Source organism: Salmo salar, chromosome 04 (genome assembly GCF_965601325.2).
Source record: "Salmo salar chromosome 04, fSalSal1, whole genome shotgun sequence".
NCBI classification, from domain to species: Eukaryota; Metazoa; Chordata; class Actinopteri; order Salmoniformes; family Salmonidae; genus Salmo; species Salmo salar.
In genome coordinates, this window is record NC_138294.1 from 26,172,052 (window position 1) to 26,316,230 (window position 144,179).

At 42.9% G+C, this 144,179-nt stretch overlaps 4 protein-coding genes and 1 pseudogene across 8 annotated transcripts; all 5 read right to left on the minus strand.

The window, feature by feature from the left end:
- Positions 1-25,340: 25,340 nt before the first annotated feature.
- Positions 25,341-28,971, minus strand: LOC106602611 (uncharacterized; annotated as a pseudogene). The gene is made up of 3 exons (XR_014392110.1): positions 28,464-28,971; positions 27,963-28,093; positions 25,341-27,750 (listed from the first exon to the last, which is right to left on the minus strand). The product of XR_014392110.1 is annotated as an uncharacterized LOC106602611 (transcript).
- Positions 28,972-48,021: 19,050 nt separating this feature from the next.
- LOC106602616 (uncharacterized) lies at positions 48,022-110,894 on the minus strand. 3 transcript variants are annotated; one of them, XM_082974205.1, is made up of 7 exons: positions 110,360-110,877; positions 109,435-109,565; positions 106,289-106,465; positions 65,641-65,805; positions 64,758-64,869; positions 64,474-64,571; positions 48,022-49,186 (listed from the first exon to the last, which is right to left on the minus strand). In XM_082974205.1, the coding sequence occupies exons 1-7, from the start codon at positions 110,625-110,627 to the stop codon at positions 48,281-48,283; spliced, it is 1,857 nt and encodes a 618-aa protein (XP_082830331.1). In that variant the 5' UTR covers positions 110,628-110,877; the 3' UTR covers positions 48,022-48,280. The 3 variants fall into 3 exon arrangements, with proteins under 3 accessions (XP_082830331.1, XP_082830333.1, XP_082830332.1); XM_082974207.1 differs by lacking the exons at positions 106,289-106,465; positions 109,435-109,565; positions 110,360-110,877 and adding exons at positions 74,144-74,274; positions 74,720-75,226; XM_082974206.1 differs by lacking the exon at positions 48,022-49,186 and having other exon boundaries at positions 57,495-64,571; positions 110,360-110,894.
- Positions 84,934-87,792, minus strand: LOC145878617 (uncharacterized). 2 transcript variants are annotated; one of them, XM_082974210.1, is made up of 4 exons: positions 87,271-87,792; positions 86,765-86,895; positions 86,399-86,563; positions 84,934-86,257 (listed from the first exon to the last, which is right to left on the minus strand). In XM_082974210.1, the coding sequence occupies exons 1-4, from the start codon at positions 87,560-87,562 to the stop codon at positions 85,415-85,417; spliced, it is 1,431 nt and encodes a 476-aa protein (XP_082830336.1). In that variant the 5' UTR covers positions 87,563-87,792; the 3' UTR covers positions 84,934-85,414. The 2 variants fall into 2 exon arrangements, with proteins under 2 accessions (XP_082830336.1, XP_082830335.1); XM_082974209.1 differs by having other exon boundaries at positions 84,934-86,563.
- On the minus strand, positions 96,511-99,559 carry LOC106602607 (uncharacterized). Its single transcript, XM_014195347.3, has 4 exons — positions 99,457-99,559; positions 99,093-99,204; positions 98,720-98,847; positions 96,511-98,043 (listed from the first exon to the last, which is right to left on the minus strand). Exons 1-4 carry the CDS (start codon positions 99,544-99,546, stop codon positions 97,105-97,107), a joined length of 1,269 nt encoding a protein of 422 aa, XP_014050822.2. The 5' UTR covers positions 99,547-99,559; the 3' UTR covers positions 96,511-97,104.
- Positions 110,895-127,512: 16,618 nt separating the features above from the next.
- Positions 127,513-143,125, minus strand: LOC123723847 (uncharacterized). Its single transcript, XM_045717551.2, has 6 exons — positions 142,455-143,125; positions 134,748-134,878; positions 134,399-134,575; positions 131,169-131,333; positions 130,732-130,843; positions 127,513-130,568 (listed from the first exon to the last, which is right to left on the minus strand). Exons 1-6 carry the CDS (start codon positions 142,699-142,701, stop codon positions 129,646-129,648), a joined length of 1,755 nt encoding a protein of 584 aa, XP_045573507.2. The 5' UTR covers positions 142,702-143,125; the 3' UTR covers positions 127,513-129,645.
- Between the last annotated feature and the right edge of the window lie 1,054 nt (positions 143,126-144,179).

Sequence of the window (144,179 nt, forward strand, 5' to 3'; positions counted from 1 at the left end):
GTGGTTTTTCCAGACTGAAAGGATTTAATAACCTCAAAAAGTTATTTCTCCGTAATTTGGCCTTCGCACTGATCTTTCTGTACATTTGTTAATTTTCCTTTTTTTTATATAATTTGGAAAGAATTCCTTACCATAATCTTCATTCAGTGGGATAGGATGGGACGGAAAAGAGAACATCTGCCTAAAATAATTAGCTTCCTCTTTTAAAATATCATTTGGAGAATCATAATAACTCCGTCTTCAGTAACGAGTTTCTGCAAATTATTTTTGTTAGCGTCCCGGTATTGGAGATTCAAGAAGAATTTTGTGCATTTTTCTTCATATTCCATCCAGTTTGCTTTATTTTTGTAATAGATTACATTAGATCGTTCTTGAATAAGTTCCTCAAGTTCTTTTTGTTTTTCCTCTAACTTATTTTGTATCTCTGTAGTATTGTTTTTATTGCTATCTACCTGTACTATTAGTTCATGGATTTCCCTTGTTAGTCTTGTTTCTTTAGCCAGAAACTTCTTTTTCATTATTTAGGAATATTGAATTGAATGACCTCTGAAGGTACATTTAAAGGTATCCCAAACAATAAGGGGATTTGCTGAACCTATATTATACTGGAAAAAATTCAGTTATAAATATTTTTTTCTTAGTTAAAAATAAGTTGTCCTCCAGTAAACTTTGATTAAATTTCCAATATCCATGTCCAATTGGAAAATCTATAAGAGTTATGTGAATGCCAATTAAATGATGATCCGATCGCATTCTGTATCCTATTATAACTTTTTTAACCTTTGATGCAAGAGAGAAAGAGACAAGAAAGTAGTCAAGACGACTAGCTTGATTAAATCTCCTCCATGTATATCCCACTAGGTCGGGTTTATTTAGTCTCCAAATATCCACTGTTTCTAATGTGTCCATAGTATGTGTGATTTCTTTAAGGGCACGGTGATGATAGTTTTGTAGAGTGATCACCTTTACGGTCCATTGAAGTCCTTAACACTGTGTTATAGTCTCCTACCAAATGCTTGTTTTATTGTTCTCTAATCAGAGACTGATTTAGACCTGGCACACCAATTGGGTCCAATTAATTATCCGGTAGAACAAAACCAGCAGACTCCAGACCTCGTAGGGCAAGAGTTGAATACCCCTGTTCTACAGCCTCCACAATCATCATCGTCGCCACATTTCTATAGAGGGAGAATTGACTGGTACATTGTGGTAGGAACTGAACTGAGATAATTGAGTGCGCTCAAATGTTATTTTTTATTGGGTACCCAGTTTATTATATATTTTTATTTATGTATTGGATAAAACTAATGTTGTGAATAAACGGTCATTGCGGGTGATCTTAGAACATAAAATAGAATTCAAACTATTTCAACAAGAAATAAACTTCAACATATATCACTGAGTCCAGTATTCATTATTTGTTTTTCCTAGCTTTATTAGATGACATTACTTTAGATATAGATATATGTAGACTTTTTAGGTTACAGTGCCTTCTGAAAGTATTCACACCTCTTGACTTTTTCTATATTTTGTTGTGTTACAGCCTGAATTTAAAATGAACTAAATTTAGATTTGTTTGTCACTGGCCTAGACAATTACACATTCATTAGAATCTGAAAAGCTGAAATGTCCTGAGTCAATAAGTAGTCAACCCCTTTGTTATGGAAAGCCTAAATGAGTTCAGGAGTAAAAATGTGCTTAACAAGTCACATAAGTTGCATGGACTCACTCTGTGTGCATTAAGTGTTTAACATGGTTTTTGAATGACTTCCTCATCTCTGTACCCTCCACATACAATTATCTGTAATGTCTCTCAGTCGAGCAGTGAATTTCAAACACATATTCAACGACAAAGACCAGGGAGGTTTTCCAATGCCACGCAAAGAACTGCACCTATTGGTAGATGTAAAAAAATATATAATTTAAAAAAGCAGACATTGAATAAATAGCCCTTTGGGCATTGTCATTACACGTTGGATGGTGCATCAATACATCCAGTCACTACAAAGGTACAGACATCTTTCCCAACTCAGTTGCCAGAGAGGAAGGAAACCGCTCAGGGATTTCATGAGGCCAATGGTGACTTAAAACAGTTACAGAGTTTAATGGCTGTGTCACGAATTATCTTGTGGTGTTGCAGGGAAGACCAAAATGCAGCGGGTATATGGATACTCATTCTTTTAATTCACAAAAAAGAGTAAGGCATCCACAGAAAAAAACTAAACAATAAATGATACTCACAACTAACAACAGTGTGGCAGGCTCAACAAGCAGTGCTCACAAACAATCTCCCACAAAAGACAAACTGAAACACACCCTACTATATGGGACTCTCAATCAAAGGCAAATAGACAACACCTGCCTTCAATTGAGAGTCCCAACCCCAATTAACCAAACATAGACATACAACCAGCTAGATCAACATAGAAATACATAAACAAGGAACAGTGCCCAAAAACCCCGGAATACATAAATCAAATCCCCTACAACAAACACACCACCCCGAACCACATAAACCAAATACCCTCTGCCACGTCCTGACCAAACTACAATGACAATTAACCCTTATACTGGCCAGGACGTGACAGTACCCCCCCTAAAGGTGCTAACCCCGGAAGCACCTCAAGAAAAACAAAAACCCCAAACAACAAAAAATCCCCCTAAACTAAAGGGAGGGTGGCTGCCGTCAACGACGGCACTGTGCTACACCCCCCCTCCCCAACCCACCTATATCTGGAGGTGGCTCTGGTTCTGGCAGTTCCGGGCAGACGGGCCACCCCGGCAGCTCCGGGCAGACGGGCCACCCCGGCAGTCCCGGAGGACAGTCGGGCCGCCCCGGCAGACAGTCGGGCCGCCCCGGCAGACCCGGAGGACAGTCGGGCCGCCCCGGCAGACCCGGAGGACAGTCGGGCCACCCCGGCAGACCCGGAGGACAGTCGGGCCGCTCCGGCAGTTCCGGGCAGACGGGCCGCTCCGGCATCTCCGGGCAGACGGGCCGCTCCGGCATCTCCGGGCAGACGGGCCGCTCCGGCATCTCCGGGCAGACGGGCCGCTCCGGCATCTCCGGGCAGACGGGCCGCTCCGGCATCTCCGGGCAGACGGGCGGCTCCGGCGACTCCTGACTGGCGGGCGGCTCCGGCGACTCCTGACTGGCGGGCGGCTCCGGCGACTCCTGACTGGCGGGCGGCTCCGGCGACTTACGACTGGCGGGCGGCTCCGGCGACTTACGACTGGCGGGCGGCCCCGGCGACTTACGACTGGCGGGCGGCCCCGGCGACTTACGACTGGCGGGCGGCCCCGGCGACTTACGACTGGCGGGCGGCCCCGGCGACTTACGACTGGCGGGCGGCTCCGGCGACTTACGACTGGCGGGCGGCTCCGGCGACTTACGACTGGCGGGCGGCTCCGGCGACTTACGACTGGCGGGCGGCTCTGGCGACTCTTGACTGGCGGGCGGCTCCGGCGACTCTTGACTGGCGGGCGGCTCTGGCGACTCTTGACTGGCGGGCGGCTCTGGTGACTCTTGACTGGCGGGCGGCTCTGGTGACTCCTGACTGGCGGGGCTGGGCTGACGCACTAGACTCCTGATGCGTGGGGCTGGTACTGGACGTGCCAGCCTGGAGACACGCACCTTCGGGCTAGTGCGGGGAGCTGGCCTGGGGCTCCATTCTTTCCCCGCAAAACTGCCCTTGTGCCACCCCCAAAAAAATTATTGGGGCTGCCTCTCGAGTTTCCTAAACTCCTCCATAGCCCTGGAAACGCTCAACCTTATTTCTGTCCATGTCCATCCTTCCTCCTCGTCCATATACTGAGCGTGCCGCTCCTCTCTCCGCTGCTTGGTCTTGGTTTGGTGGGAGATTCTGTCACGAATTATGTTGTGGTGTTGCAGGGAAGACCAAAATGCAGCGGGTATATGGATACTCATTCTTTTAATTCACAAAAAAAGAGTAAGGCATCCACAGAAAAAACAAAACAATAAATGATACTCACAACTAACAACAGTGTGGCAGGCTCAACAAGCAGTGCTCACAAACAATCTCCCACAAAAGACAAACACAAACACACCCTACTATATGGGACTCTCAATCAAAGGCAAATAGACAACACCTGCCTTCAATTGAGAGTCCCAACCCCAATTAACCAAACATAGACATACAACCAGCTAGATCAACATAGAAATACATAAACAAGGAACAGTGCCCAAAACCCCGGAATACATAAATCAAATCCCCTACAACAAACACACCACCCCGAACCACATAAACCAAATACCCTCTGCCACGTCCTGACCAAACTACAATGACAATTAACCCTTATACTGGCCAGGACGTGACAGGCTGTAATAGGATGGATCAACAACATTGTAATTACGCCACAATACTAACCTAATTGGCACAGTGAAAAGAAGGATGCCTGTACAGAATAAAAAACATGTATCCTGTTTGCAACAAAGCACTAAAGTAACGCTGCAAAAAATATGGCAAAGCAATTAACTTTTTTCCTTAAAACAGAGTTATGTTTGGGGAAAATCCAATACAACACATTACTGAGTACCACTGTGCATATTTTCAAGCATATTGGTGGCTGCATCATGTTATGGGTATGCTTGTAATCGTTAAGGACTGTGGGGGTTTTCAGGATAAAAGAGAAATGGAAGTTATGAGTTACAGTGAGGGGAAAAAAGTACACTGCTCAAAAAAATAAAGGGAAAACTTAAACAACACAATGTAACTCCAAGTCAATCACACTTCTGTGAAATCAAACTGTCCACTTAGGAAGGAACACTGATTGACAATACATTTCATATGCTGTTGTGCAAATGGAATAGACAACAGGTGGAAATTATAGGCAATTAACAAGACACCCCCAATAAAGGAGTGGTTCTGCAGGTGGTGACCACAGACCACTTCTCAGTTCCTATGCTTCCTGGCTGATGTTTTGGTCACTTTTGAATGCTGGCGGTGCTTTCACTCTAGTGGTAGCATGAGACGGAGTCTACAACCCACACAAGTGGCTCAGGTAGTGCAGCTCATCCAGGATGGCACATCAATGCGAGCTGTGGCAAGAAGGTTTGCTGTGTCTGTCAGCGTAGTGTCCAGAGCATGGAGGTGCTACCAGGAGACAGGCCAGTACATCAGGAGACGTGGAGGAGGCCGTAGGAGGGCAACAACCCAGCAGCAGGACCGCTACCTCCGCCTTTGTGCAAGGAGGAGCACGAGAAGCACTGCAAAAAGACCTCCAGCAGGCCACAAATGTGCATGTGTCTGCTCAAACGGTCAGAAACAGACTCCATGAGGGTGGTATGAGGGCCTGACGTCCACAGGTAGGGGTTGTGCTTACAGCCCAACACCGTGCAGGACGTTTGGCATTTGCCAGAGAACACCAAGATTGGCAAATTCGCCACTGGCGCCCTGTGCTCTTCACAGATGAAAGCAGGTTCACACTGAGCAGGTGACAGACGTGACAGAGTCTGGAGACGCCGTGGAGAACGTTCTGCTGCCTGCAACATCCTCCAACATGACCGGTTTGGCGGTGGGTCAGTCATGGTGGGGGTGGCATTTCTTTGGGGGGGCCGCACAGCCCTCCATGTGCTCGCCAGAGGTAGCCTGACTGCCATTAGGTACCGAGATGAGATCCTCAGACCACTTTTGAGACCATATGCTGGTGCGGTTGGCCCTGGGTTCCTCCTAATGCAAGACAATGCTAGACCTCATGTGGCTGGAGTGTGTCAGCAGTTCCTGCAAGAGGAAGGCATTGATGCTATGGACTGGCCCGCCCGTTCCCCAGACCTGAATCCAATTGAGCACATCTGGGACATCATGTCTCGCTCCATCCACCAACGCCACGTTGCACCACAGACTGTCCAGGAGTTGGCGGATCCTTTAGTCCAGGTCTGGGAGGAGATCCCTCAGGAGACCATCCGCCACCTCATCAGGAGCATGCCCAGGCGTTGTAGGAAGGTCATACAGGCACATGGAGGCCACACACACTACTGAGCCTCATTTTGACTTGTTTTAAGGACATTACATCAAAGTTGGATCAGCCTGTAGTGTGGTTTTCCACTTTAATTTTGAGTGTGACTCCAAATCCAGACCTCCATGGGTTGATAAATTGGATTTCCATTGATTATTTTTGTGTGATTTTGTTGACAGCACATTCAACTATGTAAAGAAAAAAGTATTTAATAAGATTATTTCTTTCATTCAGATCTAGGATGTGTTGTTTAAGTGTTCCCTTTATTTTTTGGAGCAGTATATTTGATCCCCTGCTGATTTTGTACGTTTGCCCACTGACAAAGAAATGATCAGTCTATAATTTTAATGGTAGGTTTATTTGAACAGTGAGAGACAGAATAACAACAACAAAAAATCCAGAAAAACATGTCAAAAATGTTATAAAATGATTTGCATTTTAATGAGGGAAATAAGTATTTGACCCCTCTGCAAAACATGACTTAGTACTTGGTGGCAAAACTCTTCTTGGCAATCACAGAGGTCAGACATTTCTTGTAGTTGGCCACCAGGTTTGCACACATCTCAGGAGGTATTTTGTCCCACTCCTCTTTGCAGATCTTCTCCAAGTCATTAAGGTTTCGAGGCTGACGTTTGGCAACTCGAACCTTCAGCTCCCTCCACAGATTTTCTGTGGGATTAAGGTCTGGAGACTGGCTAGGCCACTCCAGGACCTTAATGTCCTTCTTCTTGAGCCACTCCTTTGTTGCCTTGGCCGTGTGTTTTGGGTCATTGTCATGCTGGAATACCTATCCACGACCCATTTTCAATGCCCTGGTTGAGGGAAGGAGGTTCTCACCCAAGATTTGACGGTACATGGCCCCGTCCATCGTCCCTTTGATGCGGTGAAGTTGTCCTGTCCCCTTAGCAGAAAAACACCCCCAAAGCATAATGTTTCCACCTCCATGTTTGAAGGTGGGGATGGTGTTCTTGGGGTCATAGGCAGCATTCCTCCTCCTCCAAACACGGCGAGTTGAGTTGATGCCAAAGAGCTCCATTTTGGTCTCATCTGACCACAATACTTTCACCCAGTTGTCCTCTGAATCATTCAGATGTTCATTGGCAAACTTCAGACGGGCATGTACAGTGGGGAGAACAAGTATTTGATACACTGCCGATTTTGCAGGTTTTCCTACTTACAAAGCATGTAGAGGTCTGTAATTTTGATCATAGGTACACTTCAACTGTGAGAGACGGAATCTAAAACAAAAATCCAGAAAATCACATTGTATGATTTTTAAGTAATTAATTAGCATTTTATTGCATGACATAAGTATTTGATACATCAGAAAAGCAGAACTTAATATTTGGTACAGAAACCTTTGTTTGCAATTACAGAGATCATACGTTTCCTGTAGTTCTTGACCAGGTTTGCACACACTGCAGCAGGGATTTTGGCCCACTCCTCCATACAGACCTTCTCCAGATCCTTCAGGTTTCGGGGCTGTCGCTGGGCAATACGGACTTTCAGCTCCCTCCAAACATTTTCTATTGGGTTCAGGTCTGGAGACTGGCTAGTCCACTCCAGGACCTTGAGATGCTTCTTACGGAGCCACCCTGGCTGTGTGTTTCGGGTCGTTGTCATGCTGGAAGACCCAGCCACGACCCATCTTCAATGCTCTTACTGTTGGAAGGTTGTTGGCCAAGATCTCGCGATACATGGCCCCATCCATCCTCCCCTCAATACGGTGCAGTCATCCTGTCCCCTTTGCAGAAAAGCATCCCCAAAGAATGATGTTTCCACCTCCATGCTTCACGGTTAGGATGGTGTTCTTGGGGTTGTACTCATCCTTATTCTTCCTCCAAACACGTCGAGTGGAGTTTAGACCAAAAAGCTCTATTTTTGTCTCATCAGACCACATGACCTTCTCCCATTCCTCCTCTGGATCATCCAGATGGTCATTGGAAAACTTCAGACGGGCCTGGACATGCGCTGGCTTGAGCAGGGGGACCTTGCGTGCGCTGCAGGATTTTAATCCATGACGGCATAGTGTGTTACTAATGGTTTTCTTTGAGACTGTGGTCCCAGCTCTCTTCAGGTCATTGACCAGGTCCTGCCGTGTAGTTCTGGGCTGATCCCTCACCTTCCTCATGATCATTGATGAGTAACAAACTGAGATTAGGAGCACTCCCTTTAAGAGTGTGCTCCTAATCTCAGCTCGTTACCTGTATAAAAGACACCTGGGAGCCAGAAATCTTTCTGATTGAGAGGGGGTGAAATACTTATTCCCCTCATTAAAATGCAAATCAATTTATAACATTTTTGACATGCGTTTTTCTGGATTTCTTTGTTGTTATTCTGTCTCTCACTGTTCAAATAAACCTACCATTAAAATTATAGACTGATCATTTCTTTGTCAGTGGGCAAACGTACAAAATCAGCAGGGGATCAAATACTTTTTTCCCTCACTGTAAGTACAGGCTGTATCATGTTCTAGATAGATTTATTTGATCATTTTAAAACACAATACAACCCCACGTGGATAACGCATTTAAAATCATTGAGGATGACACACATTTTTTTTAAAACTTATTTCCATTGTCGTCCTCTTAAATAAACGGCTCAAACTATTTTACTAACATAACATGTAGGCCTACACAGTAGACCTAGCCTACTAGGAATACTTGGGTTACAGATATAATAATGAATACATTTTTTTGAACTTGTGTAGGGCTTTTCAAAGACTCTCAAAAAGCTTATAAAAAGTCAAACAAACAAAAAATGTAAATGATGGAGATTTAAAGCCTCAGGGATAAAGTTGAGGCAGTTTTAGGGTCAGTGGAAGGCAGTGGAGGTTCAGTGGAGGGGGCATCGATGGGACAGACAAGGTGAAACAAAGAGTTTGAAAAAACAGGCCCAGAGCTCTTCAACAGCCCACCGCACCTCAATGGTCAGTCACTCCATTGGAGCCGCTTCTCTGGTACTCCATTGCCAGGAATGTAGCACCCACCTGGGTGATGCCACAGCTGCTGAAAAGCACACAAAAAGCCACCACATCTTGGCAGTGGTTAGGAGCATTCCCTGAACTTCCTCTGTTACCTCTGGACACAGCATGTCGTCCTTGTTGTAATACTTCCTAACAGATTAAACAAAAAAAATACATTATTTGAATCCAAACAGACAGGTAGCTAGCTATCAAGCCAAAAAACTTTTCATCATGATCCTGCAACTCTGAGAGTCAAGACCACATCACATAGTGATAAAACCCTGGAGGAGCCAAAACAAAAATAAATATAAAAATGCAAAAAAAAAACATGTACAATATTCACAGTACTCTCTTCCTAGGCTTATGGGTATGCTTGTAATCGTTAAGGACTGGGGAGTTTATCAGGAGAAAAAATAACAGAATGTTGTCTAGCAATGATCAACAACCAACTTGACAGAGCTTGAAGAATTTTGAGAAGAATAAATGGGCAAATGTTGCACAATCCAGGTGTGGAAAGTGTTTAGAGACTTACCCATAAGTTTAATTGCTGCCAAAGGTGATTCTAACATGTATTGACTCAGGAGGTTGAATACTAATCTAATAAAGATAGTGTTATTTTTTTTTTTTTTTAACCAATGTTAGCGGAAAAAGATTCCACTTTAACATGTTTTTTGTGTACATCATTGACAAAAAAATCACAGTTAAATGAATTTTAATCCCACTTGTAACAACAAAATGTGTAAAAATTCAAGGGGTGTGTATACTGTATATATATGGCACTGTATATATGCCTTATACTGTATATTACACAATGTCTGGATGCAATATTCTACCCAGGAATATTAAACGCTGAAATCTGTTACTCTCGTGATTCTTAATGCATCTGTGGGTCTTTTTTGTTGACAGTAATGAAAATTCAAGTTTGTCTTTAAATCAGGATTTGATCTAAACGTCAGAAGCTATCGAGTGGAATGGTTACTTTCTATGTTATACAGTGTAATGTTTTTTCTGCTGGTGTATCGTGAGGCAGCTCCTCTCTGAGAACCTCTTCCCGCACTGCATACAGGCAAAGGGCCTCTCTCCTGTGTGGACCTTCAGGTGCATCTTAAGCTGGTGCTGGCGTGAGAACCTCTTCGCACAGCTAAATATTTCTCCCCTGTGTGGACCTTCTGGTGCCTCTTCAGGCTGCCAGCCTGGGCGAAGTGCATGTGACACTGGATACAGCTAAAGGCTTTCACCCCTGTGTGGACCCTCTGGTGCCTCTTCAGGTTGCCAGCCTCAGCGAAGTGCATGTGACGCTGGGTACAGCTGAAGGATTTCTCCCCTGTGTGAACCCTTTGGTGGATCTCCACCTTCTGCGAGCAACTGAAGCCTTTGTTACAGAAAATGCAGAGGAACCGTTTCTCTTTAATATTGCCTGATGTTGCTCCCCCTCCCTGAGCCTGCGCTCTAGCCCTGTCGATTGAGTTCAATACCTGATCGAAAAGGACGTGGCCATGTGAATCGGAAGGCCCCATCAACGTGGACACTGGGTCGCGATCCCTGAACGCGTGTAAAAGGGAGTGGGTCGCAATATTTAGATTTGTCTATGTGCATTTCATGTGGGAGGAACGTCACCCTCCACTTTCACATCATCTACGATCAGACCCTCACCTTTCTTATCTAGGCACCCTTCAGAGTATACACTACTACTGAACGGGTTCAAGTCACCTCGAGATGGACCAGCTTGTGTCTCTAAACCCAAGGGCATGTTGCCAGGGTCCGTCTCTGTAGTGTAAGAACAAGACGGATCATTGCCAGTCTCGTCACCGGAGTCTCGATGGGAATGAACTGTCCTCAGGCTCGGGCTATTGTAAAGTAAATACTCTGAGCTGGGAGCAGGAGGACAGCCCAAGTCTCTCTGTGAGTAAATGCCTTTGTGTTACAGTTAAAGTCTTTGTGTCTGTCTCTACAGGGGGTGGTCCATCCTCTCCAGTCTGGATGTCTCTGCTGTGCCGTGGGTCCTCCTCTCCTTCAGACCTCTCCTGCTTGACCCCAGGACCTGCAGCCTCTATATCTGCAGCCTGACACAAGAAGAGAGGAGGTTATTACCAGTACATGAGTTGAATTGGATGTCGTAGGGAAGTCTCACAAGCGCCCCTATGGCAGATAAATGACGATGTACATGGAAGACAGTAAATAGCTGAGGGGAGCCTTTCTGGAATAAACAGGCCACATTTGATTTACAAAGTAACACATTTTAATGTAACTCTATTCCACTAACCTCTATCACGATAACATGCTGGGTTGAGGTAACACTCCCTCATCAACAGTGATTGGTTGGTCATCTCTCCATGTATTGTGTCCTGGTGGCTTCACAAAGCTCCTGTGGCCTCCAGTGAGATGTCCTTCACCTGAGAAAATGATGGTGGTTAAGTTAGCTATTGTCAATGCTCAATGGTACATTTTACACCGTTGACAGTTTTGACACTGTCTAGAAATTGCAAGCATGTAAAGTAACCCTTCTTATAACTTCTTGATATACTATTTATTGATATATGTATTATGTTCCATGCATCACTTTGTTTTCATTCAGTAAATAATAGGAAATTCCGTAAATCAAGAATCTGATTCAAATATGCTAGTGTCTTTGTGCAAGATATTAAGCAGGCGAATTATTGCATATTTTCCAAAAACTGACCAAGACTCAATTCTGGTTAACACATCTGATCACATGCTAAGTTGAACGGGGCGACAGGCCGTGCAGCCTCGGCCTTCTGCAAAATGTACCTCTTGTCATTCCTCTGTATCGGTTGAGGATCTTGACACTACTGGGACGACTGGCGAGGACGCGCTCTCGTATTGTCCTCTATGCGCGCTCCCGTGCCACCTTCAGTTCCAGTAGCTGTAGTTTCCTCCTCAATGTCCTGTTTTCTTTCTGGCTTTGAGTTATTTCCAAACGAAACACTGCATATTCGTCGTCTACGAGTTTACAAATCTCTGCCACCGCAGCATTTGCTTGCACTTCCATGATGGAGGCTAGTTGAGTGTGAAAAACCAATCCCAATGCTGTGATGCTCCTACACCCCCCCCCCCCCCCTAATGGGACCACCACTTCTACCTCCTCCCTCTTCAGAGCTGCCTTCGCTACCTTATCTGCTGCCTCATTTCCCCTAACCCCAACATGAGCTGGGACCACTGTTCCCTTAATTTCTGGGGGGCACTCAGCAAATTTCAGTTCGTGGGGATGGAAACTTGAATGTTGTCAAAATTGAGTGCATTTACAGTGAACATCGATGCTGTACCCGCTTTAAGTTGCAGTTTTAGACTATTCAATCGGCTGTTGTGGCTATTTGAACATAATGTGCTCCTTTCAGAGTGGCCTACCAACAAAACTAATGTTGCAATAACATTTTCACATGGAAATAGCTTTTGATTTTTATGATATTTGAATTTATTATGGATCCCAATTAGCTGCTGCCTCTTCCTAGGGTCCAGCAAAATTAAGGCAGTTATAAAATTCTTTTTTTTTTTTTTTACAATACATTCATAGCAGATTTCACAACACACTAAGTGTGTGCCCTCAGGCCCCTACTCCACTAGCACATATCTACAGCACAAAATCCATGTGTACGTGTGTGTATAGTGCGAATGTTATCGTGTGTATGGCGGCAGGTAGCCTGGTGGTTAGAGCGTTGGACTAGTAACCGAAAGGTTGCAAGATCAAATCCCAGAGCTGACAAGGTAAAAATCTGTCGTTCTGCTTTGAACAAGGCAGTTAACCCACTGTTCTTAGGCCAAAAAATCAAAAATGTGTGCCTGTGTCTCTTCGCTGTTCCATAAGGTGTATTTTTATCTGTTTTTTAAAATCAAATTTAACTTCTCGCGTCAGTTCCTTGATGTAGATAGAGTTCCATGTAGTCATGGGTCTATGTAGTACAGTGTGCCTCCCATAATCTGTTCTGGACTTGGGGATTGTGAAGAGAGGGGTAACTTTCTTCACCAGTTCTCTTACCATTTTGTACTATTATGTGATTAGCCTATACCAGTTGGTTTAGCTAATGTTAATTCTCCTGTGAGGAATTAAAGTGTGTTATTTTTCTCTTATTGTAAATTGTGTCTAGATTGCTGACACTACTATTTAGGCAACATGAACAAATTCACATAGAAATGTGAGTGTTAGATCATTCTCATTGAACGCAAGTCTAAGAAGCTGTAGATCTGTTCTATGTGCGCTATATCTATGCTTTTATATCTATGGCCTCCACATGTATTTAAACATTTTTTTCACCTTTATTTAACCAGGTAGGCAAGTTGAGAACAAGTTCTCATTTGCAACGGCGACCTAGCCAAGATAAAGCATAGCAATTCGACACATACAACAACACAGAGTTACACATGGAATAAACAAAACATACAGTCAATAATACAGTAGAACAAAAGAAAACAAAAAGTATATATACAGTGAGTGCAAATGAGGTAAGTTAAGGCAATAAATAGGCCATGGTGGCGAAGTAATTACCATATAGCAATTAAACACTGGAATGGTAGATGTGCAGAAGATGAATGTGCAAGTAGAGATACTGGGGTGCAAAGGAGCAAGATAAATAAATACAGTATGGGGATGAGGTAGGTAGATAGATGGGTTGTTTACAGTTGGGCTATGTACAGGTGCAGTGATCTGTGAGCTGCTCTGACAGCTGGTGCTTAAAGCTAGTGAGGGAGATATGAGTCTCCAGCTTCAGAGATTTTTGCAGTTTGTTCCAGTCATTGGCAGCAGAGAACTGGAAGGAAAGATGACCAAAGGAGGAATTGGCTTTGGGGGTGACCAGTGAGACATACCTGCTGGAGCACGTGCTACGAGTGAGTGCTGCTATGGTGACCAGTGAGCTGAGATAGGGCGGAAAAGATAGGTTGCTAGTGTTTGTTTAAGATATGAACTTAACGTTTTAATGGCTTGTTTGGTTCAAATTGAAAGACGAATTCATTCAACATAAATAGTTTTGATATATTTTTGATAATTCGTTGTCTGTTGCTGGAAATAACATAGAGAATCGGAGTTGAATTTAAATAACTGAATCAAGGAAGAGACAGTTACCTAAATCTAATGAATTATGATGAGCGGAGAGGTAATTGCGAAACAGTTAGGCCCACCAAAATGTGTTTTTTTGGTTTAAAAGAATTGAATGAAGTATTTTATAAGTTTGGCGATTTACATGGTACTTTTAAAGTCTTGGACATTTCATAAATGTGAAGCCGAAAGAGAAGAGGAAGTTGTAAAGATTGGTTTTAATCTGATGATAGAGGTAAGGCAGAACGTTGTTTGAGTAGGGGTTATATTTTTGCTTACGGGTAAAACAAATAAAAAATAGGAGAGTTGGTTGTGAGCGCTGTGCTATATTTGGCGGTAAGCTATTCAGGTCTGGATAGTTGAATCGTAAAAGGTTTGTGATAGTTTCTTGTTATTGATTCTTGGTTTGAATGTTTAGGTAACACCAGTGAATTTGAACAGGAAGTTAAGGAAGAAAAGATATCTGCTGGTAATGGTGGATCGATTCACCAGATGGGTAGAAGCAATCCCAACTGCCAGGGAGGATGCAAAGACAGTGGTTAAGTGGCTACGGAGGGAGCTGATACCCAGGTTCGGGGTCCCTAGGATGGTCTGATCCGACAATGGCACCCATTTCCGGAATGAGCACCTGAAGGAAGTGGAATTGGCTCTGGGAATTACGCACAAGTTTGGTTCTGTGTATCACCCGCAATCGCAAGGCCTTGTGGAGCGCGCGAATCAAACTTTGAAACGAAAGATGGCGAAAATAATGGCAGGAACAAAACTAAAATGGGTAGACGCCCTGCCTCTGGCCTTGATGTCCATGAGAAACTCCCCAGGGTCCGATACGCACCTCACTCCGCACGAACTATTAACCTCTCTAGGGTAGGTGGCACCAAATCGTCCCACCTACGTAACAGCCAGTGGAATCCTGTGGCGCGTTATTCAAATACCTTAGAAATGCTATTACTTCAATTTCTCAAACATATGACTATTTTACAGCATTTTAAAGACAAGACTCTCGTTAATCTAACCACACTGTCCGATTTAAAAAAGGCTTTACAACGAAAGCAAAACATTAGATTATGTCAGCAGAGTACCCAGCCAGAAACAATCAGACACCCATTTTTCAAGCTAGCATATAATGTCACAAAACCCAGAAGACAGCTAAATGCAGCACTAACCTTTGATGATCTTCATCAGATGACACACCTAGGACATTATGTTATACAATACATGCATGTTTTGTTCAATCAAGTTCATATTTATATCAAAAACCAGCTTTTTACATTAGCATGTGACGTTCAGAACTAGCATACCCCCCGCAAACTTCCGGTGAATTTACTAAATTACTCACGATAAACGTTCACAAAAAGCATAACAATTATTTTAAGAATTATAGATACAGAACTCCTCTATGCACTCTATGTCCGATTTTAAAATAGCTTTTTGGTGAAAGCACATTTTGCAATATTCTCAGTAGATAGCCCAGCATCACAGGGCTAGCTATTTAGACACCCAGCAAGTTTAGCACTCACCAAAGTCAGATTTACTATAAGAAAAATGTTATTACCTTTGGTGTTCTTCGTCAGAATGCACTCCCAGGACTTCTACTTCAATAACAAATGTTGGTTTGGTTCAAAATAATCCATAGTTATATCCAAACAGCGGCGTTTTGTTCGTGCGTTCAAGACACTATCCGAAAGGGTAAATAAGGGTTACGAGCATGGCGCATTTCGTGACAAAAAAATTCTAAATATTCCATTACCGTACTTCGAAGCATGTCAACCGCTGTTTAAAATCCATTTTTATGCCATTTTTCTCGTAAAAAAGCGATAATATTCCGACCGGGAATCTGCATTTAGGTAAACAGACGAAAGAAAATAAAGCATTCGGGTCGACTCGTGCACGCGCCTAAGCCCATAGTACTCTGATCGGCCACTTGCCAAAAGCGATAATGTGTTTCAGCCAGAGGCTGCCTCGATATCGTTCAGCTTTTTCCCGGGCTCTGAGAGCCTATGGGAGCCGTAGGAAGTGTCACGTTAGAGCAAAGATCCTCAGTCTTCAATAAAAAGAGCCCAGATGAACAACAACTTGTCAGACAGGCCACTTCCCATATAGAATCCTCTCAGGTTTTTGCCTGCCATATGAGTTCTGTTATACTCACAGACACCATTCAAACAGTTTTAGAAACTTTAGGGTGTTTTCTATCCAAAGCCAATAATTATATGCATATTCTAGTTACTGGGCAGGAGTAGTAACCAGATTAAATCGGGTACGTTTTTTATCCGGCCGTGTCAATACTGCCCCCTAGCCCTAACAGGTTAACAGGGAGAAAAATGCCAGGGCCACCAAATGACAATATGAGTTTGCCTAGGCTAGACATTGCAAAAATCAGACATACTGACTATATGCAGGCTCTAACTTCCCTTGTCAAAAGACTGTCTGAACAGGTGGTGGATGTGCGGACGCCTGAGGTAGAAACAACAGACGAAAACAGAGACATCCTGGTTGGCGATTGGGTAAGGGTGAAGGTACACTCCAGGAAGTGGACGGAACCACGGTGGAAAGGCCCATACCAGGTGAAGGAAGTAGCAAGCCACTCTCTAAGGGTAAGCGGCACTCCGGGAGACACCTGGCATCATCGAACACACTGTGCTAAAAACTCTGATCCTGAACGATCCTTAGATCAAACGATAAAAGACATACAGGATAGTAAATTGGACTAAACACTGAAGGCAGAAGTGTATCACCTAGTAGAATGAGGGGTTTACTGGGGTACTGGATAGTATGGGTAGTGATTGGAGTTACAATTCAGGCTAGGGAGTATGTAACCATTGAATTAAGAGAAGGAGAATCTCAGGTCGTTACTCTGGAACCGTGCCAAATATGGTCCTGGAGGAACGGGGCCAGTAGAATTGGGGATATATGTCCTAGACATCGAACGAGGGCATGTAATGTACTAGTGCCCTATGCAAAATGAAGAGAGACGTACTTGTGTGAGGGGAAGTGGTGTCCATATTGGGACTATATGATCACCAATATGGGGACCTTCTGGGAGTGGCGTAGAGGCTATCCTTATACGTTAAAGGATATATCCAAGGTCGACAGATTTTCTATGATATGGGGTATGTCTGGAATAGAAAGTAAAAATAACTTGTGTAAAGGTGATGAAATCCTACTAACCATACAGAATGTGAAGTTTTCAGATGCGGGAACCTATACCTTGGGTGCCACGCGATCTGGGGCAGACGTTATGGGACTTTTTGAACTAAGAGTGACCCCTTGGCCGTCTTCAAGCCAGTCTCAGAAAAATAGCACTCTAAATCAAACGACGATGACCAGTATCACTCCTCCAACAGAGGAAGGACCAGACCCGGTAAGAGTAGTTAATGTAAAGGATATTTCGGCTGGGGAACAACTGGGTATTGAAACAGGATATGAAGGGAGAGATAACATGTGGTTGGCATATATGATGTACACGGCTAAGACCCTATCTAAAAAGAACTGTGTAATTTGCGGTCATGCCCGTCCCAGGTTGGCAACCCACCCTTTTGCGCTAGCAGAAGGCGAAGGTTGGTTGTGCATTATGGAAGAATTTTACCCAAATAATGCTACCTCTAGCCTGTGTAAAACTTTGGAACAAGTTTTCCCAGAGGTACTGCCAAGAAAGGCTCCTGTGGGGGTGAGGGCATATGGGGGTAATTACACCTGTCTTAGTAAGATGGGAGACGGATTCCACTATGGCCACTTGCCCTCGCAGGACTGTAGTGTAAATATTACGGTCAACTCGACCTGGCCGGGGCAAGGTAAGAATCAGACTAGAGGGGTTGCTGACATATGGTGGATGTGTGGTCCTCACCGCGCCCTGTATCCTATACTTAAGGGTGATTGGAGTGGAACTTGTGCTTTAACTAGCCTTATTGTCCCTTTGACCATCATTGATGTAACTGCCGACCAACTTATGGGTTCTCCTGTACCAAACCCTCCCATTGCCTACTCCCATCGAGTTAAGCGGGAATCTCCCTGGGCTGGTGCAGATGAGGTACAAATTCATACTAATTTCCTTGGTGTACCAATTGGCGTTCCGAAATCCTTCCAAGCACTTAGCAGGAAAGTCGGCCTATGGCACCTGTTGCCATTTATTGGATCAGCAGTAATCGATGCCAAGCAAACTGCCTATATTAATTACATATACTATAACCAACAGCGTTTTGTCAATTTTACAAGGATTGCTCTTACAGGTATGGAAGAACAACTGGATGCTACCTCTCAGACAGCTAGACAGAACCAATTGGCACTTGATATGATCCTGGCTAGTCAAGGGGGGGTTTGTAAATGTTTGGAGAACAATGTTGCACCTTTATCCCGAATGACACCAGCCCAGACGGTAGTATTTCTAAGGCTTTGATCGGTTTGAATAAGTTGTCTCTGGAGATGGGGAGTTTCGCCGGGGTGGAGGAGAACGGTATGTTCACCTGGTTGTCTAATTGGTTGGGTAAATACACAAGTCTGGTGGTTACTGGATTTCTGACCCTGATTGTTATGTTGATGCTATTAATGTGCTGTGCTGCCTGTGTAATACCATGTTTTAAGAAATCTATTACAGATGTAGCAACTGCTTCAGGTATGATGCCTCTCTTAGAGGTTCCTGGGACTGATACGGAGGCTCAATTCCGTGCCACCATGGGGCTTGCTAAGGATGACCCCTGGTTTGCAGTCAAGGATATTGATGAATAAATTGTGCTCTCCCTATAGGTGGATTTAAGTTCCAGATTGGCAACGAGCCCAATTTGTACAAACAGGTTAAAGGGATGGAGCCAATGTTTTGGTTGTGACACCTTGCAGGTGTCAAAAGGGGGAACCTCAAAATTGAATTACATTTTTACGTTTTTTCTAATTATTTTTATGTTTTCTACTAATTCTGTTTTTATTTTTCAATTATTTTGTTAAATGACACCTAGTTGGTGTCAAAAGGGGGATTGTGAGATTTGGCCCTGCATAATGGGGTGTTAAAGTTTAACCTATACCTTTAAGCTAATAAGTATAATGAAACTTTGTAGCGCAATATTAAAACAAAGAACTGGTATAATGCAAAGATGTGTGTGTGTAGGGAAGTAGGGTGCACAGGCGTGATCGAAACTGTGTTAAATGCAACAGCTTAAAGGGTTGTGAAAGGACAATGGAAAAACACTGAGAAAAAACATAACAGGAAACTTCAGTGCACAACAACGAGGGCGCAAACCCGAGACCCAGCTTCTGCAAAGATGACCACAGAACCACAGCGCTAATGGGCTGGACTAGCTTAATTCAGCGTCTCATCCCGTCAGCGGGATCAAAATCCAGCGAAAAATCATATCGCCAATTAGCATTAAAAAAAATAATAATAAAAAAAAAATAATAATAATATATATATTTTTTTTTGTATAGATACACCTCTTCTGAATCGACCCACGTCGTCCGATTTCAAAAAGGTTTTACAGGAAAAGCAAATCATTAGATTATGTTAGATGAGTCCATCGTAAAAAGCAGCAACATAGCCATTTTCCGACCAACCACTTGCATCACAAATAATCAAAAAACAGCTAAATGCAGCACTAACCTTTTACAAACTTCATCAGATGACACACCTAGGACATCATGTTATACAATGCATGCATTCTTTTGTTCAATAAAGGTCATATTTATATATAAAAACAGCATTTTACATCGGCGTCTGACGTTGACTAAATAATTTCCCCTCAAATGCGTCCCGGTAAACAATGCTACAATTCCCTAAATTACTATCCGATAACGATTTTTTACATTTATATTGTCAATCTAACATTTATAGATGAATATCTCTTGAGAACACCTGTCATACCAGATTTTAAATTAACTTTACTGGGTAATCACTTTGCGATAAAAGGAGATGCGATACTCAGAAAATGAGCTAATATACAGAGCTCGGCGCCATCTTGGAACAATCGCATGTCACATCTCATCTTGTATAATATTGTCAATAATCGCCTACCTTTAGTTGTCTTCATCAGAAAGCATCCCAGGTCCACAACAGATGTATTTTCGGTCGAAAAAGTCCATACTTCACGTTCCATTAGCCTGCTGTTGGTAGCGCGTCCTAATATTAACTTATGCAGAGTATCTCAGCAGCATGGGATGTTAGGTGAGAAGGACATCTCCAATAAGAATTCCTATTGTAAACTATCTATGGTTATGACAATAGAGTATTAACTTCAGATTAAATGATTATAGGTTTCTGTTATTGAATCAGGATAAACCATCCCATGCATTAAATTGAATTGAAACAATCAATGACTCCACCAAGGCAATATACATAACGTTCCATATGTGTATTAAAACATTTTCAAACACAAATACATTTTCAGACACAACATCAAAAGAAATAAAAAAATAATCCCCAATGAGTCGTGCACAACCCGTGTCCAAATTATTTCAAGTTTGCTTAAATAAACCGTTGGCGCCTGTTGGAGCTAAAAAAAATGACGACACCCAAAAATATCCTGAAGCACCTCACGTTGTGGTTACTCACTACTTGGTAGATATTCCCTCAGCAAAGTATGGCAGTTCCATGCAGGTTTACTCACAAAGTCCAAGGCAAGCACAGCTACCCATGCAGACAGTACTCCTTAGCCGCAACCGATATCCCCATGGGAACACGAACTCGTTAAGCTTCCCAAGCAATTATCTCCCGGTGTCACACGATGCTAGGCTAACCTCAATGCTGGCAAATACCTCCACGACGAGACGGTAGCTCCAGTCTTTACTAAGTTTTAACAAAATTATAACAACTCTTTTATAAAATAAAACATGTATTTCCCTTCATATCTTAGTAGGTATAGGTTTTGTTCTAGTTCTGTCGTCTTCTTTTATAATTTCTTTACCAACCGTTCTAAGGTAAAAACGTCCATCCTTTCATCAACGTCTTTTTCCCTCTCTTTTTTTTCCCAGGCCTCCCGTTAACCAGGTCAACTCCCATTGGCCACAACTTAACAAGCGACCTTATTGGTCAAAACTTAAACTTCAACGTAAAACAACTATTCACTTATACATTAAATAAATATTTCTTCAAAAAGCATAATGCATTAACAACATTACAGTTTAGGAGCAATTCAATCATCTTTTAAATATATAACCAATTAATTATAACAAATAAACTCAATACCTGGTTCAAACAAGGGTATTACACTAGCATAATATGCTTATGTGAGATACTTGTCATTAGGATGGCGTGCCCTTTGGACTCTGGTGTTGACAGTTGTACTTTTCCCTTAGCTAGGGCTCAGTCACTTGGGGCCCAGAGAGGGGAGATGTCAGAATGAAACATTGTCTTCATATGTGAATGTGTCTTTACCTACTCTTAAACCATGTGAAGGGATGGCGTGATTAATGGGGAACCAATTACTTGTCTCCACAATGTCTGTGAGCAAGTCACTCCCTCCTTTTCTATGTTGTGGGGAGGTTTATGGCAGTGTCTGGGACCATTTTATGTCCTCTCTTAGATCTTCACTTATCCTGGGATAGTGTATGACCAAGAGGCTCAATCCCCCCAGTGAGCTTGTCCAGGAGTGGGGTCAAGAGGGGGTTTGCTTGAGATGGGAGTATTTAGAGTTGACAATTGATATATGCCATTGGATGAGTTGGTGTTTTTGTACTATGAAGTACCAGGGACGAGATTAGAAACCTCGTCAAGGGGACCAAACTGAACGATAATTTATAGCGAATACTATCTGGCTGTGGATACTCCTCTCTCAAGTAACAGTCTTTCTTTGTGAACCGTTCCTAACTATCTGTGGTTTGTCATGTCAAAAGGGGGTGGATCTTGCTATAAAGATCTCGGTAGCCATTGTGTTGACACTCTCAACGGTTCATTAGAAATGGGGAATCGTTGAAAGTCAAGTGCTAATGCAAAGATCTTAATTATTAAAGATGTAGTTTTAAGTATAACTGACTTGTGTGTGTGAAGTTTGTAACTCTCCTCATTTGGTAATGCAGAAATTAGCCACCACATGGGTCACATAGCTTGGCCTACCTCTAGTCACTCCAGTTCCCTCACCTCCCCATGCCTCACCCAATAGACACCTTGCAGGGTGAGTTGAGTCATGCCCCTGTACTTTCATATACACTCCTATACTCCAAAAACACAGAAGCCCTATCCCAATACTTTAGCCCTACTAGATCCTACACCAGGCCAACCGCCTGGGAGGATGGAGCCCCTTCTATTAAAACCCCCTGTAGCTCTCCTGGAATAAAATCTCTTACACCCCAAAAATGTCTCTGCTGCTGTCACTACCACATCTATTTTGTAGGATCTATGCTCCATCAGTCCAGTACAATTAATAACCATAGAAATAAACACAAGAAATCGTATCTTACTAAAACTCATCCTCTCTGGATCTCTCTCTTCTGGCCTATTCACTGGGGGGATCCATGTTGACTAACTCACCCCTTGGGTTTAACCTATTAACAGACGCTAACTATCTTTAGCGCCTATTGGCGATAGTATTGTAATGACCTGCCTAGATCATTAATGAACAATTGTCCAGATAGATGATTGAGTTTAAGAATTCCCGGTTTATTAACCAAACTCAACACAGGCTACTGTTTGGCCGTAGCCCACGCCAAACCCCGCCCCCCTCCCGCCGCTCCACGAACCACCAGGATGCCCGGCACCAGAACATTCCAGGCATTCCCGTGGTTGGCAGATAGCAGGTTGACTGGCATGTCGGACCCCGCGAACACTGGGTACTGGTAAGTACAGCTGTCTGTGCGGGTCTCTACAGTATATTCTGGTATGGGGCATTTTCATTTTCTTCAAAAGCTAAGGGCCTGTGTTTTTCACAATTTTCTTTAATAAAATGGTAGGCCTATGTTATACCCTCTCAATTCGAGCCTTGGCTTTAACTTAACAGCCCTTCACTGACACAGAGATAGGCTATTTAAAGAGTGCATGGTGGATGGAGGAATTGACCGACAAAATCTATAGATATATCAGCCTATAGCCTAATTTCGCCTGTCAAACAGGTAAGACTACCTCTATTTATTCAATAGGAAGAAATAGGCTTCAACACAAAGCCCTCGTTGTTAGTAAATTCTAATTAAAATGAAGACCGGTGAAATGAATTATGCCTACTCGAATTTGCCTACTTTCAAACGCCATGAGCTGTCCATTTCCAAATGTGCTGCGGCTGCTGCTTGAAGTTTGGGCACGACAACGTAAATTACTTGAATCGTGCTTATTGTGAGGTCAATAACTCTGATAAATACATCCTGGACAAGAAACATCGTTTTTTTATAAAAGCGATCAAAGTGACCTCGGGTCCTCATCTTCACGTTCTCCTCAAACGGACAGAACATAGGCTATTTTCTAGACTGCATGCAACAGTGCATTTTCTTGGACTAGGGCTAATACAACAACAACAAAAATTATGCAAAGAAGCCTTTGACTCTCGACCTGAACTGCCGTCGTAGGCCTACACACCACAGCCATTGGTTAGGCAGCACACAAAATAAGAATTTAATCTGCAAGAACAGGCTGGGGCTCGGGGTTGGAATACCCATTGCAGTATGTAATGCAGAGTAGTTTTACAGTGCCTTCAAAGTATTCACTGCCCTTTACTTTCTCTACATTTTGTTGTTACAGCCTGAATTTAAATTATAGTAAATTGAGATGTCTCTGATCTATGCGATTTAAAAATTGTTTTATACAAAATTAAAAGCTCAAATGTCTTGAGTATGTATTCCACCCCTTTGTTATGGCAAGTCTAAATAAGTTCAGGAGTAAAAATGTGCTTAACAAATCACATAACTTGCATGGACACATTCGGTGTTCATTAATAGTTAACATGATTTTTGAATGACTACCCCAAACATACAATTATTTCAAGGTTTTACTGCTAACCTACAAAGCATTACATGGGCTTGCTCCTACCTATCTTTCTGATTTGGTCCTGCCGTACATACCTACACGTACGCTACGGTCACAAGACACAGGCCTCCTTATTGTCCCTATAATTTCTAAGCAAACGACTGGAGGCAGGGCTTTCTCCTATAGAGCTCAATTTTTATGGAATAATGGTCTGCCTATCCATGTGAGAGACGTAGACTTGGTCTCGACCTTTAAGTCTTTATTGAAGACTCATCTCTTCAGTAGGTCCTATGATAGAGTGTAGTCTGGCCCAGGGGTGTGAAGGTGAACGGAAAGCCACTGGCGCAACGAACCACCCTTGCTGTCTCTGCCTGGCAGGTTCACCTCTCTCCACTGGGATTCTCTGCCTCTAACCCTATTACAGGGGCTGAGTCACTGGCTTACTGGTGCTCTTTCATGTCGTCCCTAGGAGGGGTGTTTCACTTGAGTGGGTTGAGTCACTGACATGATCTTCCTGTCTGGGATGGCGCCCCCCTCGGGTTTGTGCCGTGGGGGAGATCTTCGTGGGCTATACTCGGCCTTGTCTCAGGGTAGTAAGTTGGTGGTTTGAAGTTGTCACTCTAGTGGTGTGGGGGTTTTTCTTTGGCAAAGTGGGTGGGGTTGTATCCTGCCTGTTTGGCCCTGTCCGGGGGTATCGTCGTACGGGGCCATTGTCTCCCGACCCCTCCTGTCTCAGCCTCCAGTATTTATGCTGCAGTAGTTTGTGTCGGGGGTCTAGGGTCAGTCTGTTATATCTGGAGTATTTCTCCTGTCTTATCTGGTGTCCTGTGTGAATTTAAGTATGCTCCCTCTAATTCTCTTTTCTCTCTGAGGACCTGAGCCCCAGCACCATGCCTTAGGACTACCTGGCCTGATGACTTCTTGCTGTCCCCAGTCCACCTGGTCGTGCTGCTGCTCCTGTTTCAACTGTTCTGCCTGCGGCTATGGAACCTTGACCCGTTCACTGGACCTGCTACCCTGCTGTTTTTCGACTCTCTCTCTCTACCGCACCGGCTGTCTCTAGCTCTGACTAATCAGCTATGAAAAGCCAACTAACATTTACTCCTGAGGTGCTGACCTGTTGCACCCTCTACAACGACTGTGATTATTATTATTATTTGACCCTGCTGGTCATCTATGAACGTTTGAACAACTTGGCCATGTACTGTTAAAATCTCCACCCGGCCCAGCCAGAAGAGGACCCCTCAAAGCCTGGTTTCTTCCTAGGTTCCTGCCTTTCTAGAGTTTTTCCTAGCCACCGTGCTTCTACATCTGCATTGCTTGCTTTTTGGGGTTTTAGGCTGGGTTTCAGTATAGCACTTTGTGACAACAGCTGATGTAAAAAGGGCTTTATAAATACATTTGATTGATTGATTGATCTGTAAGGTCCCTCAATCGAGTAGTGAGAGAAAGGAAACTGCTCTGGGATTTCACCATGAGGCCAAAGGTGATTTTAAAACAGTTAGAGTTTAATGGTTGTGATAGGAGAAAACAGAGGATGGATCAACAACATTGTAGTTACTCAATAATATTAACCTAAATGACAGAGTGAAAAGAAAGCATGTACAGAAAAAAAAATATTCCAAAACATGCATCCTGTTTGCAACATGGCCCTTCAGTAATACTTTGTCCTGAATACAAAACGTTTTGTTTGGGGCAAATCGAACACAACATATCACCGAGTACCACTATTTCAAGCATAGTGGTGGCTGCATCATGTTATGGGTATGCTTGTCATTGGCAAGGACTAGGGAGTTTTTTGGGGGGAAAATAAAGTAGTTGAATGGAAGTAATGAAATAGGCATTTGTGAACATTATATATCCTACACAGTACACACAATATGTAAGAGACTCATTAGGCTTATATATGCCTTATACACTGAGTGTAAAAAACATTATGAAAATGAATCTCTGATAGACTGACCAGGTGAATCCAGCTGAAGGCTATGATCCCTTATTGATGTAACTGGCTAAATCCACTTCAATCAGTGTAGATGAAGGGGAGGAGACCGGTTAAAGAAGGAATTTTAAGCCTTGAGGTAATTGAGACAGGGATTGTGTATGTGTGCCATTCAGAGGGTGAATGGGCAAGACAAAAGATTTAAGTGCCTTGAAATGGGGTATGTAGGTGCACTGATTTGTGTCAAGAACGGTAATGCTGATGGGTTTTTCACGCTCAACAGTTTCCTATGTGTATCAAGAATGGTCCACCACAAAGGAACTTGACACAAATGTGGGAAGCATTGGAGTCAACATGGGCCAGCATCCCTGTGAAATGCTTTCGACATCTTGTAAAGTCCATGTCCTGACGAATTGAGTCTGTGCTGAGGGCAAAAGGGGGTGGTACAACCCAGTATTAGGAAGGTGTTCTTAAAGTTTCATACACTCAGTGTATATCACACAATGCCTGGATGCAATACTCAACACTGAAATCTGTTACACTCGTCATTCCAAAATAATCTGTGGATCTTTTCCGCTGACAACAATACAAATTTCTCTTTGCGCAGGGTTTCATCTAAAGAGGATAGTCAGAGGGTATCGAGTGGAATGGTTACTTTCTGTTATAGAGTGGAATGGTTTTTCTGCTGGTGTATACTGAGGTAGCTCCTCTCTGAGAAGCTCTTCCCGCAGTGTGTACAGGCATACGGCTTTTCTCCCATGTGGACCTTCAGGTGCATCTTCAGGTTGCCAGCCAGGGCGAAGCGCATGTCACACTGGGTACAGCTGAAGGGTTTCTCCCCTGTGTGGACCCTCTGGTGCCTCTTCAGGTCACCAGCCTGGGAGAACCTCTTCTCACACTGGGGGCAGCTGAAGGGTTTCTCCCCTGTGTGGACCCTCTGATGTCTCTTCAGGTTGCCAGCCAGGGCGAAGCGCATGTGACACTGGGTACAGCTGAAGGGTTTCTCCCCAGTGTGGACCCTCTGGTGAATCTCCACCTTCTGAGGGCAGCTGAAGCCTTTGTTACAGAACATGCAACGGAACCGTTTCTCTTTACTACTGCCTGATGTTGTTCCCCCTCCCTGAGTCTCGGCTCTAGCCCTGTCGTTTGAGTTCAGAACCTGATCGAAAAAGACGCGGCCGTGTGAATCAGAAGGCCCCATCGAAGTGGACACTGGGTCGCGATCCCTGAACGTGTGTAAAGGGGAGTGGGTGGTGACATTTAGATTTGTCTTTAAGCTTCCCCTGTAATCTAAGAAATCTCTACCTTGTGAGTGTCCTTCTCCTAAGTGAGTCTCGTCTACATTCCATGCCAGAGGAGCGTCCCCCTCCACTTTCACAGTCACCTCATCTACGACCAGACCCTCCCCTTTCTTCATCTAGGCACCCTTCAGAGTATACACTACTACTGTAGGGGTTCCAGTCCCCTCTAGACAGATCAGTCTGTGTCTCTAAACCCAAGGGCATGTTGCCAGGGTCCATCTCTGTAGAGTAAGAACAAGACGGATCATTACCAGTCTCTAACACGTCACCTGAGTCCCGATGGGAATGAACCGTCCTCGGTCTCGGGTTACCGTATAGTAAATACTCTGATCCGGGAGCAGGAGGACAGCCCAGTCTCCTCAGCCCCAGTGTCTCTGGGTCTGACCTGTGGTCAGATCCTGTGTGTGGAGTTAAAGTCTTGGTGTCTGTCTCTGACTTGAGGGCGGCGTTCGGCGTTCCACTGACCTCCGTGATGCTGCATCGCGTCCTGGGCTGGGGCACGGCGGTGGATAAGTGATCCGTGGCTACAGGGGGCACCAGTACAGCCGCTGCTCCAGTCTGGATGTCTCTGCTGTGTTGTGGGTCCTCCTCTCCTTCAATCCGCTCCTGCTTGACCAGAGATGATCCTCCAGGACCTGCAGCCTCTACATCTGCAGACTGACTCAAGAAGAGATGAGGTTATTACCGGCACATGAGTTGAATTGGATAACAATGTCGAAGAGAAGTCTCACAAGCTCCCCTGTGGCAGATAAATCAGGATGTACATGTAAGACAATGAATAGCTGAGGGGAGCCTTTCTGAAATAAACTGGCCACATTTGATTTACAAAGTAACTGTAATTATTTGTAATGCAGCACTATTACATTAACCTCTATCAAGATAACGTGTTGGGTTGAGGTTCCACTCTCCTCATCAACAGTGATTGGTTGGTCATCTCTCCATGTATTGCGTCCCGCTGGCTTCACAAAGCTCCTGTAGCCTCCAGTGAGATGTCCTTCACCTGAGAGTGTGGTTGGGGGGAAAGAGGTGGTTAGGTTAACTACTGTCAATGCTCAACACTATATTGTACACTATTAATACTGTCTACCATTGGCAAGGATGTAATGTAACACTCATAACTTCTTGATATACTATTTATTGATCGCTGTATTATGTTCGATGCATCACATTGTTTTCATTGAGTAAATAATAGTAAATGCAGTAAATCAAGAATCTTGTTAGAACATGATAGTATGCAACAATTCCTCTGATTATCCAAAAACTGACCAAGACCCAATTCTGGGTAATACATCTACACATGTGCATAGCGGAACGGGTGAAAGGCAATGCGCTATAAATGAAGGGCAGCCTCTGCCTTCAGCAAAATGTACCTCTTGCCAATCCTCTGTATCTGTCGAGGATCTTGACACTCCTAGGACGACTGGTGAGGACGCGCTCTCGTAATGTCTTCTCTGCGCGCTCCCGTGCCACCTTAACTTCCAGTAGTTTCCTCCGTAGCGCCCTGTTTTCTTTCTGGCTTTGAGTTATTTCTAAACGAAACACTGCATAGTCGTCGTCTACGAGTTTACAGATCTCTGCCACGGCTGCATTCGCTAGTACCTCCATGATGGAGGCTATTTGAGTATGAAAAACCATACAGCTTGAGTTAGCCATTGTTAGCAGCTAGCTAGCGTTACCTAGATAACATTTATCAACCAAGTCCTGTAACCATCGCGAATTTAACACAACATGCGGTAAGTATGTGATACTTTGCAGTTAAATTAGTCCCGATTTTGAGTTCCTTCCAGGGTGTTAATAAACGTTTAAATAACAACAATAAAAAGGCTAACGTGTTAATTATTCTTGGTCACTGTGCGTGTCCATTAACTTCTTCGTGTGAGTTTCCCACAGACTAGACACTGTTGGGGTTTGCTGCATTCCACAGGTCGGAGTGTGAATTGCACATTTTTTTACAAAAACAAATAAAAAATGGGAAATGGAAAAATACATTTCACCACCATCTAACCGTACACATTAGAGGTCTTCTCATATCCCGAAATTGAGATCTGAACCGAATTGGATCTGTGAAATTCCCATCCGACACCTACAGGACCCAGTAATTTTTGGAAAATCAATTCCGATTTGAATCCGAGGTGGGTCGACCCAAAATATGTCAGAGATGAGGGTGAATCAGATTGGGTCTGGTCTGTATTGGACCCAAATGGTATCGCACCCAAATGGATCCAAAATATATTTTAAAAAATCAGCTTTATTGCTATGCAAGCCAGCAGAATCGTTTTGACTTCTCTGGCAGGCAGTTAGCCATTTATCATGACTCTCAGTTCCATGACATTACACAAGTCATTGGACTAAGGCATGTTCTGTATGGGGAAGGTTTGTTAATTAAGAGCCCCGACGCCCAATCTGAACATAAACACGCGTCACTTGCGGTACGGTTTTGGAAGCATAAGGACCTTATCTTTCATATCAGCGAGAATAATTGTATTAAAACTAAAAGTTCAATTGATACACACATTGATAGTGTTAGTGTTCCCACACGGCCATATCTCCCAAGTTACAGCGCTTGTTTTACGGAAAACAGCCGGAAGACAAGCGGAGACCACCTGTGCTAATTAGCTATCTAGCATGCTCTGAACACCTGTGTGTAATCTAACTCGGGAAGTGTAGTTTGGTCTGATGGAGGCCCCCATAGCTGTATGGATCTGTGCAAAACTGCTAGAGTAAGTGAACCTTTCTTGCTTGTGAAAGGTAAGGACCATGTTTTTCGAAAGCCATATCACAAGCGATGATGTTGAAACACAGCGTCAGCAGGATTGTAGTTCACATGAGGCAGTCCATGGCTGAAAACTGTAAGGAGAAGATTGAATGAGAGGTGAATTGGGGAGGGGTGACAAGGAGACCAGCAGAGGGCGAGCGGCGGGAGGGGGCATAGGCTAGGAGAAGGTCAGAGAGGTAGGTGGGTGCCAGGTTGTGGGTGGGGAGGCTGTTAATATGGAATTACACAGGGAGCCAGTGTGGATTGGTGTGATGTGTTCGGTTGATCTGGTGCAGCAGAGTTCTGGACCAGTGGAAGTCTTGTTGGTGAGTTTGGGTGGGAGATTTTTAACCAGGGCTGTTTCAGTGCTGTGTTTGGAGCGGAAACCGTAATGGAATGGTTTTTGAAGGTTATTGAAGTTGAGTGTCCACATCCTGCTCCAGTATTTTGGAGAGGAAGGTAAGGTGTGAGATGGGAACAAAGTTGTTCAAGACATCGGGGTCAGCGTTCAGCTTTTTGAGGATGGAGGGTACGATGTAAGTGGTGAAGGAGGAGTTTATTATGCCAGTGAGGACGGGAGAGAAGTACTGAACTTGTGGTGCTGTTCAGGGGAGGGGTCTGCAGGGAAGTTTTCAGGAGGCTGAAGTAGGCGGTTCACTGTGGAAAATATGATTTTTTTTGTTTGTTTTTACCAGAGTTGCTGATGTCGGAGTAGTAAAATGTTCTTGCAGCTGAGAGGGCGTTCTTTTATATTTTAACAGGTGATCTGTGTATGCTTGAGAATGACGTACTAGACCAGTCCTCTTGCAGCCGTCCACTGGCTTTTAACTGGCGTAGCTCTGGGGTGTACCAGGGAGCAGTGGGTGAAGGCGACTGAGTGGGTTTTGAGGGGAGCGAGGGTATCCAGAGGAGGAAAGGCAGTCATTGCAGTTAGTGATGAGGTCAGGATGGGACTGGGAATAAGGACTGGGGTATGTATTAATAGCAGCGCTATGTTGATTGACTTAGTGGTGTCAAACCAGTTAGCTTATTAACATTATGGACAAATATAGGCAAATTGCAATTATTGACAATGAAAGAGGTGGGAATGTTGTTCCTTTGTCACATAATTGCTACATCTACTATCAGTATAGCATTCAAAATCATTTTCCAGATTGTATTTTGGCAATTATTTTTCACAATGTGAATATTTGGTCGCGACTGAGATAACCTGGTTCAATTTGGATTTGGCAAAACCAGTTTAGAACCACTGGCCTACACAGTACAAACAGAATATATAACAGTCTTTTTAGGCTTATACAATGCCTTGCAAAAGTATTCATACCACAAGGATTTCTTCACATTTTATTGTGTTACAAAGTGTGATTAAAATTGATTTAATTGTAATTTTTTGGTCAACAATAAGCTAAAAAAATCCTTCCCCAGTCTCTGGTGTAAAGGCTGAAGCAGTATTTTGCCAGTGCTTAACTCTATCTGTTTCTTTTTATCCTGAAAAACTATTTGCCGATGTCAAGCATACCCATACCATGAGGCAGCCACCACCTTCTTGAAAAAAAGGAGGCAGTCACTTAGTCATGGGTTGTGTTGGATTTGCCCCAAACATAAGGCTTTGCGTTCATGCCAAAAAGTGTGTTCCTTTTTTGCAGCCTTCTTGCATACAAGATGCATGTTTTGTAATATTCATATTCTGTATATTTGTATTCTTCTTTTCACACTATCATTTAATTTATTGTGGAGTCATTACAATGTTGTTGATCCATCCTCAGTTTTCTCCCATCACATTCATTGAACTCTAACTGTTTTAAAATTACCAATGGCCTAATGGTGAAATCCCTGAGCAGTTTCATGTCCTGCAGCTCAGTTCAGAAGGACGACTGTATCTTTAATGTGTCTGGGTGGTTTAATACATAATCCACAGCATCGTGACTAATTTAACCATGATATTCAATGTCTGATTTGTTATTATCTACCAATCACTGCCCTTCCTTATGAGCCTTCCGAAAAGCTCTGTGGTCTTTGTAGTCGAATCTGTGCTTGAAATTCTATATTCCAGCCAGAGCCCAGACTTGAACCAAATCGAACATCTCTGGAGAGACCTGAAAATAGCTGCGCAGCAACGCTCCCCAGCCAACCTGACAGAGCTTGAGAGGATCTGCAGAGAAGAATGGGAGAAACTCTGCAAATACAGGTGTGCCAAGCTTGTAGCGTCGTACCCAAGAAGACTCGATGCTGTAATCGCTGCCAAAGGTGCTTCAACAAAGTGCTGAGTAAAGGGTCTGAATACTTGTGTAAATGTGATATTTCCGGGGGGTTTTTTACATTTAAATTAGAAAAAATGTCTAAACCTGGTTTTGCTTTGTCATTATGAGGTATTGTGTGTAGATTAATGAGGAAAGAAACTATTTAATCCATTTTAGGATAAGGCTGTAATGTAACAAAATGTGGAAAAGTTCAAGGGGTCTGAATATATTCCCAAAACGGCCTCTCTCTGTTCTTCCGAAAATAAATACCAGTTGCGATCTCACTCCGATTTACTTTGAATGATTCCTAAAATCAGAACAGATCATGGCAAAAAATGTTTTAGCTTCTCGGCTCCGTGGTCTTGGAATTCTCTCCAGACCAGCTTGAAACTACACAATCTTGTTTCCTTGGAGTTTAAATGTTTGGTTGACTCATGTTACTGAGGAATGTGATTGTCATTAGGATTTGATACGGTGGTACATATGATTGATTTAAAAAAAAATATGATGCTTGTATGTTTCTGTAATTGAAATGTATGTTTGTGTTTTTAAAACATATTTTTTTTTTATGATGTCTAAGTTCTTATCTGATATTTGTCTCAAACATTGTTCCTCCCTGCTGCTGTCTTGGTTGGACCAGGTCTCTCTTACCTCATTGAGACTAACCTGGATAAATAAAGGTAAAAAAATATATATACAGTACCAGTCAAAAGTTTGGACACACCTACTCAATCAAGGGTTTTTCTTTTTTACTATTTTCTACATTGTAGAATAATAGTGAAGACAAACTATGAAATAACACATTAAATCATGTAATAACCAAAAAAGTGTTAAACAAATCCAAATATATTTAAGATTCTTCAAAGTAGCCACCCTTTGCCTAGATGACCTCTTGGCATTCTCTCAACCAGCCTCACCTGGAATGCTGTTCCAACAGTCTTGAAGGAGTTCCCACATACACTGAGCACTTGTTGGCTGCTTTTCCTTCACTCTGCGGTCCAACTCATCCCAAACCATCTCAATTGGGTTGAGGTCGGGTGATTGTGGAGGCTAGGTCATCTGATGCAACACTCATCACTCTCCTTGGTCAAATAGCCCTTACACAGCCTGGAGGTGTGTTGGGTCATTGTCCTGTTGAAATGATAGTCCCACTAAGTGCAAACCAGATGGGATGGCATATCGCTGTAGAATGCTGTGGTAGCCATGCTGGTTAAGTGTGCATTGAATTCTAAATAAATCACAGTGTCACCAGCAAAGCACCATTACACCACCTCCTCCATGCTTTACGATGGGAGCCACACGTGCAGAGATAATCTGTTCACCAACTCTGCGTCTCACAAAGACAGGACGGTTGGAACCAAAAATCTCACATTTGGACTCATCAGATCAAAGGACAAATTTCCACCGTGGTTTCTTTGCAGCAATTCCACCATGAACCCCTGATTCACACATTCTCCTCTGAACAGTTGTTGAGATGTCTGTTACTTGAACTCTGTGAAGCATTTATTTGGGCTGCAATCTGAGGTGCAGTTAAATCTAATGAATTTATCCTCTGCAGCAGAGGTAACTCTGGATCTTCCTTTCCTCATGACAGCCAGTTTCATCATAGCGCTTGATGGTTTTTGCAACTACACTTGAAGAAACTTTAAAAGTTCTTGAAATGTTCCAGATTGACTGACCTTCATGTCTTAATGTCTGTTGTTTCTCATTTCATATTTGAGCTGTTCTTGCCATAATATGGACTTGGTCTTTTACCAAATAGGTCTATCTTCTGTATACCACCCCAACCATGTCACAACACAACTGATTGGCTCAAACGTATTAAGAAGGAAATAAATTCCACAAATTAACTTTTAACAAGGCACACCTGTTAATTGAAATGCATTACAGGTGTCTACCTCATGAAGCTGGTTGAGAGAATGCCAAGAGTGTGCAAAGCTGTCAAAGGCAAAGGGTGGCTACTTTGAAGAATCTTAAATATATTTTGATTTGTTTAACACTTTTTTGGTTACTACATGATTTCATATGTGTTATTTAATAGTTTGTCTTCACTATTATTCTACAATGTAGAAAATAGTACATATAAAGAAAAACCCTGGAATGAGTAGGTGTGTCCAAACCTTTGACTGGTACTGTATATATCGTTTTTATTTTCTAGAATCGTAACATTATTTGCTACAGTGATGATGGTGGGATATTTTCTCCCAGCAGTTTCAATTCAGCTAACGTTAGCTAGCTAAATGTTGACAGCTAGCTAATGGCATTTATATTAACAATTACATTTACGTCATTTAGCAGACGCTCTTATCCAGAGCGACTTACAAATTGGTGCATTCACCTATGATATCCAGCGGAACAACCACTTTACAATAGTACATCTATATCTTTTTTTGGGGGGGAGGGTGGATTACTTAATCCTATCCCAGGTATTCCTTAAAGAGGTGGGGTTTCAGGTGTCTCCGGAAGGTGGTGATTGACTCCGCTGTCCTGGCGTCGTGAGGGAGCTTGTTCCACCATTGGGGTGCCAGAGCAGCGAACAGTTTTGACTGGGCTGAGCGGGAACTGTGCTTCCGCAGAGGTAGGGGGGCCAGCAGGCCAGAGGTGGATGAACGCAGTGCCCTTCTTTGGGTGTAGGGACTGATCAGAGCCTGACGGTACGGAGGTGCCGTTCCCCTCACAGCTCCGTAGGCAAGCACCATGGTCTTGTAGCAGATGCGAGCTTCAACTGAAAGCCAGTGTAGTGTGTGGAGGAGCGGAGTGACGTGAGAGAACTTGGGAAGGTTGAACACCAGACGGGCTGCGGCGTTCTGGATGAGTTGTAGGGGATTAATGGCGCAGGCAGGGAGCCCCGCCAACAGCGAGTTGCAGTAATCCATACGGGAGATGACAAGTGCCTGGATTAGGACCTGCGCCGCTTCCTGTGTGAGGCAGGGTTGTACACTGCGAATGTTGTAGAGCATGAACCTACAGGATCGGGTCACCGCCTTGATGTTAGCGGAGAACGACAGGGTGTTGTCCAGGGTCACGCCAAGGCTTTTAGCACTCTGGGAGGAGGACACAATGGAGTTGTCAACCGTGATGGCGAGATCATGGAACGGGCAGTCCTTCCCCGGGAGGAAGAGCAGCTCCGTCCTGCCGAGGTTCAGCTTAAGATGGTGATCCGTCATCCACACTGATATGTCTGCCAGACATGCAGAGATGCGATTTGCCACCTGGTTATCAGAAGGGGGAAAGGAGAAGATTAGTTGTGCGTCGTCTGCGTAGCAATGATAGGAGAGACCATGTGAGGATATGACAGAGCCAAGTGACTTGGTGTATAGCGAGAATAGGAGAGGGCCTAGAACTGAGCCCTGGGGGACACCAGTGGTGAGAGCATGTGGTGCGGAGACGGATTCTCGCCACGCCACCTGGTAGGAGCGACCTGTCAGGTAGGACGCAATCCAAGAGTGAGCCGCGCCGGAGATGTCCAACTCGGAGAGGGTGGAGAGGAGGATCTGATGGTTCACAGTATCAAAGGCAGCAGATAGGTCTAGAAGGATGAGAGCAGAGGAGAGAGAGTTAGCTTTAGCAGTGCGGAGAGCCTCCGTGACACAGAGAAGAGCAGTCTCAGTTGAATGACCAGTCTTGAAACCTGACTGATTTGGATCAAGAAGGTCATTCTGAGAGAGATAGCAAGAGAGCTGGCCAAGGACGGCACGCTCAAGAGTTTTGGAGAGGAAAGAAAGAAGGGATACTGGTCTGTAGTTGTTGACATCGGAGGGATCGAGTGTTGGTTTTTTGAGAAGGGGTGGAACTCTCGCTCTCTTGAAGACGGAAGGGACGTAGCCAGCGGTCAAGGATGAGTTGATGAGCGAGGTGAGGTAAGGGAGAAGGTCCCCGGAAATGGTCTGGAGAAGAGAGGAGGGGATAGGGTCAAGCGGGCAGGTTGTTGGGCGGCCGGCCGTCACAAGTCGCAAGATTTCATCTGGAGAGAGGGGAGAAAGAGGTCAAAGCATAGGGTAGGGCAATGTGAGCAGGACCAGCGGTGTCGTTTGACTTAACAAACGAGGATCAGATGTCGTCAACCTTCTTTTCAAAATGGTTGACAAAGTCATCCGCAGAGAGGGAGGGGGGGGGGGGAGGAGGATTCAGGAGGGAGGAGAAGGTGGCAAAGAGCTTCCTAGGGTTAGAGGCAGATGCTTGGAATTTAGAGTGGTAGAAAGTGTCTTTAGCAGCAGAAACAGAGGAAGAAAATGTGGAGAGGAGGGAGTGAAAAGATGCCAGGTCCACAGGGAGGCTAGTTTTCCTCCATTTCCACTCGGCTGCCTGGAGCCCTGTTCTGTGAGCTCGCAATGAGTCGTCGAGCCACGGAGCAGGAGGGGAGGACCGAGCCGGCCGGGAGGATAGGGGACATAGAGAGTCAAAGGATGCAGAAAGGGAGGAGAGGAGGGTTGAGGAGGCAGAATCAGGAGATTGGTTGGAGAAGGTTTGAGCAGAGGGAAGAGATGATAGGATGGAAGAGGAGAGAGTAGCAGGAGAGAGAGAGCGAAGGTTGCGACGGTGCAATACCATCTGAGTAGGGGCAGAGTGAGTAGTGTTGGAGGAGAGCGAGAGGGAAAAGGATACAAGGTAGTGGTCAGAGACTTGGAGGGGAGTTGCAGTGAGATTAGTAGAAGAACAGCATCTAGTAAAGATGAGGTCAAGCGTATTGCCTGCCTTGTGAGTAGGGGGGGACGGTGAGAGGGTGAGGCCAAAAGAGGAGAGGAGTGGAAAGAAGGAGGCAGAGAGAAATGAGTCAAAGTTAGACGTAGGGAGGTTAAAGTCACCCAGAACTGTGAGGGGTGAGACATCCTCAGGAAAGGAACTTATCAAGGCGTCCAGCTCATTGATGAACTCTCCAAGGGAACCTGGAGAGCGATAAACTTCATCAGATGGTTAACTATCGAATATATTTGTTTTCCCCTCGCATCTAAAGCTGTCTTATGAAGCTAGCCCGTTGATAAAAGTTAGTATGAATGACAGAAGCCAGCTAGCTGCTGTAAATTTCGTCTGAAATGTACCATTGTTAAATTGTCATGCCTTTTCACAAAGAAATCTATGTACACAAATAAAATACAAGACTACCTTCAAGTAGTTTTATTGTAGTACTTCAGGCAGAGTAACGTTACTTTGCAGAAATTAATGATCTTTTAACTACTTCCTGAGATTTGATTGATAGAACAATTCAGCCAATGGTTGCAGCAATAGGCGGCTGTGGTTTTGGTTCATTGGTCAGGAGCCCCCAAAGCTGCTCAAACCAGTTTTATTTTTTATTATGAATCTCTCTACAAATGTACTAAACTTTCTCCAAGCTTAAGACTCTTGGTAATGTGACAACAGTGACAGAACTCTGCATGCGTGCAGATAAACAATCTGCAAGTGTATTTTTGATTCACAGCAGAATATTCATAGTCGTAGTAAATGGACTTGTAATAATTCTGAAAATAAATTATGCTTGCAAATCTTATTGAATGTATTTACATTTCAAGTTACATTGACATTTCATGCATTATGATACAAGCTTTAGAAATTAAATTACATATTTGTGAATGTACTTGCAATTACGAATTTCCTGCGACAACAACATTTAAAATAGAAAATCACAGGGTTCTGTAAGTATTATCTCATAGGAATGTGCGACAGGGATTGCGTAATATAATAAAGGCGTCAGGCCGTGCAGCCTCGGCTTTCTGCAAAATGTACTTCTTGCCCTTCCTCTGTATCAGTCGAGGATCTGGGCCTGGGACGACTGGCTAGGACACGCTCTCGCATTGTCCTCTCTGCGCGCTCCCTTGCGACCTTTAGTTCTAGTAGCTATAGTTTCCTTCGCGATGCCCTGTTTTCTTTCTGGCTTCGATTATTTCCAAACGAAACACTCCATAGTCATCGTCTACGAGTTTACAGATCTGTCATGGCTGCATTTGCTAGCATCTCTATGATGGAGGCTATTTGAGTGTGAAAAACCATACAGTTAACCATTGTTAGTTAACCGTTAGCAGCTAGTGTTAACTAGATAGATTATATCTTCAAAGTCCTGTTTCCAATATCAAATAAACACTACATGGGGTAAGTATGTGACGCTGACCCGTTTAATGAGTCATATTTTGAGATCCAGGGCTTTAATAAACGTCTAAATAACAAGAATTAAAAACGCTAACGAGGAAATTGTTCTTGGTCATTTCTGTTTACTTCTTTGTGGGAGCCACTTTTTCCAAAATCCTCACTTCTACCGGTCCAAAATCATCTCTGAAAGGATTCTCAGGGAAAACGTTGGAAGTCTACCACACCTGTCACCACAGGTCCTTTATCCTGGTCAGGCTGACTTCCAAACTCCATGTCACTTCTTCCATGGTTACTTGTTGTAAGAGGAGACTACACTCAATAGTTGATTTGTACTCTTTAATACCATTACTATGTATATATACAGAAGACGGAGGTTTGAGCTTTGCGCATTTCTTCCATGTCTGCGTTATGACCCCGAAGCCTTTTCTCTATTAGATTTGCTCAACTCCTGCATCCTCTCTCCTCAGTCCTCTCTGGCCTCCTTTTGAAGAAGGTCAAAGGTAATCAAGGAGAGGCGGTGAGGAGAGGACAAGGAAAGTGGACTTCACACTTTAATTGAAAAACAACATTGGATGTTCTAAGTCCATAACAATGCTTAAACCAGATGAGACCACTTTTGAGGTCTGGGAAAATCTATGAAATGTTGTTTTTTGAGTGTAGTTACCCTTTAATTGAAGCGCACCTAGCACTGTTTGATTAGTGGCATTTCTGTAGCACATGAGAGGAGTTTGCAAAACAAATGGCCACTGGATTGAAGCAAATAATCATTCTGCCAGGTAGTGCCACGAACCGGCTCGAAGTCCGTAACAAAAAGGGAGACTGTGGAGATTAGGAATAACAAAAATATATTTATTAACTGAAGTAATGTAAATACAATTAACAACGGTATATGTAGTCAGTAATCAGTAGTGTATGTGAGTGGTTGCGTGCATTAATGTGATAATGAGGGGTGTTGAAAGGTGCCAAAGCAAACAAACAAAACGGCCACAAAAATGCCACAACCAAAATCTAACAGTGTGTCTGCATGGAGAGCGTCTCCTCAATAAATGTGGAAGAGGTGTATTTATCCCAGGACACAACTGAGCCCAAGTGTCCCATTTCGCTGACGACTCTCCCGGCTCCGCCCACCGACATCCTATTAAGGAAAACGAGAGCAAAGAGAAAGAATTCGGCAGACAGAGTGGGAGGGTCGTCACAGTAGGCATAGGCTACTTTGTAGCTAGTTAACATTTGGTTGTACTCTTGGATTGAGCAGACCTTCCCGTACAATTCTGATAACTCCATGAAGGATATAACTCTACCATTCCAATTTACAATATAATTTAAGAACAAAACACCCTTTTCAAACATATTTCCCATAAATACAGGTATTTTATCAACCAGCACATTTGAGTTCAGCCATAATATTTGTTCTATCTTTTCAGGGGGATGAAATTGACATTGTAGCCAGCTCTGCAATGCTTGTTTGAAAAAGAGAGATACTTTGAAAAAAGTATCATTTTCAATTAATAGAAAATGAGACATGGCAATCTGCACAAAGGCAAAAAGGCAATTTTTAAACAATGGATGAGCTTTTCTTAGTAATCTACTTGAGAACAATTTAGGGTTCAAGTAAAACTTTTGAATAAGTGAAGCTTTTAGAGAGAGGTTTAGTGCTTTTCTATTTAATAATCTCAACCCACCCAATTCATATTCATTATATAGATAGGCACGTTTTATTTTGTCAGCTTTAGCGTCCCAGATAAGGCTAAATATGTTTTGCTCATATGATTTGAAAAACGAATCATCAGGAGTAGGCAGCGCCATAAGTGAGTAAACTGAGATATGACTAAAGGAGTTATTCAAGGCAATTTTTCCATAAATAGACAGGTATTTAACTCTCCATGGTTGCAGGATCTTGTCTATTTCTACAAGTTTTCTAATGAAATTCATTGTGGAGAGCTTATTTATATATTTTGTGATATGAATACCCAGTATGTCTACTTCATCATCAGCTCATTATATAGGTAAACTGCAGGGTAATGTAAATGTTGTATTTTTTAAAGATCCAATACGTAATATTTTACACTCACCATAATTAGGTTTTAGTCCAGAGAGTATAGAAAAGTTATCTAGCTCTTCAATGAGACATTGCAGGGATCTAGCTTGCGGACTTAATATAAAACTTGAGTCATCGGCATACATGGACACCTTTGTTTTTAAGCCTTGGATTTCTATTCCTCTAATGTTGTTATTGGATCTGATTTCAATAGCTAGCATTTCGATGGCCATAACGAATAGATATGGTGACAGCAGACACCCTTGTATAACTCCTCTTGACAATTCAAAACTCTCTGAGAAGTAGCCGTTATTTACTATTTTACACTTGCGGTTGCTATACATTATTTTTACCCATTTTATAAGAGAATTATCGAAATTGAAAAAATCCAGGCATTGGATTTTATTTTTAAGTCTTACTTTATAAAATTCCTTTTCAAAATCCGCTATAAATACTATTCCTGGCTTATGTTTCATGATGTTCTAATATTTCTAGTAGTTGTCGTATATTATCTCCAATGTATCGTCCATGTAAAAAACCTGTCTGATCAGGATGAACAATACCTAGTAAAACCCTTTTAATTCTGAGTGTTATGCATTTCGCTAGTATTTTTGCGTCACAACATTGAAGTGTCAGGGTCCTCCAGTTTTTTAGATAGACTGGGTCTTGTTTTAATAATAGAGAAATCAGACCTTCCTGCTGAGTACCTGACAGACTACCATTTCAATAGGAGTAGTTAAACCAATCTAACAATGGAGCTTTTAGTATATAAAAAAATACATGATATACTTCTACCGGTATGCCATCAAGCCCTGGGGTTTTTCCAGACTGAAAGGATTTAATAGCCTCAAAGTTCTTCCTTTAATTTGGCCACCGCACTGATCTTTCTGTACCTTTGTTTTCCAAAATGTTCCATTTTTTTATATTATTTGGAAAGAATTCCTTACCACCTCTTTTAAGATATAATTCGGAGAATCATAGATGACTCCGCCTTCAGTAACGAGTTTCTGAAAATTATTTTTGTTAGCATTCCTGTATTGGAGATTCAGGAAGAATTTTGTGCATTTTTCTCCAATAATAGATTACATTAGATCATTCTTGAATAAGTTCCTCAAGTTCTTTTTGTTTTTCCTCTGACATTTTGTATCTCTGTAGTATTGTTTTTATTGCTATCTACCTGTACTATTAGTTCATGGGTTTCCCTTGTTAGTCGTGTCTCTTTAGCCAGAAACCTCTTTTTTTAATATTGATGAATATTGAATTGAATGACCTCTGAAGGCACATTTAATGGTATCCCAAACAATAAGGGGATTTGCTGAACCTATATTATACTGGAAAAAAAAATTCAGTTATAAATTATTTTGTCTTAGTTAAAAATAAGTTGTCCTCCAGTAAACTTTGATTAAATTTCCAATATCCCCGTCCACGTGGAAAATGATGTCAATGCCAATAAGATGATGATCCGATCGCATTCTGCCAGTAAACTTTGATTAAATTTCCAATATCCCTGTGGAAAATTATGTCAATGCCAATTAGATGATGATCCGATCGCATTCAGTCTCCGATTAAAACTTTTTAAACATTTGATACAAGAGAGAAAGAGACAAAGTAGTCAAGACGACTAGCTTGATTAAGTCTCCTCCATGTATATCTCACTAGGTCAGGGTATTTTAGACTCCAAATATCCACTATTTCTAATGTGTCCATAATATTTGTGACTTCCTTAAGGGCACGGTGATGATAGTTTGTAGAGTGATTACCTTTACGGTCCATTGAGGTACTTAACACTGCGTTATAGTCTCCTACCATAATGATTAGATCATTTATTGCCTGTAAGTTCAATAAATTGGTATAAATGTTTTCGAAGAAGTATGGATCATCCTGATCTTGGACCATATAGATTAATGAGCAAAATATTTTTTTGGTCCACTTTCATATTCAAAAGGATCCACCTTCCTTGCGAATGATTCCTGACTATTTGCACATTCAGATTGAAATTTTTGTTAATTAATATCATCACACCCTTTGAGTTCCTTTGTCCATGACAGAAAATTATTTCACCACCCCATTCCTTTTTCCACGCAACTTCATCTAAGGATGTAGAGTGAGTTTCTTGTAAACAGTATGTTATAGTCCTTTTCTTTTTGCCATGTAAAGACTGATCTTTTTTTAATAATCTGCTAAACTATTACAATTATAACTGTCTATACTTATTTCACCCCTTCCCATAACTAGATACTATTCTCAGTCTAAATTGACCATAATTAGTGTTTGTAAAGTTACTGCCATCAGAGGCATTATGACGGTCAAAACTAGAGCTTTCAAATGTCTGATATTTAGAATTCAAGAAATAGGTTCTAGCAATATTTGTTTTATTCCCTTGCCTGTTTGCCTGTGAGCCAATACCACAGATGTTAGAAAATTGAGACATGATATTATGTGTGTAGTAAATCTGAGTAGGTTGATGTGTATGATATTGGATGTGATTTACGATGCCTGTATAAGAGTAAGACTATAATGTGTGAAGTCCAAATAAATAATAACTCTGCCAATTTGCATGGTTGAGTGTCTGTGTGTAACATGTAGTGTGTATAGCCTTAATATTCATGATGATAATTGTAATCCATATCATATCACCATCATAGCTGCATCATAATTACCTTTAACATAATTGAAAAACACATCCCAGCATTTCCATAGCAATTGACATCTCTTTCATGATCATGTGAAACCTTGCATTACTCTAGAGACGGCTTCACTACAGTACAAATGTATTCTTCCCCTTGCTTGTTGTAAACATATATAAACTTGTAGACAAATACATAAAAAAGATAGACAAACAATAAACACATTAAATTATAAAACAGTTCGACAATAGAGGGAGAGAAGAGAGGGTGAGAAGAGAGCGAGATTAGGTGTGTGTGTGTGTGTATGTATAAATCCGTATGTGTAAGCAAGCATGTAATTGAGTACGTGTGTCATATCCACTTCATAATGTTCAGATATTTTTACAGTTTCCATACCTTCTTTTTTTTCGTAACCTGAAGTCCCTGTAGAATTTAGTACAGCTATGGTGTTATGGAGCTGTCTCAGAATAGCAGTCCATCTATAAAAAGTTTTTGTCCATAATGATAGACACTCTTACCCTTCTCCCTTTGTTGTCTTTGTACTGGATACAGTCTCTTACGACGTTCGTTTATCCCCTTTGGAAATTGGTAATTGAGACAGAATTTGGTCCCTTTAACTTCTCTAGGGTAGGGGGCAGTATTTTGACGTCCGGATGAAAGGCGTGCCCAAATTAAACTGCCTGCTACTCAGGCTCAGAAGGTACGATATGCATATTATTAGTAGATTTGGATAGAAAACACTCTGAAGTTTCTAAAACTGTTTGAATGATGTCTGTGAGTATAACAGAACTCATATGGCAGGCAAAACCCTGAGAAAAACCCAACCAGGAAGTAGAAAATCTGAGGCTTGCAGTTTTTTCAATTGATTGCCTATTCAAACTACAGTGACTTAGGGTTCATTTTGCACTTCCTAAGGCGTCCACTAGATGTCAACAGTCTTTAGAACGTTGTTTCATGCTTCTACTGTGAATTTGAAGCGAACAAGAGGGCCTGAAGTCAGATGAGTGAGGAAATGACGTGAGTGTGAGCTGTGTTCCTTTTCTTTTCTGAAGACATTGGAATTGTCCGGTTGGAATATTACTGAAGATTTATGTTAAAAACATCCTAAAGATTGATGCTATACATCGTTTGACATATTTCTACGAACGTAAATATAACTTTTTTTGACTTTTCGTCGTGACATTTCGGCGCGCTTCCTGCATTTGGAGTAGTGGACTGAACGCGGGAACAAAAAGGAGGTATTTGGTCATAAATTATGGACTTTATCGAACAAAACAAACATTTATTGTGGACCTGGGAATCCTGGGAGTGCATTTTGATGAAGATCATCAAAGGTAAGTGAATATTTATAATATTATTTCTGAGTTTTATTGACTCCACAAAATGGCGGGTTTGGTTTCGTGTCTGAACGCTGTACTCAGATTATTGCAAAGTGTGCTTTCGCTGTAAAGTTTTTTTGAAATCTGACACATGCATTAAGGAGAAGTGTATCTATAATTCTTTGAATTACAGTTTAATATTTTATCAACGTTTATGATGAGTATTTCTGTAAATTGATGTGCTCATTCACCGGAAGTTTTGTGAGGCAAAACATTTCTGAACATTACACGCCAATGTAAAATGGGTTTTTTGGATATAAATATGAACTTTATCGAGCAAAACATACATGTATTGTGTAACATGAAGTCCTATGAGTGCCATCTGATGATCATCAAAGGTTAGTGATTAATTGTAGCTGTATTTCTGGTTTTTGTTACGCCTCTCCTTGCTTGGAAAATGGCTGTGTGGTTTTTCTTGTCAAGGTGATGTCCTAACATAATCTAATGCTATGCTCTTGCCGTAAAGCCTTTTTGAAATCGGACAATGTGGTTGGATTAACCTGTTATGGCTAGGGGGCAGTATTTTCACGGCCGGATAAAAAACGTACCCGATTTAATCTGATTATTACTCCTGCCCAGAAACTAGAATATGCATATAATTATTAGCTTTGGATAGAAAACACTCCAAAGTTCCTAAAACTGTTTGAATGGTGTCTGTGAGTATAACAGAACTCATTTGGCAGGCCAAAACCTGAGAAGATTCCATGCAGGAAGTGCCCTGTCTGACAATTTCTTGCCCTTCTTGATTATCTCTATCCAATACAGGGGATCTCTGCTGTTACGTGACACTTCCTACGGCTCCCATGGGCTCTCAGAAGGCGGCAAAAAGCTGAATCGTGGCTTTGCAGGCTCTGGCTGAAAAACATTAGCGCGTTTGGATAGTGGCTGGTCACAGTACTGTGAGACTCAGGCTCGTGCACGAGTTGACTCCATGTTTTATCTTTGAACGAAAACCACCACTCCCGGTCGGAATATTATCACTTTTTTACGAGAAAAATGGCATAAAAATTTATTTTAAACAGCTGTTGACATGCTTCGAAGTACGGTAATGGAATATTTAGAAATTATTTGTCATGAAATGCGCCGTGCGCGTGACCCTTCGTCACCCTTGGATAGTGTCTTGAACGCATGAACAAAACGCCGCTATTTGGATATAACAATGGATTATTTTGAACCAAACCAACATTTGTTATTGAAGTAGCAGTCCTGGGAGTGCATTCTGACGAAGAACACCAAAGGTAATCAAACTTTTCTAATAGTAAATCGGAGTTTGGTGAAGGCTAAACTTGCTGGTTGTCTAAATAGCTAGCCCTGTGATGCCGGGCTATGTACTCAGAATATTGCAAAATGTGCTTTCACCAAAAAGCTATTTTAAAATCGGACACCTCGATTGCACAAAGGAGTTCTGTATCTATAATTCTTAAAATAATTGTTATGTTTTTTGTGAACGTTTATCGTGAGTAATTTAGTAAATTCACCGGAAGTGTTCGGTGGGAATGCTAGTTCTGAACGTCACATGCTAATGTAAAAAGCTGGTTTTTGATATAAATATGAACTTGATTGAACAAAACATGCATGTATTGTATAACATAATGTCCTAGGGTTGTCATCTGATGAAGATCATCAAAGGTTAGTGCTGCATTTAGCTGTGGTTTTGTTTTTTGTGACATTATATGCTAGCTTGAAAAATGGGTGTCTGATTTCTTCTGGCTGGGTACTCTGCTGACATAATCTAATGTTTTGCTTTCGCTGTAAAGCCTTTTTGAAATCGGGCAGTGTGGTTAGATAAAGGAGAGTCTTGTCTTTAAAATGCTGTAAAATAGTCATATGTTTGAAAAATTGAAGTTTTTGTATTTTTGAGGAATTTGTAATTCGCGCCACGCCTATCATTGGATATTGGAGCAGGTGTTCCGCTAGCGGAACATCTAGATGTAAGAGGTTAACGAGAAGATTCTTTAAAATGGTGTAAAATACTTGTATGTGTGAGGAATTTGAATTATGAGATTTTTGTTGTTTTGAATTTGGCGCCCTGCTATTTCACTGGCTGTTGAATAGTGTGTCCCACATACCCAAGAGAGGTTAAGCTCCCTTCCCCTGCTTTTGATCAGCTCCTTTTGTTGGTAGTGTTCAAATTATGCGATGATCGGTCGGGGACGCTTGGTCTTGTCACTCTGAGCTCCAAGTCTGTGTACTCGGTGGAAAGCCACCTTGTTTACAGTCTCTATAGGAAGTTTCAAGGCGGATTGCATGAATTCTCTGATGGCGCCCTCTGGATTATTGGATGCGTCCTCAGGAATCCTAGAATATGTTATTTTCACGCATGCTACGACTTTGTATGTCTAGTAGCGACTCCTTCATCACCCTGTTTTCCCTGAGTAGACAATCCATGTCGGAATTGTGGATTTTTACCTTCGCTGTGAGTGTCTTATTTTCTCTTTGGAGCGTGAGAATTTCACTCTGGCTGAATTCCAAACTCCCCCTCAGCCCTGCTACCTCCTCACACAACTTTTCCAGTGTTGCATGGATTCCAGCCAGAGCACTAGCCTCTACTTTAACGGTAAGCAAATCGTCCGTGTCTGTAGATTAATCTGTTTTTCTTTTTTTTGTGTTATTTTGTGAGGTAGTCGGATTTTTCCATGATGGAGTATGTTGTCCCTCCATAGCGTAAAGCTGTTGGTACTCGTCGATTTCCCTCAGGATCTCCTTAATATCCAGGTTGGCTCTTTACTGCAACCAGTTGTTTTTACGAAAAGATAATGAATCTTTCCCAGGACGACGACAGGTGTCTGTAGTACAGCCAGCTAGCACTCGCGGAATCCACGCAAAAAAAAGAAACACAAACTTGCAGTCCCAGCCGTAACGGCTAACCGCGTCGTGGAATCCTTAGCAACAAAACTTTAGTTCTGGTTAAAATCGATTTAATTCAAATGTTTTAATATAAACAACAAACCGAGTGTAGACAGTTGTGCGCTCTGATGACGAACAGTACTGTTCCTATCCCTTAATTGTTTGAAACCTGGACGTTTTGTCATATGAGGCATGTCTTACCTTGATTTAAAGTAGCATATAGCCAAAATCCCACCATATAAACGGGGAGTCTATTTTATAACAACTTCATCATATTCTCCAGTTCTATTGGTTTTCTTTCTGTTATTGTCTAGCAAGGCATTATCCTTGTCATATTAGCAACCCATGATAATTGTTGCATCTTTAGAGCTCCCCTCTTTTTAAAATGTCCATCTCTGTCCATCAAACCGAATGCATGTGCAGTGCATATTAGAAAGGTGTTTTCCCGCAAATTGCATTTTTGAACATTCACACTTAGGCCGACTGCCGTGTGCACATTGCTGCACCTAAAATGTGAAGCAATAATAGTTTATCAACATTTTAAGCTAAACATTCTGATCTGTTCCATCAGTCTCATTGATGCAGCGTATACCTCCACTACACTACTTTGATACGCATCGTGGGGATTAAGAAGCGAGTATACGCGATGCACACTGAAAAATAAGTGGGTATAGGTGTATAACTGCATATACCCTACACTACTGCAGAGGACAGACTTTTGCCCAAATAAGAAAAGACCAGAGAGAACTAGACAAATCAAGACACACCACTTCCGTTAACACTGAAAAGAAAGGATCATTGGTTGCCGTCAAAGCTCAAAGGGTGTGGCTAAATTAAAAAGGTACGCTCACAGTTCTTTGAAATACAGTACTGCTTCTTACAATACATGTCAAATCTGCTATGATCAGTATCTTTCAAGCTGCGAGCAATTTGTTTAGAAAGAACAGTGTGTTAACAAGAATAGAGTAGAAAATTATAGAACGACTTTATTCCATCATCACCTCAGCAAGGTACATTTTCAACTGTCCTTGTTTTAGCCTACGTTTATGGCTCTCTAAAAACAGGTATTTACCGAAGCCTGTTTCAAATGACAAGTTAACAAAGGGTTAATAAGGGGTATGTGGTTAATTATCCTCTTACCCCAAGACACTTCACAATATATCTATGTCAACTAAAGAATGGTTTCCTGACATCCCCTGTGTACATCTCAAGCCACACTGCTATGATTTCTCCCCGTTGTGGACACTCCTATGTCTGATAAGGTTACTCCGGAAGGGGAAGCTCTTGTAACATAGTTTGCACTTGAAAGGCCTCTCCTTGGTGTGAACGGTCTGATGCTCCTTCAAATAGTTTGCCCTGGTAAAGTGCTTCCCACATGTGGCGCAGCTGTACGGCTTGTCGCCGTCAGTCCTAATATTCGGCCTCCCACGTTGTGACCCAAAGACACCTGAGGAGGTAGAAGCAGGAGCTTTTGAGCTCCCTCCTTGACCACTTGCCATTGTTTGGGTGTTGTTAGGATTGTGTGCTGTGTTATAGGCTAAATACTTCTCGTGGTGAACGCCCATCCTGACCCGGTCTGTATTGGTGGGGTAACCATGAGGTAACCGAGGAAGGCTAGACCCAGGCCCAGGATTTCTATGAACCCAGTCACCAGGCATTAGAGAAGACAGACTTCCTGATAGACTACCACCAGGGGGGTCTCCCATCACTCTCTGTGAAGGCTGAAGCCCAGGGTGACCTACTCTGTTCATCATGGATACTGTGGTGTTTGTATCATAGGAACAGGAGGGTCTATCTCTATCAGCCCCAGGCCCTGCTTCATCCCTGCACTGAGACTGTGAAGAGAAGGGTCTGGGCTGCAGACTGGGTCCCTGACTGGAGCCTCCGTCTCTCTGATGACCACCAGGACTGAGGTTGTTCAGTCCACCTGTCCACTGGTTGTGTTCTGTGTGGTGGTGGAGTCTCTGTCCCTCGCGGTTCGGTTCCTGTTCTGACTCGGGAAGGAACAGCGACGGCTCCTGATCCAGGATCCTGATCAGGGGCCAGGTTTTGTGACCCGCCGCTTCAGAGGTCCAGTCTCTCCCGCCAGCAACACCGGATATCAGCAGGTCCTCATGGACTGCAGACTATAAACACAAATTGTACAGAAGAGCAAATAAAGGTTTATATAAGAAACTCTTTACTGTAGACACAGAAACATGACATGATATTATAAAATGTTAACCACAGTCAAGCCCATCTCTAACATTGTGATTCAAGTACCCAACAATATGGAGCCATTGGAGTTTATTATAAAAAATTGCCATAATAAGTATAATGGAAACTCAGTCCCTGCAATGATACAAAAAAAAAAACAAGTCAGTCAACACAAAGTTAACTTTGACCATTTTGTTGAAATTATATACAAACACTCACATAAGTACTTTGCGTGTGTGATGCATCTAGTGCCGTAGTGTAGTGGTAGTTAGTGCTTGCCGCCTGCCTGCTTGTTGCTTGCTACTTTCTGCTTTCAGCTACTGTCGCTGGCTAGTCCCAAGCAACTCTGTGTAGCAAAAGGAGGAGCCATGTACAGTGCATTCGAAAAGTATTCAGACCCCTTCCCTTTCTCCACATTTTGTTATTTTACAGCCTTATTTTAAATGAATTAAATAAATAAGTCCTCAATCTATACACAATACGCCATGATGACAAAGCCAAAACAGGTTTCTAGAAATGTTTGCACATTTATAAAAAACACAAACATAAATACCTTATTTACATAAGTATTCAGACCTTTTGCTATGGCACTCAAAATTGAGCTCAGCTGCATCCTGTTTCCATTGGTCATCCATGAGATGTTTCTACAACTTGATTTGAGTCCACCTGTGGTTAATTTAATTGCTTGGACATGATTTGGAAAGGCACACACCTGTCTATATAAAGGTCCCACAGTTGACAGGGCATGTCAGAACAAAAACCAAGCCATGAGGTCGAAGGAATTCTCCGTAAAGCTCCGAAACAGGATTGTGTCGAGGCACAGATCTGGGGAAGGGTGCCCAAAAAACGTCTGCAGCATTGAAGGTCCCCAAGAACACAGTGGCCTCCATCATTCTTAAATAGAAGAAGTTTGGCACCACCAAGACGCTTCCTAGAGCTGGCCGCCCTGCCAAACTGAGCACTCGGGGGGAAAAGGACCTTGGTCGGGGACGTGGCCAAGAACATGATGGTGACTCTGACAGAGTTCCAGAGTTCCTGTGTGGAGAACCTTCCAGAAGGACAACCATCTCCGCAGCACCACACCAATCAGGCCTTTAGTGGTCAGACGGAAGCCACTCCTCAGTAAAAGGTACGACAGCCCGCTTGGAGTTTTCCAAAAGGCACCTAAAGGACTCTCAGACCATGAGAAACAAGATTCCCCGGTCTGATGAAACCAAGATTGAACTCTTTGGTCTGAATGCCAAGCGTCACGTCTGGAGGAAACCTGGCACCATCCCTACGGTGAAGCATGGTGGTGGCAGCGTCATGTTGTGGGGATGCTTTTCAGCGACAGGGTCTGGGAGACTAGTCAGGATCGAGGAAAAGATGAACGGAGCAAAGTACAGAGAGATCCTTGATGAAAACCTGTTCCAGAGTGCTCAGGACCTCAGACTGGGGCGAAGGTTCACCTTCCAACAGGACAACGACCCTAAGCACACAGCAAAGACAACGCAGGAGTGGATTCGGGACAAGTCTCTGAATTTCCTTGAGGGGCCCAGCCAGAGCCCGGACATGAACCCGGTCGAACATCTCTGGAGAGTCCTGAAAATAACTGTGCAGCCAACTCTGGGTCGTAGCGCAACAGCTCTCCCACTATAATCAACTCACGCACAGGTAACTTGTGCTAATACCACAGCCCTACAGCGGTGGAGGAATGGCGAAGGGACAGGGAGAGATGTTCACTGGCAGTCATAGCCACAAACATGTATGTTGGCGGTCCAGGATATTGGCCACTCATCTTCGTAACCAGGACAGAGAAAATGTTCAGCAACACCCTGGATATCTGAGCAGCCCTTTTTAGGACAGCACTGATCAACCTAACCTAGGGAAGGGGCTAGAAAAGGTGCCTTAGAAATGGCCTGCCTTACTGAATCTGGCCAGCTTACTGTGGCTGGCAGATCATCCCCCAAATGGTAGAAACACAAGCAATGGGCCTCCCGAGTGGCGCAGTGGTCTAAGGTACTGCATTGCAGTGCTAGCTGTGCCACTAGAGATTCTGGATCCGAGTCCAGACCCTGTCGTAGCCGACCGCAACCGGGAGACCCATGGGGCGGCGCACAATTGGCCCAGCATCATCCGGGTTAGGAGTGGGTTTGGCCAGCATGGATGTCCTTCTCCTCGTGCACTAGCGACTCCTGTGGCAGGCCGGGCGCAATGCACGTTGATACAGTTGCCAGGTGTATGGTGTTTCCTCCGACACATTTGTGCGCCTGGCTTCCGGGTTAACTGGGCATTTTTTCAAGAAGCAGTGCGACTTGATTATATTGTGTTTTGGAGTACGCACGGCTCTCGACCTTCGCCTCTCCCGAGTCTGTACGGACTGAAACTACCAATTGGATAACACAAAATTGGGGGGAAAAAGGGGTTAAAAAAAATAAAAATAAACAAGCAATATAAACAAAAAAGGAAAACCAGTTAAACCGGACAAAAAGCAGCTCGTAATAAATGCTTGAAACGTTAGAACAATAAATGGACAAAAACTCTGTCACACATCACGAGAGAAGAACTCCCTTGCTGTCCAGAGAACTGAGCAGATGTAAGATCGACATAGCAGCTCTGAGTGAAACGAGGTAAGCCGACGATGGCACCGTCACTGAATGTTTTTCTGGAAAGGGAAACCAAACGACGAGGACTAAATACAGGGGTTGGGACGTGCCATAAGAACCAACCTTCACAGGCACCTGCAAGACTTACCCTCCGGCATAAATGAGAGGCTAATGAAAATCAGGATTCCTCAACAAGACCAGGCATGCTACAATAATCAGTGCCAATGCACCTACATTACCAAGCCCTGACAATGTGAAAGAGCAGTTCTACTCATCCAACAACTCCCTGGAGTGACAAACTAATCATTGCTGGAGACTTCAATGCCAGGGTGGGCAAAGAGAGCACCAACTGGCAAGGAGTGATTAGCAAAGATGGAGTGGGAACCATGAATGGAAATGGCCTCCTACTCCTGAGCAAATGCTCAGAGCATAGCCTCGCCATCATAAACACCATCGTTAGGCAAACAGACAAGTACAAAACTACATGAATGCACCCAAGATCCAAGCACTGTCACCTGATGGATTAGATCATTGTGCGACAGACCTACATTAAGGATGTCAAGATTACAACAGCCACGCTTGGCGAAGAGTGCTGCACATAGAATGGTGAGAGTGATCCTTGGTATGCACATCGTGCCAAACCACCCAAGGCGGCACAAAAAAATCTACACCCTCCCCAGGGAAGCTGCAAGATGCACACCTCAAGGCTCAGTTGCAAGGCAGCTTGGATACTCAACTTGCAATCTGCATCAACCCCACGGATACCACTTCGGAAAAATGGGAGGAGTTCAAAGAGACTGGACAGGAATCAGCAACAAAACTCCTTGGCACTAAAAAGAGAACCCACCAAGACTGGTTCGATGACAACGATGATGAAATCACGATGCTCCTGAAGGAAAAGAATTCTGCATTGTCTTTACAAAACAACCCCCAATCTGCCTCCTAAAGAGACAAGTTCAAACACTTGCAGCAAAGACTGCAGAAACAGCTCCGATCGATGCAAGATCAATGGTGGGACTAGCAGAATGCACACAAATGTATGCAGACACACACTGCACCAAACAGTTATTTGAATGCCTCAAAACCATCTAGGGACCGGTGAAGTCTTGCACATTATCTCAGATCAGCAGATGGCAAAACCCTCCTCAGGGACGAAACAAGTATTGCAGAGAGGTGTGTGGAACACTTAAGCAATCTCCTGAACAGACCATCCACTGTCAACCCCACAACCATAAACCTGATGCCCCAAAAGGCCATCCAACATCATCTGGACAAAACACCTACACTTGAGGAAACTGAAAAAGCTATCCCCATGGTATCGAGTCATTCTGATTCATCCTCAATAGGCGAACCTCTCAGAAGACAACCACCCAGAAGCGCAACGTGGATTCAGGCCTGGTCGCAGTGGACATAATATTTATCATCAGGCAAATACAAGAAAAATGTATTGAGCAAAACATGGACCTCTACTGCATGTTCATAGATCTCACCCAAGGCTTTTGACACGGTGAACAGGGGGATTATGGAAGATCCTCCACAAATTTGTCTGCCTGCAAAAACTAGTCAACATTATCAGGTCTCCGGCAGCCTCTGGAACTGCCGGTCTGCAGCCAACAAGGCTGAGTTAATCTCAGCCTATGCTACCCTCCAGTCCCTAGACTTCCTGGCGCTGACGGAAACATGGATTACCACAGATAACACTGCTACTCCTACTGCTCTCTCTTCGTCTGCCCACGTGTTCTCGCATACCCCTAGAGCATCGAGCCAGCGGGGTGGTGGCACTGGAATCCTCATCTCTCCCAAGTGGACATTCTCTCTTTCTCCCCTGACCCATCTGTCTATCTCCTCATTTGAATTCCATGCTGTCACAGTTACCAGCCCTTTCAAGCTTAACATCCTTATCATTTATCGCCCTCCAGGTTCCCTTGGAGAGTTCATCAATGAGCTTGACGCCTTGATAAGTTCCTTTCCTGAGGATGGCTCACCTCTCACAGTTCTGGGTGACTTTAACCTCCCCACGTCTACCTTTGACTCATTCCTCTCTGCCTCCTTCTTTCCACTCCTCTCCTCTTTTGACCTCACCCTCTCACCTTCCCCCCTACTCACAAGGCAGACAATACGCTTGACCTCATTTTTACTAGATGCTGTTCTTCCACTAATCTCATTGCATCTCCCCTCCAAATCTCCGACCACTACCTTGTATCCTTTTCCCTCTTGCTCTCATCCAACACTTCTCACTCTGCCCCTACTCGGATGGTATTGCGCCGTCCCAACCTTCGCTCTCTCTCTCCCGCTACTCTCCCTTTCTGCATCCTTTGATTTTCTCTGTTCCCTATCCTCCAGGCCGGCTCGGTCCTCCCCTCCTGCTCCGTGGCTCGACGACTCACTACGAGCTCACAGAACAGGGCTCCGGGCAGCCGAGCGGAAATGGAGGAAAACTCGCCTCCCTGCAGACCTGGCATCCTTTCACTCCCTCCTCTCTACATTTTCCTCCTCTGTTTCTGCTGCTAAAGCCACTTTCTACCACTCTAAATTCCAAGCATCTGCCTCTAACCCTAGGAAGCTCTTTGCTACCTTCTCCTCCCTCCTGAATCCTACTCCCCCCCCCCCCTCCCTCTCTGCGGATGACTTCGTCAACCATTTTGAAAAGAAGGTTGACGATATCCGATCCTCGTTTGCTAAGTCAAACGACACCGCTGGTCCTGCTCACACTGCCCTACCCTGTGCTTTGACCTCTTTCTCCCCTCTCTCTCCAGATGAAATCTCGCGTCTTGTGACGGCCGGCCGCCCAACAACCTGCCCACTTGACCCTATCCCCTCCTCTCTTCTCCAGACCATTTCCGGAGACCTTCTCCCCTTCCTCACCTTGCTCATCAACTCATCCTTGACCGCTGGCTAAGTCCCTTCCGTCTTCAAGAGAGCGAGAGTTGCACCCCTTCTGAAAAAACCTACACTCGATCCCTCCGATGTCAACAACTACAGACCAGTATCCCTTCTTTCTTTTCTCTCCAAAACTCTTGAACGTGCCGTCCTTGGCCAGCTCTCCTGCTATCTCTCTCAGAATTACCTTCTTGATCCTAATCAGTCAGGTTTCAAGACTGGGCATTCAACTGAGACTGCTCTTCTCTGTGTCACGGAGGCTCTCCGCACTGCTAAAGCTAACTCTCTCTCCTCTGCTCTCATCCTTCTAGACCTATCTGCTGCCTTTGATACTGTGAACCATCAGATCCTCCTCTCCACCCTCTCCGAGTTGGGCATCTCCGGCGCAGCCCACGCTTGGATTGCGTCCTACCTGACAGGTCGCTCCTACCAGGTGGCGTGGCGAGAATCTGTCTCCGCACCATGCGCTCTCACCACTGGTGTCCCCCAGGGCTCTGTTCTAGGCCCTCTCCTATTCTCGCTATGCACCAAGTCACTTGGCTCTGTCATATCCTCACATGGTCTCTCCTATCATTGCTATGCAGACGACACACACTTAATCTTCTCCTTTCCCCCTTCTGATAACCAGGCGGCGAATCGCATCTCTGCATGTCTGTCAGACATATCAGTGTGGATGACGGATCACCAGCTCAAGCTGAACCTCGGCAAGATGGAGCTGCTCTTCCTCCCGGGGAAGGACTGCCCGTTCCATGATCTCGCCATCACGGTTGACAACTCCCTTGTGTCCTCCTCCCAGAGTGCTAAGAACCTTGGCGTGATCCTGGACAACACCCTGTCGTTCTCCACTAACATCAAGGCGGTGACCCGATCCTGTAGGTTCATGCTCTACAACATTCGCAGAGTACGACCCTGCCTCACACAGGAAGCGGCGCAGGTCCTAATCCAGGCACTTGTCATCTCCCGTCTGGATTACTGCAACTCGCTGTTGGCTGGGCTCCCTGCCTGTGCCATTAAACCCCTACAACTCATCCAGAACGCCGCAGCCCGTCTGGTGTTCAACCTTCCCAAGTTCTCTCACGTCACCCCGCTCCTCTGCTCTCTCCACTGGCTTCCAGTTGAAGCTCGCATCCGCTACAAGACCATGGTGATTGCCTACGGAGCTGTGAAGGCAACGGCACCTCCATACCTTCAGGCTCTGATCAGGCCCTACACCCAAACAAGGGCACTGCGTTCATCCACCTCTGGCCTGCTGGCCCCCCTACCTCTGAGGAAGCACAGTTCCCGCTCAGCCCAGTCAAAACTGTTCGCTGCTCTGGCACCCCAATGGTGGAACAAGCTCCCTCACGACGCCAGGACAGCGGAGTCAATCACCACCTTCCGGAGACACCTGAAACCCCACCTCTTTAAGGAATACCTAGGATAGGATAAAGTAATTTTTCTAACCCCCCCCCCCCTTAAAATATTTAGATGCACTATTGTAAAGTGGTTGTTCCACTGGATATCATAAGGTGAATGCAACAATTTGTAAGTCGCTCTGGATAAGAGCGTCTGCTAAATGACTTAAATGTAATAATAAAAAATGTAATTATCCATGTACTCCATGACGAAATGCAAGGCCAGATCCACTGTGGTGGTGATATCTCTGAAGCTTTTCCCATCTCCAATGGCATCAAGCAAGGATTTATCTTGAGCCTGATGCTGTTCAACCTCTTTCACTGCTGTCCTCAACCACGCCACTAAGGACCTTAACAAAGGAATCTACATCAGATACAGGGATGATGGTTCAATCTACGACCTGTGCAGGCTAAGAGCAAACCACAAGAACATTTTGTCCGCGAGGCCCTCTATGCTGATGACCGTGCCCTACTTGCGCACACAGAGGCAGACCTCCAGTATTTATCAGACAACTTGATAAAGCTTGCAAAAAAGCTTGGGAAAAACTGTAATCATCAACCATCACCCCTGTCCAACCCAGTGGTCTCCAGCATCCACCTAAGTGGATCCGAGCTCCAGAATGTCACCCACTTCACATATCTGGGGAGCACCATCTCCAAGGACGGCTCACTCGACCAATAAATGGCAGAATTCAGAAAGCAAGCCAGTCATCGGGAAGGCTGAGGAACAGGATACTAAACCATAACACCATCACTCTTTCCACAAAAGTGAAAATCTACAATGTGGTAGTCATCATAACTCTGTTGTATGGCTGTGAAACTTGGACCATGTACAGTCACCACTTCAAACAGCTGGAGACATTCCATACACAATCTCTGAGATCTATTATGGGTATCCAGTGGCAAGACAAGGTCTCCAACCTGGAGGTACTGCAGAAAGCTAACAGCACCAGCATTGAGGATACCTTAAACACAACCTCAAGTTCTGCAATATGCAGCCCAGCCAACTCACAGACATTGCCTCTACCCGATCCACCTGGCACTCAAACGCTCACTGCAGTAGACAACTTTGAGCGGGACAGAAACAACTATCTGCAGCCAGAGCAAAGCATCATACTCGCACAACCGCGCTCACAACACCACCAGAAGCACATGTCTGTCCCTCATGTTTCAGTCTGCTCTTCAAAACTGACACCTGAGCCACTCAAGAACCCACAATAAACCGAAATGACATCCATGAGTCGTCATCGTTGAAACCGACGGACTACTAGACAGAGATAAGGGAAATTCAGTCCCTGCAATGATACAAAAATAGCAAAGGCAGCCGACACCTAGTTAACGTTGTATCTAACAAAATGGTCACACATACTCACATAACATGAAGTACAGTACTTTTATTGCACAAAATGATATGTGACAAGTAGAATAACTTTTGTCACTATGGTAACACTTTACCTTTTCTGTAAATCTGGTATTTTCGCTTTGATAAAATGAATTTTAGAATACTTAGGAAAAGATTCAACATTACAGTACACACATCTTTACTACTTCATGTCAAGTAAACATGAATTAAGGCACTATCATTATCTGACAATAAAACACCAGTATCAACCTAAAGGGCCAAAGTTTGTCACTCTTCATCAGTGAAGCATTTCTACAGACACCATCACACCAACCATCACCATAATAATACATTATATTTGGCAGATGCCTTTCAGGGAAATCTTACATTAAAAGTAGGCCTACATTAAATAAAGTGCTGTACAAAAGATCATAAAATCAAGTGCATCAATCCAATTAATATTTAAATAAAGGACCAAAATGAAACGGGTCAGATAAAAAGAGGGAGGGATTGGGTAGAGGATACAAATACGGTTTAGGGTAAGGTTTTATTTTTAAGGGGTAGGATTGGGAATAGGATACGGACCCGGTTTTGGGTGCGGGTTAGGGGACACATACAGTGCATTAGGAAAGTATTCAGAACTTCTGACATTTTCCTCATTTTGTTACGTTACAGCATTATTCTAAAATTGATTAAATTGTTTTTTCCCCCTCATCAATCGACACAAAATACCCCATAATGACAAAGGAAAAACAGGTTTGTAATTTTTTTGAAAATAAAAAATAATTAACAGAAATATTCCCTTTACATAAGTATTCAGACCTTTACTCAGTACTTTGTTGAAGCACCTTTGGCAGCCATTACAGCATCGAGTCTTGGGTATGACGCTACAAGCTTGGCACACCTGTATTTGGGGAATTTCTCCCATTCTTCTCTTTAGATCCTCTCAAGTTCTGTCAGGTTGGATGGGGAGCGTCGCTACAAAGCTATTTTCAGGTCTCTTTCAGGTCTCTTCAAAGATGTCCGATCAGGTTCAAGTCCGGGCTCTGGCTGGGCCCCTCAAGGACATTCAGAGACTTGTCCCGAAGCCACTCCTGTGTTGTCTTGGCTGTGTGCTTAGGGTCGTTGTCCTGTTGGAAGGTTTACCTTTGCCCCAGTCTGAGGTCCTGAGTTCTTTCCATCAGGTTTTCATCAAGGATCTGTCTGTACTTTGCTCTGTTCATATTTCCCCACAGCATGATGCTGCCACCACCATGCTTCACCGTAGGGATGGTGCCAGGCCCTTCTCCCCCGATTGCTCAGTTTGCCCTGGCGGCCAGCTCTAGGAAGGGTCTTGGTGGTTCCAAACTTCTATTTAAGAATGACGGAGGCCACTGTGTTCTTGGGGAACTTCAATGCTGCAAAAATGTTTTGGTACCCTTCCCCAGATCTGTGCCTGGAAACAATCTTGTCTCGGAGCTCTACCAACAGTTACTTCAACCTCATGGCTTGGTTTTTGCTCTGACATGCACCGTCAACTGTGGGACCTTATATAGACAGGTGTGTGCCTTTCCAAATCCTGTCCAATCAATTCAATTTACGAAAGGTGGACTCCAATCAAGTTGTGGAAACATGTAAAGGATGATCAATGGAAACAGGATGCACCTGAGCACAAATTCAAGTCTCAAGTCTAGCAATGGGTCTGAATACTTATGTAAATGTGTTATTTTTATTAATTTTTTAGAATGCGCAAAAAAATCGAATGGATTAAATAAATTAAAATCTCAACCATCTACACACAATACCCCATAATGACAGTGACAAAAAAGTGACATTTTTGCAAATGAAGTACAGAAATTTCATTTACATAAATATTCACACCCCTGAGTCAATGCTTTGTAGAAGCACCTTTGGCAACGATTACAGCTGTGAGTGTTTCTGGGTAAGTCTTTCAGAGCTTTTCACACCTGGACTGTGCATCATTTTCCCATTATTCTATTAAAAATTCTTCAAGCTCTGTCAAATAGTTGTCGATCATTGCTAGACAATCCGTTTCAGGTCTTGCCGTAGACTTTCAAGTAGGAACATTCATTGTCTTCCTTGGTAAGTAGGAAGACAATGAATGTGTAGTGTAGATTTAGCCTTGTTTTAGGTCATTGTCCTGCAGAAAGTTGTCTGGTGGAAAGCAGACTGAACCACGTTTTCCTCTAGGACTTTGCCTGTGCTTAGCTCTATTCCATTTATTTTTATCCTGAAACTCCCCAGTCCTTCACGATTACAAGCATACCCATAACATGATGCAGCCACCACAATGCTTGAAAATATGGAGAGTGGTACTCAATAATGTACTGTATTGGATTTGCCCCAAACACAACAGTTTGTATTATGCAGTATTACTTTAATGCTTTGTTGCAAACTGGATGCATGTTATGGAATATTTGGATTCTGTACAGGCTTCCATCTTCTCACTCTGTCTATTAGGTTAGTATTGTGGAGTAACTACAATGTTGTTGATCTATCCTCTGGTTTTTCTTATCAGAGCCATTAAACTCTGTAACTGTTTTAAAGTCACCATTGGCTTCATGGTGAAATTCCCGAGAGGTATCCTTCCTCTACGGCAACTGAGTTAGGAAGGACGCATGTATCTTTGTAGTGACTGGGTGTATTGATACACCATCCAAAGTGTAATTGATAACTTCCTCATGCTCAAAGGGATATTCAATGTCTGCTTTTTTTTTTACCCATCTGTCAATAGCTGCTCTTCTTTGCGAGGCATTGGAAAACCTCCCTGCTCTTTGTGGTTGAATCTGTGTTTGAAATTCACTGCACGGCTGAAGGACCTTACAGAGAACGTCATGTGTGGAGTACAGAGATGAGCTGGTCATTCAAAAATCAAGGTATTATGTGACTTGTTAAGCAACTGTTTACTCTTGAAATTACAGTTGAAGTCGGAAGTTTACATACACCTTAGCCAAATACATTTAAACTCAGTTTTTCACAATTCCTGACATTTAATCCTAGTAGGAATTCCCTGTCTTACGTCAGTTAGGGTCACCACTTTATTTTAAGAATGTGAAATGTCAGAATAATAGTAGAGAGAATGATTTATTTCAGCTTTAATTTCTTTCATCACATTCCCAGTGGGTCAAAAGTTTACATACACTCAATTAGTATTTGGTAGCATTGCCTTTAACTTGGGTCAAACATTTCAGGTAGCCTTCCACAAGCTTCCCACAATAAGTTGGGTGAATGTTGGCCCGTGCCTCCTGACAGAGATGGTGTAATTGAGTCAGGTTTGTAGGACTCCTTGCTCGCACATGCTTTTTCAGTTCTGCCCACACATTTTCTACAGGTTTGGGGTCAGGGCTTTGTGATGGCCACTCCAATACCTTGACTTTGTTGTCCTTAAGCCATTTTGCCACAACTTTGGAAGTATGCTTGGGGTCATTGTCCATTTGAAAGACCCATTTGCAACCAAGCTTCAAACTTCCTGACTGATGTCTTAAGATGTTGCTTCAATATATCCATATAATTTTCCTACCTCATGATGCCATCTTTTGTGAAGTGCACCAGTCCCTCCTGCAGCAAAGCACCCCCACCACATGATGCTGCCACCCCCGTGCTTCACGGTTGGGATGGTGTTCTTCAGCTTGCAAGCTTCCCCCTTTTTCCTCCAAACATAACGATGGTCATTATGGCCAAAAAGTTATATTTTTGTTTCATCAGGCCCGAGGACAAAAAGTACAATCTTTGTCCCCATGTGCAGTTGCAAATCGTAGCCTGTCTTTTTTATGGCGGTTTTGGAGCAGTGGTTTCATCCTTGCTAAGCGGCCTTTCAGGTTATGTCGATATAGGACTCGTTTTACTGTGGCTATAGATACTTTTGTACCTGTTTCCTCCAGCATCTTCACAAGGTCCTTTGCTGTTGTTCTGGGATTGATTTGCACTTTTCGCACCAAAGTATGTTCATCTCTAGGAGACACAACAAGTCACCTTCCTGAGTGGTATGACGGCTGCGTGGTCCCATGGTGTTTATACTTGCGTACTATTGTTTGTACAGATGAACGTGGAACCTTCAGGCATTTTAGAAATTGCTCTCAAGGATGAATCAGACTTGTGGAGGTCTACAATTTTTTTTCTGAGGTCTTGGCTGATTTCTTTTGATTTTCCCATGATGTCAAGCAAAGAGGCACTGAGTTTGAAGGGCCTTGAAATACAGATGATGTCAATTAGCCTATCATAAGCTTCTAAAGCCATGACATCATTTTCTGGAATTTTCCAAGCTGTTTAAAGGCACAGTCAACTTTGTGTATGTAAACTTCTGACCCACTGGAATTGTGATACAGTGAATTATATGTGAAATAATCTGTCTGTAAACAATTGTTGGAAAAATTACTTGTGTCATGCACAAGGTAGATGTCCTAACTGACTTGCCAAAACTATAGTTTGTTAACAAGAAATTTGTGGAGTGGTTGAAAAACGAGTTAATGACTCCAACCTAAGTGTATGTAAACTTCCGACTTCAACTGTATTTTGGCTTGACATAACAAAGGGGTTGAATACTTAATTCCACTTTGACATTATTGGGTATTGTGTCTGTAGGCCAATGTAATTGTGTAACACAACAAAAATGTGGAAAAAGTCAAGGGATGTTAACTGAATACTTTCTGAATGCACTGTAGGTATACTGAGAAGACACGGGGGTGGGGGGAGGTTAAGTAGGACAGAGTCAATGATAGACCACAGGCAACAGGTTATAGACATCCTTGAAGAGATGTGTTTTTAGGAGGTTTTTAAATGAGAATATGGTGTCTGCATGTTGTATGTGTGGGGGGAGTGCATTCCAGAGCCTGAGGCAGAGCAGTTGAAGGTTCAGGCAACCATGGTGGAGATGCGGCAGGTAGCCTAGCGGTTAAGAGTATTGGGCCAGTTACCGAAAATGTTGTCGGTTTGAATCCTTGAGCAGACTAGTTGAAAAATCTGTCGATGTGCCCATGAGCGAGGAACTTAACCCTAATTGCTCCAGTATCGCCGTCAATAATGGCTGATCCCTGGCCGTGACCTCACTCTCCCAGGTTGTCTCAGATATTTTTAAAAACATATTTCCATTTCACATCTAACACTCACACTTGTTAACCACTAATACATGCAGTGAAACAGGACAAATATAAGCACCCCCTATTTGACCTGTGAATGGGGGGGTGACATGGAAACCAGCAGAGGAGGAGCAGAAGGGGCACGTGCTGGGTGAAGGTCAGAGAGGTAGGTGGGTGCCAGCTTCTGGGGGGCTTGTAGGTGTCTGTCTTAAAGTTAATACGGGATTGCATTAGGAGCCAGTGTGGATTGATGAGGATTGGTGTGATGTGATCGGTTGATCTGGTGCAGGTGAGGATTCTGGCAGCAGAGTTCTGGACCAGTTGAAGTCAGTTGGTGAGTTTGGGAGGTAGACTGTTGCAACAGTCCAAACGGGAAGTGAAGAGGGCATGGATTAGGTTTCGGTCCAGAGTGACCCCGAGGCTTTTGACTTTTGTTGACAGAGGGACCGGGAAACTATCTATGGGGATGCTGAGGTTGTACTGGGCATTGTAAGTAGGTGGTGGTGGATGTCATGGATTTTCAGGAACTTGTTGCACTGTTCAGGGGAGGAGTCTGCAGGGAAGCTGTCAGGAGGCTGAAGTAGGCGGTTCGCTGTGGAGAAGGAGACTTTTTGGTTGTTTTTACCAGAGTTGATGAGGTCGGAGTAGTAAGATGTTCTTGCAGCTGAGAGGGCGTTCTTATGTTTTAACAGGTGATCTGTTTATGCTTGAGAATGACATACTAGACCAGTCCTCTTGCAGCCGTCCACTGGCTTTTAACTGGCGTAGCTCAGGGTGTACCAGGGAGCAGTGGGTGAAGGAGACTGAGCAGGTTTTGAGTGGAGCGAGGGTATCCAGAGAGGAAAGGCAGTCATTGCAGTTAGTGATGAAGGGACTGGGAATAAGGACTGGGGTATGTATTAATAAGGCTCATGAGATCAGTGGGGTTTATGTCATCATACTCATTTTTTCCTCAGTTCACCTCTTCCAGTTCCCTATACATCCAAACCAACAGAACTAACTACAAACTAACTAGTACTACATATACATTGGCCATGAGCATTTTCTGATGGTGTATCCTGAGGTATCTTCTCTCTGAGAACCTCTTCCTGCAGTGCGTACAGGCAAACATTCTCTCTCCTGTATAGACCTTAAGATGCACCTTCAGATGGTGCTGGTGGGAGAATCTCTTCTCACACTGGGGCAGCTGAAGGATTTCTCCCCTGTGTGGACCCTCTGGTGCCTCTTCAGGTGGTGCTGGTGGGAGAACCTCTTCTCACACTGGGTGCAGCTGTAGATTTTCTCCCCTGTGTGGACCCTCTGGTGCCTCTTCAGGTTGAACGAGCGGGAGAAACTGGCATGGCACAGGTGGCAGCCGAATAATTTCTCCCCCGTGTGCATCCTCTGGTGGAGCTGCACCGGTTTAGGGAAACTGAAGACTTTCCCACAGAACGAATACGGGAAGCGCTTCTCTTTACCACCAGATCTACTGACAGCGTTGCTACTACTGTCATTTGTCAATGGGCTTGTGTATCCATTTAGTGTTGAGGCACTGGCATTGTCTGAGGTCTGGTTTAACAGTAGGGGAGTGTGAGGAGGATGAAGGTCAGGGAGTGTCTGTGTTGTCCCAGGGTCCATGTTCCAGTTGATAGATCCTATAGAAGGCAGGCTGAAGGCAGCATCTGTTAGGGGGTTAACCTGAGGCACCATCAGTCTCTCTGAATCACAACTATAGGAGCAGGACGGAGCATCACTAGCCGAGTCTGTGTCTGTTCTCTCCTGCTGCATACTGACACTTCCTCGTCCCCGCAGACCAAATCTACGCCTCGACCTGGTCTCAGCAAGTCTGTTGTCATGGAGACTAAGTTCAGACGTGGTTTTGTGTTCGACTGTCTGTTTCTGGTAGTGGTTAACAGTGTTGTTCCCCAGCCCAGAGTTGAGGACACTGTCCCATCCACTGACCTCCACTATGTTGTCCCGCGAGCCCTTGGCTGCACCCGTCTGGGTCTGGGAATCCAAGATGGCCGCCCAGTCTCCTCTGTCATCCTCCAGCCAACCACCTGCAGAAAGAGGTTAGAAAATAAACACGGTAGAGAAAATTTATACAAACGTTTTTTTTGGTCAATTACCTGGTCAAGTTCATACATTGTTTTTTTATGTAAACATAAGTTGTATTGTTATGTAAGTGCACCACTATTCCCATTGAAGTATATCTATTATGTTCTGTATATGTATTTCTCCCTTACCTTGCTCCCCCATCTTTAGTTCATTCAGCTGATCAACGCTCTCTGGTCCATCCTCTATCGTCTCCTCTTTGACCAGCAGCAGATCAAGCTTCCCATTCTCCATGTCTACTGACTGTAAGAGATACAGAGTGAGAGGATGTTGGATCAAGAATGAGGGATTGCTATGAGTACTAAGCAAACTTGTTAGTTGATTTGATTACTTTACACTCATTAATGGTTTGATAATTCAAAAGGCATGGTCCCACAAAATGAATCAAGACCTGGGCCCGTATCCACAGTTAGGGTTTGAGAATGTGATATATACTTATTCATCTCACTGATGGAGTGCTGAGGTTTAGAGGGTCTACACCAGAAGTTAAGGGTTATAGGAGGAAGGTATATAGTGTGTGCAATTAAGCTTGGAATGTGTTGAGTGCAGGGAAGCGATTACATGTGGCAGGCATTGATAAGGGGAGAGAGCCATGGATTAGTGATGGAGGGGGTTGAGGTCAGGTCAAGTCACCTTAAGGGAGAAATAGCAGTTCATGGCCCATATCACTAGTGTCCTGCCTAGCAGTAAAGAACAATGTTTGTACAGATGGGTAGGAGGAGACTCAGCCTAGGAGAAAGTGTTAAATATCAGTGCTTGTGTGAAAGCTGTTTCGACCCTTAAACTTGGTTAAGCTTCTCTAGTGTCTTCTCTTATTTACTCTGAAAATAAGAACCTAACACCACAAAGCATCTAAGAGTAAGAGTGCTGATCTAGGATAAGGTCCCCACTTGTCTATATAGTTTTATTCATTAAGATCTAAAAGGCAAAACTGATCCTAGATCATCACTCTGATCTTTGTGGATACAGGCCCTGACCTAATACCATACAGACAGTAGTTCACAGTGGGCTCACCTCAGTGATACTGTGTGTGGTCCTGTGCTGCTCAGCTGGTTCCTCTGTGGGTTCAGGAGGAGGTGTAGTCTGGTTGTCCTCCATGACCATGTTCCCCTCAGGGTTCCCCAGACCCTCCTCACACCCCTCCTCCTTCACCAGCAGAACCTCTGGACCCTCCTCCTCCTGGAAGAGACAGGTGATACAGATTACACAGACATACACTCCCTCAGGTACGTACACACAGATAATAAACACACTTTCAACATGGAGTGTTTACCCATCCCCACTGTTTGAGTCCAATACTGACTTCATTGTTGTTAAATCCATCATGGTGGACATAAGATGTTGTGGTGTACATTTTGACGTGTACAGTAGGTGTTTGTTAGTGTGTGTGTATATTTATATTTAAGTGTATTTTGGTTATAAAGCGCTGTCGTGTTTATGCAGAATAGGGTGAGATCAGATGTGACGCATACTAAATAGAGTCTCAATGAAAGTCTGAATAAAACGTCCCATTTTGTGTTCATTAAACAAACAAATGGAGGGGGTGGTATATGGCCAATATACCACGGCTAATGGCTGTTCTTAGGCAAGATGCAACGCGGAATGCTAGGACAGCCCTTAGCCGTGGTATTTTTTGTGGATGTCAGCTTTGATGCACCAGTACTGACTTCGCCTTCTGGATGGTAGCGGTGTGAACAGGCAGTGGCTCGGGTAGTAGTTGTCCTTTTTGGCCTTCCTGTGACATCGGGTGCTGTAGGTGTCATGGAGGGCAGGTAGTTCGCCCCTGGTGATGCGTTGTGCAGTCCGCACCACCCTCTGGAGAGCCTTGCGGTTGAGGGCGGTGCAATTGCCGTACCAGGCTGTGATACAGCCCGACAGGATGCTCTCGATTGTGCATCTGTAAAAGTTTGTCAGGGTTTTGGGTGACAAGCCAAATTTCTTCAGCCTCCTGAGGTTGAATAGGCGCTATTGCGCCTTCTTCACCACACTGTCTGTGTGAGTGGACCATTTCAGTTTGTCTGTGATGTGTATGCCGAGGAACTTAAAACGTTCCACCTTTCCACTGCTGTCCCTTCGATGTGGATAGAGGGGTGCTCCCTCTGCTGTTTCCTGAAGTCCATGGTCATCTCCTGTGTTTTGTTGACCTTGAGTAAGAGGTTATTTTCCTGACACCACACACCGAGTGCCCTCACCTCCTCCGTGTACGCTGTCTCTTCTTTGTTGGCAATCAAGCCCACTACTATTGTGTCGTCTGCAAACTTGATGATTGAGTTGGAGGCGTGCATGGCCACGCAGTCGTGAGTGAACAGGGAGTACAGGAGGGGTTTGAGCACGTAACCTTGTGGGGCCCCAGGGTTGAGGGTCAACGAAGTGGAGATGTTGTTTCCTACCTTCACCACCTCGGGGTGGCCCGTCAGAAAGTCAAGGACCCAATTGCACAGGGCGGGTTGAGACACAGGGCCTCCAGCTTGATGATGAGCTTGGAGGGTACTATGGTGTTGAATGCTAAGCTGTAGTCAATGAACAGCATTCTTACATACAGTGAGGGAAAAAAGTATTTGATCCCCTGCTGATTTTGTACGTTTGCCCACTGACAAAGAAATGATCAGTCTATAATTTTAATGGTAGGTTTATTTGAACAGTGAGAGACAGAATAACAACAACAAAAAATCCTGAAAAACGCATGTCAAAAATGATTTGCATTTTAATGAGGGAAATAAGTATTTGACCCCTCTGCAAAACATGCCTTAGTACTTGGTGGCAAAACCCTTGTCCATTTGTGAATGATCGCACCAACTGTTGTCACCTTCTCACCAAGCTGCTTGGCGATGGTCTTGTAGCTCATTCCAGCCTTGTGTAGGTCCACAATCTTGTCCTTGACATCCTTGGAGAGCTCTTTGATCTTGGCCATGGTGGAGAGTTTGGAATCTGATTGATTGATTGCTTCTGTGGACAGGTGTCTTTTATACAGGTAACAAGCTGAGATTAGGAGCACTCCCTTTAACCTGTTGAGGTGTAGGGGGCAGTATTTTCACGGCCGGATGAAAAACGTACCCAAATTAAACTGGTTACTACTCTAACCCACAAACTAGAATATGCATATTATTAGTAGATCTGGATAGAAAACACTCTGAAGTTTCTAAAACTGTTTGAATGGTGTCTGTGAGTATAACAGAACTCATATGGCAGGCAAAAACCTGAGAAAAATCCAACCAGGAAGTGGAAAGTCTGAGAATTGTAGTTCTTTTGATTCTCTATCGAAACTACAGTTTCTGTGGGGTCACGTTGCACTTCCTAAGGCTTCCATTGGCTGTCAACAGCCTTCAGAAAGTTCTTTCAGCATTCTCCTGTCACTGGGCAGAGTATAGTAGCTCAGTCACTGAGTGGCCTGCCAATGGACAAAGGGATTGGATATGCGCGGTCCCGCGAGCGCGCCGTTCCTTCTTTTTCTTCTTGAATGAATATGCTATTGTCCGGTTGTAATATTATCGCAATTTTACATTAAAAATACCATAAAGATTGATTTTAAACAGCGTTTGACATGCTTCTAAGTACGGTAATGGATCATTTTGACTTTTCATTTCTGGTACCGCGCTCGCGCGTTATGCCTTTGGATAGTGCTCTGAACGCACAACCGAAACGGAGGTAATTTGGACATAAATATGGATTATTTCGAACAAAAACAAAATTTCTTGTGGAAGTAGCAGTCCTGGGAGTGCATTCTGATGAAGATCAGCAAAGGTAAGAGAATATTTATAATACTAATTCTGAGTTTAGGTGACCCCGAACTTGGCAGGTGTCTGTATAGCTTGCTGTGATATTGAAAAATGTGCTTTCTCCGTAAAGCTATTTTCAAATCTGACACAGCGGTTGCATCCAGGAGTAGTCTATAATTCTTTAAATAATTGTTATATATTTTGTCAACGTTTATGATGAGTCTTTTTGTAAATTGATGTGCACATTCACCGGAAGTTTTGGTGGGAATACATTTTCTGAACATCACGCGCCAATGTAAAATGCTGTTTTTGGATATAAATATGAACTTTATCGAACAAAACATACATGTATTGTGTAACATAATGTCCTAGGAGTGTCATCTGATGAAGATCGTCAAAGGTTAGTGCTTCATTTAGCTGTGTTTTGGGTTTTTATGATGCATGTCCTTGCTTGGAAAATGTCGTGTGATTCTTTTTGTCTATGTACTCTCCTAACATAATCTAATGTTTTGCTTTCGCTGTAAAGCCTTTTTGAAATCGGACAATGTGGTTACATCAAGGAGAAGTGTATCTTTAAAATGGTGTAAAATAGTTGTATGTTTGAGAAAGTTGAATTATGGCATTTTGTTGTTTTGAATGTGCCGCCCTGATATTTCACTGGCTGTGTCCCGCAGGTGGGACGCTAGCGTCCCACGTAGCCCATAGAAGTTAAGAGTGTGCTCCTAATCTCAGCTCGTTACCTGTATAAAAGACACCTGGGAGCCAGAAATCTTTCTGATTGAGAGGGGGTCAAATACTTATTGCCCTCATTAAAATGCAAATCAATTTATAACATTTTTGACATTCGTTTTTCTGGATTTTTTTGTTGTTATTCTGTCTCTCACTGTTCAAATAAACCTACCATTAAAATTATAGACTGATCATTTCTTTGTCAGTGGGCAAACGTACAAAATCAGCAGGGGATCAAATACTTTTTTCCCCTCACTGTAGGTATCCCTTTTGTCCAGATGGTGGGATAGGGCAGTGTGATGGCGATTGCGTCGTCTGTGGACCTGTTGGGGAGGTATGCTAACTGAAGTGGGTCTAGGGTGGCCGGTAAGGTGGAGGTGATATGATCCTTGACTAGTCTCTCAAAGCACTTCATGATGACAGAAGTGAGTGCTACGAGGCGGTGGTCATTTAGTTCAGTTATCTTTGCTTTCTTGGGTACTGGAACAATGTTAGCCATCTTGAAGCATGTGAGGACAACAGACTGGGATAGTGAGCGATTGAATATGTCCGTAAACACACCAGCCAGCTGGTCTGTACATGCCAAGAGGACGCGGCTAAGTATGCCATCTGGGCCAGCAGCCTTTCGAGGGTAAACACATTTAAATGTTTTACTCGTGTCGGGGGGGCAGTCCTTGTTAGCAGGCCGAGACGGTGGCACTGTATTATCCTCAAAGCGGATAATACACGTCACGGACACCAACGTCACACTTCCAGTTTGTCTGGAAGCGTGACGTCGGTGTCCATGACGTGGTTGGATTTCTTTTTGTAGTCTGTTATTTTCTGTAGCCCCTGCCACATATGTCTTGTGTCTAAGCAGTAGAATTGCGACTCCACCTTGTCCTTGTACTGCCATTTCGCTTGTTTGATAGCCTTGGGCAGGGAATAGCTAGACTGTTTATATTCAGACATATTCCCAGTCCATGGTTAAATGCGGTGGATTGTGCTTTCAGTTTTGTGCAATGCCACCATCAATCCACTGTTTAGGGTAGGTTTTAATAGTCACAGTGGGTACCACATCGCCAATGCACTTCTTTATAAACACACTCACCGAGTCAGCGTATAGGTCGATGATGTTCTCGGAGGCTGAACGGAACATATTTAACTTCTCTAGGGCCGGCGGGACGAATTCGTCCCACCTACGTAACAGCCGGTGGAATCCTGTGGCGCGTTTTTCAAATACCTTAGAAATGCTATTACTTCAATTTCTCAAACATATGACTATTTTACACCATTTTAAAGACAAGACTCTCGTTAACCTCTCTAGGCTAGGCGGGACGAATTCGTCCCACCTACGTAACAGCCACTGCTATCCTGTGGCGCGATTTTCAAAACCTTAAAAATCCTATTACTTCAATTTCTCAAACATATGACTATTTTACAGCCATTTAAAGACAAGACTCTCGTTAATCTAACCACACTGTCCGATTTCAAAAAGGCTTTACAACGAAAGCAAAACATTAGATTATGTCAGCAGAGTACCAAGCCAGAAATAATCAGACACCCATTTTTCAAGCCAGCATATAATGTCACCAAAACCCAGAAGACAGCTAAATGCAGCACTCACCTTTGATGATCTTCATCAGATGACAACCCTAGGACATTATGTTATACAATACATGCATGTTTTGTTCAATCAAGTTCATATTTATATCAAAAACCAGCTTTTTACATTAGCATGTGACGTTCAGAACTAGCATACCCCCCGCAAACTTCCGGGGAATTCGCTAACATTTTACTAAATTACTCACGATAAACGTTCACAAAAAGCATAACAATTATTTTAAGAATTATAGATACAGACCTCCTCTATGCACTCGATATGTCCGATTTTAAAATAGCTTTTTGGTGAAAGCACATTTTGCAATATTCTAAGTACATAGCCCAGGCATCACGGGCTCGCTATTTAGACACCCGGCAAGTTTAGCACTCACCATAATCATATTTACTATTATAAAAGTTTCATTACCTTTTGTTGTCTTCGTCAGAATACACACCCAGGACTGCTACTTCAATAACAAATGTTGGTTTGGTCCAAAATAATCCATCGTTATATCCGAATAGCGGCGTTTTGTTCGTGCGTTCCAGACACTATCCGAAATAGTAAAGAAGTGTCGCGCGCATGGCGCAATTCGTGACAATAAAATTCAAAGTATTCCATTACCGTACTTCGAAGCATGTCAACCGCTGTTTAAAATCAATTTTTACGACATTTTTCTCGTAGAAAAGCGATAATATTCCGACAGGGAATCTCCTTTTCGGCAAACAGAGGAAAAAATCCCAAAGGCGGGGGCGGTCGGGGTCACGCGCATAAGCCAGTGTCCCTTGATCGGCCACTTGAGAAAGGCGATAATGTGTTTCAGCCTGGGGCTGGAATGACGACATTCTGTTTTTTCCCGGGCTCTGAGCGCCTATGGACGACGTGGGAAGTGTCACGTTAGAGCAGAGATCCTTAGTAAATGATAGAGATGGAAAAGAAGTTCAACAAATGGTCAGACAGGCCACTTCCTGTAAAGGAATCTCTCAGGTTTTGACCTGCCATTTGAGTTCTGTTATACTCACAGACACCATTCAAACAGTTTTAGAAAATGTAGGGTGTTTTCTATCCATATGTAATAAGTATATGCATATTCTAGTTACTGGGTAGGAGTGGTAACCAGATTAAATCGGGTATGTTTTTTATCCAGCCGTGTCAATACTGCCCCCTAGCCCTAACAGGTTAATCTAACCACACTGTCCGATTTCAAAAAGGCTTTACAACGAAAGCAAAACATTAGATTATGTCAGCAGAGTACCCAGCCAGAAATAATCAGACACCTATTTTTCAAACTAGCATATAATGTCACAAAAACCCAGAAGACAGCTAAATGCAGCACTAACCTTTGATGATCTTCATCAGATGACACACCTAGGACATTATGTTATACAATACATGCATGTTTTGTTCAATCAAGTTCATATTTATATCAAAAACCAGCTTTTTACATTAGCATGTGACGTTCAGAACTAGCATACCCCCCGCAAACTTCCGGTGAATTTACTAAATTACTCACTATAAACGTTCACAAAAAGCATAACAATTATTTTAAGAATTATAGATACAGAACTCCTCTATGCACTCGATATGTCCGATTTTAAAATAGCTTTTCGGTGAAAGCACATTTTGCAATATTCTCAGTAGATAGCCCGGCATCACAGGGCTAGCTATTTAGACACCCAGCAAGTTTAGCACTCACCAAAGTCAGATTTACTATAAGAAAAATGTTATTACCTTTGGTGTTCTTCGTCAGAATGCACTGCCAGGACTTCTACTTCAATAACAAATGTTGGTTTGGTCCCAAATAATCCATTGTTATATCCAAATAGCGGCGTTTTGTTTGTGCGTTCAAGACACTATCCGAAAGGGTAAAGAAGGGTGACGAGCATGGCGCATTTCGTGACAAAAAAATTCTAAATATTCCATTACCGTACTTCGAAGCATGTCAACCGCTGTTTAAAATCCATTTTTATGCCATTTTTCTCGTAAAAAAGCGATAATATTCCGACCGGGAATCTGCATTTAGGTAAACAGACGAAAGAAAATAAAGCATGGGGTCGACTCGGGCACGCGCCTAAGCCCATTGTCCTCTGATCGGCCACTTGCCAAAAGCGATAATGTGTTTCAGCCAGAGGCTGCCTCGATATCATTCAGCTTTTTCCCGGGCTCTGAGAGCCTATGGGAGCCGTAGGAAGTGTCACGTTACAGCAAAGATCCTCAGTCTTCAATACAAAGAGCCAAGATGAACAACAACTTGTCAGACAGGCCACTTCCCATATAGAATCCTCTCAGGTTTTTGCCTGCCATATGAGTTCATTTATACTCACAGACACCATTCAAACAGTTTTAGAAACTTTAGGGTGTTTTCTATCCAAAGCCAATAATTATATGCATATTCTAGTTACTGGGCAGGAGTAGTAACCAGATTAAATCGGGTACGTTTTTTATCCGGCCGTGTCAATACTGCCCCCTACCCCCAACAGGTTAAGTCTGCATGATCAAAACAATTTTGAAGCGTTGCTTCCGATTGGTCGGACCAGCGTTGAATGGTTCTCGTCACCGGTACATCCTGTTTGAGTTTCTGCCTATAAGACGGAAGAAGCAAGATGGTGTCGTGGTCAGATTTGTCAAAGGGACGGCGGGGGAGGGCTTTGTATGCATCACGGAAGCTAGAATAGCAGTGGTCGAGGGTATTGAGCATGCGTGTAGCACAATCAATATGCTGGAAGAATTTAGGTAGACTTGTTCTCAAATTTGCTTTGATAAAATCCCCAGCTACATTAAATGCAGCCTCAGAATGTATGGTTTCCAGTTTGCATATAGTCCAGTGAAGTTCCTGGATGGCCGTCTCGTCTGCTTGAGGGTGAATGTACACAGCTGTGACTATAACTGACGAGAATTCTCTTGGTAGGTAAAATGGCCGGCACTTGATTGTAAGGAATTCTAGATCAGGTGAGCAGAAGGACTTGGGGCATTGGAAGGTGGTTTCTACAGACCATACTGAGTACTCCCAACCTGACTTTTACCTCTGCACATAGAATAGTTTCTTTCTCTATAAGCCAATATATAATTTATAGGCCTACAGTGTATTGCATTGGGACCAATAGAGTAGGTATATAGGTATATGAAGTAGGTATATAGACCTCAGTCCCCCATGAAATACCACCATATATAGATTCTGTTTTAAATCCACATTTAATATGACTTAAATATGCATAAATATGAATCATTGTTAATGTTAAGACAATTATTTTTCATATCATGAATAAACACAGGTTGACACTTTACGCGGGGGACTTTTATTTAGAAAAATGTTGAAGTACTTTTTAGTGTTGCTGATGAGACGCTAATAGACGAGAGGAGGTTTATCAAGCTCCCCTATGGCAGATAAATTAGGATGTACATGTACGCAAATTAATAGCTATGCGGAGCCTTTCTGAAATAAACGGGCCACATTTGATGTACTGTAATTTTGATGTAATACTATGACACTAACCTCTATCACAATAACATGCTGGGTTGAGGTTCCACTCCCCTCATCAACAGCTGAGGGTTGGTCATCTCTCCATGTATTGTGTCCTGCTGGCTTCACAAAGCTCCTGTGGCCTCCAGTGAGATGTCCTTCACCTGACAGAGTGATTGGGGAAAAAGGGTGGTTAAATTATGTACTGTCAATGCTCAATTGTATATTGTACATTATTGACACTGTCTACAATTGGCAAGGATGTAAAGTAACACTTCTCATAACTTCTTGATATACTATTTATTGATTAATTATGTTCCATGCATCACATTATTTTTGAGTATGATAATAGGACATAAAGTAAATCAATAATCTACTTAGAATACGATCTTGTCTTTGTTCAATAATAATTTGTGCTTAATTGGTCTGCCTAGTAAAACAAACAAAGCTCAAATTAAAAAGTTGTGCAAGATAGGTAAGTAATATGGGGAAGTATTGCATACTATCCAAAAACTGTCCAACACCAAATTCTGGAAAACACATCTGAACACGCGCGCAAAGGAGAACGGGGCGACAGGACCCGAAGCATCGGCCTTCCTCAAAATGTACCTCTTGCCATTCCTCTGTATCGGTCGAGGATCTTGACACTACTTGGACGACTGGCGAGGGCGCGCTCTCGGATTGTCCTCTCTGCGCGCTCCCGTGCCACCTTCAGTTCCATTAGCTGTAGTTTCCTCCGCAATGCCCTGTTTTCTTTCTGGCTTTGAGTTATTTCCAAACGAAACACTGCATAGTCGTCGTCTACGAGTTTACAGATATCTGCCACGGCTGAATTCGCTAGCACCTCTATGATGGAGGCTATTTGAGTGTGAAACACCATACAGTTAGCCATTGTTACTTTTAGCTAACGTTACCTATATAACGTCTATCAACCAAGTCCTGTATCTAAACGCGAATTAAATACAACATTGGGTAAGTATGTGATGCTGTGCAGTTAAATTAGTCATATTTTGAGTTCCCTCGTGTTAATAAACGTCTAAATAACAATAAAAACGCTGACGTGGAAGTGCTTCTTGGTCATTGTTTACTTCCGTTTACGCTCTTCTTCATTTGCGTTTCCAGCAGACTAAATTCTGTATTGCTGCCTTTCTCAGGTCAGAGTGCGAATTACACATTTCAATACACAACTTGACCAAAAGTATTTGGACACCTGCTCGTGGAACATCTCATTCCAAAACCTTGGGCATTAATATGGAGTTGGTCCCCGTTGCAGCTATAACACCCTCCACTTTTCTGGGAAGGCTTTCCACTAGATGTTGAAACAATGCTGCAGGGAATTGCTTCCATTCAACCACAAGTGCATTAGTGAAGTCAGGCACTGATGTTGGGCAATTAGGCCTCCAATTCATCCCTAAGGTGTTTGTTGGGGTTGAGGTCAGGGCTCTGTAGGCTAGTCAAGTTCTTCCACACAGATCTCGACAAACATTTCTGTATCGACCTCGCTTTGTGCATGGGGGCATTATCATGCTGAAACAGGAAAGAGCCTTCCCCAAACTGTTTCCACAAAGTTGGAAGCACAGAATCGTCTAGAGTGTCATTGTATGCTGTAGCGTTAAGATTTCCCTTCACTGGAACTAAGGGGCCTAGCCCAAACCATTAAAATCATCCCCAGACCATTATTCCCTCCTCCACCAAATGTTACAGTTAGCACTATGCATTGGGGCAGGTAGCATTCTCCTGGCATCCGCCAAACCCAGATTCGTCTGTCGGACTGTCAGATGGTGAATTGTGATTCGTCACTCCAGAGAACGCGTTTCCAATGCTCCAGAGTCTAATGGCAGCGAGCTTTTCACCACTCAAGCCAACACTGGCATTGCGTATGGTGATGTTAGCCTGGTGTGCGGCTCCTCGGCCATGGTAACCCATTTCATGAAGCTCTTGATTAACAGTTCTTGTGCTGATGTTTCTTCCAGAGGAAGTTTGGAACTTGGTAGTGAGTTTTGCAACCGAGGACAGACGATTTTTACCTGCTTTGCGCTTCAGAACTCGGCGCTCCCGTTATGTGATCTTGTGTGGCCTATCACTTCGCAGCAGAGCCATGGTTGCACCTAGAAGTTTCCACTTGACAATAACAGCAACTACAGTTGCCTGGGGCAGCTCTAGCAGGGTAGAAATTTGACAAACTGACTTGTTGGACAGGTGGCATCCTATGTCTGTGTCACGTTGAAGGTCACTGGGCTCTTCGGTAAGGCCATTCTACTGCCAATGTTTGTCTATGGATATTGCATGGCTGTGTGCTCGATTGTATACACCTGTCAGCAACGGGTTTGGCTGAAATAGCCGAATCCATTCATTTGAAGGGGTGTCAACATACTTTTGTATATATAGTGTATGTCAAAGATTTAAAGTGGGGACTCTTGCTTCGCAAGCCTCACTAATAAACCATCCTTAATACCGTATAAGCAGTGTTGTGCTAATATAACAATTTGCAAATATTATACTTGTCTTTCATCATTTGTCATTGACAGCCGATACAGATACTGTACCTATCAACATTTTGTCTGGTGGTGCTGGGCCTACCTTGCCAAGCATGTCAGTTGTCTTACCTTCCTTGATGGTGTCCAAGTATCATGCAGGCAAAGCCTAACAAATGATGACATGTAGCTAGCTATAAAGAAAACATAGCTACAGTGAGGGAAAAAAGTATTTGATCCCCTGCTGATTTTGTACGTTTGCCCACTGATAAAGAAATGATCGGTCTATAATTTTAATGGTAGGTTTATTTGAACAGTGAGAGACAGAATAACAACAAAAAAATCCAGATGTTATAAATTGATTTGCATTTTAATGAGGGCAATAAGTATTTGACCCCCCTCTCAATCAGAAAGATTTCTGGCTCCCAGGTGTCTTTTATACAGGTAACGAGCTGAGATTAGGAGCACACTCTTAAAGGGAGTGCTCCTAATCTCAGTTTGTTACCTGTATAAAAGACACCTGTCCACAGAAGCAATCAATCAATCAGATTCCAAACGCTCCACCATGGCCAAGACCAAAGAGCTCTCCAAGGATGTCAGGGACAAGATTGTAGACCTACACAAGGCTGGAATGGGCTACAAGACCATCGCCAAGCAGCTTGGTGAAAAGGTGACAACAGTTGGTGCGATTTTTCGCAAATGGAAGAAACACAAAAGAACTGTCAATCTCCCTCGGCCTGGGGCTCCATGCAAGATCTCACCTCGTGGAGTTGCAATGATCATGAGAACGGTGAGGAATCAGACCAGAACTACACGGGAGGATCTTGTCAATGATCTCAAGGCAGCTGGGACCATAGTCACCAAGAAAACAATTGGTAATACACTACGCCGTGAAGGACTGAAATCCGCAGCGCCCGCAATGTCCCCCTGCTCAAGAAAGCCCATATACATGCCCGTCTGAAGTTTGCCAATGAACATCTGAATGATTCAGAGGACAACTGGGTGAAAGTGTTGTGGTCAGATGAGACCAAAATGGAGCTCTTTGGCATCAACTCAATGTGTTTGGAGGAGGAGGAATGCTGAATATGACCCCAAGAACACCATCCCCACCATCACACATGGATGTGGAAACATTATGCTTTGGGGGTGTTTTTCTGCTAAGGGGACAGGACAACTTCACCGTATCAAAGGGACGATGGACGGGGCCAAGTACCGTCAAATCTTGGGTGAGAACATCCTTCCCTCAGCCAGGGCATTGAAAATGGGTCGTGGATGGGTATTCCAGCATGACAATGACCCAAAACACACGGCCAAGGCAACAAAGGAGTGGCTCAAGAAGAAGCACATTAAGGTCCTGGAGTGGCCTAGCCAGTCTCCAGACCTTAATCCCACAGACAATCTGTGGAGGGAGCTGAAGGTTCGAGTTGCCAAACGTCAGCCTCAAAACCTTAATGACTTGGAGAAGATCTGCAAAGAGGAGTGGGACAAAATCCCTCCTGAGATGTGTGCAAACCTGGTGACCAACTACAAGAAACGTCTGACCTCTGTGATTGCCAACAAGGGTTTTGCCACCAAGTACTAAGTCATGTTTTGCAAATCAATTTATAACATTTTTGACATGCGTTTTTCTGGATTTTTTTGTTGTTATTCTGTCTCACTGTTCAAATAAACCTACCATTAAAATTATAGACTGATCATTTCTTTGTCAGTGGGCAAACGTACAAAATCAGCAGGGGATCAAATACTTTTTCCCTCACTGTACTTACCAACAACACAGCAGTCTCAGGTTTGACGGTTGACAGTCCAAGCAGAAGCTAGTTGGATGTAAATCCAGACGGCGCCGACAGACATGGCAGCTCTGCTTTTAGCTCCTAAGCAACATTTTTTTTGTTTGTTATTTTTTACATTATTAGCCCAGAATGTTTTTTGTGTTATTACATACAGCCGGAAATAACTTTTGGATATCAGAGTGGCCGTAAATCACCAGCATTACGACCAGGAATACAACTTTCCTGAATAGGATCCTTTGTTCGTACCCCTCAGGGCAGTTGAACTTATCCCAGAGGCTGCTCCAAGACATGCCGGCGGAGAAGAGGTATTCGGAGTGGTCTTCTAGTGCACACCATCCACCACTTCCGAGTCTCTGGACAATAAAGTAGACGAGCTCAGGGCGAGGATCTCCTTCCAGAGAGACATCAGGGACTGTAACATACTCTGTTTCACGGAATCATGACGTTCTTGGGATATACTGTCCCCGTCCATACAGCCAGCTTGGTTCTCAGTTCATTGCACAGACAGGAATAAAGAACTCTCCGGGAAGAAGGCAGGCAGTGGTGTATGATTTTTGATTGTGATAACATATAGTAACTCAAGTCCTTTTGTTCACCTGACCTAGAATACCCCACAATCAAATGCAGACCGTATTACCTCCCAAGAGAATTATCTTCGGTTATAGTCACAGCTGTGTATATTCACCCTCAAGCCGATACCACGACAGCCCTCAAGGAACTACACTGGACTTTATGCAAACTGGAAACCACATATCCTGAGGCCGCATTTATTGTAGCTGGGGATTTTAGCAAAGCACATTTGAGGAAAACACTACCGAAGTTCTATCAACACATTGATAGAACTTAGGAAAAACACTAGACCACTGCTACTCGCCTTTTCGAGATGCCTACAAAGTCCTCCCCTGCCCTCCTTCGGAAAATCAGATCACGACTCCATTTTGCTCCTCCCTTCCTATAGGCAGAAACTTAAACAGGAATGATCTGTGCTAAGTTCTATTCAATGCTGGTCTGACCAATCGGAATCCATGATTCAAGATTGTTTTGATCACGCGGACTGGGATATGTTCCGACTAGCCTCTGAGATTAACAATGACATATACACAGACACAGTGACTGAGTTCATCAGGAATCAATTGGGGATGTTGTTCCCACGGTAACTATTAAAACCTACCTAAACCGGAAACCGTGGATATATTGCAGCATTTGCGCCAAACTGAAAGCGCAAACCACCGCATTTAACCATGGCAAGGTGCCTGGGAATATAGTTCAATACAAACTGTGTAGTTATTCCCTCCGTAAGGCAATCAAACGGGCAAAACGTCAGTACAGAGACAAAGTGGAGTCGCAATTCAACGGCTCAGACACGAGACATATGTGGCAGGATCTACAGACGATCACAGATTACAAAGGGAAAACTGGCCACGTCGCGGACACCGTCTTACTCCCGGTCAAGCTAAACACCTTCGCCCGTTTTAAGGTTAACACGGTGCCACCGACACGGCCCGCTCCCAAGGACTGTGGGCTCTTGTTCTCAGTGGCCGACGTGAGTAAGACATTTAAGCCTGTTAAGCTTTGCAAGGCTGCCGGCCCAGACGGCATCCCTAGCCGCGTCCTCAGAGCGTGTGCAGACCAGCTGGCTTGAGTGTTTACGGACATATTCAATCTCTCCCTATCCCAGTCTGCTATCCAAATCAAATTTATTTATATAGCCCTTCTTACATCAGCTGATAACTCAAAGTGCTGTACAGAAACCCAGCCTAAAACCCCAAACAGCAAGCAATGCAGGTGTAGAAGCACGGTGGCTAGGAAAAACTCCCTAGAAAGGCCAAAACCTAGGAAGGTCCCCACTTGCTTCGAGATGTCCACCATTGTTCCTGTACCCAAGAAAGTAAAAGTAAATGAACTAAATGACTATCGCCCCATAGCACTCACTTCTGCCATTATGAAGTGCTTTGAGAGGCTAGTTAACCTCTTACATCTAGATGTTCCGCTAGTGGAACACCTGCTCCAATATCCAATGATAGGCGTGGCGCGAAATACAAACTCCTCAAAAATCCGAAAACTTCAATTTTTCAAACATATGACTATTTTACACCATTTTAAAGACAAGACTCTCCTTTATCTAACCACACTGTCCGATTTCAAAAAGGCTTACAGCGAAAGCAAAACATTAGATTATGTCAGCAGAGTACCCAGCCAGAAATAATCAGACACCCATTTTTCAAGCTAGCATATAATGTCACAAAAAACAAAACCACAGCTAAATGCAGCACTAACCTTTGATGATCTTCATCAGATGACACTCCTAGGACATTATGTTATACAATACATGCATGTTTTGTTCAATCAAGTTCATATTTATATCAAAAAACAGCTTTTTACATTAGCATGTGACGTTCAGAACTAGCATTCCCACCGAACACTTCCGGTGAATTTACTAAATTACTCACGATTAACGTTCACAAAAAACATAACAATTATTTTAAGAATTATAGATACAGAACTCCTTTATGCAATCGCGGTGTCCGATTTTAAAATAGCTTTTCGGTGAAAGTACATTTTGCAATATTCTGAGTAGATAGCCCGGCCATCATGGCTAGCTATTTTGACACCCACCAAGTTTGGTACTCACCAAACTCAGATTTACTATAAGAAAAATTGGATTACCTTTGCTGTTCTTCGTCAGAATGCACTCCCAGGACTTCTACTTCAATAACAAATGTTGGTTTGGTTCCAAATAATCCATAGTTATATCCAAATAGCGGCGTTTTGTTGTGCGTTCAAGACACTATCCGAAGGGTAAAGAAGGGTGACGCGCCCGGCGCGTTTCGTGACAAAAAATTTCAAAATATTCCATTACCGTACTTCGAAGCATGTCAAACGCTGTTTAAAATCAATTTTTATGCGATTTTTCTCGTAAAAAAGCGATAATATTCCGACCGGGAAACCCTGTTTTCGTTCAGACTGAAAATAAAAACATGGAGTCGTCTCGTGCACCAGTCTCATTGTTCTCAGATCGACCACTTACCAAATGCGCTACTGTTTTTCAGCCATGGCCTGCAAAGTCATCATTCAACGTTCTGGCGCCTTCTGAGAGCCTATGGGAGCGTTAGAAAATGTCACGTTACAGCAGAGATCCCCTGTTTTGGATAGAGATGATCAAGAAGGCCAAGTAATAGTCAGAGAGGGCGCTTCCTGTTTGGAATCTTCTCAGGTTTTGGCCTGCCAAATGAGTTCTGTTATACTCACAGACACCATTCAAACAGTTTTAGAAACTTTGGAGTGTTTTCTATCCAAAGCTAATAATTATATGCATATTCTAGTTTCTGGGCAGGAGTAATAATCTGATTAAATCGGGTATGTTTTTTATCCGGCCGTGAAAATACTGCCCCCAATCCATAACAAGTTAAGGATCATATCACCTCTACCTTACCTGACACCCTAGACCCACTTCAATTTGCTTACCGCCCCAATAGATCCACAGACGATGCCATCACACTGCACCAAAGAAAGGAGCTGATTGTGGGCTTCAGGAAACAGCAGAGGGAGCACGCCCCTATCCACATCGACGGGACCGCAGCGAAGAAGGTGAAAAGCTTCAAGTTCCTTGGCGTACACATCACTGACTATCTGAAATGGTCCACCCCCACAGGCAGTGTGGTGAAGAAGGCGCAACAGCGCCTATTCAACCTCAGGAGTTTGAAGAAATTCAGCTTGGCCCCTAAGACCCTCAAACTTTTACAGATGCACAATTGAGAACATCCTGTCGGGCTGTACCACCGCCTGGTATGGCAACTGCACCGCCCGCAACCGCAGGGCTCTCCAGAGCGTGGTGCGGTCTGCCCTACGCATCACCGGAGGCACACTGTCTGCCCTCCAGGTCACCTACAGCACCCGATGTCACAGGAAGGCCAAAAAGATCATCAAGGACATCGACCACCCGAGCCACGGCCTGTTCACCCCGCTATCATCCAGAAGGCGAGGTCAGTACAGGTGTATCAAAACTGGGACCAAGAGACTGAAAAACATCTATCTCAAGGCCATCAGACTATTAAATAGCCATCACTAGCCGGCTACCACCCAGTTACTCAACCCTGCACCTTAGAGGCTGCTGCCCTATATACATAGACATGGAATCACTGGCCACTTTAATGTTTACATAGTGCTTTACTCATCTCATATGAATATACTGTGTCCTATTCTACTGTATTTTAGTCAATGCCACTCCGACATTGCTCGTCCTAATATTAATATATTTTCTTAATTCCATTCTTTTACTTTTAGATTTGTGTGTTGTTAGATCCTACTGCACTGTTGGAGCTAGGAACAACAAGGCTGTTGAACAACTTTATGGAAGCCCATTTTCACTCGTAGCAAAATGTGCGTGCGCTGCACCCATATGCAGACTTAACAACAAATGTCCACATGGCTGGGGGCAGACCACAGCTGGGGGAGTGTTGTCTCTGGGCAATTGGGCATCATTGGAAAAAGTAAATAATCCATACCAACCCTCTAGTAAGCTGTGACAAACTCACTTACAAAACTCTGTTTTGGACAAGACTGACTTCACACTTTGTAGTCAATTTTGACACTAGAATTAATGTTTGGTTTTAAATGGCCTGAGGGGCAGTTGACGTTTAACAAATCACATACTCAGTTACATGGACTCACTTGGAGAAATAACAGGGGTTGACATGATTTTTGAATGACAACACCTTCCGCTGTCCCCCATACATACAACATCTGCAAGGTCCCTCAGTTAAGTAAAGCACAGATTCGACTGCAAAGACCAGGGAGCTTTTCAAAAGCCTCATAAAGAAGGGCAGTGGTTGGTAGATGGGTAACAATAACAAATCAGACATTGAATATCTATTTAATTAAGCATGCTTAAGTTAATTTCCTTACAAAAAAATATTTGCCGTTTTGAAACTACAGTAAAGGTGCAATAACTGCAGTTGACTGGTATTTTGGACACAGTAATTGAAGAATAACTGTTAATTATATTAAGTTATACTGCACTCTAACAGCAGTTGTATTGCAAAATTACTGCAGGAAAAAAACATGTATTTTGGATGCAGTATTTGCAGCATACTGCAGTTATACTGCACTCTGACTGCAATCTTTTTTTGTAAGGGTTATGCTGTGGATGATGTATTAAACCACTCAAACACATCAAAGATGCAGTTGTCCTTCTGCACTGAGCTGCTGGAAAGGAAGGAAACTGCTCCGGGATGTCACCATGAGGCCATTGGTGATTTTAAAACAGCTACGGAGTTCAATGGCTGTGATAGGAGAAAACTGAGGATGGATCAACAACATTGTAGTGACTCCACAATAATGACCTAAATGACAGAGTGAAAAGAATACAAATATACATTTTCTCCAAAACATGCATCCTGTATGCAACAAGGCACAACAGTAATAGTACTTTTTTTGCTTAAACGCAAAGCCTTATGTTTGGGGCAAATCCAACACATCACTGAGGAACCGCCTCCTTATTTTCAAGCATGGTGGTGACTGCATCATGGTATGGGTATGCTGGACATTGGCAAAAACTGGGGAGCTTTTCAGGATGAAAAGAAACAGGATGGAGCTAGGCACAGGAAAAATCTTTGGGGAAAACCTGCTTGTCACCAGACACTAGGAGAGGAATTTACCTTTCAGCAGGACAATAATCTACAACACAAGGCCAAATCTACATTGGAGTTGCTTACCATGAAGACAGGGAATGTTCCTGAGTGGCCAAGTTACAGTTTTGAATTAAATCTGCTTGGAAATGTACAGTAAGACTTGAAAATGGCGGTCTAGCCATGATCCCCTACTCCTTGACAGAGCTTGAAGAACTCAGAAAAGAATAATGGGCAAATATTGCACAATCCAGGTGTGCAAAGCTCTTACAGACTTACCCAAGAAGACTCACAGCTGTAATCACTGACTCAGGGGGGGGGTAAATACTTATCTAATCAAGGTATATTTGTTTTTTTATTTTTCATTAATCTTTCAAAAATGTTAGAATTATTCTTCCAATTTGACAGAGTATGTCATGTAGATCATTGACTAAAAATTACAATTCGGCCTCCCGAGTGGTGCAGTGGTCTAAGGCACTGCATCACAGTGCTAGCTGTGCTACTAGAGATTCTGGGTTTGTGTTCAGGCTCTGTCGCAGCCGGCCGCAACTGGGAGACCCATGGGGCGGCGCACAATTGGCCCAGCGTCGTCCGGGTTAGGGGAGAGTTTGGCCGGCATGTAAGGATGTCCTTGTCCCATCGCGCACTAGCGACTCCTGTGGCGGGCCCGAGCGCAGTGCACGCTGACACGGTTGCCAGGTGTATGGTGTTTCCTCTGACATATTGGTGCGGCTGGCTTTCGGGTTAAGTGGGCATTGTGTCAAGAATGCCCACTTGATTGGGTTGTGTTTCGGAGGACACACGGCTCTCGACCTTCGTCTCTCCTGAGTCCTTATGGGAGTTGCAGCGATGAGACAAGACTAACTACTACCAATTGGATACCACGAAAAGGGGTAAAAACAAAAAATTATAATAATAAAATGACAATTCAATCCATTTTAATCATACTTTATTACAAAATTTGAAGAAATCAAAGGGGGGTGAATAAAAGTCTTAATGAAAAGTCCCATTATATGTTTATTAAACATAAACATGATTTAAATACACCATATGAAAACCACACATACACGTCACAACTAAAAATCTGCATGAACTTGATACTGCATTCATTTTCTCAAAGTGTTTTTGGAAAAAAATTAAGTAGTTGAATGGAAGTAATGAAATAGGCATTTATGAACATTATATATCCTCCACAGAACAAACACAATATGTAATATATATGAGACACACACAAACACAATGTCTGGATGCAATATTCTACTGAGGAATATTCAACACTGAAATCTGTTACTCTTGTTATTCCAAATGCATCTGTGGATCTTTTCTGATGGCAGCAATGAAAATTAATCTTTGTCTTTAATGCAGGGTTTGATCTAAATGTCAGAAGCTATCGAGTGGAATGGTAATTTTCTGTTATAGAGTGGAATGGTTTTTCTGCTGGTGTGTCTTAAGGTAGCTCCTCTCTGAGAACCTTTTCCCGCAGTGTGTACAGACAAATGGCCTTTCTCCCGTGTGGACCTTCAGGTGCATCTTCAGCTGGTCCTGGCGGGAGAACCTCTTCTCACACTGGGGGCAGCTGTAGGGTTTCTCCCCTGTGTGGACCCTCTGGTGCCTCTTCAGGTGGTGCTGGTGGGAGAACCTCTTCTCACACTGGGTACAGCTGAAGGATTTCTCCCCTGTGTGGACCCTCTGGTGACTCTCCACCTTCTGGAGGCAGCTGAAGCCTTTGTGACAGAACATGCAGAGGAACCGTTTCTCTTTACTATTGCCTGATGTGGCTCGCCCTCCCTGAGCCTGGGCTCTAGCCCTGTCGTTTGAGTTCAATACCTGATCGAAAAGGACGCTGCCATGTGAATCGGAAGGCCTCATTGATGTAGACACTGGGTCGTGATCCCTGAACGCATGTAAAGGGGAGTGGGTTGCGACATTTGGATTTGTCTCTAAGCTTTCCCTGTAGTCTAAGAAGTCACTGGTGTTGCCCTGCGAGTGTCCTTCTCCTAAGTGAGTTTCGTTTGCATTCCATGTCAGAGGAGTGTCGTCCTCCACTTTCACAATCATGTCATCTAAGACTATAACCTCCCGTTTCTTATTTAGGCACCCTTCAGAGTATACACTACTACTGTACCGGTTCCAGTCACCTCTCATTGGATTAGTCTGTGTATCTAAGTCCACAGATGTGTCACCAGGTATCATCTCAGTCTCTGTAGCGTATGAACAGGACGGATCATTGCCAGTCTGTAACGCATCACCTGAGTCCTGATGGGATAGAACCGGGCTCGGGTTACCATACAGTAAATTCTCTGAGCGGGGAGCAGGAGGACAGTCCAGTTGCCCCAGCCCCGTTAAAGTCTCAGTGTCTGTCTCTGACTTGAGTACGGTGTTCGGCGTTCCACTGACCTCTGTGATGCTACGTCGGGTCCTATTCTGTGCTGGGGCAGTGGTGGAATCATCCGTGGCTACAGGGGGCGCTTCAGCCTGGATGTCTCTGCTGTGTCGTGGGTCCTCCTCTCCTTCAGACCTCTCCAGCTTGACCCCAGACCCAGCAGCCTCTGCATCTGCAGACTGATAAGAAGCGAGGAGGTTATTACCAGTACATGAGTAGAATTTGATAAATATGTTGTAAGGAAGTCTCACAAGCTCCCCTATGGCAGATAAATGAGGATGTAAGCAAGTGAATAGCTAAGGGGAGCCTTTCTGAAATAAATGGGCCACATTTGATTGACAAATTAACTGTAATTTGTAATGCAACACTATTACACTAACCTCTATCAAGATAACGTGCTGGGTTGAGATTCCACTCCCCTCATCAACAATGATTGGTTGGTCATCTCTCCATGTATTGTGTCCCGCGGGCTTCACAGAGATCCTGTGGTCTCCAGTGAGATGACCTTCACCTGAGTGTGATTGGGGGAAAGAGGTGGTTATTTTACCTACTGTCAATGCTCAACGCTATATTGTACACTATTCACAGTTTTGACACTGTCTACAATTGGCAAGGATGTAAGGTAACACTTCTCATAACTTCATGATATACTATTTATTGATTGATGTATTATGTTCCATGCACCATACTGTTTTCATTGAGTAAATAATAAGAAATGCAGTTAAGAATATGGTTAGAATATGAAATTGTGTCTATCGGAAGGTAGCTAAATAATCAGGGGAATTATTGCATACTAGCGAAAAACCTTATCAAGACCCATCTGAACACATGTGCAGAGGGGAACGTGGCGACAGGCACTGAACTATACATTTTATGCTAAATGTACCTCTTGCCATTCCTCTGTATCGGTCCAGGATCTTGACACTACTCGTAGTAGTACTCCCTGGGACGACGCGCTCTCGCATCATTGTCCTCTCTGCGCGCTCCCGTGCCACCTTCAGTTCCAGTAGCTGTAGTTTCCTCCTCAGTGCCCCGTTTTCTTTCTGGCTTTGAGTTATTTCCAAACGAAACACTGCATAGTCGTCGTCTACGAGTTTACAGATGTCTGCCACGGCTGCATTTGCTAGCACCTCCATAATGGAGGCTATTTGAGTGTGAAAAACCATACAGTCAGCCATTGTTAGCAGCTAGCTAGCGTTACTTATATAAAACCTATAATTTAAGTCCTGTTTCCAACGCAAATTAAACACTAACTTGGGTAAGTATGTGATGCTGTGCAGTTAAATTAGTCATATGTTGAGTTCTAGGGTGTTAATAAACGTGTAAATACAACAATAAAACGCTAACTTGGAAATTATTGTTCACTTCCGTTTACGACTTTTTCTTCGTGTGGTTTTCCGGCAGACTATCTTCTTCAGTTTTTAATTCCGGTTGGCATCCAATATTAACGTTGTATTACCGCCATCAACTGGACTAGAGTATAAATGGGAAAAGGTAAAAGGAAAAACCCTGCCAACTAACCCAACATTCATTAAAACCCACCCCCCATTCCACTATGTTGACCCTATTTGATCCTACACCAGGCCGACAGCCTGGGAGGACAGAACACTACCATTCAAAACACTGTGTAACTCTTCTGTAGTAAATTCTCATAATCCCAAGCACTTTTCTGCAGCTGCCACCACAACACCTATTTTCTGTAATTTACATTCCATTCCTGCGGTACAGTTGATAACCATGGAATTGAACGCTAAAAAGCCAACGTACGTTTTGTTCATAGGCCTATCACTCTGTACTGGCAAAAGTTTACTACTCAACGGGAGCCTCTTAGGATCCCTCACCCTTGACTCATCTTCACTGCCTCAGCATACAACACCTTCTGACTGGGCACTTTGTTGCCTTATGCTGCACTTCACAGGTCGGAGTGTGAATCGCACATTTTGTTCACAGGCCTGGGTGGACGGAACCCTTTATCTCAAAATTCCCTGTAGTTCTTCTGCACTAAAATCTCTGACACCCAAAAACGTCCCTGCAGCTGCTACTACAAAATCAATCTTCGGGGATTTCCGTTCCGTCTTTGTGGTACAATAATTGACCATAGCAATAAACACCAAGAAGCTAACCTTACTAAAGCACAAACTATTCGGGTCACTCTGTACTGGCTTACTACTCACAGGGATCCTCTCAGGCTCCTTCACCCTTAGCTCTCCATCCTCTACTTTCCTCACTGCCTCAGCATATGACACTTTCTGCGCTGCTCTATACCTGGCAACCTCAACCTGCCTCACTCGCACACAACATTTCTGATCCCCAGCAACATGGGCACCCCAACAATTGACACACACTCCTTTGTCCCACTGTAGGGTGTTCAGAACAAAAGCTCTCACCGGATAACTTACATCTCCTAACATTACTTTATCAGGTAATAACTCTTTGTCAGAACTCTAAAGTACAGACAGGGTCACTTCAGTCTTGCGTTCTCCACCGGGTCTGCATCACACCAAACGGTGCGCCCCTTCACACTGAAGAGAAAGGATCTTATTGGTTGGCATCATAGCTCAAAGGGTGTGGTTAAATGAAATGGATATGTTCTTTGAAATAAGGTACATTTGAGTCATTTAGCAGACAATCTTATCCAGAGAGACTTACAGTTAGTGCATTCATCTTAAGATAGCTAGGTAGGACAACCACATATCTCAGTCATAGTAAGTCAATTTTTCCTCAACAAAGAAGCTATCAGTAAATTCAATAGGTACTGCTTATTACATTCACATAAAATCTCCTATGATCAGTATCTTTCAAGCCGAGTGCAGATTTGTTTAGAAAGAACAGTGTGTTAGCAAGAATAGAGTAGAAAAGAATGGAGGGTCGTTCCATTTGATTTCAATTACTTTTTGAATTGACGCAAACTTTCTATACATATTTACACATGGTAGAGGTCAGAAAGAGACTTTTTGGACTTGATTGCCAAAACATTTAGGAGATCGAGGTGCTTAAAGTTGATCCATTTTGCATACCCCACCATACCATGAGACATCTCCCACTGGGCACAGATATCTGTTCAACTGACATCTGATAGTTTTGATTTACATTTGGTTGATTTGTCATGTGAATGTGAAATCAACAAAAAATGTCACCATGTCATTGGATTTATATTAAAAGTTGGGTGAAAAAACAGCGTTCAAGCATTTTTAGGTAATTGACGTTAAAGGAGAAAAAAAGTTAATCATTTGTATAAAAAAATGTTTTCAATAAATTACTAAATAGTTTGACAACCCTGTTTGTAAGCTTTTAAATTATATCAAACTCAACCGTTTATCTTTTCCAGTGATTAAGACATGGATGTCTGATGGTATGTTGGGGTATGCAAAATGGGTCAACTTTGGGCAGCTCTATCTCCTGAATGTTTTGGCACTCAGGTCCAAAAGTAACTTTATGACCACTTCTACAATGGGCAAATATTTATGGAAAGCTTCATTAAAATCAAAAGGGGTGCAGTTAAAAAGTGTTTGAAATCAGATGGAATGACCCAAGAATGACTATTCCATTTACATCACCTCAGTAAGGTAAGTATTCAACTGTCCTTGTTCTAGTCTAAGTTTACTGTCTCTCTAAAAACATTTACTCAAGCCTGTTTCAAATGACAAGTTAACAAAGGATTAATGAGGGGTATGTGGTTAATTACCCTCTTATCCCAAGACACTTCACATGATAACTATAATATGTCAGCTAAAGAATGGTTCCCAGATATCCCCTGTGCAAATCAAATCATATCAAATTTATGGGTCATATACACATGGTTAGCAGATGATATTGCGTGAGTGTAGCGAAATACTTGTGCTTTTCGTTCCGACTGCAGCAATATCTAACAAGTAATATCTAACAATTCTACAACAAATACCTAATACACACAAATCTAAGTAAAGGAATGGAATAAGAATATATAAATATATGGATGAGCAATATCAGAGTGCATAGGCTAAGATGCAATAGATAGTATAGAATACAGTATATACACTACCGTTCAAAAGTTTGGTGTCACTTAGAAATGTCCTTGTTTTCCATGAAAACATACATGAAATGAGTTGCAAAATGAATAGGAAATATGGTCAAGATGTTGACAAGATTATAAATAATGATTTTTAATTTAAATAATAATTGTGTCCTTCAAACTTCGCTTTCGTCAAAGAATCCTCCATTTGTAGCAATTACAGCCTTGCAGACCTTTGGCATTCTAGTTGTCAATTTGTTGAGGTAATCTGAAGAGGTTTCATCCCATGCTTCCTGAAGCACCTCCCACAAATTGGATTGGCTTGATGGTACTTCTTATGTACCATACAGTCAAGCTGCTCCCACAACAGCTCAATAGGGTTGAGATCTGGTGATTGTGCTGGCCACTCCATTATAGACAGAATACCAGCTGGCTGCTTCTTCCCTAAATAGTTATTGCATAGTTTGGAGCTGTGCTTTGGGTCATTGTCCTGTTGTAGAAGGAAATTGGATCCAATTAAGTGCTCTCCACAGGGTATGGCATTGCAAAATGGAGTGATAGCCTTCCTTCTTCAAGATCCCTTTTACCCCGTACAAATCTCCCACTTTACTACCACCAAAGCACCCCCAGACTATCACATTGCCTCCACCATGCTTGACAGATGGCGTCAAGCACTCCTCCAGCATCTTTTCATTTTTTCTGCGTCTCATGAATGTTCTTTGTGATACGAACACCTCAAACATAGATTAGTCTGTCCATAACACTTTTTTGTTCAATCTTCCTCTGTCCAGTGTCTGTTCTTTTGCCCATCTTATTCTTTTCTTTTTATTGGCCAGTCTGAGATATGGCTTTTTCTTTGCAACTCTGCCTAGAAGGCCAGCATCCCGGAGTCGCCTCTTCACTGTTGACATTGAGACTGGTGTTTTGCGGGTACTATTTCATGAAGCTGCCAGTTGAGGACTTGTGAGGCGTCTGTTTTTCAAACTAGACACTAATGTACTTGTCCTCTTGCTCAGTTGCGTACCGGGGCCTCCCACTCCTCTTTCTATTCTGGTTAGAGTCAGTTTGCGCTGTTCTGTGAAGGGAGTAGTACACAGTGTTGTACGAGATCTTCATTTTCTTGGCAATTTCTCGAATGGAATAGCCTTCATTTCTCAGAACAAGAATAGACTGACGAGTTTCAGAAGAAAGTTCTTTGTTTCTGACTATTTTGAGCCTGTAATCGAACCCACAAATGCTGATGCTCCAGATACTCAACTAGTCTAAAGAAGGCCAGTTTTATTGCTTCTTTAATCAGGACAACAGTTTTCAGCTGTGCTAACATAATTGCAAAAGGGTTTTCTAATGATCAATTAGTCTTTTAAAATGATAAACTTGGATTAGCTAACACAACATGCCATTGGAACACAGGACTGATGTTTGCTGATAATGGGCCTTTGTACGCCTATGTAGATATTCCCTAAAAAATCTGCCGTTTCCAGCTACAATAGTCATTTACAACATTAACAATGTCTACACTGTATTTCTGATCAATTTGATGCTATTTTAATGGACAATTTCTTTTGCTTTTCTTTCAAAACAAGGACATTTCTAAGTGACCCCAAACTTTTGAACAGTAGTATACATAAGAGATGAGTAATGCGAGATATGTAAACATTATTAACGTGGCATTATTAAAGTGACGAGTGTTCCATTTATTAATGTGGGCAATGATTTCAAGTCTGTATGTAGGCAGCAGCCTCTCAAAGCTCAAACCACACTGCTATGATTTCTCCCCATTGTGGAGACTCCTGAAGGGGTCTTCCTTTCCTGTAGCGGTCCTCATGAGAGCCAGTTTCATCATGGCGCCTTGATGGTTTTTGCAACTGCACTTGAAGAAACTTTTTCAAAGTTCTTGAAATGTTCCTGATTGACTGACTTCATGTCTAAAAGTAATTATGAACTGTCATTGCTCTTTACTTATTTGAGCTGTTCTTGCCATAATATGGACTTAGCCCTATTTGGTAAAAGACCATCTTCTCTATACCACCCCTACCTTGTCACGACACAACTGATTGGCTCAAATGCATTAAGAAGGAAAGAAATTCCACAAATTAACTTTTAACAAGGAACACCTGTTAATTGAAATGCATTCCAGGTGACTACCTCATGAAGCTGGTTGAGAGAATGCCAAGAGTGTGCAAAGCTGCCATCAAGGCAAAGAGTAGCTACTTTGAAGAATCTCACATATAAAATATATTTTGATTTGTTTCACACTTTTCAGGTTACTACATGATTCCATATGTGTTATTTCATAGGTTTTATGTCTTCACTGTTATTCTACAATGTAGAAAATAGTACAAATAAAGAAAAACCCTTGAATGAGTAGGTGTGTTCAAACTTTCGACTGGTACTGTGTATATATAAACATACAGTTGAAGTCGGAAGATTACACACTTATGTTGGAGTCATTAAAACTCGTTTTTCAACCACTCCACAAGTTTTTTTTTAACAAACTATAGTTTTGGCAAGTCGGTTAGGGCATCTACTTTTTGCATGACACAAGTCATTTTTCCAACAATTGCTTACAGACAGATTATTTCACTTATAATTTACTGTATCACAATTCCAGTGCGTCAGAAGTTTACATACATTAAGTTGACTGTGCCTTTAAACAGCTTGGAAATATCCAGAAAATGATGTCATGGCTTTAGAAGCTTCTGATAGGCTAATTGACATCATTTGAGTCAATTGGAGGTGTACCTGTGGATGTATTTCAAGGCCTACCTTCAAACTCAGTGCCTCTTTGCTTGACATCATGGGAAAATCAAAATAAATCAGCCAAGACCTCAGAAAAAAAATTGTAGACCTCCACAAGTCTGGTTCATTCTTGGGAGCAATTTCCAAACGCCTGAAGGTACCAAGTTCATCTGTACAAACAATAGTACGCAAGTATAAACACCATGGGACCACACAGCCGTCATACCGCTCAGGAAGGAGACGTGTTCTGTCTCCTAGAGATGAATGTACTTTGTTGCGAAAAGCGCAAATCAATCCCAGAACAACAGCAAAGGACCTTGTGAAGATGCTGGATGAAACAGGTACAAAAGTATCTATATCCACAGTAAAACGAGTCCTATATCAACATAACCTGAAAGGTCACTCAGCAAGGAAGAAGCCACTGCTCCAAAACCGCCATGAAAAAGCCGGACTACGGTTTGCAACTGCACATGAGGACAAAGATTGTACTTTTTGGAGAAATGTCCTCTGGTCTGATGAAACAAAAATAGAACTGTTTGGCCATAATGACCATCGTTATGTTTGGGGGGAAAAGGGGGAGGCTTGCAAGCCTAAGAACACCATCCCAACCGTGAAGCACGGGGGTGGAAGCATCATGTTGTGAGGGTGCTTTTCTGCAGGAGGGACTGGTGCACTTCACAAAATAGATGGCATCATGTGGCAGGAAAATGATGTGTATATATTGAAGCAACATCTCAAGACATCAGTCAGGAAGTTTGAAGCTTGGTTGCAAATGGGTCTTCCAAATGGACAATGACCCCAAGCATATTTCCAAAGTTGTGGCAAAATGGCTTAAGGACAACAAAGTCAAGGTATTGGAGTGGCCATCACAAAGCCCTGACCTCAACCCTATAGAAAATTTGTGGGCAGAACTGAAAAAGCGTGTGTGAGCAAGGAGGCCTACAAACCTGACTCAGTTTACACAAGCTCTGTCATAAGGAATGGGCCAAAATTCACCCAACTTATTGTGGGAAGCTACCCGAAACATTTGACCCAAGTTAAGCAATTTAAAAGGCAATGCTACCAAATACTAATTGAGTGTATGTAAACTTCTGACCCACTGGGAAAGTGATGAAAGAAATAAAAGCTGAAATAAATCATTCTCTCTACTATTATTCTGACATTTCACATTCTTAAAATAAAGTGGTGATCCTAACTGACCTAAGACAGGGAATTTTTACCAGGATTAAATGTCAGGAATTGTGAAAAACTGAGTTTAAATGTATTTGGCTAAGGTGTAATGTAAACTTCCGACTTCAACTGTATATGACACTGAACAAAAATATAAACGCAACATGTAAAGTATTGGTCCCATATTTCATGAGCTGAAACAATAGATTCCAGATTTTTTTTCTCTCAAATGTTGTGCACAAATTTGTTTACATCCCTGTTTGTGAGAATTTCTCCTTTGCCAAGATAATCCATCCACCTGACAGGTGTAGCATATCAAGAATATTATTAAATAGTTGCACAGGTGCACTTTGTGCTGGGGACAATAAAAGGCCACTCTAAAATTTGCAGTTTTGTCAAACAACACGTTGCCACAGATGTCTCAAATTTTGAGGGAGCGTGCAATTGGCATGCTGACTGCAGGAATGTCCACCAGAGCTGTTATCAGAGAATTTAATGTTAATTTCTCTACCATAAGCCGCATCCATCGTCATTTTTGAGAATTTGGCAATGGCCTCACAACCGCAGACCACATGTATGGCGTCGTGCGGGTGATCAGTTTGCTGATGTCAACATTGTGAACAGAGTGTCCCATGGTGGTGTTGGGGTTATGGTATGGGCAGGCATAAACTACGTACAACGAACACAATTGCATTTCATCAATGGCAATTTGAATGCACAGAGATACCGTGACGAGATCGTGAGGCCCATTGTCGTGCCATTCATCCGCTGCCATCACCTCATATTTCAGCATGATAATGCACAGCCCCATGTTGCAAGGATCTGTACACAATTCATGGAAGCTGAAAATTTCAGTTTTTGCATGGCCTGCATATTCACCAGGCATGTCACCCATTGAGCATGTTTGGGATGCTCTGGATCGGCGTGTACGACTGCATGTTCCAGTTTGCTTGCTGTTAGCCATCTCGTTTAAAATAATGGCTGTGAAACATTGTAGCATTTAAACTTTAGATCACCTGTTAATGTGATGAACACGATAAAACATTTTTGCAATGGGAGTAGGCCTAATAGCAGATTTGTTCATTTCATTTTGGAAATGAAATGGTTGTGCTTTTGTATTGTTATGATTTCATGGCACCTACTGGAGTGAATGGGTTGCGTATTCTTTTAACGTTAGGGACTGTACGTTATTTATAATGAGATTTACCTGGAGAAAATCGGACCTCAAATGAAAATGGATCGCCCTCCCTTCAGTAAAATATATTTTTACCCGACCCTCCCTGAATGCCTGAAAAAAAACAAGTGACCCTCCCCTATACCCAAAATAATAATTCAAACAAAGTGGGTAGCAGAGAACATGCCTATCGTTTACCAGGGATTAACACCGGTAACAGGATCCCAGAACTGTCCAGAAAAAAGACCTGGGAAATTACAAAATGTTTGTCTATACAAGCCAGAATGTTAAATAAAATTATATTTACACTTACTTTAGTTGTACATGCTGTTGGTCCTTTTGGTAGCTGGAGGTGGAGATAAGGTATACACAGGAAAGTGTTGTTTACCCGACTTTTTGCAGTGCCGGTAGGTTCTATCACTTGACGCATTGCACATGTTGCACAATATGTAAACAATAGCCAAATGTAGTCAACCGGAGCACCCTTCCTCTCAATCAGCTGGAAGTGTTTTCTGTTCGGGCTGTGGTTCGGTTAGGGTCACCCATATTGTGCAAATGTTTGTCAAGTGTGAATTGCATCAGTATTGAAAATAAAAACTGGAAATACAAACCAATATAAAAGACCAGTGTACTGAATGTCAGGTTGATAATACTAATACTTCCCTGTGGATATTTTGAATCAGATTACCTCCGACATATGGACAAAATCAGCAGACAACAGGTAAAGTAAGTTGAAATGAAGTCCGTACAACATTCTGACTTGTAATGGGACTGTTCAGGAATGCTGAGCCTACATGTTAGAGACCAGTGCCTAAGTATTTCACTCTCGGATTCTAAAAGAGGCAACCACACTGCTAACCTTATGCCTAACTCGAACCTTAAAGACCAAAAAGTACATTTTTGTTTTCATGAACTTTCACGATATAGGCAATCTTTACTTTGTGGCTGTGGAATATAGTGGAAACCCTTTCCAAGCTCAGAGCAGTCAGTAATTGAACTAAAAACGAATGACTGGCTCGATCCCATCTGTGGCAAGGACAGAAACCTAGAGGTTAGAAGGAAGCCAAGGAGACCAAGGCCATTTTAATTCTAAATGATAAACAAGCAAATCAAAATCAACACATCAAAAGGACAACATGATTTCTCATTTATTAACAGATTTGATCACCTAATTAATTATAGCACATAAAGGAACAGGTATCACCTGACTCCACCAAATAATGTTTTGGTGGGGAGGTGTTATAGCTTGAGTACCAGTCTCTTTAGCTAACATTCCACTCCTTCCATTTTGAAATATGAAAATTCTATCATGAGCTGGAGGTTAACAGATGAGTGGATCCTGATAAGATAAAACTCACAGCTATCCTCCAATCACAAATATTTTCTAAATATTGAAACTGTCGCCCCCCCCCCCTCCCCCCCAGAGTGAGATTACGTACGAACTGATATTGTTACACTTCGATTACAGCGTTTTTCACAATCCCAGCACACCAGATGTATCATGTGAGCGTACCCAGATGCTCAACTGAAGGAATTAGTAATCCCCCAAAAATCCCCCCAGGACACTTCACATGATAACTGGAATATTACAGCTAAATAATGGGTCCCAGACATCCCCTACGTAGCCTACATCTCAAGCCACACTGCTATGATTTCTCCCCATTGTGGACACTTCTATGTCTGATGAGGTTACTAAGGAAGGAAAAGCTCTTGTAACACAGCTTACACATGAAGGGCCTCTCCTTGGTGTGAACAGTCTGGTGCTGCTTCACATAGTTCACCTTAGCAAAACGCTTCCCACATGTGGGGCAGGCGTACGGCTTGTCAGCGTCTGTCCTAATGCTCGGCCTCCCATATTGTGACCCAATGACACCAGAGGAGGTAGAAGAAGCAGGAGCCACCGCACTCAGGTGGTTAGTCTTTGAGCTCCTTCCTTGACCTCTAGCCATCATTTGGGTGTTGTTGGGATTGTGTGCTGTGTTATAAGCTAGGTACCTCTTGTGATGAACACCCATCCTGACCCTGTCTGTATTGGTGGGGTAACCATGAGGTAACTGAGGAAGGCTAGACCCAGGCTTTCTATGAACCCAGTCACCAGACATTAGATGAGATCCTGAAGGAGAAGACAGACTTGCTGATAGACTACCACCAGGTGAGTCTCCCACCAGTCTCTGTGGAGGCTGAAGCCCAGGGTGACCTGCTCTGTTCATCATGGATACTGTGGTGTTTGTATCATAGGAACATGAGGGTCTATCTCTATCAGCCCCAGGCCCTGCTTCATCCCTGCACTGAGACTGTGAAGAGAAGGGTCTGGGCTGCAGACTGGGTCCCTGACTGGAGCCTCCGTCTCTCTGATGACCACCAGGATTGAGGTTGTTCAGTCCACCTGTCCACTGGTTGTGTTCTGTGTTGTGGTGGAGACTCTGTCCCTTGTGGTTCGATCCTTGTACCGACTCGGGAAGGAAGAGCAACGGCTCCTGATCCAGGGTTCTGATCCGGGGCCAGGGTTTGTGACCAGCTGCTTCAGAGGTCAAGTCTCTCCCGCCAGCAACACTGGACATCAGCAGGTCCTCATGGACTGCAGACTGTAAACAGAAATTGTACAGAAGAACATAAAGGTTTATATAAGAAGCTCTTTGCTGTACACAGAAAAACATGACATGAAATGATTAAATGTTAACCACAGTCTAGCCTATCTCTAACACTGTGATTCAAGTACCTAACAATATGGAGCCATTGGAGTTTATTATAAATAAATACATATAAATAATGTCCATATGTGTTGATTCAAGAATGAAGTTTGGGTTCCATAGAACGAAACGGGAAACTAAAGGCTTTCCCTTTCCTACTGTCATTTGTCAATGGGCTTGTGTATCCATTTAGTGTTGAGGCACTGGCATTGTCTGAGGTCTGGTTTAACATTAGGAGAGTGTGAGGAGGATGAAGGCCAGGGAGAGTCTGTGATGTCACAGGGTCCATGTTCCAGTTGATAGATCCTATAGAAGGCAGGCTGAAGGCAGCACCTGTTAGGGGGTTAACCTGAGGCGCCATCAGTCTCTCTGAATCACAACTATAGGAGCAGGACGGAGCATCGCTAACCGAGTCTGTGTCTGTTCTCTCCCCCCGCATACACACACCTCAAATCGACACCTCATCCAGTCTGTTGTCAGTTTGGTTGTTTTGTGTTCTGGTTGTTTTGTGTTTCTGGTTAACAGTGTTGTTCCCCAGCCCAGAGTTGAGGACGCTGTCCCATCCACTGACCTCCACTATGTCGCCTCTGGTCCTGGCCTGCTCGGGGATGTCATCCCCCGGGCCCTTGGCTGCACCAGTCTGGGTCTGGGAATCCAAGACGGCCGCCCAGTCTCCTCTGTTAGCCTCCAGCCAACTACCTACAGAAAGAGGTTAGAAAATAGACTTTACAAACATGGAAGAGAACTCTACATTTTGATTTTTTTTGTTGTCAATTACCTGGTCAAGTTCATACATTATAATGTGTGGTTTTGTATGTAAACACAAGTTGTATTGATAAAAACATTTGAATTAAGAAAATTAAGAAAAAAACTATAGCCAGGTGCATCACTATTCCCATTGAAGATCTATTACTGTATGTAGGCTATATGTATTTCTCCATTACCTTGCTCCCCCATCTTTAGTCCACTCAGCAGATCAATACTCTCTGGTCCGTCCTCTATTGTCTCCTCTTTGACCAGCAGCAGATCAGGCTTCCCATCCTCCATGTCTACTGACTGTAAGAGATACAGAGTGAGAGGATGTTGGATCAAGAAATCTGATATGAGCACCCTGCTATGGAGCATCTTCTGATTGAGCAATGAGGGATTGCTATGAGTACTATGCAAACATGTTAGTTGATTTGATTAGTTGACACTAATACTTGGATGATTCAAAGGCATGGTACCACAGCTCTCCTCCTCTGAGACACTTTGTGGATACAGGCCCTGACCTAATACCATTCAGACAGTAGTTCACAGTGAGCTCACCTCAGTGAGACTGTGTGTGGTCCTGTGCTGCTCAGCTGGTTCCTCTGTGGGTTCAGGAGGAGGTGTAGTCTGGTTGTCCTCCATGACCATGGTCCTCTCAAGGTTCCCCGCCCCCCAGACCCCTCCTCCTTCACCAGCAGCACCTCTCGGACCCTCCTCCTCCTGGAAGAGACAGATGATACAGATTACACAGACATACACTCCCTCAAGTACGTACACACAGATAATAAACACACTTTCAACATGGAGTGTTTACCCATCCCCACTATGTTTGAGTCCTATACTGTAGTTACAGAATGACTTCATTGTTGTTAAACCCATCATGGTGGATATAAATATGATGTGGGTAAATAGTCAGCTATGATAAGTCAAAAGTCAGACAAACCTGACTAAACTATTTTGACGTGTACAGTAGGTGTTTGTTAGTGTGTGGGAATGTGTAGGTATATTTACTAGGTGTTTATTGGTTATAAAGTCCCATTTTGCTGTTTATTAACCCTTTACACGGCCTACAGTGCCTCCAGAAAGTAGTCATTTTCCACAATTTGTTGTATTACAGCCTGAATGCAAAATTTATCAAATGTAGATTTCTTTGTCACTGGCCTACATACAAATACCCCATAATGTCAAAGTGGAATTATGTTTTTACATATTCTTACAAAAATTATAAAAAATGAAAAGCTGAAATGTCTTGAGTAAATAAGTATTGAACCACTTTGTTATGGCAAGCCTAAATAAGTTAATGAGTGAACATTTGCTTAATTAACAAGTCACATAATAAGTTGCATGGACTCTGTATGTAAGTGTTAAACATTTTTTTTTTTTACTCTCTCAGGACCCCACAGGTTTTCCAATGACTCGCAAAGAAGGGTACCTATTGGTAGATGGGTAAACAAAAAAAGCAGACATTGAATATCCTTTTGAACATGGTGAATTTATTAAATTACACTTTGGATGGTGAATAAATACACCCATATACAGGAGTCCTTCCTAACTCAGTTGCCGGAGAGGAAGGAAACCTCTCAGGGATTTCACCATGAGGCCAATGGTGCCTTTAAAAATGGAGTTTAATAGCTGTGATAGGAGAAAACTGAGGATGGATGAACAACATTGTAGTTACTCCACAGTACTAACCTAATTGACAGAGTAAAAAGAAGGAAGCCTGTAAAGAATAAAAAATATTCCAAAACATGAATCCTGTTTGCAACAAGGCACTAAAGTAATACTGCAAAAAATGTGTCAAAGCAATTATTTTTTGGTCCTGAATACAAAGTGTTATGTTTGGGGCAAATCCAGTACAACACATTACTAAGTACCACTCTCTATATTTTCAAGCATAGTGGTGGCTGCATCATGTTGTGGGTATGCTTGTCATCACTAAGGACTGGGGACTTTTTCAGGATAAAAAAGAAACAGAACAGAGCTTAGCACAGGCAAGTGCCTAGTTCCCACCAGATACTGGGAGATTAATTCACCTTTCAACAGGACAACAACCTAAAGCATAATGCCAAATCTACACTGGAGTTCCTTACCAAAAAAAAACAGTGAATGTTCCCGAGTGCCCGAGTTACAGTTTTGTAAATCTACTTGAAAATCTATGGCAAAACCTGAAAATGCTTGTCTAGCAATGATCAACAACCAATTTGACAGAGCTTCAAATAATAAAATGGGCAAATGTTGCACAATCCAGTTGTGGAAATCTCTTAGACCCAGAAAGACTCAAAGCTGTAATCGCTGTCAAAGGTGCTTGCTTCTACAAAGTATTGACTCAGGGGTGTGAATACTTATGTAAATTAGTTATATCTGTATTTAGTTTTTAATACATTTGCTAACATTTCGGAAAACATGTTTTCACTTTGTCATTATGGGGTATTGTGTGTAGATGGGTGAGAAAAATATATATTTTGAATTTAAGCTGTAACAAGAAAATGTGGAATAAGTCAAGGGGTATGAATACTTTCTGAAGGCACTGGATAATGATAGGGCTAAATTGAAATGTTTCTTACAGAAGAAATATGAAATGCATAAGCATGGTAGCAATTGAAAGGGAACAGTTTTGAGATTATGGAAACTGTTGCGTCCAAAGTAGAGGACACAACAGTTCACCTAACACAATACTGAATCGCAACATTACACTGTTGACTTGATGTGCATTTTACATTTACTGTACTTTTCACCGCATTTGCTGACAACGAAATGATAAAATACTCTTGATTCATTCAGTAACATGACAAGAATATTCCTGGAAAATGTGGGGTACGTGCAACATAAGACAGAAAAATGACAAGGGTTTGAGTGAGAGGTCTAACTGCTGACTTCAAGTGGACACACACCTCTCAAAAGTGTGCACAGTTCCTACGTAATTTCAATGCACTTTTATGACTCAAAGAACAGTCTCCAACTACAAGGTGCTTTTTTTGTTGCTCTCCTAGCTGTGCCGTTGAGGAACTGCAGCAAGCACACTTGTCGCAATCCAAAACTGGACCATTTTAAATGGGTGAGGTGGACATCATTTGAAAGCTTGTTTTATTGCCAACATGATTAGCTAAGTTATAAAATACGATATTACAGTGTTAGGCTTTCACAAGACATTTCAGAGAAACAGATCGTAATTTTGGTGAGAATGTTCCGTGGCTAATAGACAGACTCATTTTGTTCAGAACAGCTTCTGACACCATGTCGTCTTGTAACTGTACATCAAACATAGGGATCATAAACATTGACACTGTAAACAGTGTACAAAACATTAGGAACACCTGCCTACTGTTGAGTGGCACCCCCTTTTGCCCTCAGAACAGCCTCAATTCGTCAGGCATGGACTCTACAAGGTGTCGAAAGCGTTCCACAGGGATGCTGGCCCATGTTGACTGCAAAGCTTCCCACAGTTGCGTTAAGTTGGCTGGATCTCCTTTGGGTGGTGGACCATTCTTGATACACAAGGGAAACTGTTGAGCGTGAAAAACCCAGCAGCATTGCAGTTCTTGCCACACTCAAACTGGTGCGCCTGGCACCTACCATACACTGTTCAAAGGTATTTAAATATACTGCTCAAAAAAATAAAGGGAACACTTAAACAACACATCCTAGATCTGAATGAAAGAAATACATTTATTAAATACTTTTTTCTTTACATAGTTGAATGTGCTGACAACAAAATCACACAAAAATAATCAATGGAAATCCAATTTATCAACCCATGGAGGTCTGGATTTGGAGTCACACTCAAAATTAAAGTGGAAAACCACACTACAGGCTGATCCAACTTTGATGTAATGTCCTTAAAACAAGTCAAAATGAGGCTCAGTAGTGTGTGTGGCCTCCACGTGCCTGTATGACCTCCCTACAACGCCTGGGCATGCTCCTGATGAGGTGGCGGATGGTCTCCTGGGGGATCTCCTCCCAGACCTGGACTAAACCATCCGCCAACTCCTGGACAGTCTGTGGTGCAACGTGGCGTTGGTGGATGGAGCGAGACATGATGTCCCAGATGTGCTCAATTGGATTCAGGTCTGGGGAACGGGCGGGCCAGTCCATAGCATCAATGCCTTCCTCTTGCAGGAACTGCTGACACACTCCAGCCACATGAGGTCTAGCATTGTCTTGCATTAGGAGGAACCCAGGGCCAACCGCACCAGCATATGGTCTCACAAGGGGTCTGAGGATCTCATCTCGGTACCTAATGGCAGTCAGGCTACCTCTGGTGAGCACATGGAGGGCTGTGCGGCCCCCCAAAGAAATGCCACCTCACACCATGACTGACCTACCGCCAAACCGGTCATGCTGGAGGATGTTGCAGGCAGCAGAACGTTCTCCACGGCATCTCCAGACCCTGTCACGTCTGTCACGTGCTCAGTGTGAACCTGCTTTCATCTGTGAAGAGCACAGGGCGCCAGTGGTGAATTTGCCAATCTTGGTGTTCTCTGGCAAATGCCAAACGTCCTGCACGGTGTTGGGCTGTAAGCACAACCCCCACCTGTGGACGTCGGGCCCTCATACCACCCTCATGGAGTCTGTTTTTGACCATTTGAGCAGACACATGCACATTTGTGGCCTGCTGGAGGTCATTTTGCAGGGCTCTGGCAGTGCTTCTCCTGCTCCTCCTTGCACAAAGGCGGAGGTAGCGGTCCTGCTGCTGGGTTGTTGCCCTCCTACGGCCTCCTCCACGTCTCCTGATGTACTGGCCTGTCTCCTGGTAGCGCCTCCATGCTCTGGACACTACGCTGACAGACACAGCAAACCTTCTTGCCACAGCTCGCATTGATGTGCCATCCTGGATGAGCTGCACTACCTGAGCCACTTGTGTGGGTTGTAGACTCCGTCTCATGCTACCACTAGAGTGAAAGCACCGCCAGCATTCAAAAGTGACCAAAACATCAGCCAGGAAGCATAGGAACTGAGAAGTGGTCTGTGGTTACGACCTGCAGAACCACTCCTTTATTGGGGGTGTCTTGCTAATTGCCTATAATTTCCACCTGTCGTCTATTCCATTTGCACAACAGCATGTGAAATTTATTGTCAATCAGTGTTGCTTCCTAAGTGGACAGTTTGATTTCACAGAAGTGTGATTGACTTGGAGTTACATTGTGTTGTTTAAGTGTTCCCTTTATTTTTTTGAGCAGTGTATTTTGCCTTGCCTATTCACCTTCTGAATGACACACAAACATAATCCAAGTCTCAACGCTTAAAAATACTTCTTTAACCCGTCTCATCCACTTCATCTACACAGATTGAAGTCGATTTAACAAGTGACATCAATAAGGAATCATAGCTTTCAACTGGATTCACCTGGTCAGTCTGTCATGGACAGAGTGTTCCTAATGTTTTGACACTGTGTATATGACATGAGTTTTATCATATGCAAATGTGAAGTGCACATTTGGACTTATGAGTGTTTGGCTTGCTTGTATGACAACAAAGCTGTATTTATTATAATCCTTAACATCTCATCTTTCAAAATACATAGCGTCCTCTTAATTTACAGCATTTCCTTCATTCAGACAACAAAAAGTTGCCCAATTAGTGGGAGGGATGGGTGCAACTTGTCACGTGTTGTGCTCAAGTTCAGAACAGCTGTCAGTCAAAACCCATACAGAGCCTGAACACTGACGTAATTTATATCATGTTACTGTACAGCCACTGTCGTTACAATTTAGGTGCTTATCAGTGCCCAAATCTGCCACTTTCAACCCGTGTACAGGTAGGTACGAGTCTAAAGGGCTAAACATAAACAAGTGTTAAATACACCATATGAAAACCACACATACACGTCTCAACAAAAAAAATCTACATGAATTTTCTCATTAAAAGTGTCTTAGGAAAAAAATGTAAGTAGTTGAATGGAAGTAATGAAACACATCATATCCTACACAGTACAAACACAACATGTAACGGACTTAAGGCTTATATATATGCCTTAGAAATCACACAATGTTTGGATGCAATATTCTACTAAGGAATATTCAACAGTAAAATCAGTTAGTCTTGTTATTCCAAATGCATCTGTGGATCTGTTCTGTTGACAACAATGAAAATTCAGCTTTGTCTTTAATGCAGGTTTGATCTAAACGTCAGAAGCTACAGTATCAAGTAGAAATGGTTACGATCTTTGTCAGGGTTGTTACAACTGGGCACCACACCTGACCAACTAAGCTAATTGATCAGTTCAGTGATTGCCTAAATTCAACACACCTGGGCTTCCAGATCAGTTAAATCAAAAAACTTAAGTGCCTGTAGCACTCCAGGACCAGGGTTGCCTACCCCTGTTCTATGTTATAGAGTGGTATGTTTTTTCTGCTGGTGTACTCTGAGGTAGCTATGCAAACGGCCTTTCTTCCATGTGGATCTTCAGGTGCATCTTCAGCTGGTCCTGGCGGGAGAACCTCTTCTCACACTGGGGGCACCTAAAGGGTTTCTCCCCTGTGTGGACCCTCTGGTGCCTCGTCAGGTCACCAGCCTGGGCGAAGCGCATGTGACACTGGGTACATTTGAAGGGTTTCTCCCCTGTGTGGACCCTCTGGTGCCTCTTCAGGGTGCCAGCTTGGGCGAAGCACATATGACACTGGGTACAGATGAAGGGTTTCTCCCCTGTGTGGGCCCTCTGATGGATATCCAACTTCTGGGTGCAGCTGAAGCCTTTGTTACAGAAGTTGTCGAGGAACCGTTTATCTTTAATATTGCCTGATGTTGCTCCCACTCCCGGAGCCTGGGCTCTAGCTCTGTCGTTTGAGTTCAATACCTGATCGAAACGGACACGGTTGTTTGAATCGGAAGGCCCCATCGATGTGGACACTGGGTCGTGACCGCTGTATGCGTGTAAAGGGGAGTGGGTCGCGACATTTGGATTTGTCTCTAAGCTTTCCCTATTTTCTAAGAAATCTCTGCCCTGTGAGTGTCCGTCTCCTAGGTGACTATCTGCATTCCATGTGGGAGGAACATCGCCCTCCACTTTCACAGTCACTTTATCTACGACAAGACCCTTTACGCACCCTTCAGCATATACACTACTACTGTACTGGTTCCAGTCCCCTCTAGACAGATCAGTCTGTGTCTCTAAACCTAATGGCATGTTGCCAGGGTCCATCCCTGTAACGTAAGAACAAGACGGATCATTACCAGTCTCTAACACGTCACCTGAGTCCGGATGGGAATGAACCGTCCTCATGCTCGGGTTACCGTAAAGTAAATACTCTGAGCCGGGAGCAGGACAGCCCAGTGGCCCCAGTCTCTCAGGGTCTGATCTGTGGTCAGATCCTGTGTGCAAAAGCCTTTGTGTTACAGTTAAAGTCTCTGTGTCGGTCTCTGACTTGAGGACGGCGTTCAGCGTTCCACTGACCTCCGTGATGCTGCGTCGCGTCCTGGGCTGCGCTGGGGCGGTGGTAGAGTCCTCCGTGGCTACAGGGGGTGCTACTCCAGCCGCTGCTCCAGTCTGGATGTCTCTGCTGTGTTGTAGCTCCTTTCCTTCAGAACTCTCCTGCTTAACCCCAGGACCTGCAGCCTCTGCATCTGCAGACTGACACAAGAAGGATGTGTTTAGACAGCAGCACAATTCTGATCTTTTTTTCCACTAATTTTCCCACTAATTTACACTTTTGACCAATGAAATCAGCTAGGAAAAAGATCTGATGTGAAAATGTGATTGGTCAAAAGACAACAATGACGTAGGGACGTCTCACAAGCTCCCCTATGGGTAGTTTCATTTGATTTCAATTACTTTTTGACCGCACTACTTTTGATTTGAACAAAACTTTCCATGGTAGAAGTGGGCAGAAAGTGACTTTTTGGACCTGAGTGCCAAAACATTCAGGAGATAGAGGTGCTCAAAGTTGACCCATTTTGCTTCCCCCACCATACCCTGAGACATCCATGTCTTAATCACTGGAAAAGATAAACGGCTGAGTTTGATATAATTTAAAAGCTTACAAACAGGGTTGTCTATTTTTTGATTTCTTGAAAAATAAAAACGTTTTCTTTTAACACCAATTATCTAAAAAAGTCAACTTTTCTTGCATATGTTGTAGCTTAGACTATTTTACATAATCTGAGGTGTTTGTGTTGTGCCAGTCATCAGCTGAGGCACAGCATGCTCTTGAAAACAGGGTGGTGGGTGTCATGTTTTGACTGATAAATGTACTAAAATGGGTATACAATTTCAACTTTCAATTGGTACCAAAAAAACAGTTGGCGGTCCATACATCAGAGAATGTTGACTTGAATGGGAATATCAGATGTTTTATATTATACTGTGAATCATCCATAGGAAACCTATTGAAATCATAGAAATATAGATAACAGAATATACATTCTTACTTAAGTTGACATTCAACTGTGAATTGACCGGCGGCTATCTTTGCGGTCGTAATTGGAAGTTTAAATGCCCACACCAGTAGAAAAACTTTTTTCGAGCTGAAAGATGATGGCCATAGCTTACCCATGATTTTGCACAACGATTTAAGTCAATAAGTCGTTTTAGTCAAAGTATGATATATTTGGGCTTGTAGTGACAAATCTGAACTGCCCACTTTGTGCAAATCCGTGTGAATGCAGTGTGTTTTCCTATGATATGACATACAAATGCTTTTCAAACTACGTTTCATTTCAGGGCTGGTTTTATTTGAATGTTACCACCCACCAGCATGGCATTGTTCATTAATCAGAAACAGCTACAAAATGATTCCCATTTGCGACTGAGATGAGACAAACAGCCTTGTGTCTGTATTAAATATACATATATCTGAACATTTTATAAATGGTATAATTGCGTGATATGATAGCATTATGCAAACCCGTCGCCCCAAAATGAATGGTTTTGACCACTACATTTTTGCTTCACTTTACACTATACTGCTTTGATTGTTGTAACGTTAGCTAGAAACCACAAGTGTCTATCCAGATAATGAAAAAGCACCCGTGAAAGTAAAATTTAAGGAACTTATAGTTACATGCTGGGCCTAAAATTAACACCCGGGTAGACTTTGGCGTGTAAGATGTCTATTTCACCAGGGCTCAACAGTGGTCAGGGCTCAACAGTGAGAGCATTTCACTTGTATTTGTGAATAAAAACAATAAAGTATGATCACATTTATAGTAAAATAAATGCTGCATTACCTGTTTTCAAAGTATTTCCGCTGTTTTGTTTCCTAGCTGGTAAATTAAAAATGGCACAAAGTCAAAGAACTACGAATGCTATATAGCCTATTCCACCTCGCCCTTCCTGGCTGGAAGCTGTGCCCACGTTTAGAGCTGAGTGAAATATACATTTTTAGAAAATCTGCACGCAGGCATAATAGTTGGTCTAATTTATTTGAAACAAAAGTCTACTGAAGTGAGACTTTGTCCTTGTGTTTCTTGGCTATTTAAAAGATTTTGTTCACAAGCTAGTTTGTCAATGAACAAAGTCATTGTAGCCTATACTTTCACTTCCCGTGAGAACCATGAGCACGAGCTGACTTGGCTTTGCTGTACCAGCAGTCGAAACCTACCAGCAGCCTACCTAGCTACCAAAGGTTGCAACATGTCCATAACAATGTAGAAAAACACATAACAGCCATCTTTCAATAGTTATCCATATTACCGGAGCTTCATCTTATTATTTCTAACTATTTCTATAGCGGATTTGCAGCCACAATTTATGGAAGATGCCAAAACTTTGGAGATGACGAAGTCAAAGATAGGCCAGTGGTTTCCATTTGTGGCAATGTTTTCCCTAAATAAATGGTTATGACAAATCCAGCTCCAGAACCAGACATAGAGCCATCTGGCTAATATTTAGAATATGGTGTAGTAAAAAAAAATTCAACGGCATCAACAAATAACATTAGCTAGCTAGATAAGTTTAGCATGCTAGGTAGCTACACTGACAGTGCCCTATTTGTCAGCGGCCCAGCCTGTCATTTTAATTAAGTAGCCTTTGTCATTTTTCGGAGGTGGAACTTAAATGTGCATTTCCTCTTTAGGACAGGAAATTATGTTGAAATAGTGGTAGCAACTTAAATTAAAATGTCAATGGTGTATCAGCTAAATTGCAGTGGTCTGAATGGATGTCAATTCTATGAATTATATTCCTATAATTCAAATGACACCCACCATGTTTTCAAGAGTATGCTGTGTCTCAACTGATGGCGGGCACAACACAAACACGGCCAATTATGTAAATTAGGGTCTAAATTTAATTACCACCCTGCTTGTAAGCTTTAAAATTATATTATACGCAACTGTCATTTTTTCCGCAGTAGTAAAGACATGGATGTCCCATGGTATTGTGGGGTATGCAAAATGGGCCAACTTTGAGCACCTCTATCTCCTGAATGTGTATGGAAAGTGCTGTTCAAATCAAAAGGGGTGCAGTCAGAAAGTGATTGAAATCAAACGGAACGATGTAAGCAAGTGAATAGCTGAGGGGAGCGTTTATGAAGAAAAACAAATCAGGACACATTTGATTTACAAAGTAACTAATTGTTAATGCAACACTATTACACTAACCTCTATCACGATAATGTGCTGGGTTGAGGTTTCACTCCCCTCATCAACAGTGATTGGTTGGTCATCTCTCCATGTATTGTGCACCGCTGGCTTCACAAAGCTCCTGTGGCCTCCAGTGAGATGTCCTTCACCTGAGAGAGTGATTGGGGGAAAAGAGGTGGTTAGGTTAGCTACTGTCAATGCTCAACGCTATATTGCACACTGTGGACACGGTCTAGAATTGGCAAGGATGTAAGGTAACACTTCTCATAACTTCTTGACATACTATTTATAGGTCAACTGATTATGTTCCATGCATCATATAGAAAATGCAGAAATTCTGGTTAGAATATTATATTGTGTCTTTGGTGTCTCAAGGCCATCAGACTGCTAAACAGCCATCACTAACTCAGAGGCTGCTGCCTACATTGAGACCCAATCACTGGCCACTTTAATAAATGGATCACTAGTCACTTCATACAATGCCACTGTAAATAATGACACTTTAATAATGTTTACATATCTTACATTACTCATATCACATGTATATACTGTATTTTATACCATCTATTGCACCTTGCCTATGCCGCTCGGCCATCGCTCATCCATATACTTACATGTACATATTCTCATTTTAGCCCTTTAGATTTGTGTGTATTAGGTAGTTGTTGGGGAATTGTTAGATTACTTGTTAGATATTACTGCACTGTCGGAACTAGAAGCACAAGCATTTCGCTACACTCGCATTAACATCTGCTAACCATGTGTATGTGACAAATAAAATTTGATTTGCGTAAGATATCTAAGTTGCATACTATCCAACAACTGACCAAGACCTAATTCTGGTTAACCCTAATGTGGTTAAAACCATAATGTGGTTAACGCATCTAAAGTCACACGCGCAGAGGGGAACGGGGCCACAGGTCCCGCGTTCTGCAAAATGTACCTCTTGCCATTCCTCTGTATCGGTCGAGGATCTTGACACTACTGGGACGACTGGCGAGGACGCGCTCTGCGCGCTCCCGTGCCATCTTCAGTTCCAGTAGCTGTAGTTTCCTCCGCAATGCCCTGTTTTCTTTCTGGCTTTGAGTTATTTCCAAACGGATCACTGCATAGTCGTCGTCTACGAGCTTACAGATCTCTGCCACGGCTGCATTCGCTAGTACCTCCATGATGGAGGCTATTTGAGTGTGAAAAACCATACAGTTAGCCATTGTTAGCTCCTTGCTAGCTAGCGTTACCTAGATAACATATATTAACCAAGTCCTGTCTCCAACGTGAATTAAACACTACCTGGGGAAGTATGTGATGCCGTGCAGTTAAATTAGTAATATTTTGAGTTGCATGGTGTTAATAAACGTCTAAATAACAAAAATAAAAACGCTGAAGTGGAAAATGTAGTGGTCACTGTTCACTTCCGTTTACACTGAAGAGAAAGGATCTTATTGGCGTGCGTCATGGCTCAAAGGGTGTGGTTAAGTGAAAGTGTATGGTGGCAGCGCGCTGTTCTTTGAAATGTTTTATTAAGTTAGCTACACATTCAGGGCTCTATTTTCGGCTGGCGCAAACACAGCGTTTTGACCAGAACCGGCGCCTCCGCTTGACAACGCTTCGCTCCAAAAGATTGGCTGCTTCGTGGGCAAAGGTGTGAACCTATTTAAGTAAGTACATTTATTTTTACATACCGTTAGTGAAATATCACATCACTAAGGAATTAACATGTTCCACACACATCAACAGTCGTGTTGAAAACACAACGCCTCTTCCCCCTCAGGAGCCTGAAAAGATTTGGCAGATTCTCAAAGTTCTACAGCTGCACCAGTGAGAGCATCTTGACTGCCGGCAACTAATTGGTGTCCGACTGCAAGGCCATGACACGTTTGATCTGGTTCAAGTCCGGCTGGGCCACTCAAGGACATTGAGACATGTCCCGAACCACTCCTGTGTTGTCTTGGCTGTGTGCTTAGGGTCGTTGTCCTGTTGGAAGGTGAACATTCGCCCCAGTCAGAGAACCTGCTCCAGAGCGCTCCGGACTTCATCAAGGATCTCTGCACTTTGCTCTGTTCATTTTCCCTCAATCCTGACTGGTCTCCCAGTCCCTGCCACTGAAAAACATCCCCACAGCATGATGCTGCCACCATGCTTCACCGTAGGGATGGTGCCAGGTTTCCTTCAAACATGACACTTGGCATTCAGGCCAAAGAGTTCAATCTTGGTTTCATCAGACCAGAGAATCTTGTTTCTCATTGTTTGAGAGTCCTTTAGGTGCCTTTTGGCAAACTCAACGTATGTGGGCTGTCATGTGCTTTTAACTGAGGAGTGGCTTCCACCTGGCCACTCTACCATAAAGGCCTGATTGGTGGAGTGCTGCAGAGATGGTTGTCCTTCTGGAATGTTCTCCCATCTCCAGAGGAACTCTGGAGCTCTGTCAGAGTGACCATCGGGTTCTTGGTCACCTCCCTGACCAAGGCCCTTCTCCCCCGATTGCTCAGTTTTCCCGGGCGGCCAGCTCTAGGAAGGGTCTTGGTGGTTCCAAACTTCTATTTAAGAATGACGGAGGTCACTGATCTTGGAGACCTTCAATGCTGCAGAAATGTTTTGGTACCCTTCCCCAGATCTGTGCCTCGACACAATCCTGTCTGAGCTCTACGGACAATTCCTTCGACCACATGGCTTGGTTTTTGCTCTGACATGCACTGTCAACTGTGGGACCTTATATAGACAGGTGTGTGCCTTTCTAAATCATGTCCAATCATTTGAATTTAACCCAGGTAGAATCCAATCAAGTTGTAGAAACATCAAGGATGATTAATAGAAACAGGATGGACCTGAGCTCAATTTCAAGTCTCATAAGAAATGTCTAAATACTTATGTAAATAAGGTAACCTACAGCATGGTCAAGCCAGTTAATGTTTCCAACATTTTCGAACCACTAAACAACTTAATTTAGAACCACGGAGAGTTACCGCAAGTAGAAAACAGAAGCTGCCTTCTATTCCAGCACCACTTCAACATCATCAAATCACCTATGCTTAGTCTAATACAATGACAACAAAAAAATACCAAAAACGATTTAGTCCAATCAACGTGATCTAAATATGACGTGGCTGTTCATGGTTGTCTATGGTTCTGATTTATGTGTGCGCGCATGCAGGTTCGTGCAAGTAGGAAAAACATGACTCATCCTAGGGCTGAGCGATATATCGATATAAAAAATATATCGATATATATTTTAAATGTGATATGAAATTAGACCATTTCGCATATCGATATAGTTCAAATTTGCGCTTTGATCCTTGCTCCAAGCAAGCTGCAGACCCGGAGCTCTCTGCGCTGCTCCCCGCGCCCCGCCCCTCCTCTTTCATGCACAGAGGGGGGAGGGGCAGGAACAAACACTTCAACCAACATGGAGGAAGCAACAGCGTCTGCGGAGCGTTTTGAGGAGGAATTGGTTAGTAAAAGAAAAAGCATTGGCTCAGTAATTTGGAGATGGTTCGGATTCAAAGTATCAGATGAGCAACAAAATCACGTTATATGTAGGCAGTGCCATACAAAAAGTTACAGCCAGGGGTGGAAGCACTACAAATCTTTTTCACCACCTAAAACAGTGGCACAAACTGCAATACGAGGAGTGTGTGAAACTGCGCGCTGCAGAAGCCCCAGCCGCAAGCCGTCGACAACCCGAAAAAGCTCCAGCCCCGAAACAAAGCTCACTGCAAATGTCATTTTCCCGCAGTGTGCCTAATGTCTACCTCAAGACAGCATTACTGTTTATCAAAGTAAAAAAAGAGGGGGGAAATGTTTGAGTTGATAGTCTGTTTCTTGTGCAACTGGTTGAGGCTTTTCAGATAAGAAATTGAGTTAACAAAAAGCAAATGGTAATCTCAGGCTGATGTTTAAAAAACATTTTCTCAAACTGAGCACTTTATTTTGTTCTTTATTTATATATAATTGCTGCCCTTACTAGGGTTTGTAATGTTCGTTATTTGCATCTGTGGATTATTTAGAAAGGAGAAGAAATCTAATTTGATTTTAATAAGCCATTTAAAGTTGTCAAACAAAAAAAAAGTTGACTTTTCTCATAAATATATATAATATTTATTTCAGAAAAAGAGGCTATTTTTGTTTAAGATTTGTATTTATTTAAATGTGCACCTTATGGAGCTTTGATTTAAAAAAGGTACTCCTGTTATACAGTGTTTATGTTTACATGTTATTGTTATTTGAACAGCTGAGCATTTAATCTGAACCAGGTGAAGAGCCCTGTTTATTATTTATTCATTTGATTTTTCAACTGTTCACTGAAATAGCCGGTTTCAATAAAACTACTTGAGACGTCATATCTGGATTTGACTTTGAACATTTGCTCTCACTTTGCGGAAAAAATATTGGGATATATACAGGGGCGAAAATCTGATATCAACTTTGGAGGGGACAATTACATGAAATTTTCTCAAGAGCAATTCCTGAGGGGGACACCAAAAGTAGTGCTGTAACACATAGCCTACATTGTAATATGGTAAACGTATATTGAGGAACCAAAGAAATAAGGTGTTTGCCGTACTCCTAACTACCGGTACCCAAAACTACACAACTACTCACAACAGCAATACCATTGCCTTTAACAAATCTTAGTTCAGTCACCAGTTTAAGTTGAGAGTGGGGGTATCCATGGCATTTTCCAATTATGTTCCTATTTTACAAGTTAAAAAAATGGAGAACCTTTCATAATGTTGCCAAACAAAGACTCAACAAACTTACCTGAGACTCCCTGTCTCTGCCAGTCTGTCCCTGCATATCTGTCCCCAACTCTGCTGTCTGTGTGCCATCTGTTGCCTGCTCTGCCTAATGACATCATTGTGAAACATTTCCATTAGAATTTCATTTCTTTCTTATGAACATTTTATCAACTAGTCTGAGATATTAGGCTACTAGGGTTCTTACTTTGCGTTTTGGTGTACTGAAAAATACTCTGTCAGTCTTATTTTTCTACCTGGCTGGCTGGCTACACACACACACACACACACAGTGTGTAGGTTATTTACAGTAGGAGATGGGCTTATATCATCTTATCTTTTATCATTCTATTTGGGCTTCGATCTAAAAGGTAGCTAGCAAATGTGAAACGGATTAAAATGACAAGAGTTGACAGCTGTATGAGTTCACCATTTACACAACATATGCTGCAACCTTTTGTAATTTTAATAGTTTCTTTCATATTGGCTGGCTTCCAACAATAGCTGAATTTGCAAAGCTAGCGAGCACCAATTCAGTTTCAGTGGTGTTTGCTATAATCTTTGCTACCCGGGTTAAATAAAATAAATAAATAAAAGTTCCCTTGCGACAATTTAGCTTTTGCAACGAGACCATTAAATATATTTAAGACAATGGTAGAAGAGAGTGTAGTTCAGTTTGGACTTCAGTTTATCGCTAACCTTATCACAGGGACTTTGAAGCACTAACTTACATCATCTGTATGCTGATCTCGGAATAAATTGACGATAGCAAAGATTCCATCTTTGACGAGGCCACAAATGGAATAGGTACTAGCTAGCTTAATAGTTAATATTTGTGCGCTAGCTCTGCATATTCAGCTAGTGTGTGTGCGCGATTGACTGGATTAACCTCACGTCAGTTACGTTCATTGAGTGCCTTTCAGACAGTGGCTACGACCCCTCTGTTACCTTGCCAGTGGATCAAACCATTGTGAGGAAAAGGGTGGGGGGGGGGGGTCGCAATCTTTTGAAACTTAAAAACGCGCTATTAAGTGTCTATAATCAGCACAATTGCTTTCATTGCGTATTATTAATATTATTTAAATTACATAGTTATGTTTCAGTGATATATTGGGGGGGACAAATCATATTTTTCCCAGGATGGGGGGGGTCGTGTCCCCCCCCCCGTCCCCCCCGGGATTTCCGCCCCTGGATATATATCTTATATCGATATTCAGCCTAAATATATCGGGATATGACTTTTGGTCCATATCGCCCAGCACTAACTAATCCTACTTGTAGAGAAATGCCAATGCTGTCCTCTTTCATGTTGACAAAATGGTTTATCACTGTCATACAGTACATGCTTACATTTTTAGTTGTCCTAGGCTACCTGGCAAAAATGCTTGCTTGCTATTCTAACTTCCTTTCGTGGGCAACGTTAGCTAGTTAACATTAGCCTTCTACATCTAGCTACATATTGAACTTCCATCCTCTCAGGCCAGTGGCACAATGTATGAATTTATGGTTGGATTAGAATCACCTTTATAATCATTGGCGGGTACAGAGAATTAAGTAAAACCACAAGTGCAAATCCCTATCTCCATCCATGGATAATTTAGGAAAGGTCACATTTTTAACTAGCTAGCCACTGGAGGACGACAACAAGGCGAGTTTCTGTCAATGACGTATGCTCTTGATGCGATTGGAGTGAAGCTAAATCCAAAATGGCTTCCCTTTACACTTTTTTTAGTTGGTGCGGCTGGACCATTCAGTTGAGCTCACTCAGTTTAGCTCAACGCTAATTGGCTATTATTATTTAACATTTTTATCATGGGAGGCCAAATGCTCGCTGGCTTCCCTTGCATTCAATGCGATGGGCGGCAACAATGTCATACTTTTTTGCATCATAGATGGCCTACACAGAGACAAAGTGCCACTGTTTCACTCACTCTGTGTTCTCCAGTGAGACATTCAGCCTCTTGCGAAATGAAGGAAAATGATGAAATAAAGACAATGATTTAATTTTTTTCCCATACATTTGAGGAAGCCTGGCTTCTCTTGGCATCCATGAATACACACCACTGGTAGAATATAGGCATTTGCTATATTAGCCAGGTGAGGGCTTCAGATTTTCAAGTAGTCGAGCGGTTGCAAGTAGGTTATTAGCATTTGTGGGCGGGTGAACAAACAGCTGACCATTACTGCACTGTATCTGCGTGTGCCAATACCAGAGTGGGCACATTCCAGGGTAAATATGGTGCCGGACAGACAACGTGACCAGCCATTTGAGAAATATACCAGAACCATATGAATTGGGTCCATTACAGCATCCACCCACAGTGCTCAGAATGACGTAATCACATGCAGATTATGGTAATGCATCTTAACAGAACATGCAACTCATGTAATGAAGCAACCAATAAAACTTTTTTCTAACAATTGCCAAAATGCAAATCATAGGCAAACACCATTCTTAACAGAGCACCAGGAAAAAATGCAATTCTAAACAGCAGCACCTGATAGTGGTTCCATATGTGACAGATTAAAATCTCTGTTAGAAACTTAGAAGGGGAATTGAAAGATGCAACAAGTAGGATGGGTTGCTAATATGACTTCGATTGGGCCTTTGGCTTCTGGACAACGAAAGAAAGTTGATATGAAAACCAATAGAACAGGAGAGAAATGGCATAGTGGTGGGTCCAATAGGAAAGTAAATGTCTATACATAAATAAAATCATTCAAAATACACCAGAAAGCATGACTTGGCCACAGAGGAATCAAGGATCATTACCCTCTTTGTCAAAATAGCTGTGGATTGTTTCAAATCACATGCTCGTAGGCCTATGCCTATTTGGGAAGCCCACAATTTTGGCAGAGCGGGTGGCAATAGGCCTAGCTGATTGAGTTGCGGCAGTCAGTGAAAAGCATCTAAAATATGTGTGAAGATAATGTCTTTAAACTGTAATGTTGAGACAAGAAGAAGGGGAGGGGGCCTCCCGATTGGCACAGCGGTCTAAGGCACATTATAAACTGGGTGGTTCGAGCCAAAACGCGGATTTGGCTGACAGCCACGGCTTTGACAAAACATTTTATTTTTACTGCTCTAATTACATTGGTAACCAGTTTATAATAGCAATAAGGCTCCTTGGGGGTTTGTGGTATATGGCCAATATACCACGGCTAAGGGCTGTATCCAGGCACTCCACGTTGTGCTGAAGAACATCCCTTAGCTCTGGTATGTTGGCCATATACCAGACCCCCTCGTGCCTTATTGCTTAAGCGTTGCAGTGCTAGAGGTGTCACTACAATCCCGGGCTGTATCACAGCCGGCCTTGATCGGGAGTCCCATAGGGGGGCGCACAATTGGCCCAGGGTTGTCCGGGTTAGGGGAGGGTTTGGCCGGGGGGGCTTTACTTGCTTCATCATGCTCTAGTGACTCCTTGAGGCGGGTCGGGCACCTGCAAGCTGACCTCGGTCGCCAGGTAAACGGTGTTTCCTCCGACACATTGGTGCACCTGGCTTCCGGGTTAAGCGGGCGGGTGTTAAGAACCGCGGTTTGGTGGGCCATGTTTTGGAGGACACATGACCCGACCTTCGCCTCTCGAGCCCATTGGTGAGTTAGAGTGATGACACAAGATCGAAATTGGATAGAATAGGGGGTAAAAAAAAATCAAAATACAAAGCATAAACTTAGTATTACTTTCTTAGCTGCAATATACATATCTCCCTGGCATATTACATAATTTATGCAGCAGCATACAAGACATTTTTGGACACGACTTGTGCTGTGCTCACTTGAACAGAAAGGTGGTGCGGCAGTCCTTCGTGGGCAAATTTTGTCATCAAAGTCTGGCATTCTCTGGATTTATGGTGCTTTCAAGACAACTGGGAACTCAAAAAAAAAATATAATTGAATCATGACATCAGTGATCTTCAGGTCGTAGCTCTAGAAAGAGGCCGAGTTCCGAATTTACAATTCCGAATTGGATGTAGTTCAAAACGTATTTTCCCAGTCGTAGCTCATTTTTCCCGAGTTCCCAGTTGTCTTGAACTCACTAAAATCAGATTTTGCAGTTCTGAATAAACAGTTGTTTTGTGTGTGGCACAAATCATGCTTAATTGACAGCATGGCCAATGTTGAATGTTTATCATTTTAAAGTAGGAAAAGAGACCCTTAATCTTAGACTTGGGACCATACAGCCACTCCACTGAATAGCAGGCTAATGATTGCTTTGCAATGTTTGCAGTTAGCTACACTGATTCCTTCCAAACCACTCATTTGTTGAATTTGTGATTTCCAACTTGTGTAATGTTTGTCCAATGGCCGATGAGCACTGATACGTTTTAACTAATTTATCTTCATATGACAAGGATTAAAAAGGATTTGCCATTAGATTGTCGACTTGATTCATGATGACTGCTAGCTAAGATTTTGAAAGTATGATGTTGCCCAATCAAAGCTACTGTTGATATGTGATTTGATCTGTGGCCAGTGACCTCGAGCCTTCTTGCATGGGCATATCAAATGTAACTATGGCAGCACCCAAGGGGTTTGAACTTTCTAGCTCTACCCTTAGACTTGGCAGTGCCGTAGTGTCCCCATGAGTGACAGAACACTGAGCCAATCATGGCGCAATGCTCTGTATTTTCTGCTGGCTTGCCCCACCACAGAAAGCACTGAGCTAGGCTGAAACACCTGCATTTTGGAGCTGCCTTACAAACATGATCTCTTTGTTTTCTTGAGTATGTGGCTTTATTAACTATATTGTTTGCAAACTAATGTGTGACACGTATTACTGGCAAAATAGCATGCAAAACGTTCAAAAAATGTGGGGCTCTGCCCTGAATGACAGGTCGCCTCTTAGTCATTTACCGTTCTCATTCTCATAGTGGAAACATTGTTTGCAGAGTTCACAACCTGCTACACTTGTGAGAAACAAGTTTTGTTTTATTTACAACATTTGTCTTTTGTTTGGAGTGCTCCATGTGAGCAATGAGCATGTCTGGTTTCTCTGTCCTGATAATGTTGAGGGAGTGCGTGAGCACGCATAGAAGTACTTGGCTTGCTGCAGGGAAATGTTTATATGATAATATATTAAAACTAGAGTTCCTCACAGTAATTTATTTCATCTTTACAACAATCTCCCCCTTGGTGATCACCAATCCTCGGTGTGAGAGCAATGGAAGTTAAAGACCTACTGCTGCTTTGGCCTATAGGCTGTTCCCTGTGCTCATTTCAATGGATCACTTGAGTAAATTAGGGATACAAACTATATTGAAAGCAGGTGTTTCCACACAGGTGTGGTTCCTGAGTTAATTAAGCAATTAACAGGGTCATGTATAAAAATGCTGGGCAGGCCATTATTTTGGCTACCATGGCTATGCCCTCATCCACAGGCCACAAGTGGTCACTGAATGGTTTGATGAACATGAAAATGATGTAAACCATATGCCATGGCCATCTGTCACCAGATCTCAACCCAATTGAACACTGAGGAGATTCTGGAGCAGCGCCTGACACAGCATTTCACACCACCATCAACAAAACACCAAATTGTGGAAGAATGGTGTCGCATCCCTCCAATAGAGTTCCAGACACGTGTACATTTTATGCCAAGGTACATTGAAGCTGTTCTGGCCTGTGGTGGCCCAGCACCATATTAAGACACTTTATGTTGGTGTTTTGGCAGTTACCTGTAGCTTGCACTTAAAATGGCCTCTCCTTGGTGTGAACGGTCTTGCGGAGCAGGCACCTAAATCCGGGCCTCCCACATTGTGACCCAATGACACCAGAGGAGGTAGAAGCAGGAGCCGCCGCCCTCAGGAGGTTCATCTTTGAACTCCCTCCTTGACCTCTAGCCATTGTTTGGGTGTTATTGGCTAGGTACCTCTTAGGGGCACGATGGGCGTTCGCCACGTCTGTATTGGTGAGGTAACTGAGGAAGGCTAGATCCAGGTCTTCTATGAACCCAGTCACCAGGCATTAGACGAGATTCTGAAGGAGAAGACAGACTTCCTGATAGACACCCCCCCCCCCCCCGGTGGTAGTCTATGGTATAAAAATTACAAGATTGCATAAACAGTGAAAATAGAATAGATTTGATGCATACCCTCTCATCTGTGGGACTGAGTTGGGCCTCTGGACTTGAGCTGACAATTGATTTATGATTGCTAAAGACTGCATTCCATAGACAAGATATGGTGGGTGTGTGACCCGAGATCGAGAGAGCCTGCAGGAGTAGAACAAACCCCTCATTGTTTCTAATCATCCTTGTATCTGGGAAACTGAGCTCGGGTTGGGGGTAAAACACCACCTAGTGCGGATAACCCAAGGTGGCTTATGATGCCCCCCAATCTGCATGGGAGGGGTGGAACCAGCCATGACTAAGCATTTTTAGATCTACTATATAAGAACGCTACATTTTGTTCCTGTAAGGTTACGCTCTCGGTTCAACACTCAAGAGTTTGGGGTCGACAGTTTCATTATTGCAATAATTAATCAAAGATGATTGTTTGAAGAAATGACTAAGTCTCTCTCCCTTGATTAGAATATTCCACGACAGGTCTCCCACCACTCTCTGTGAAGGCTGAGGCCCAGGGTGACCTGCTCTGTTCATCATGGATACTGTGGTGTTTGTATCATGGGAACAGGAGGGCTTATCTCTATCAGCCCCAGGCCCTGCTCCATCCCTGCACTGAGACTGAAGAGAAGGGTCTGGGTATGTTTTGTGTGTGGTGGAGTGTCTGTCCCTCACGGTTTGGTCCTGGTTCCGACTCGGGAAGGAACAGCGATGGTTCCTGATCCAGGGTTCTGATCCAGAGCCAGGGTTTGTGACTAGCTGCTTCAGAGGTCCTGTCTTTCCCGCCAGCAACACCGGATATCTGCAGGTCCTCATGAACTGCAGACTGTAAAATTGTACAGACAAGCATACAGTGCCTTCTGAAAATATTCTTGAGGGTCTGCAGAGAAGAATGGTGTGCTAGGCTTGTAGCATCATACCCAAGAAGACTTGAGGCTGTAATCGCTGCCAAAGGTGCTTCAACAAAGTAGTACTGAGTAAAGGTTCCAAATACTTATGTTCTTCCATTTTTATTTGTATAAATTTGCAAACATTTATAAAAAGCAGTTTTTGCTTTGCCATTATGGGGCATTGTGTGTAGATTAAGGGGGAAAACAATTCAATCCATTTTAGAATAAGGCTAACGTAACAATGTGGAAAAGGTCAAGGGGTCTGAACTTTCTGAATGCACTGTATATAAGAAAATCTTTGCTGTACACACAAACATGACATTATAAAATGTTTACCACAGTCTATCCCATTTCTAACACTGATTAAAGTACCCAACAATATGGAGCCATTGTAGTTTATTATAAAAATGATCTGTTTCAAGAATTAAGTATAATGTTTTGGTTAGACGGAGATAAGGAAAACTCAGTCCCTGCAATGATACAAAAATAACCAAGTCACGGGGTGCGATTTTCAAAATGGCTACGTGTTCCGAGGCCTCTCCACTAAGGGCCGATACTTTTATGTATCAAAACGAGAACACGTTTTGCACACCTACTGACTCTAGCAACATTCGGGTGGCATTATTGGATATGTCTGGAACCGGGAAAACGAGACAAAACGATAAACAAGAAGACACGATGAAGACTAATATGATGGCGGATGCTAACGTTATGGAGATGCTACTCACCATCCGTGCAGAAATGACTACACTAAAGCTCTGATTTCATGACTGAACTTCGCTCCTCTGTGTCAAGTCTACAAGCAGAAATGACAGAAGTCCAGTCAACAACAAACGACTTTCGCGACAAACCCAAAAAATAAAGGATATGGAAATGTTGTTGACTGACAAACAGCTTACCGAATTGGAAACCAAAAACAACCAACTTACCTCCGAGAACGTGAAGTTAAAGGTTAGTCTAGATGAACAGGAAAACCGTTCCCGAAGACGAAACATACGCGTGGTCGGAATCACAGAAGGGACTGAAGGGCGCAATCCTACTGAGTTCATGGCCACTTTCCTGCAAGATGTCCTCAGCGGAGAGACGTTTGACCGGCCCCCAATCATCGACATGGCGCATCGCCCTCTAGCGGTAAAACCACAGCCCTGTCACCCTCCCAGAGCAATGCTGGTCCGCCTACATTACTTCCAGACCAAAGAGAATTCTTCGGACCTCCCGCGAAAGTGGACAACTGAACTACAACGGCAAGCGGATCCACATCTTCCCAGATTACTCTGCAGATCTGGCAAGACGCAGAACTGCATACAAAGATGTGAAATCCCACCTTCACAAGGTAGTAGTCAGACTTGGCCTGATACACCCGGCTAAACTGAGGATTACTTTCCAGGGGGCTAGCCACATATTTGAAGATCCCCAGTCTGCGCTCACTTTCTATCGGCACAATATCCACTCTACAGCGGCACAGAACCCAGAGCTGTGACGGTTGCTAGTTGTGTTATTAGAGTGCACACATGGTCAGTGTATAGACATGAACGTGAGTAACTTTTTTTAATTTGCCCTGGCAAAACAATGCACCACATAGATGGCTGAATACCTCGGAACGGTCTACCATGCCATGGCATTCAAAGTAATTGTTAATAAGCGTTATGGTGTAATGTAACTAAGCTTTTCATTTATAGAACTTCCTTTTTATGAATGAATAAGCCATCCCAATGATGTTCCTGTTAATTTGCTCATTTAGTCGGGCCTCAAGTAGGCAAAGGGGCTTATTTACTAGGCTATATTCATTTACTTTAGGCCCGCAATTTTGTATATATTTTTTTATTATATAGGCTAGGCTACATGTGATTTGTATGGTGTGTCTGTTCGAGCACGTGCATATGAGTGCAATAGCGATAATGCTTATGACAATTTAAAAGATTTAGGTTATTCCTTCTTCCTCCACATGTCCATAGATTTATGTCAACATAGTGAAACTTTTTTTATCTTCTTAAAAACCCTTACACGGAACCCAAACCGGCTGTGCGCGTGCGCCATCGTGCATACATTTATTTTGTCCCCCTACACCAAACGCGATCACGACATGCAGGTTAAAATATCAAAACAATCTCTGAACCAATGACATTAATTTGGGGACAGGTCGAAAAGCATTAAACATGTATGGCAATTTAGCTAGTTAGCTTGCTAGCTAATTTGTCCTGGGATATAAACATCGAGTTGTTATTTTACCTGAAATGCACAAGGTCTTCTATTCCGACAATTAATCCACACATAAAATGGCCAACCGAATCGTTTCTAGTCATCTCTCCTCCTTCCAGGCTTTTTCATCTTTGAACTTATATGGTGATTGGCATCTACACTTTTACCACGACAACCGGCAAAACATTTTGTCTTTCAATCACCCACGTGGGTATAACCAATGAGGAGATGGCACGTGGGTACTTGCTTCTATAAACCAATGAGGAGATGGGAGAGGCAGGACTTGCAGCGCGATCTGCGTCAGAAATAGGAGTTCTATTTTAGCCCTTGGCATCGCAGATGCTCGTTGGCGCACGCAATAATTGAATAACATGAATTTCAACATTTATTTTGCGACGTGTCCGGTCTGGTCAGCATGTTAGTGGGCTTCCTGTTAGTAAAGTGACAGGGTAGGTACTGTTTTTGTGGTCTGTCGTTTCATTTGGACTCGGCCGTGGGTGTTTTCTAAACTTTATTTGTATGTTTAGGGTTACACAAACGTCTTAATTGTTTAGTTTTTGTGATGCACTACTCAGTCTTTGTTAAGTTATTCTTTAATACTTCTGTAACGTAAATAGTTCATTTAAAGCAGTCTCCTGGAATGTTCGGGGCAGTGGACATGTGGTCAAAAGGAAGAAAATTCTAACATTCTTAAAGGAAAGGGTTTCAATTGCTATGCTACAGGAGACCCATTTATCTTCAACAGAACATGCTAAACTGAAGAGGGACTGTGTGGGCCAGGTCTACTTTTCTTCTTTTAGTTCAAACAAAAGAGGCACTGCCATCCTCATCAATAAAAATGTCCCATTTTATATTTGAGCACCAAGATACAGACCCTGAAGGACGATTTATTTTGATTACAGGTAATATACTTGGTCAACATTTTACTATACTAAATGTATATGGCCCGAACAGACTCCCCCAAATGTATATCTGATATGATTTTATTATTTAACCAACAATGCAAGGGACTATGGTTTATTTCAGGACATTTTGTTGTACTTTGGATGAATCATAGAGCCTCAAATGCTCTCAGAAGCGTTTGATTCATGTGGTTTAGTAGACATATGGAGAGCTAAATCCTAATGTCAGAGACTATACTTTCTACTCTAGACCCCATAATTCATATTCTAGATTGGACTATTTTTCATGCCCTCTACTTACATGCATGTTGTCCAGTCATGTGCTATTGGATCTATAGTAATTTCCGACCGTGTGTGTGTGAGTGAGTGAGAAATTGGCAAAACAATTCCCAAAATGAGATATTGGAGACTTAATGTCTCTGCTTAACAATGAAGGATTCTGCTCTGTGATAAATTATCACATTACTGGCTCGACAACCAACTCTCTCCGATGCTGCTAAAGCAACCAAAAGGGGTCATATAATTTCCCAAGCCTCTCTGATCAAGAAGCTTAGAATTGAAAATAGGGAAAAATTGGAGGCTGAAGTAAAGCATTTAGAACTTCATAAACAACCAACCCAGGCGAACTACAATTCACTAGCTTGTGCTGATGCCAAACTCAATGTAGAGCATATAAAACATGTCAAAAAAACTTTTACCAAGCAAAAATATGAGTTTGGTAACCGTCCGAGCCGTCTACTTGCACACCAACTTAAAAAATAACAAAAAGAAAGATCTAGTAAGTCTAAGAATGGCTGATGGCTCCACTTCTTATGATCCATTGCTTATCAAGAATACGTTTTGCGACTTCCTATAAATCTCTTTATACTTCACAATGTACAAGATCGAACAACAAAATGACAAAATATCTGAATAAGATGGCCTTGCCCACTAGATCAGATAAGCACAGAAATAGATTAAATGCTCCCTTTACTCCTGAAGAGGTTTGGGAAACTAAGGCAATGCCTTAACAATTGTTGTAAAAATTACTTGCATCATGCACAAAGTAGATGTCCTAACCGACTTGCCAAAACTGTAGTTTGTTAACAAGACATTTGGGGAGTGGTTAAAGAACGAGTTAATTAATGACCCCAACCTAAGTATATGTAAACTTCTGACTTCAACTGTATCAGTTTGCTAGGCGTTGATGATAAAATAGTCGCCAAGACACTTGCTCGCAGGTTGGAGGTGCTACTTCCAGATCTCATTACACCTGATCAGACTGGCTTTGTCATAGCCAGATTTGGAACGGACAATGTGAGACGTGCTCTGAATATCATACACCACCGTGGCAGAATTAAAGACCCTGCACTCATTGTCTCTCTCGATGCAGAAAAGGCCTTCGATAGAGCAGTGAAAATTATTGTATGCTGTATTAGAAAAAATTTATCTGGGTGACCATTTTATTAATTTAGTAAATGTACTTTTTCTGACCCATCAGCAGCAGTTAACAAATGGTAAATTATCAGAGACTTCCTATTGATAGGGGCTGTCGTCAAGGCTGCCCTTTATCTCCTGCTATGTTTTCGTTAGTCATAAAACCACTGGCTGAGGCAATAAGGTCTAGTAATAACACCAGGGGCATCTCTATGGGCGATGAAGGGCATAGCATTTCATTATTTGCTGATGTGCTTTTATACATGTCTAAACCAGAGACCTCGGTCACTGCAGTAATGAACATCATATCTGAATATGGTAACCTGTCAGGGAACAAAATTAATGTGGATAAATCCATGGTATTACCTTTTGAAAATCCCCTCTACAATCAACTTAGAAACAATATCTCCATTCCAATTGACTGTAACAGGCTTAAAATACTTGGACATATGTGACTTCAAATGATATACCTTTGCTCACAAATAAAACAGGACCTGATTAACTGGTCTACCCTACAAAACTCTTTTTGGCAGGATTAATGTCGTTAGGATGAATATCCTTACTCGGCTAAATTATTTATTCCAAAATATCCCCTGCCATCTATCTCAGTCCTTTTTAAAGTAAATAAATGTCAATATATCTAAATATATCTGGAACAATAAGAAACCTAGAATCAAATTTACCAAACTAATTAAGCCTAAGAATTCAAGAGGGGTCTCTTTGCCAAATCTGCAACTATATTACTGGTCTGCTCAGATCAAGCACATGATTAGTTGGTGCCTAGACAGACACCACTCACTTTGGGTTGGGATGGAATCAATAGCATGTCATCCAAGAGCATTAGCTTCCTTACATTTATTAATAGCTTTGAAAAGATCCAGGCCTTATCTGACAATTTTACTATACATAATACACTCTTAGCTTGGAAGGATGCAAGGAGGTACCTGCAGATTCCAGACCATATATCACTCTGGTGACCGATTGCCCTTAATCCAGATTTCTCCCTCCCCCCCTGCTGACCTCATGCCTTTATTTACTCAGGACACTCTTAAATCGTTCCCACATATAAAACCTGAGTTTGACTTACCCAACAAATATATATTTTTTAAGTACCTACAACTTCGACACTTCATAGAGGGTCAGAAGAAAGTCGATGAACTACGTTTTCAAATACGAATCCTACTGTTCGGAGAGGTTTAATCTGACATATATTCTATGTTATTGAACAGAAGTGCCTCATTGAGACATGTTTGGGAGAGAGACATCGGACATGCATTTGGTGAGGAAGAAAGGGTCTACCCCAAATGCACCTCCATAAGCATACAAGACCAATTTCAAATTTTTCATAGAACCTACTTTACACCTGTCCGCCTTCACAGAATGTTTTCCAATGCATCACATTTATGTTTCAAATGTAAACAGGATACTGGCACCTTCATGCATGTTTTTTTGGTACTGTAGCAGAATCCAGTCTTATTGGAATGACATTCACTTACACATCCAGAAGATCTTGGGTAGACAATTTTGCTTTTTCACTGAAGTTATTTGCTCTACTTTGATTGTAATGTTGTTTGATTATGGTCCACACCTGAAGTACCATCTGCGAGAATTTGGCTTTCTCAAGCTTCTGCTATACTACCTCTAGAGAAACGTACCTTTTGATTTACACCAGAGGTCTAATACATTTTGGAAAATCTGGTCTTCATTGTGGTCCTATTTAGAAAACCTCCCATAAATGCCCATGTTATAATTGTGATATTTTTATGACTGCCTTTTTGTATAAGATTTTGCTCTATCCTTATTTTATTGTACTTAGTCTGTGTAACCCCTGTTAAAAGAAAATAACATTCTAATAAAAAGATGACAAAAAATAACCAAGTCAGTCAGCACAGTGTCAATGTGAAGTACAGGAGTTTAATTACATAATGATACATGTATATTCAAATGTATTAAAAAACACCCCGTGCCCATTTCCAAATGCCCCAGTGTACCACCAAGGTACTTGATATTGAGATAAAGGCCCAATGCAGCCGTAAAGATGAATGCACTAACTGTAAGTCACTCTGGATAAGAGTGTCTGCAAAATGACAAAGTAGAATGACTTTCTCACTATTTTAACCCTACCTTTTCTATAATCTGGTACCCCCGCTTGGCTAAAATGATTTTTAGAATGCTTTGGAAAATGTTACATCTTCACTACTTTGTCAAGTAAATTAAGGCATTCTCACTATAAAATACCAGTATAAACCTAAAGAAGAAACAGGTACTCATATGCTTAATTTAGTTATTTAAAAAATGTCGCTATACATGTTAGGATTTTTAAATACATTAAGGCTGCATGGTGCAACTAATGATGTAATAATACATTTTTTTTGTGCAGGCTGTACACACTTCATCAGTCTCTCATTTACAATTTGGAAAGCACTTGATAATGCCTCGAATTTCCCGGGGGCATCCCCTTTGTGTGGCCGTAATGCCTCCTGAAAAAAAAAACATGCCAGTGGCCGTTGTGCCTTTGGGCTGTATATAATAATTACAATTCCCTTCTCCTGACTGGGTGCTCTGAAGCAGCTCTCCGTCACGTGATCAGGTCTTTCTCACAGGCTACAAGTGAAGGCAGACACATTGGGGACGCAACTGTGCATGTCCTTATTCAATTCCCAGGCGCATATTGAAGATATTGGAAGACTGTCCACATTTACTTTGTCAGCCAACAAGATGAGTAGGCCTAACAAACAGCAAAAGCACCAGCCTATGTAAATCTACTATTCCCCCATAGTACAAAAGTTAACCCATTCTATGAGAAATAAATATTCCGGACAGTTGTGGGATGCGATAGATCTTAAATTAATACAACTAGTGTCAATTTTTTATGAATTATTTTAAGCAATGAGGCTGACAAAAAAGATCAGAATGTTGAAAAAGGCTATTTCTTCACATTAAGCACAGCAATGCGCACACAGCAGTTGGCTATAAAGCATGAATGCTCCATTAGCAGGAAAACATTCTCAAAGCAAATGCGATTATGCATGTAATGCTTTTATTAAAAGGTGCATTTTGAAACACACGCTGCGTATATATGCCAGTTAGGCTCTACACCCATTGTAACGTGGATTAATATGCTTAATTTTAAGAAGTTATTTGGCCACTTTAGTTGTGATACAAACCTTATCCAAACATATAGGCCTATGGGCTAGGCTACATGAGGTGTGGGACTATGATTAGAAAAAGTCGCAAAAAAAGACATGCTCTGTTTCTTGCCTTAATTCACACGGTGGGCATCATTCACAAGTGAAACACTAATATTGTCACCCATCAGACTATTCTTGATTTAATCTTGTCTTTACATATGCTAAATAATGTGTGTGAAATGAGTTTTGATTTGAATGGACCATTACCATGCACCTGTCTTAACGGGCAGGAGGGAAAAAATGCATTTCCCATGGTTCATTTTCATGCCAGCCAGGTAGGCTATACTCCTGTTGTAAAGAGAAGCAATATGCTTAATATTAGAGAAGTTGAGAAATAAATATAGTAGGCCTAGCCTATAGAAAGCTGATGGGATCCTCTTTTTAATAGAGGCCATCACTCTCATGCAATTGCATAGCCTATAGAAATGTTGCGCAACATGAGCTCTCATGAAGTGTTTGATTAGATTTTCAATGACATTTGCATTGCTGTCAGAGTGATAAGAGGGACAATCGAATGCTGAGCACCAGGCAGTTAGCAAGTTTGGTAGGCTATTAATGATCAGCAGGATCAGAAGCCTAATTACCATTACTAAATGGTCACGTGGAATTTGACTGCTGTAATGACTCGTAACTAACAGCCCTATACCCACCTGGTGTCCCAGGTCTAAATCAGTGCCTGATTAGAGAACAATGAAAAAATGCAATGGAACTGGGTTCGAGGTCAAGAGTTGAGTTTGAGGGCTTTACACGGGCCGTGTGCATTTTCTGCTGGTGTATCCTGAAGTACCTCCTCTCCCCACAGTGCGTACAGGTGAATGGCTCTCTCGTGTGGATCTTCAGCTGGTGCTGGTGGGAGAACCTCTTCTCACACTGGGGAAGCTGTAGGGTTTCTCCCCTCTGTGGACTCTCTGGTGTCTCTTCAGGTTGGATGAGTGTGAAAAACTGGCCCGGCACATGTGGCAGCAGAATGGTTTCTCCCCTGTGTGGACCCTCTGGTGCCTCTTCAGGCTGGACAAATGTGAAAAACTGGCCCGGCACTGGTGGCAGCCGAACGGTTTCTCTCCCGTGTGAATCCTCTGGTGGATCTCCACCTGTTTGGGGAAACTGAAGGCTTTCCCACAGAACGAACACAGGAAGCGCTTCTCTTTGCCACCAGATCTACTGATAGAGTTACTACTACTGTCATTTGTCAATGGGCTTGTGTATCCATTTAGTGTTGAGGCACTGGCATTGTCTGAGGTCTGGTTTAACATTAGGAGAGTGTGAGGAGGATGAAGGCCAGGGAGAGTCTGTGATGTCACAGGGTCCATGTTCCAGTTGATAGATCCTATAGAAGGCAGGCTGAAGGCAGCACCTGTTAGGGGGTTAACCTGAGGCGCCATCAGTCTCTCTGAATCACAACTATAGGAGCAGGACGGAGCATCGCTAGCCGAGTCGGTGTTTGTTTTCTCCTGCCGCATACGGACACTTCCTCGTCCCCGCGGACCAAATCTACGCCTCGCCCTGGTCTCAGCCAGTCTGTTGTCATGGAGACTAAGTTCGGATGTTTTGTGTTCGACTGCCTGTTTCTGGTTGTGGTTTACAGTGTTGTTCCCCAGCCCAGAGTTGAGGACGTTGTCCAATCCACTGACCTCCACTATGTTGCCTCTGGTCCTGGCCTGCTCGGTGATGTTGTCCCCTGGGTCCTTGGCTGCACCCATCTGAGTCTGGGAATCCAAGATGGCCGTCCAGTCTCCTCTGTTAGCCTCCAGCCAACCACCTGTTGGAAGAGGTTAGAAAATATACTTTACAAACATGGCAGAGAAGTCTACATTTGGAGATGTTAAGTTCATTCATTATGCGTTTCAAATGATAGCCAGGTGCATCACTATTCCCATTGAAGATCTATTACTGTATGTAGGCTATATGTATTTCTCCCTTACCTTGCTCCCCCATCTTTAGTCCACTCAGCAGGTCAATGTTCTCTGGTCCGTCTTCTATTGTCTCCTCTTTGACTAACAGCAGATCAGGCTTCCCATCCTCCATGTCTACTGACTGTAAGAGATACAGAGTGAGAGGATGTTAGATCAAGAAATCTGATGAGCACCCTGCTATGGGGCATCTTCTGATTGGGCAATGAGGGATTTCTATGAGTACTATGCAAATGTGTTACTTAATTTGATTACTTGATACTTTAAGACCTTATCCACAAAGCATCTCAGCGTAAGAGTGCTGATCTAATATCAGGTCCCCATCTGTCTACATAGCTTTATTCATTATAATCAAAAATGCTCCTAGATCAGCTCTCCTACTCTGAGAGGCTTTGTGGATACGAGCTCTGACCTAATACCATTCAGACAGTAGTTCACATTGGGCTCACCTCAGTGAGACTGTGTGTTGTCCTGTGCTGCTCAGCTGGTTCCTCTGTGGGTTCAGGAGGAGGTGTAGTCTGGTTGTCCTTCATGACCATGGTCTCCTCAGGGTTCCCCAGACCCTCCTCACTCCCCTCCTCCTTCACCAGCAGCACCTTCAGACCCTCCTCCTCCTGGAAGAGACAGGTAATACAGATAAGACATACACTCCCTCAGGTACGTACACACAGATAAACACACTTTCAACATGGAGTGTTTACCCATCCCCACTACGTTTGAGTCCTATACTGTAGTTACAGAATTACTTCATTGTTAAGGGTTCGTACCCTTTATTTTTGAAAATGTTTTCCTAAAATGACATACCAAAATCTAACTGCCTGTAGCTCAGGACATGCATATTCTTAATACCATTTGAAAGGAAACACCTTGAAATTTGTGGAAATGTCAAATTAATGTAGGAGAACATAATACAAAAAAAATATTTTGTTTTGTTCCATCTTTGAAATGCAAGAGAAAGTCCATACTTTCAGATAGGAGTCTAGGTGTAATTTAGATTTTGGCCACCAGATGACAGCAGTGTGTGCAAAGTTTCAGACTGATCCAGTGAAGAATTACATTACTGCACAATATTTTGTATTAGGTCTGCCAGGAGTTTGCCCAATTGATACATTTAAGTACATCACTATAGAGAACATGCAAAAAATGTTAGATTTACATAGGAATGTCATACATGATGGATCATTAGCTTATACACTAACTTATACACATCTAGATGGCGGGGTGGGCGTGGAGCCAGAGACAGCAGTGGGGTGAAACTGTAAACCCCAAGTTCCTACAGTTGAACATAAAAATGTATTTTATCAAACAAAAATGCTACATTTTATCTCTGGGACCCTGAAAAATCAGAGCAAGAGTACCAAATGTAACTACATTACCTTCATAGGTGAATATCAAACCAGTTGCCGTGATAAGTGTTTTGTTGTGCACTCTCCTCAAACAATAGCATGGTATTTATTCACAGCAGTTAGATTAATAAGAATTTAAGCTTTCTGCCCATATAAAAGACATGTCTATGTCCCGGAAAGTTGGCTGTTGTATACAATGTAATTGTAGTCACATTAGCGCATGTTAGCAACGACCGTCCCGGTTTGGGGACACCGATCCCGTACAGGTTAAACCCATCATGGTGGACGTAAATATGAGTAATCAGACTAAACTATTTATGTGTACTCTAGGTGTTTCACTTCATAGTTTGTTCTCCATATGTTTTTAAAAATTTGTGAGCCAAATGTGTTCACCACTTATTTCCATGACTGATCAAAATAAGTGTTCTCATAGCTCTCTCTTGTCCCTCTGCAACAGACTTATGGTGAGATATGTTTGGACCATGGAATCGTATCGGCACATTGTATCATGAGGTCCCTGGCAATTCCCAGCCTTAATTGGTTATAAAGTGCGGGTGTGTGGACGCAGAATAGGGTGAGAGCAGATGTGATGTATACTAAACAGTCTCAATGAAAAGTCCCATTTTGTGTTTATTCAACATAAACACGTTTTAAATACACTTATGAAAACCACACACACCTGTCTCTCTGCGTACCTGGCAGACATCTCAGCTTGGATGTCGGCCCACCACCTCAAGCTGAACAAGATGGAGCTGCTCTTCCTCCCAGGGAAGGCCTGCCAGCTCCAAGACCAATCATCATGGTTGATTGACAACTCCATGGAGTGCAAAGAACATCAAAGCAGTGACCTGCTGCAACTGTGATATGTGGTTGTCTCACCCAGCGATCTTAAGATGAATGCACTACTTCTAAGTCACTCTGGTTAAGAGCATCTGCTAAATAACTTAATGTAAAATCTGCATGAACTTGATAAACTGCATTCATTTTCTCATTAAAAGTGTCTTAGGAAAAAAATGTTTTGTTGAATGGTAGTAATGAAATAGGCATTTGTGAAAATCATATAGCCTGCACAGTAGAAACACAATATGTAACATACTTTTTAGGCTTATATATAATATCTGGATGCAATATTCTATTCAGGAATATTCAACACTGAAATCTGTTACTCTCGTTATTGCAAATGCATCTGGATATTTTCTGCTGACAATAAATGAATCATTATATTTAATGCAGGGTTTGATCTAAACATCAGAAGCTATCGAGTGGAATGGTTACTTTCTATGATAGAGTGGAATGGTTTTTCTGCTGGTGTATTCTGAGGCTCCTCTCTGAGAATCTCCTATGTGGACCTTCAGGTGCATCTTCAGGTTGCCAGCCAGGGCAAAGCGCATGTCACACTGGGTACAACAGAAGGGTTTCTCCCCTGTGTGGACCCTCTGGTGCCTCTTCAGGTCACCAGCCTGGGAGAACCTCTTCTCACACTGGGGGCAGCTGTATGGTTTCTCCCCTGTGTGGACCCTCTGGTGCCTCTTCAGGTCACCAGCCTGGGAGAACCTCTTCTCACACTGGGGGCAGCTGAAGGGCTTCTCCCCTGTGTGGACCCTCTGGTGGATCTCCACATTCTGGAGGCAGCTGAAGCTTTTGCTACAGAACATGCAGAGGAACCGTTTCTCTTTACTATTGCCTGATTTTGCTCCCCCACCCAGTGCCTTGGCCCTTTGGTCCTTTGAATTCAATACCTGATCGAAAAGGACCTGGCCGTGTGAATCCGAAGGTGCCATTGACGTGGATACTGGGTCGTGATCCCTGAACATGTGTAAAGGGGAGTGGGTGGCGACATTTGTCTTTAAGCTTCCCCTGTAATCTAAGAAATCTTTGCCTTGTGAGTGTCCTTCTCCTAAATGAGTGTCGCCTACATTCCATGTCAGAGGAGCGTCGCCCTCCACTTTCACGTCATTTACAACAACCTCCTCTTTCTTATCTAAACACCCTTCAGAGTTTACACAACTACTGTACTGGTTCCAGTCCCCTCTAGACAGATCAGTCTGTGTCTGTAAACCCAAGGATATGTTGCCAGGGTTCATCTCTGTAGAGTAAGAACAAGATAGATCACTGCCAGTCTCTAATGCGTCACCTGAGTCCCGATGGGAATGAACCGTCCTCGGACTTGGGTTACCGTAAAGTAAATACTCTGAGCCAGTAGCAGGAGGACAGCCCAGTGGCACCAGTCTCTCTGGGTCTGACCTGTGGTCAGATCCTGTGTGTAAAAGCCTTTGTGTTACAGTTAAAGTCTCGGTCTCTGACTTGAGGACGGCATTCGCCAGTCCACTGACCTCCATGATGCTGCGTCGTGTCCTAGGCTTGGGCGCGGCAGCGGTGTGTAGGTCCTCCGTGGCTACAGGTGGCGCTACTCCAGTGGTTTCTACCGTCTGGATGTCTCTGCTGTGCTGTGGGTCCTCCACTCCTTCAGACCTCTCCTGCTTGACCCCAGGACCTCTAGCCTCTGCAGCCTGACAAGAGAGGTTTATTACTGGCACATGAGTTGAATTGGATAACAATGTCGTAGTGAATTCACAAGCTCTTATGGCAGATAAATAAGGATGTGCATAAATAGCTGAAGGAAGTCTTTCTGAAATAAACAGGACATATTTGATGTATTGTAACTTTCTATGTTACACTAACCTCTATCACGATAACATGCTGGGTTGAGGTTCCACTCCCCTCATCAACAGTGATTGGTTGGTCATCTCTCCATGTATTGTGTCCCGCTGGCTTCACAAAGCTCCTGTGGCTTCCAGTGAGATGTCCTTCACCTGAGACAATGATTGGGGGAAAAGTGGTTGTTAGACTAGCTACTCTCAATGCTCAACAGTATATTGTACACTTATGAGTCTACATTTGGCAAGGATGTAAGGTAGCACTCCTTAACTTCATACACTATTTATTGATTATGTTCCATGCATCACATTCTTTTAAAAGTATGACAATAGGAAATATGGTTAGAATATGATACTGTCTTTGTGCAATAAGAATTTGGTCTTAATTGACCTGCCTGGTGAAATAAAACAAATTGTGCAAGATAGCTAAGTAATCAGGGTAAGTATTGCACACTATCCAAACACTAACCATAGACTTAGATAGAAATCACATTGTATCTGTCCCATTATGGGTCAGTGAGAGCATGGGCAGCGCCATTGTAGTACAGACAGAGATGTTCCCGGATTCATCCAATAGCATTGAGGAGATTACCCATAAGTGCATAGATGACGTCGTCCCCAAAGCGACCATACAAACGTATCCAAACCAAAACCAATGGATTTCCGGCAATATCAGCGCTGGGCTCAAGTTAAAGCTACCGCTTACAAAGAACGGGACACAGACAAGTACAAGAAAGCATTCTACGACCTTTGACGAGACAAACATGGGAAATGACAATATTGTAGGAAGGTGGAATCCTATTACACCGGCTCCAACGCATTTCCGATGCAGCAGGGCTTGCAGACGATAACAGATTACAAAGGAAACCCAACCGTGAAATGCCCAGTGACACAGAACTCCCAAGTGAGCTATAGTTTTGACAAGTCGGTTAGGACATCTACTTTGTGCATCACACAAGTAATTTTTTCAACAATTGTTTACAGATTATTACACTTATTTCACTGTATTCCAGTGGGTCAGAAGTTTACATACACTAAGTTGACTGTGCCTTTAAACAGCTTGGAAAGTTCCAGAAAATGATTATGGCTTTAGAAGCTTTTGATAGGCTAATTGACATCATTTGAGTCAATTAGAGGTGTACCTGTGGATGTATTTCAAGGCCTACCTTCAAACTCAGTGGTTCTTTGCTTGACATCATGGGAAAATCAAAAGAAATCAGCCAAGACCTCAGAAAAAAAGTTCTAGACCTCCACAAGTCTGGTTCATCCTTGGGAGCAATTTCCAAACACCTGAAGGTACCACGTTCATCTGTACAAACAATAGTACGCAAGTATAAACACCATGGGACCACACAGCGGTCATACTGCTCAGGTAGGAGTCGCATTCTGTCTCCTAGATATGAATGTACTTTGGTCCGAAAAGTGCAAATCAATCCCAGAACAACAGCAAAGGACCCTGTGAAGATTCTGGAGGAAACAGGTACAAAGTATCTATATCCACAGTAAAATGAGTCCTATATCAACATAACCTGAAAGGCCGCTCAGCAAGGAAGAAGCCATTGCTCCAAAACCGCCATAAAAAAGCCAGACTATGGTTTGCAACTGCACATGGGGACAAAGATTGTACTTTTTGGAGAAATGTCCTCTGGTCTGATGAAACAAAAATAGAACTGTTTGGCCATAATGACCATCGTTATGTTTGGAGGAAAAAGGGGACGGTTGCAAGCCAAAGAACACCATCCCAACCGTGAAGCACGGGGGTGGCAGCATCATGTTGTGGGGGTGCTTTGCTGCTGGAGGGACTGGTGCACTTCACAAAATAGATGGCATCATGAGGTAGGAAAATTGTGTGGATATATTGAAGTAACATCTCAAGACGTCAGTTAGGAAATTAAAGCTTGGTCGCAAATGGGTCTTCCAAATGGACAATGACCCCAAGCATACTTCCAAAGTTGTGGCAAAATGGCTTGAGGAAGTTTGTGGAAGGCTACCCAAAACATTTGACCCAAGTTAAACAATTTAAAGGCAATGCTACCAAATACTAATTGAATGTATGTAAACTTCTGACCCACTGGGAATGTGATGAAAGAAATAAAAGCTGAAATAAATCACTCTACTATTATTCTGACATTTCACATTCTTAAAATAAAGTGGTGATCCTAACTGGCCTAAAACAGGGCATTTTTACTCAGATTAAACATCAGTAATTGTGAAACTGAGTTCAAATGTATTTGGCTAAGCTGTATGTAAACTTCCAACTTCAACTGTATGTAAGAATGCTGTTCATTGACTACAGCTCAGCCTTCAACACCATAGTACACTCCAAGCTCATCATGTAGCTCGGTGCCCTGGGTCTGAAACCCGCCCTGTGCAACTGGGTCCTGGTGTTCTATGGGCTGCCCCCAGGTGGTGAAGGTAGGCAACAACACCTTCACTACGCTGATCCTCAACAGAGGGGCCCCACAAGGGTGCATGCTGTGCCCCCTCCTGTACTCGCTGTTTACCCATAACTGCGTGGCCACTCAAGCCTCCAACTCAATCATCAAGTTTGCAGATGACAAACCAGCGGTAGGCCTGATTACCAACAACGAGACATCCTACAGGGAGGAGGTGAGGGCCCTGGCATAGAGGTGCCAAGAAAAGAACCTCTCCCTCAACAAAACTAAGGAACTTATCGTGGACTTCAGGAGACAGCAGAGGGAGCACGCCTCCATCCACATCCATGGGGCCGCAGTGGAGAAGGTGAAAAGCTTCAAGTTCCTCGGCGTACACGTCACTGACAAACTGAAATGGTCCACCCACATAGACAGTGTGGTGAAGAAGGTGCAAGAGGCTGAGGAAATTTGGCTTGTCTAAGATCCTCAAACTTATACAGAGGCACAATTGAGAGCATCCTGTTTTTGTGTATCACAGCCTGGTAACTGCACTGCCCGCAACCGTAAGGCTCTCCAGAGGATGCTGTGGTCAGCCCAACGTATCACCGGGAGCACACTGCCTGCAATTCAGAACATCTACAGCACCCGGTGTCACAGAAGGCCAAGAATTTCATCAAGGACCTCAGCCACTCAAACCACGGCTTGTTCAACCACGCTATCATCCAGAAGGCGAGGTCAGTACAGGTGCATCAAAGCTGGGACCGAGAGACAGAAGCAGTTTCAAGGCCATCAGACTACTAAATAGCCATCACTAGCCGGCCTCCATGTGGTACCCTGCCCTAAACTTAGTCACGGTCACTAGCCGGCTACCACCTGGTTATTCATCCCTACATCTTAGAGGCTGCTGCCCTATGTACATAGACATGGAACACTGGTCACTTTAGTAATGTTTACATACGGTTTTACCCATTTCATATGTATATAGTGTATTCTAGTCAAGTTCATCCTATTCAACTATTGCTGTACATATAGTATTCTAGCCACGTATTCTTCAGATATACTAGATATTCAATCCACATACTGTCCATACATCCCATCACATACATACATACATACATACACTGAACAAAAATATAAATGCAACATAGTGTTGGTCATGTTTCATGAGCTGAAATAAAAGAACCCAGAAATGTTCCATACACACAAAAAGCTTATTTCTCTCAAATGTTGTCTACATCCCTGTTACTATTTCTCTTTTGCCAAAATAATCCATCCACCTGACAGGTGTGGCAAATCAAGAAGCTGATGAAACAGCATGATCATTACACAGGTGCACCTTGTGCTGGGGACAATTAAAAGGCCCCTCTAAAATGTGCAGTTTTTTCACAACACAATGCCACAGATGTCTCAAGTTGAGGGAGCGTGCAATAGGCATGCTCACTGCAGGAATGTCCACCAGAACTGTCGCCAGAGAAATTAATGTTAATGTTTCTACCATAAGCCGCCTCCTACGTCATTTTAGCGAATTTGGCAGTATGTCCAACAGGCCATGTGTAATCACGCCAGCCCAAGATTCCACATCCGGCCTCTTTACCCGGACAGCTGATGAAACCCTTGCCTTACATTTTAGTCATTTAGCAGATGCTCTTATCCAGAGCAACTTACAGTAGTGAATGCATACATTTCATTTTCATTTCATAAATTTTCTTCTTCATACTTGGCCCCCCGTGGGAATCGAACCCACAACCCTGGCGTTGCAAACACCATGCTCTACCAACTGAGCTACGGGGAAGCCTTGATGACAGCTTTGCATACGCTTGCTTTTTCTCAAATCAGCTTCACCTGGAATGCTTTTCCAACAGTCTTGAAGGAGTTCCCACATATGCTGAGCACTTGTTGACTGCTTTTCCTTCACTCTGCGGTACAACTCATCTGTAAAAATGTCAATTGGGTTGAGGTCGGGTGATTGTGGAGGCCAGGTCATCTGATGCAGCACGCCATCACTCTCCTTCTTGGTCAAATAGCTCTTACACAGCCTGGAGGTGTGTTTTGGATCATTGTCCTGTTGAAAAGCAAAATGATAGTCCCACTAAGCGCAAACCAGATGGGACGGTGTATCGCTGCAGAATGCTATAGTAGCCATGCTGGTTAAGTGTGCCTTGAATTCTAAATAAAGTCACAGACTGTCACCAGCAAAGCACCCCCACACCACCTCCTCCGTGCTTCACTGTGGGAACCACACATGCTGAGAATCTGTTCACCTACTCACCGCATCACAAAGACACAGCGGTTGGAACAAAAGAAAATCTAATTTGGACTCATCAGACCAAAGGACAGATTTCTATCAGTCTAATGTCCATTGCTTGTGTTCCTTGGGCCAAGCAAGTCTCTTCCTGTTATTGGTGTCCTCTAGTAATGGCTTCTTTGCAGCAATTTGACCACGGAGGCCTGATTCACAGTCTCCTCTGAACAGTTGATGTTGAGATGTCTGTTACTTGAACTCTGAAGCATTTATTTGGGCTGCAATTTCTGAGGCTGGTAACTAATGAGCTTATCCTCTGCAGCAGAAGTAACTCTGGGTCTTCCTTTCCTGTGGCGGTCCTCATGCGAGCCAGTTTCATCATAGTGCTTGATGCTTTTTGTGACTGCATTTGAATAAACTTTCAAAGTTCTTAATTTTTCGTATTGGCTGACCTTCATGTCTTAAAGTAATGGACTGTTTCTCTTTGCTTATTTGAGCTGTTCTTGCCACAATATGGACTTGGTATTTTACCAAATAGGGCAATTTTCTGTATACCACACCTACCTTGTCAGAACACATCAAGAAGTAAAGCAATTCCACAAATTAAGGCACACCGGTTAATTGAAATGCATTCCAGGTGACTACCTCATGAAGCTGGTTGAGAGAATGCCAAGAGTGTGAAAAGCAGTCAAGGCAAAAAAGGTGGCTACTTTGAAGAATCTCAAATATAAAACATTTTGATTTGTTTAACACTTTTTTGGTTACTACATGATTCCATGTGTGTTATTTCATAGTTCTGATGTCTTTTATTATTCTACAAATGTAGAAAATAGTACAAATAAAAGAAAAACCCTGGAATGAGAAGGTGTCCAAACTTTTTACTGGTACTGTATATATATTTATACTCCGGACTCCGACATTGCACGTCCTAATTTCTCTATATTTCTTAATTCCATTATTTTACTTTTAGATTAATGTGTATTGTTAGATATTACTGTTGGAGCTAGGAATACAAGCCTTTCGCTACACCTGCAATAACATTTGCTAAACCTGTGTATGTGATCAATAAGAATTGATCTCAACGTTTCATACTGACCACCATTGTCCCTGTTCCCAAGAACTCAAAGGTAACCTGCCTAAATGACTATCGTCCCGTGGCACTCACATCTGTAATTATGAGTGCTTTGAAAGGCTGGACATGACATAAACACCATCAACCTAGATACCCTGGACCCACTCCAATTCGCATACCGCCCCAACAGATCCACAGATGACGCAATCTCAATTGCACTTCACACTGCTCTCCCCCAAGAGGGGAAATAACTATGTGAGAATGCTGTTCATAGACTACAGCTCAGTGTTCAATGCCATAGCCCCCTCCAAGCTCGGGACCCTACGACTGAACACCCCCCCTCTGCAACTGGATCCTAGACTGCCTGGCCGGCCCTTGGTGGTGAGGGTAGGCAACAACACCTTAGCCATGCTGACCCTCAACATGGGGGCCACTCAGGGGTGTGTGCTTAGTCCCTTCCTTTAAACCCTGTTCACGTACAACTGCACGACCACGCACAACTCCAATACCATCTTCACATTTGTTGACGACGTGACCGCGGTAGGCCGGCTCACCGACAGCGATGAGACAGCTTACAGGGTGGAGATCAGAGACCTCGCACACATTCACTACAAACCCACTGTCACACATCATATACGGCTGCTAACCTGTCATTTATTTTACGCTTATTATCTATCCTGATACCTAGTCACATTACCCTGCCTTTATGTACATATCTACCTCAAATACCTCGTACCCCTGCACAGTGATATCACAGACAGAAGGGGTAACCCAGACAGGTCACAGGGGCTATGAAGCTGAAGCATCCGTTTAGAACGTTTTCTCACCACCAAATATGGTAGTGAGAGGAAGTCCAGTCGCAGGTAGTGGGAGAGGACGAAACTAGGCCGACATTCTGCACATTTTCTCATAGATGAAACGTCTTCTCTCAAAATGTTCTGTACCCAAAACTACAATATTTTACGAACACAGTGCACTAAGTTTTATAGACTTGACGTTTTGCTAAAGTAAAAAATTGCATTGTTTAGGAGTGCAACGTCAAATTGAGGTTGTGCACACACACATTTTAGAGGAGGCGCAGCGGTCTAAGGCACTGCATCTCAGTGCAAGAGGCATCACTACATCTCAGTGCAAGAGGCATCACTACAGTTCCTGGTTCGAATCCAGGCTGTATCACATCCGGCCGTGACTGGGAGTCCCATAGGGTGGCGCACAATTGGCCCAGCGTCATCCGGGTTTGGCCGTCATAGTAAATGAGAATTTGTTCTTAACTGGCGTGCCTAGTTAAATAAAAACTAAAAATATACATACTACAACGCGCCAATAGTATCTTGCTAGCTATTGCTTGGCCCACCTCCTTGCTTGTTCTGCCCACTATGCTTCATTTGCTCCCACTGTAAAACGACATCTATCTTGGGTTAGTTATAAATATGTTTGGTGATATGGTACTGATACTCTATGTACATAGCGTCAATCTTGTGTATTTTATTCCTCGTGTTACATTTTGTATTTTGCTTCTTCTTTTTTTACACTGCCTCATTGGGAAGCACTTGTAAGCATGTATGTCACAGTAAAGTCTACACCTGTTGTATTCGGTGCATGTGACAAATACAATTTGATTGAAGGCCATCTCCATTTTGAAGTAGTACATTTTATTTTTCTACTACTTCTATGAGTTGGCAAAAAAACTGAAAGCGTGCATACTGCCACCTGTATTGTGTTGTTTGAACAGGTATAAAGTCAAAGTTGACGATTTACTGGCACCTGCAGTTATGGATTTTTTTACTCACGAGTATAATTCATTGGCTGATCAAAGATCCCTGAATGGAATAATGTGATCATTCCTTAACTCATATGAAGTTCCACCCAGTTTACTGCTTCAAAACGGTGAAAGTACTCAATGGCGCTGCTCATGCTAACAAGCTTTTGAGTCCACTATCATTCTCTAGGACCAAGACACAATTGTGGGTAACACATCTGAACACATGCGCAGAGGGAAACGGGGTGATGGGCCCCGCAGCCTCTGCCTTCTGCTAAATGTACCTCTTGCTATTCCTCTGTATCGATCGAGGATCTTGACACTACTGGGACGACGCTCCCGTGCCACCTTCAGTTCCAGCATCTGTAGTTTCCTCCGCAATCCCCGGTTCTCTTTTTGGCTTTGAGACATTTCCAAACGAAACACTGCATAGTCGTCGTCTACGAGTTTACAGATCTCTGCCACGGCTGCATTCGCTAACACCTCCATAATGGAGGCTATTTGAGTGTGAAAAACCACACAGTTAGCCATGTTAGCTAACGTTAACTACTAAGTTAGCCAGCTAGCGTTACCTAGAAAAATAACATATCGACCAAGTACTGTCTCCAACGTGAATTAAAGACTACCTGAGGTAAGTATGTGACGCTGTGCAGTTAAACGAGTTTGAGTTCCAGAGTGTTAATAAACGTCCAAATAACAACAAACACGCTAACGTGGAAATTGTCATTTAACTTCCTTTTACACAGAAGATAAATGATTTTATTGGTTGTCGTCATAGCTCTAAAGGCGTGGTTAAATGTAACATTCATGCGCACTGTTCTCTGAAATACATTGCTACTTATTACATTACACATCAACTCTCCTATGATCAGTGGTTATGTCCGAATACCAACACAAGCGTACTATATACTTCATTAAACTGCATACTAATTTCGGCATTTGATTTAGTAGAATTCAGTCGTCTTTTCCCACTCACGTGTTTGACAAGAGGCGATATTGAGAGATTGACGCGCTGTACCAAAATGAAGGAATGGTGCGAGTCAACGCGATGGTGCATTCGAAATTTCATATACTATATAACGTTATTTTATCGCATAATATTTTGTAAGCGAGCATATGGGTATTCGGACGCGACCAATATCTGTAAAGCAGAGAACATGCTTGTTTAGAAAGTAGTGTGTTAGTAAGAATAACGTAAGAAAGTATAAAGTTGTTATATTCTATCTCAATCAATTTTATCACTCACGTGCTTCTTAAACAACAGGTGTGGACTAACAGTGAAATGCTTACTTACGGGCCCTTCTCAACAATGTAGAGATAAAGAAAAGAGCCATAGGGTGCGTTCGTAAATTCACTGGCTATCTACTCTGATTTCACAGCACTCTGGTGTGAGTGTGCCAGAGAGCAGAATAACAGATGAATTTATGAATTCGCAACACCCATTGAATATGACCAGTGTCAATAAAAGTTGGCAAAAAAGGGTAATTCAATTGTTGCTAGCAGCACATTTGGTCACTAACGCTCTAGATAACATGAAAACAGCCTAACAACCTCTGCAGTGAGTAAAATGGTCAGAATGAGGTGTTCTCTCATTTATCTGTTAGTAGCAAGCAAGCTAGCCAACGTTAGCCAGTTAGCTTGGGTGCTTGACTGCATTTAAGGTCAGAACGCTCGGATCAACCCTACTCCTCTGCCAGTGTCCAGTGTGCGCTCTGAACGATCAGAGAGCGAAACACTGAATTTACAATCTGACAACTCTCTGAATTTACAAACGCCCCAAGCGCATTGCGCACACTCAGGCACTCCACAGTGAATTTACGAGCACACCCATAATAGAAAAGTAAAACACGTAATAATAAAAGTAGTAAATTAGTAACGATAACTTTGCAATACAAGGCAGGTAGCCTTGTGGTTAGAGCGCTGGGCCAGTAACCGAAAGGTTTCTAGATCGAATCCCCGAGCTGACAAGGTAAACAAATATGTCGTTCTGCCCCTGAACAAGGCACTTA

What these genes read in the sequence shown, in the direction of transcription:
- LOC106602607 (XM_014195347.3), bottom strand. Translation starts at nt 99,546, where the DNA reads ATGGTCATGGAGGACAACCAGACTACACCTCCTCCTGAACCCACAGAG. An exon ending in CCACACACAGTCTCACTGAG is followed by an intron (nt 99,205 to 99,456) that starts GTGAGCTCACTG and finishes TATCTCTTACAG; the next exon opens with TCAGTAGACATGGAGGATGG. An exon ending in CCAGAGGCGACATAGTGGAG is followed by an intron (nt 98,044 to 98,719) that starts GTCAGTGGATGG and finishes TTCTGTTTACAG; the next exon opens with TCTGCAGTCCATGAGGACCT.
- LOC145878617 (XM_082974209.1), bottom strand. Translation starts at nt 87,562, where the DNA reads ATGGCTGACTGTATGGTTTTTCACACTCAAATAGCCTCCATTATGGAG. An exon ending in ATACAGAGGAATGGCAAGAG is followed by an intron (nt 86,896 to 87,270) that starts GTACATTTAGCA and finishes AATCACACTCAG; the next exon opens with GTGAAGGTCATCTCACTGGA. An exon ending in AGCACGTTATCTTGATAGAG is followed by an intron (nt 86,564 to 86,764) that starts GTTAGTGTAATA and finishes GCTTCTTATCAG; the next exon opens with TCTGCAGATGCAGAGGCTGC.
- LOC123723847 (XM_045717551.2), bottom strand. Translation starts at nt 142,701, where the DNA reads ATGGCTAACTGTGTGGTTTTTCACACTCAAATAGCCTCCATTATGGAG. An exon ending in AGCATGTTATCGTGATAGAG is followed by an intron (nt 134,576 to 134,747) that starts GTTAGTGTAACA and finishes CTCTCTTGTCAG; the next exon opens with GCTGCAGAGGCTAGAGGTCC. An exon ending in CACGACGCAGCATCATGGAG is followed by an intron (nt 131,334 to 134,398) that starts GTCAGTGGACTG and finishes TGTCTCTTCCAG; the next exon opens with GAGGAGGAGGGTCTGAAGGT.
- LOC106602616 (XM_082974205.1), bottom strand. Translation starts at nt 110,627, where the DNA reads ATGGCTAACTGTATGGTTTTTCACACTCAAATAGCCTCCATCATGGAG. An exon ending in CCACACACAGTATCACTGAG is followed by an intron (nt 64,870 to 65,640) that starts GTGAGCCCACTG and finishes TATCTCTTACAG; the next exon opens with TCAGTAGACATGGAGAATGG. An exon ending in CGCGGGACAACATAGTGGAG is followed by an intron (nt 49,187 to 64,473) that starts GTCAGTGGATGG and finishes TTGTGTTTATAG; the next exon opens with TCTGCAGTCCATGAGGACCT.